The following is a 144,179-nucleotide window of genomic DNA, read 5'->3' as shown; positions in this document are numbered from 1 at the left end:
CCACGATGTCCTCGAGCTGTTGTGCGCTATATAAATACGAATATAATCAAAATAAAAAATAAATAAAATGTTTGCAGTGCTTTTTTTACTGCTTACTGCTTACTGCGCGTGCCGTTGAGTTGGTGCAACTAGGAGACTCCTCTGATATCAACACCTTTGGTGAATAACTCGCAGCTGAGTCTAAAAGTGGAGGCGATGGGTGGGGAAAATCAGGGATGGCACGTGGTGGGTGCTGATAAGGGTCTGTGAGCAGCGTCGTGGCGTGCTCTTGCGCACTGGTGCAGATAACCTCCAACCACCCCCTAGTCATGACGGACCTCCCCTTGCCCATACCAAATGCCCCCTCCTCTGGCTGTGTGGTTGCGCCTGGCGGGTGGTGCGCTGGGAGGGGGTGATGCCGCTCTCCTGGCTACGATTACCCTGCTTTGGCAACATTGCTGTGTAGACATCCCGTGCAAACAAAATAAAAGGGCCAGCATAATAAATAGCCTGTCACAAAAACCACATCACAGCTTGACTCGGTGTGTAAAGCGGGCTGCCAGCTGCCCCCTACATGGATATGGGGCTTGGGGGGAGAATTGGTGGATTAACTACTTCCTCCGATAATTGGGGTGGCCCCCCTTTCAAAGAGCCCACCCAATTTATGAAGGCCAGAGAAAAGGCCAGTGAATAGGCGGACCTGAATAGAATTGACGGTCACATATGTGTGCACACTGCCCTTACGCCTTTTAATACATTAAAATAAATTGGTTATTTATGGCACACTTGGGTTACCCAGGTTGGCTGGCGCACATAAATATCCCCCTACACACAAACACGATGGTGAGAGTTTGCCTGGATGATGAAGGTTCTAGACTAAGTGGTTGTGGACAGGGGTCAAACAAGGCTGTGTGTCGGACCCCATGTTATATAACCTTTATATATATCTCTGACCTCCCTGAGCCATTAGCCCTGGCTCGGGATGTTCAGTAAAAGTGTGTTCGACCTTAGTCACTAGTGCCCTGTATGCCGATGACCTGGTGCTTATGGATAGAACGGTCAGTGGGGGCGAGAACAAAATGTAGGGCTTCATTGGAATTTGCTGAAATAAATGACCTCACAATCAATGTGAACAAGATCAAGATGATTGCCGTAGCCGGGGGAGGGGGGAATCAACCGAGTAAAATTGGGCTTTGGAGTAGGCACATTAGAATATGTGAGTAGCTACCCATATTTTAGGAGACGAAAGGCAAGACATCTAGCCTACATCATGAATACGTTGTCCAGGGATTCTGCAGGATATGCGCTAGAGGGCATAGTGAAACTCTACAAGCAATGTTTCACACCAGCAACCTTGCATGGGCTCGAAGCTTTAGCAATGCTACAACCTTGCATGGGCTCGAAGCTTTAGCAATGCTACAACCTTGCATGGGCTCGAAGCTTTAGCAATGCTACAACCTTGAATGGGCTCGAAGCTTTAGCAATGCTACAACCTTGCATGGGCTCGAAGCTTTAGCAATGCTACAACCTTGCATGGGCTCGAAGCTTTAGCAATGCTACAACCTTGCATGGGCTCGAAGCTTTAGCAATGCTACAACCTTGCATGGGCTCGAAGCTTTAGCAATGCTACAACCTTGCATGGGCTCGAAGCTTTAACAATGCTACAACCTTGCATGGGCTCGAAGCTTTAGCAATGCTACAACCTTGCATGGGCTCGAAGCTTTAGCAATGCTACAACCTTTCATGGGCTCGAAGCTTTAGCAATGCTACAACCTTGCATGGGCTCGAAGCTTTAGAAATGCTACAACCTTGCATGGGCTCGAAGCTTTAGCAATGCTACAACCTTGCATGGGCTCGAAGCTTTAGCAATGCTACAACCTTGCATGGGCTCGAAGCTTTAGCAATGCTACAACCTTGCATGGGCTCGAAGCTTTAGCAATGCTACGACCTTGCATGGGCTGGAAGCTTTAGCAATGCTACGACCTTGCATGGGCTGGAAGCTTTAGCAATGCTACGACCTTGCATGGGCTGGAAGCTTTAGCAATGCTACGACCTTGCATGGGCTGGAAGCTTTAGCAATGCTACGACCTTGCATGGGCTGGAAGCTTTAGCAATGCTACGACCTTGCATGGGCTGGAAGCTTTAGCAATGCTACAACCTTTCATGGGCTCGAAGCTTTAGCAATGCTACAACCTTGCATGGGCTTGAAGCTTTAGCAATGCTACTACCTTGCATGGGCTCGAAGCTTTAGCAATGCTACAACCTTTCATGGGCTCGAAGCTTTAGCAATGCTACAACCTTGCATGGGCTCGAAGCTTTAGAAATGCTACAACCTTGCATGGGCTCGAAGCTTTAGCAATGCTACAACCTTGCATGGGCTCGAAGCTTTAGCAATGCTACAACCTTTCATGGGCTCGAAGCTTTAGCAATGCTACAACCTTGCATGGGCTCGAAGCTTTAGAAATGCTACAACCTTGCATGGGCTCGAAGCTTTAGCAATGCTACAACCTTGCATGGGCTCGAAGCTTTAGCAATGCTACAACCTTGCATGGGCTCGAAGCTTTAGCAATGCTACAACCTTGCATGGGCTCGAAGCTTTAGCAATGCTACAACCTTGCATGGGCTCGAAGCTTTAGCAATGCTACAACCTTGCATGGGCTCGAAGCTTTAGCAATGCTACTACCTTGCATGGGCTCGAAGCTTTAGCAATGATACAACCTTTCATGGGCTCGAAGCTTTAGCAATGCTACAACCTTGCATGGGCTCGAAGCTTTAGAAATGCTACAACCTTGCATGGGCTCGAAGCTTTAGCAATGCTATAACCTTGCATGGGCTCGAAGCTTTAGCAATGCTACAACCTTTCATGGGCTCGAAGCTTTAGCAATGCTACAACCTTGCATGGGCTCGAAGCTTTAGAAATGCTACAACCTTGCATGGGCTCGAAGCTTTAGCAATGCTACAACCTTGCATGGGCTCGAAGCTTTAGCAATGCTACAACCTTGCATGGGCTCGAAGCTTTAGCAATGCTACAACCTTGCATGGGCTCGAAGCTTTAGCAATGCTACAACCTTGCATGGGCTCGAAGCTTTAGCAATGCTACAACCTTGCATGGGCTTGAAGCTTTAGCAATGCTACTACCTTGCATGGGCTCGAAGCTTTAGCAATGCTACAACCTTTCATGGGCTCGAAGCTTTAGCAATGCTACAACCTTGCATGGGCTCGAAGCTTTAGAAATGCTACAACCTTGCATGGGCTCGAAGCTTTAGCAATGCTACATCTGTCTTGGCTGGGAGTCTTTGAGGGCCACTTTTGGAGGAAGATACTGGGACATCCATGGCATTCATGAGATTGGAGTTTGGCTTGGTATCGCTTAGGGCGCCGGTGCAAACCCGACGTGGCGCGCTCTATCTCAAATCAAAGAGTAAGCAAAAATGTCCCTTGTTGGGCATGTTGCGGAAAAGCTATGAATATACACAGAGGTTTCCTAAAAAGAAAAATGACCACAAAATCAATGAGGAGTGCTTCCTACAAGTAGGTTGGCGCCCGGAATTTCAAAGGGGGACCCAGTACGAAACACTTCAGCTTACTTACTTAATAATCATTCTGCTTTGGAAAAACTACGGAGCTACGGATCGGTGCTCGGAGCGACACATAAATATTTACAAACACACTGTTACCTTCCAAGAACCCCAAGCCCCCTGGTACGGGATTTTAGGCTACGGCTTAGAATAAATCAGCTACCTTTACTTACTGCCCAAGGGGTTTATACTAAGACGCCCACGGATGAGCAAACCCGAGATGGCTAGACACGTCATGGCTCAATGCAGTACGACGAGCACAAGGTATATGTGCTTATTGGGTAAATGTGTTAGTCGATACGACTCCATAAAAACAGAGGGGTTTTGCGGGCACTATCTGAATACTGACACGAAGACAGTTCCGATTGCGCTATATCATCTCTGGTGTTAAATCAAAGGCAAACTGGGCACTTAAATAAGCCAAACAAGAAAGTTGCAATCGCTCGCTAACAAAGATGCCAAGTGGAGTGGCGATTGAGTTCTGTGAATTGTACTGTATTGCTGTCATTGATAGCCTGGGAAGGCAAATGATTGCACCTGTAAGTGTGAAGAAAAGACGGAAGGGAATAAGACTGTATGACCGTAACAATATTTTAAACAATGTTTTAGAGTTGTGACGAACTGAAGTTTATTAATCTGTGTACAATGAGGAATTGAACTGATGTCTATTAATTGTTTAAAAATGTTTTTTAAAGAGTTCATTATGTGAACTAAATACAAATAAATAAATTATTATATCTCAGTTCATGGCGGCCTCCATCCTCTAAGCATGGGACCAGGTATCATATCCATGTTGCTCGGCGTTGTCTTGTTCCCAAGACAAGCGCGGGCCTCTAAGCAATTCTTACAGCCCGGATCTAGACAGCTACTAGACAGTCCAGTGTCAACATCAATCTCATCAAATTTGAGACAAAGGACCTCGGGTGGGCGGCTGGGCAACTGATGGGGGCCAGACATGAGTTGGACAGAGGTTGAGGTTGTCTTGGGTGCTCATATTGCTTCTGCTGGAACTCGCAACCCAGGAACTGAGACAAGAAAGTGGGCGTCGGGAGCTTGGCTAGACCCAGGTGCTAAAGGCAGGCGCTGTCCCAGAACTTGCCTCAGAGAGCAGCTGTCCTACTTTATCAAGCATTCAGCCAATCAAGTGTCTAGAATGGCGGATAAGAAAACATATTCTCCACCCGCTGCTTCCATCCACCCAAGTCCCTTCCCTGGGTGGCACCATTCTTTTTTTATTTAATGGATGCAATAGGGAGCGACTCTCTGTTGCTCCCCACTCCCTCCCCCCAAAACAATCCAATGTCCTTGCCCGCCTCCTCCCTCCATACCCACATAGCTGCTGCCCAGAGCCTTGTGTTCCGGTCCCAGCGCTCCTCCCGTCTCCCGGCCGCTGCCATAGACATGGAAATGGGTGGCGGACATCTTTTTTTCATTTTTTATCTTCCCTCTGGTGATTGGCTGTGCGACCGCTCGGACTGGCAGGCCATTACCAGCCATGTCCGCCCCTCCACCCCCCGCCGGGTCATGAAAGCCATAATCTGCATTCCTGCGTAATCAGAAAGTAATCAGTAGGCCTGTCTGCAGACGGATTCCTATGTGAAGATCCAGGCATCTCATTAGGGAGACCTCACATTTATTGTCTGTCATTCCATCCTCGAGTCCCTCTAGACCATTCTGCGATTCGATAAACCACTCCACGAGTGACCGCTCGGGGTTGGAGGATTTTAGCAGGTCTGAGAAAACGCATGTATTTAGCCCTCTGTTTATACCGTAACTATTTGTATCTTTGAAAATCACGCTACACACCAACCTAGAACCAGCAGGTGACTGGGCTCTGCATTAAAGTGCTAAGAGCGAGTATGCTGGTCCTTTTTGCTTGGGAGTACATAATAGCTCAGCAATTTAAACCCTCACACAAATAAAGCTGCACTTTCACCATCTCAAGCTCTCCTGGTGTGAAAGAGACACGGTCACCGCTCGTCAGTTTCTCTCTCTCCTAGTGTGAAAGAGACACGGTCACCGCTCGTCAGTTTCTCTCTCTCCTAGTGTGAAAGAGACACGGTCACTCAGTTTCCCTCTCCTAGTGTGAAAGAGACACGTCACCGCACGTCAGTTTCTCTCTCACACCTGTACAAGACAGGCTCTTTTAATCCTACACTTGCAATTCCTATTTTAAACACAAAGTGATGTTTTTGGCAGGTGCTTCTCTGCAGATTGCCTTTATCGGAGTAGGAATGCACCCCTGGAATAGCATCCATGTATCCGTAGCTGTATCCTGGATCCTTTTCCCAGAGAAGTTGAGCTCCCGCAGTGGGAAAGCCCAACAGAGCAGCTGCAGGGTCTCTCCCTTCAGTGATGTGTGATATGTGTTTATCCGTAGGTGCACAGAATGTCCTTAGCGCCAGCATTACAGAAAAACATTCTTTCTCTATTGCTCCCCAGTTTCTTTCTCGTGGGATACAATGGCCGCTAATGAAGACGCCAAGATGGCTGGGGGGGGGGGATTGTTCCCAACCCCAACTCAGGAGTGTCAGACTTGGAGATAAGACCCAGTACAGAATCAGGGCCTCTAAGCAAGGCTTGTCGCAAAACTGTCTTCAGAAGCGCAGGGGATTTCTGGCAGTTGTCTGTCTAGTTTGCTCCCTTTGCCAGGGTGTTTCTAGGAGGCCGAATCTGTCATGGGGGGGTTTCATTCCCACTGAGAGCAACACAGCTCTGCTAATAGCCAGTCAATAGGCCTTTCACAGTGCCCACACTCCCAATTGACAGAACTGGTGTCCTTTTTAGTTTGGGCTATTAGCTGGCTTATAAACTGGATATAGGATATGAGGAGCAGCACAAAGTGTGTAGTTGTTGTTTTGTTAATTACCCATGCATTGACTGCCCATGGCTGTGCTAATCCCTATGGCCATTCACACCCACTACCTGGCCCTCCCCACCTAAAACACATCCTCCTGGGATGGCTTTTAGCTATCTTTATCAAGCCGTACCATCAAACTTTGCACGCAACGTGCCTGCCATTGTTTTTTTTGTTTTTTTAACATGACTTAATTGGAACTGCAAAAGTGCTACTGGTGAAATAAAAATATCTTAACCAGGTCTGCCTTCGGCCACTTTATTTATAAGCACTATGCGTATTCTTCACTGAAGTCCTGCTAAAAGCAAACATTAGCAAAGCCAACAGTTTTGGCTGGTGTATAAGCATTACGCAATTGCCAGGCACTGTTATTATATGCCAAGGCACTCACACCATTTTGCAGCTGCAACCATTAATAGGCCGTTATTACCAACTACACAGAAGCCAAAACCGTTGCCATTGCCAACACTTGTTTATCATTCTCTGCTGATCACAGGACTTGTCTGTGTGCTGGGTGTCAGCGCCATAACGACAAGAGGGGACATAGCTCACAGCTGCACAGCAGAAGAGCAGAGAGCTTCAAAGTTCCCCGAATTCCAGAATGTGAGATGATGATTATTTTCTATTTATTTATTTATTTACAATGTGTTTAGCTCACTTGGAACTTTTCACATATACATCTTTAAAACATAATAAAACGTTAACAAAAGAAAAGAATTAAAATAATAAAACACTAATGCAGTTAAAAGAAAAGCAGAACATGGTCTAGTCCAATGTGACTCAACTTCTTTGGGATTCAAGGACTTTTCGACGATAGACCAAATGTGAAATGACGCAAGTTGCAAATGTACAAACCCCGAATTCAAACAATAAAACCAAACATTGTTGCTCTTAATTTCATTATTCTCATTCAGAAAAGCACCAAGATTCCACATGTACACATTACCTGACTTTCTACATGCAGTCATCACTTGTCTAGGGGTCTCTGATAGGTGGGAACATGTGCAAATCCTGCATGATCTCCTATTGGCTGCTAAACCCAACCGTGGGTCAATAATCGAGAGGACCGGGAGCTGGTTGGTTGCAATCGTAGCATTAGCCTTCTAACATTTAGGTCTGGGCCTTCCAATGGATCTTTTTGTGGAGCCAGATATGAATAAGACAATCGCCCAACCCACGCATAAGCATTCAGCCTAGCCAAATGGGATACATGGCGATTAGTTCATCCTGTGCAGGAGAGACCACTGCGTAGACTTGCTAGGGTTCCATGGTCTTGCAGGCTCGGCAGCCAGAAGTTGGAACAGGCCAGGTGAGGTTCTACCTTCACTGAGGGGGCTGCGGCTATGGTACAGGAGAGGACCCATCGGCTACAGGAGGGGCAGGTATCCTAATATCATTTGCACGTTTCTGGAGCTGGTCCTTCTCCATGGTGCTTCATGGCAGTCCAGGGAGAAGTTACAAGATGGGGGGCGGGGGAGAGTGAGGAACCACGCCTCCTTTACTACTCACTGAGGTCTCAGCTCAGAATTAAGCTTCATCTCTGGCCCAGAGCCAATCGCATCAAAGTGTCTTTTTTTAATGTATTTATTTGCACAATTAGTTTAAACATAAACTTTTAGCAAAACATCCAGAATTCCAAACTAACAGCACTGTCAAGACAAGAGCCTTTGGGCCTTGATGTCCGGCTCTTACTGCAAGGGCCGACATCCTGGCTCCGGGATGTTTGTTATGGTAGCTTAGTGTCCAGACAGTTCTTTGACATTTGTAGCATTGCTATTATTAAGGTTTGGGTCCCATTCAGCAAATGACGCCACCAAACCTCTGGAGACATAACTCTGTATTTTTCCAGATATTTCCTGAGTTAGTGCTGTACAGGTGGCATAGAAGTGGCATAAGGTTCCCCACGAATCTTCTTCCCCACAGAATCTGCAGGATTTCGTCGCGTTTTCCGCTTTGGCAGAAATTCTTCGGGACATGACTTCCCTGGTTCTGCAAAGATTGAATCGGAGAGGCACACATTGGGATCTCAGAGACGGCTGTAGTGTAGTGTCTTGAGTTCTAATTTCCAACTGCTCCTACACGCTGGATACCAAAAAAGGTGCAGAGGGGAAGGTGGCGCAGATGTGTGTTGTACGCCCCAGGAAAGAAAGGGTATTTCTGCGGAAACCTTGGCAGCATAGGAGCAGGGATAATGGCAGAGGCCACAAAGGCTGTTACAGACATTCCATGGGAAATCAACCCCTTGCATTTCTTCCTGTTATTTATAAAACATATTGGGAGCTTCCTATGAACTCCTTCCTGCCATGCCACGCACTCCAGGCGGCTGCTTGTGCAGCTTCTCTCTGCAGCTGCCAGCCCCTTGGATGCTACAGCGCCACCTTTGGTGTGGAAGGCAAGCAGCGCCTTGTAGGGTCCCTGTTTGTGTTGGGGGCGTGCTGGCCTGTGGCAATTTGATCTGCTCGCCCCTTAGTTCCTATCACTAATCAATGGATGGCACGGTGTGCCAACCCAGAGCAGAGGATTCCTGGCCTCGAGGATGCTGGGCCCGGGGGCAGGTGAAGATTCCCTTTCTGTGTCTGGGGCACTCCCATTCTTTTCTTACGTATTTCTCTTGCTCCCTTTCTGCTCTGTTCTGCTTTTCCTTCTTTTCGTTTCTCTTTCCTCTCGTCTTTCTGCTCTGTTTCTTCCCTGCCTTGTTATTGCTCTCGTTACTTTTTTCTTTGTTTCTCTGTTGTTCCTCTTCTCTCCTCCCCTGCTCTGTCCAGCTCGTTTCTTTTCTCTTCTCTTGTCTCTCTTCGTTCTCTTCTTCTCTTCCTGCCCTGTTCTGCTTCATCCCCGCGTGTCATTCGTTTTCTAGTTGTCATTTGTTTCTCCTCTTGCTTTTCTGCCCTGCTCTACAGTTCCTTCTTTTCGTTTTCTCTTTCCGCTTTTGTTTTTTTTTTCTCTTCTGTTTCCACCCTGCTCTGCGCCCCTCCCTCCTTTACTGGTTTCTGTTTGCCCCGTTCCTTCTCTCCCTCTGTTTCTGCCCTTCCCCCACTCTATGCGTGTTTTCTTTTTCTCTCGTGTTTTTCTCTTCTCTTTGCGCCCTTGTTTCTTGTTTCTCTCTCCTTTCCCCCGCCACCCCACCACCTGCATTGAAATACTCATTCCTGGCACCGCCCGTGCATTCCTGCCACGTGCTGACAGCCTGAAATATCAAGGTTAAAGAGCAATCAACAGACTCATAACTGCACCGTTACAAGTTCAGCGCGAGGAAAATTAATTTGTCAAAGCCCCTGACAGATGAACTTTGCGAGATTTCCCCAGGATTTGTTCTGCTGGGCGGGGGCCTCTCCGCGCCTCGTCCCGCTCAGGCTCCGCGGCTGCGGTGCAGGAGCGGTGACGCCTCGTGACAGCCTGTCCAGAAATCCCGGGAAACTCCCGGGGCAGCGGGCGGTGATGGAGCGAGAAAAGAACACGCTGCAAACGGAACGCCAAGCCCTGAGCTGCGGGGGCAGCGGGGGGGAGGGGCGACCGCTGGGGAGAGTGGGTCTGCGAGGGGAGGGGGCGGGACTGGGAACCCAAAGTGGCCCTGTAACGACATATACCAGAACAGTGATAAGCAACCCAGATACCTAGGGCTTAGGTGCGCTATACAAATAGCAAAATAAGTAAATAAGTGGCGTCCAAGCTCGAACCTTAGGGGAGGCGTGGCCTGGCAGGGGGTCCGGATGCTTAGGGGGCGTGGCCTGGCAGGCTGTTCCACAATTAAGAGGCAATGCTTAGATCACCTGAATGCTGCCTGTTAGCCCACGCCTCCGGCCCAGCCCAAGAGGTAGCATTCAGGGCAGGTAAGTGTTGCCTCAACTCCCTACCAGACATCCCTTTCACCAGAGATCTGTGAGGGGGATGACCCCTGCATCTCTAATGAAAGGGGTGTCTGGCAGTGTCCACAACACAAATGAGAAGGCAGGGCTTTATTCTGTAAAGCCCGAAGCTCTCGTGTGTAAGCCCTAACTTACACAGGAGAGCTTCAGGCTTTGGAAAGAAAAGCCTTGACTTCTAGCAGCCTGGTGCCAGAGGTTAGCGGGGGGACTTCAGGGAGCCTGGCAGGGCCGCACCCAAGACCCAATTTGTGGAGTTTCCTGGCTAGCCCCAGCCCACTTAAAGCTCTGTACTGGAAGCTTTGTAACTTATTGATGACTTCCTGCCACAAGAGGCCCCATGGTGCAGAGGCCAATTCAGTTACTGTGTGCGGCGCGACTGCCTGTGTGTAGGCTTAGCTGTGTGCATGGGCCTTCTCTGAGCTAGGACACCTGTGCAAACAATATCCCTCAAAGGCTAGAGGTGTGTAGACACATGACCTCAGAGGTATTACTGCAGAGCCCCCCTCTGAGAGGTGGTAAGTGTGCATAGAGTCTACCTCAGGTGGGCTACCAGTGTGCAGATTCTCTAGCTTATAGGTACCACTGATCCCCTACCTGAGAAGCGGTTGGTGAGGTGCACGGAACCTCTCTGAGTCGTAGTAACTGCTGGAACCTGATAGGGGCTAGAGGCGTGCACACACATGACCATAGGGGTGTTCCTCAATGCTGGAAATGGTCACAATTCACTGTGGACCGGTATCAGGTAATAAAATTGCGGCAAAAATGTCACTGGTAAAAACTATAGCGTCAAAAATGCAGAGGTTTGACCCGGTAAAGGTGTTCCCCATTATACCATTTAAGGGGAGCGGGGGGGGGTTGAAGTGGTGTCCCTCGCTCCGCTTAAATTGTATAATGGGCCCAGGAGTTGCGGGGGTGTGCCCTGCATCCTTTACATGAATTGTGGCGGCAAAACCACCGCATTTTTGGCACAATATTTTTTATAAACTTCCATTTTTGCTGCAATTTTAAGACATGGAACCTGGGGACCTCCCTCCCCTGCTCCTCCTTCGCACGCAGGGAATGGGATAGCAGGAAGGGGGAGGCAAATTGGCAGTAGTGTAGGCAAAGCTAGGTGTCGGATAATGTAGGTTTCCTGAATATCGGACTGGCACATCGGCAAGACCATTTTTTCCAGAGCACAGCTCTGTTTTGTTTCCAATTCCTTCCCTGGTGATCCTGAAGAACCACTCTCTGAGATGAAGTAACTATGTTCATAGACGCTATCTGAGAGGAGTTCATTGTGTGTATGGACCCTCTCTGAGCCTTAATATCTCTGTGCAAATCATTATCTGAGAGGGTCAGAGGTGTGTGGGCACCCTATAGGTGTTACTGAAGAAACCCTATCTGAGGGGAGTGAACTGTGTGCATAGACCCTCTCTGACAGGGGTTTAAGGTGTGCAGATGCACGATCTTAGCATGGTGTCATGCCCCGCATTCCTGCACACGGACGACTAGGGCCGTCCGTTTCCATGTGGAAGTTGCCTTGGCGACTAAATCCAAGCCGCGGGACGCGCCGCACTACATTTCCCAGCATTCCCACTTTTTACGATCACGTGACACGCCGGCAACGCGTCTCACGTCCTAGGAAAGTGAATCGTATTTAACTACGCTTGTCCATGCAATAGGTGCTCCTAAAACTAAGCAGTTAGTTTAAGCGCCCGATTCAAGTTATCCTGTTTCCTGAACCTCCTAGACCCGGCTCGTGTTTAAAGGATTATTCTATACGTCTCAGCCCTTACTATTTCTGAAGCCAAAACCCCCTTCTGATTTCCCTTTGGCAGTCGAACTCCTAGCTTTGTATAACGGATTGCTCTCTCCTACTCCTGTTTGTTGCGACGTTTTCGGATTTGCTTCTCACCACTGAATGTCCAGATAAAAGCTTCCATTTGTCCCCTCTGAACACTATCCTCACGGACTTCCTAATTCCCCTTCTTTTTCCACGCATCGACGTGACTATATGAACGCTCTCCTGATATTCCTGGTCACTATTGGATCGCTCATCTTCACTTCAAGGACGCTTTGCTGAACTCACCTTTCACTGCAAGGACGCTTTGCTGAATGGAATAAGGGATTGCCTTTGGACATTAGCTGCGCCCTCGTGCCGCTCGGGTTAGGTGGAACTCTACGCTAACTCCTACCAACTGGAACCTTCTTCCTGCACCACCTGGTTGTCGTAGAGTGCTTTGGACTCACAATAGGTTGTGGGATTTCTCTCTAAGCTAAGCAGGTAAGAGAGGAGATTGTGGGTGGCTGGTCGCTGCACAATTGGGTACAATTAGTTGCTCTCTTGAACCATTGTTTTTTCTTGTTTGTCCCTTTAGCTCTGTTGTCGCTGCTCCTGCCTTTTCGCCCAAGCCCCTGGCCTGTTAGTTATTATTAAATCCCTACAGGCTACGCTCTTGGGGGGGGAAGTCTTGTTTAGCATCACGCGCAAGGTGTCCCGGAGGAATCTGGTTCGCTGCACGTTCAAGATACCCCAAAACGGAAGGGCTCCCCGAAAGAGTATACTGACTGTATCCTTTACACGGCTGTATCCTTTATAAATTTGTGACAGATTTAGGAGCCTATTATTTCTTGCCTGTCGGTCATGGAAACCGGAGCCGATCAAATGGCTGCCTTGCTGCAAGCCTTTGCGGCTTTACGTACCGACATGGCATCAGCACATGCGACCCTCCATCAGCGCATGGATGTGCTACAGAGTTTCGTGCAGCCACTACCACCTGATGAGGAGTTTGGTGATGCTATTGCAGCAGCCCCTCCTACGCCCCAAGTTCCATCTCCTGCTTCAGCCCCCATTGTCCTTCCGGGACCTTTCCCTTTGGCCCCTCCGGAACGCTTTTTTGGAGATCCAAAAACATATCGGACCTTCATTAATCAGTGCCGTCTGCATTTTCTGTGTCGGCCGCTGGCATTTCCTGACGCTGTTACTAAAGCAGCGTTCCTTCTTTCCCATTTGGGAGGTACGGCAGCGGCTTGGGCTAACCCGTTGCTCGAAGCCAACGACCCAGCCTTATATGATTTCGATACCCTTATTCAATCCATGAATAGTGTATTCGATATGCGTTACAAAGCACAGACTTCTGATCTCGAGTTCCTTGCTATCAGCCAGGGCAAATCGGACCTTATATCCTACCTCGCCCGTTTTAATCGGTTGGCAGCGGAAACTACCTGGCCCGAACAAAAGAAAGCGGCCGTCTTCTATAAGGGGCTTTCGGAAGAATTAAAAGACGCTTTATCAGTGGTACCGGCCCTACCGTCCGGTTTTCCGGAACTGGTTGACCTAGTTTTACAGGTCGATGCTAGGTTACGGCAGAGAAGGGGCGAACGGCGTGTCCCTGATCTTCGTCTTTCAGCCAAAGCAGTAAGCCCCCCTTCTGCCACTTCAGGAGAAGTCGAACCAATGCAAATAGGGGCTATCAGAGGTCCATTAACCAAAGCCGAACGTGAACGGCGTATGGTAAATGATTTATGTTTCTATTGTGGCCAGTCAGGTCACTTCATCCGTGTCTGCCCCAGGCGACCTGTCAAGACGGCGGGAAACGCCAAGACTCGTCCTTAGGCCGAGCCCTAAGGATGGGTCACCAAATGGATGGCTCGGAACAATGTCCTCCCTCCTCACACATCTATCTGGCAATGTATTTTGTGATTCCCGGTGTTGAGCCTTTCACCAAACCAGTCATGATTGATTCGGGGGCTAACGGTAACTACATGGATATACAGTTAGCTCAATGCCATGGTGTAATGGTAGTCCCTAAAGCTAGACCTGAGGAGGTGCATGCTGTAGACGGTTCTCGTCTGATATCCGGATGGGTAACGAAACAGACAACCCCGCTTTGCATGTCCACCCAAGAAGGCCACACGGAACATATAGTGTTTGACCTTATTTCGGCCCCTCAATTTGGGATCATTCTTGGTCTTCCCTGGCTTCGGACTCACAACCCTGTAATTGACTGGGTCCAACGGACGGTGCAGTTTTCTTCCGTGTTTTGTACCCAACATGGTCCTCAAAACCCGGATATGTCGCCTCCTTCTCCTTGTTTGGCATTGTTGTCTAATGTTCCCTACATTAATGCCACGCTAAAGGATCCAACACCCGAACTGCCAACGGTATACAAAGCATTTTCCGATATCTTTGACAAAGGACTATCAGAGATGTTGCCCCCACACCGTTGTTACGACTGCCCCATTGACTTGGTACCTGGGGCAGTGGTGCCTCACGGTCGTGTCTATTCCTTAACCGTCAAAGAAGAAGAACATCTGAAAGGATATGTGGATAAAGCATTGCGTCTGGGTCATATTCGACCTTCCCGTTCCCCTGCTGCCTCTCCCATATTCTTTGTGCCAAAAAAGGAGGGGGACCTGCGCCCTTGCGTAGATTACAGGGCCTTGAACAAAATAACGATCAAGAACCAGTACCCGCTACCTCTCATAACGGAACTACTTGATAAGATGACATCTTCCACCATTTTTACCAAATTAGATCTCAGAGGGGCATATAATTTGGTCAGAATGCGAAGCGGTGATGAATGGAAAACCGCTTTTAAAACGAAGTTTGGGCTCTACGAGTATTGTGTCATGCCCTTTGGGCTTTGTAACGCCCCAGCCACTTTTCAGCACTTCGTTAATGACATCTTTGGAGACATGCTGGATTGTTATGTGGTGATCTACTTAGACGATATCCTGATATTCTCGGATACACTCGCTCAACACATCCAACATGTCCGCTCCGTATTGCGGCGTTTGCGGACTCACTCCCTCTATGCTAAACTAGAGAAATGTGTGTTCCACGCCACCTCAGTCGAATTCTTAGGTTTTCAGATTTCGGCAAAAGGGGTGCTCATGTGTACTTCCAAAGTCAAGGCTGTAATGGACTGGCCGGTTCCGAACTCAGTAAAAGCGCTCCAGTCTTTTCTGGGTTTTTCAAACTTCTACAGACGTTTTATCGCCTCCTTCTCTGAAATAGTGGCACCTCTTACCCGTCTCACTAGTCCCAAGGTCCCCTTTGTTTGGGACAACGAAGCCCAGTCGGCTTTTGAGACATTAAAAAAGGCCTTCACTACAGCTCCTGTTCTACAACACCCGAACTCCTCTCTCCCTTTCATAGTGGAGGCTGATGCCTCCGCGATAGCGGTGGGGGCCATCTTGTCTCAGATCTGCCCTGCTACACAGCGGTTACATCCGGTGGCCTATTTCTCCCGAAAACTATCTCCGGCTGAGCGCAACTACACCGTCATGGAGAGAGAGTTTCTGGCAATTCGAGCGGCTTTCAAGGAGTGGAGACACCATCTCCTGGGTGCTCGACACACCATCACCGTGTACTCAGACCATCGGAACCTTCAAGCTCTTTCGCATGCAAAATGTACCAATGCCCGTCAAATACGTTGGCATTTGTTCTTCACACTCTTCGATTTCACAGTTACTTATCGCCCCGGCCTTCTACATGGGAAGGCGGATGCCTTATCCCGTGTCGGTACTGATTTTAACAACCAGACCTCGGTGTCACCTATATTGCCCCCAGATTCTGTAGTATGTGTCTGTTCGGTCTCCACCTCATTCCTTGACCAAGTACGACAGTGGACCAAAGATCATGTTTCCTTTCTCAATACCCTAGATGCCCATATTGTTACGGGTCTTCCTTATGTTCACGGGCTTTTGTATTTACCTGACGACCAAACCAGACGGAAGGCCTTGGAATGGGCACATGATACCCCGTTGGCTGCGCACCCTGGTCAGCTTAAAACATATGACCTTTTACACCGATGGTGCTGGTGGCCGGGTATGAAGAAGGATTCTGATTCGTACGTATCCAAGTGTGCGGTGTGTATTCAATGCAAGAGACAACCTGGGAAACCATTCGGTCTATTGATGAAAATGCCTCTCCCACCACATCCATGGCATACGGTCACTCTCGATTTCGTGGTGGAACTCCCTTCGGTCAGGGGGATGTCAACTGTACTCGTGGTTGTGGATGTTTTCACAAAAATGGCACGGTTTATACCATGTTCTGGACAACCTACTGCTCCATCGTTGGCTAGACTATTCTTTGATCATGTGGTGCGTTTTTTTGGTCTTCCCACGATCATGATTTCCGATCGGGGCACCCAGTTTACCTCACGGTTCTGGAAAGCCCTTACCCATTCCTTGGGCATAGATGCACGACTCTCGTCATCCTACCACCCCCAAACGGACGGACAAACCGAACGCACCAATGGCACCATGGAACAGTACCTTCGTTGTTTGTGCTTACAACATCAGACCGACTGGTTGTCCGTTCTGGGAACCGCGGAATTTGCTTACAATAACTCTCGGCACTCTTCAACAGGTTGTTCTCCGTTTTACGCATTGTATGGTGTACACCCAAGGATTCTTCCACATGTCCTACCTTCACTGGACCAGATCCCTGCTGCAAAATCTACAAGAGACACATTGGTTGCTATACGCGACTCGATTGTGTCTCATCTATTGGCTGCGCAGTCCCGGACAAAAACACAAGCGGATAAGCATCGTTCACCTGCCCCCTCCTATGCTCCGGGTGATCGTGCCTGGCTCTCGACCAAGCATCTTAACATTCGGGGTAAGCGAAAACTATTGCCTCGTTATGTAGGTCCCTATAAAGTACTACACTGTCTCAATCCTGTTGCAATCCGTTTGGACATTCCATCTCATTGGCGGATTCACCCTGTTTTCCATGTTTCCCTCCTCCGTCCCTTTGTACCTGGCACTCGACTTTCTGTTGCTCCTGCTCCCATCAATGTGCAGGGGGAAGACGAATACGAAGTACATGCTATACTGGACACTCGTCTGCGCCACGGAGTGCGATCTTATCTGATTGATTGGAAAGGTTACGGCCCCGAAGATAGAACTTGGGAGCCGGCCTCGAATGTGCATGCTCCCCGGCTTTTGCGTGCCTTTTTTTTGGAAAGATTACGTGCCAACCGGGGTAGCCGCTCTTTGCGGAGGGGTACTGTCATGCCCCGCATTCCTGCACACGGACGACTAGGGCCGTCCGTTTCCATGTGGAAGTTGCCTTGGCGACTAAATCCAAGCCGCGGGACGCGCCGCACTACATTTCCCAGCATTCCCACTTTTTACGATCACGTGACACGCCGGCAACGCGTCTCACGTCCTAGGAAAGTGAATCGTATTTAACTACGCTTGTCCATGCAATAGGTGCTCCTAAAACTAAGCAGTTAGTTTAAGCGCCCGATTCAAGTTATCCTGTTTCCTGAACCTCCTAGACCCGGCTCGTGTTTAAAGGATTATTCTATACGTCTCAGCCCTTACTATTTCTGAAGCCAAAACCCCCTTCTGATTTCCCTTTGGCAGTCGAACTCCTGGCTTTGTATAACGGATTGCTCTCTCCAACTCCTGTTTGTTGCGACGTTTTCGGATTTGCTTCTCACCACTGAATGTCCAGATAAAAGCTTCCATTTGTCCCCTCTGAACACTATCCTCACGGACTTCCTAATTCCCCTTCTTTTTCCACGCATCGACGTGACTATATGAACGCTCTCCTGATATTCCTGGTCACTATTGGATCGCTCATCTTCACTTCAAGGACGCTTTGCTGAACTCACCTTTCACTGCAAGGACGCTTTGCTGAATGGAATAAGGGATTGCCTTTGGACATTAGCTGCGCCCTCGTGCCGCTCGGGTTAGGTGGAACTCTACGCTAACTCCTACCAACTGGAACCTTCTTCCTGCACCACCTGGTTGTCGTAGAGTGCTTTGGACTCACAATAGGTTGTGGGATTTCTCTCTAAGCTAAGCAGGTAAGAGAGGAGATTGTGGGTGGCTGGTCGCTGCACAATTGGGTACAATTAGTTGCTCTCTTGAACCATTGTTTTTTCTTGTTTGTCCCTTTAGCTCTGTTGTCGCTGCTCCTGCCTTTTCGCCCAAGCCCCTGGCCTGTTAGTTATTATTAAATCCCTACAGGCTACGCTCTTGGGGGGGGAAGTCTTGTTTAGCATCAAGCGCAAGGTGTCCCGGAGGAATCTGGTTCGCTGCACGTTCAAGATACCCCAAAACGGAAGGGCTCCCCGAAAGAGTATACTGACTGTATCCTTTACACGGCTGTATCCTTTATAAATTTGTCTAATCTGTGACACATGGTTACTGCAAAGACTCTGTCTGAGAGGCGATAACTGAGTGCATTGACCATATCTAATAAAGGTTAGAACTTCAAAGGTGCATGATCCTAGAGCTGTTACTACACATACCTTACCTGAGATGGGATACCTGAGTGCATTGGCTCTTTCTAACAGAGGTTAAATTGCACAGGTGCATAGTCCCAGAGCTGTTACTGCACATACCCTATCTCAGAGGAGATAGCTGAGTGCATTGATCCTATCTAATACAGGTGAGAACTGCAGAGATGCATGATCCTAGAGATTTTACTAAACATATCCTACCTGAGAGGAGATAATGGAGTGAATTGACCCTATCTATAAGATAGTATTTTGTATTAGTAGTCAAAATATTATATTAGCAAACCAAATATTAAATTGTTCAAATTCACAGCATTCATTTGTGTTAATGACATCCCCATTAAGTTGATTTGTATTAATAACATCCACATTAAGTTGACATCATTATTTGAAGATAAAAAAGCATATAAGAAAATATAACATACATGTAACATTTGAATGAGATATACATCTTCAAAAACACTTAATAGTGCAAGAAAAACGAACAAAACATATAAAGTTTCAAAAGAAATTGACAAATGAAGGTAGACAAGGTAGTGCAGTAGCAATAATCAAATTGGTTTTTAAATTTTCTATATTGCCTTCTACATCCAAATTCTGATCCTTCATCAAGTTTAATGTGCATGGCTTCATAACATATCCTTCATATATGATGTACAGAATCTACTCAACATGTTTCTGTTTATATATATGTAAATGTTCAACATTCTTCAGGAGTTTAAATGTTGATGTTGGAAGTCCATAAGTATTTTTAAAAAAGTATGCTTCAATTATTTTAACTCCCTTGTCTATTGTTATGATAATGCCACAACCACCTGTAAATAAACCACGTTAGTTTATTAATAAAAGAAAATGTCCACTTGACAAAAAGAGTGTATCTTTAACAGTTAATACAACTTAGAGATCAGAGTTATAATTCATTTAGAATATTCTGTCCTTATGTGCCAATGACCTTATTTATATTTCTTCTGAGTGACCTTTTAGTGGACACTTCTCCCTGTTGAAAAATGAATATGAATTATATTTTTCATCCCGTATGGTCTCTATGTTTTGCACATCTGAGACGATTAATTGCTGTCCATGTGATTTAATTCAACAAACCAAAAATGCACAACAATGTGAGGGTGCCCCTCTACCGAGAACAAACACGGACAAATAACCTGTTCTATTGGAAAGTTCCCACTCTGGAGAGTCTAAAACCACATTTTAGCTCAGTGAGCTAAAACGTGGTTGTAGACCATGCGGAGTGGAAGAAATTCTATAAAACTGGTTATATGATCCATGTTCGTTCTCAGTTGTGGGATCCCACATGCTTGTGAAATGTATACAACTTGGAGTTTCACACTAAGTGGCCCGGGGTAATCCAGACGTGGACCCATTGCTCACTGTGCCTTAGAGAGGATAAGCTAACAAGGCCATAACACGTGTCTGGGGTTGCTGATGGTATTCGTGCATTGAAACACTTGTGTATAGGTGCGTTATAAATGCCATATCATATCATACTCTTGTTCACAGGAGGTGTGCCTAGCATTTCGGTGCTGGACTACTCATGTGGGTGGATACCAGCGTGATATGCAAATGGATATTTCTCCTCTGTGAAGGGTGCAGTGAGCTAAAATGTGGTTGCAGACCCTCCTGAACGAAAGAAATTCTGCAGAAGAGGTTATTTGAACCATGTTAGTTCTCAGCAGAGGGGCTCCTGCACTTCTTGTGAAATGAATAAACCAAAGATGTATGTTGATTTCTATCTCTAACTACAAAAGTCTGAAAAGGGGAAACTAGGAAGCTTCTCCAAAGATTAAGTACATCTGGGTTGTTTCAGAAAATATCAGGCCGCCTGGAATCTGCGACTGCTTGATCCGACTTCACTGATTTGGCAAAGGATTTAAAAAGGGGGATGCTTGAAACGCCCCTTTATATTTAAATGTCAGGCAGTAAAATAACTCCCAAAGGATGCCCAAATAGAAGGGTGCAATATGTGGCATGGCATTCAACGTTAGAAACTCGGCATCCAAACCTCTTCACACGAACGAACCCTTTTATTCCTCACACATAAATGAAACCATGTGACATTTTGGTTAAGTTCTGAATGCAGTATAATTATGTTCTGAAAGAATTTCTTTTGCACAAATGAAATAGGATATTTCACACATTGTTCAACATTTTATTTGAAATCCTAACTACCAATTGCTTCTTTTTAGTACATTGGATTTCCCATTTGGAAACAGATTTCTGATGTGAATTGTATAGGAAAATAACTTAGCACGTTTTCTAGACTGGGCCTTTATATTTTTCTTTTCTAGATATGAATGTTAGTGCAAATATGGAAAGTTTACTGTGCAATTTATATCAACAAAGATGTCAGTGAGAGAAAAAATAGGCAGTCCATTGTGTATTCTGTATCGTTGAAATCTCAGCCCCTTGTTATCATTGTGAAGTTGGGGACCAGATGCATGTCCCCGGAGTTTTCATTATAAATAAATTAAATATATTTCAATGAAAACCGCTTGTTTCTTGCCTCAGATTGTGTGGTAGGATTCTTGGAGCGCGATCCCTCCATGATAAACAAACCACTATATTTATTTGTATTTTATTCTTCAAAGTACGGACCTAGCTCAGGAGCGGCTGAGCATGGTGAAGGGTGCGGGTAGCCATTGTTTGGGCATGCGTCGTTTAAGAGTTCAGAGTGCCGTGAGTTGCGGTCGGTGTGTCAGAATGTGTGTCAATCGGGATTAATCCTTGGTTCGGTATTGTTGAAAGAGTCACATTTTCGAGAGCTTTGCGGAGTATTGTTGGGGACATTCCGAGCCGATACAGAGACAGAGTTCCAAGGGGGCTGCGCGACAAGAGAAGGAATGTTTGCGGGTCCCCTCTTTGCGGGTGAATTTTGATTCAGGCCGGTTGGTGGCTTTGCTCCGTGAGGAGTGTATGCCACAAGATATGTGGAGCTTAGCCACCAGTGGCTGCTGGTGCGCTACTATTGACTGCATTCTAGATGGTGCATGCAGTCTTGAACAGTCTCCTAGCGTGGAAAGATGGCCAGCATGGCAGGCGTAGGACATGGGTGATATAGTTAAATTTCAGCCGACCCACAATGTGGCCTGCTGCTGCATGGTTGGGTGCTTTTGGGGAAGCCAGGTGAGCGGCTGGGAGCTCTGTCAGGACGGTGTTTCCCCCCCCATCAATGTGCGGGACCACAAGCACCTGGGCTACCGTCTGTGGCCGGATGAAGGGATTGGCTTTGCAAAGTGTGGCGATTTGGAGTCAGGCCATTTTGTCCATTCCTGGCTATGTGTTTCTCAAAGGACAGTGAAGCCTAAGGAATTTTCTGAATATGAGAGTTGTGGATCAAATCCATCCAGGGACGTATATCATTGAGCCATTTTTTAATGAGTTGTTATTTTTTTTACAGAAGGACCGATGAGGATGAATTTGGTCTTGGAGCGGTTAACTTTGAGGTAGGCAGTCAACATCCATGAGGTAATCGCCGCGATGACTGATGTCCAGGGAGCTTTGTGCTCTCATGTTTAACTGAGTATTATACATGTGTTGACGGATGGCTATATCGGGATCTTTGAGGAGAATGTCCAGAGGCTCCATGTAAAAATTAAAGAGGATCGGTGAGAGGATGGAGTCCTGGTGTTTATCTGGATGGCCTGGTGCCTGAGGTAGGAGGTAAACCAATTCAGGAGAGTGCCAGTAAATTCCATTCTTTCAATAAGCAGGGAGAGGTGGAGGCGGCAGCGGTGGTCGACAGTGCTGCATGCAGCTGAGAGGTCAAAAGAGACGGGGAGGCATGATCAGCCTTATCCGTGATTTGGAGGGCATCGTTCACCACCTGGAGGCTGGCCGTCTCAATGCAGCACTTGGAATGGCACCCTGAGTGATAGTCGTGTTGGAGGTGCAGTTCTTCAATTTTGGTGAGTAATTGTGTAATGACTTCATTTTCCAAGATTTTCAGATAAACAGAAGGTTAGTAAGGTGCCGGTAGTTGGCCAGGTCATATGGGTCTACGGTTGGTTTTCCCAAAAGAGGTGGTATGGGACTAGTCTTGAGGGTGTGCCGTGAGGCCCCTTCAGTGAGGGAGATATTATGAATGCAGAGAAGTGCAATGAGGGCCGGGCCCAGGGCTTTAAGTGGGCCGGGGCCTGCCGGGGCCGGGCCCCGGCAGTCTCCAAAAAGTGGGACTGAGCCCGGGCCCTGCCGGGGCCCCCGTCCCACCACACGCAACATTGGCGGGATGCATTATCCCGTCGCGGCGGCAGCCGCGACGGGAGATGTGCCTGTTTTGAAGTCAGGCGATCTGACAGAAGTGGCAGCCAACCACAGCGATGCTGTGCCTGGCTGCCACTTCTGTAAGTCATAGTAACTGTCTCTGGTGACCTCTCGCGCGAGGGGTCACCAGAGGCAGTTACTGTCCCTTTGTTTCCCCAGGTCGCCGAGGCGTCTTTAACCCTCGGCGAACCTGGGGATTCCTTGACATTTTTCGAGGTTTATGAAAGATGGCTTGAAAAGTACACAATTCAAGCCATCTTTTATAAAGCTTTGCCGACGGACAATTTTGTCCGTAGTCAAAGCTTTATAAAATATGGCTTGAATTGTGTACTTTCAAAGCCATCTTTTATAAAACCGAAATGTTTAAAAAAAAAATGGCCTGAAAAGTAGGCAAACCGTAAGGTATGCACACACACACATATATATGCATGTTATATATCTGTGTGCGTACCTTACTATGGTTGTGTACTTTGCAAGCCATCTTTTCTAAACATGGAAATACATATTTCTATGTTTAGAAAAGATGGCTTGCAAAGTACACAAACCATAGTAAGGTACGCACACAGATATATAACATGCATATATATGTATGTGCATACCTTACGATTTTAGGCCACGCCCCCCACAAGCCACGCCCCCAAATGAGGGCCCCACCTCGATTTCTTACCCCACTTAAAGCCCTGGCCGGGCCTGTCAATTGATGGAGGCCAGAAAGATATCTTCAAAGAAGGAGGGAGGTTTGAGGAAGACCCTGGGGGAGAGAGGAGAGAATTTGGTCCAGTTGGGCAGTTTGCATGCTGGAGTACGGGGAGAGGCTAACGCTGGGGGGGGAGGGGTTTGATTTGATGATCTATCGGATCATATTATAAAAGTAAATATATAGTCCTTAGACATTCATTACATTCTCGTTCACATACACACCTGCAAAGACATAAATGCACACACACAGAAAGATGTTTTCTTGTCCGGAGTCCAAACACCCCCCGCCCACGCCACCATGGTGGCCTTTCTGCTCCAGTACACAACCCAAACAAGAACAAGGAAGCAGGGAGAGCTTCCGAGTGCCCGGCATGTGCTACGGAGCTGGCAAACCATCATCCAATGTCAAAAACCCCCTGAATGTGTGGAGCGGCACCCTAGCCTCCGCCTCCGTCCCCAATGGGCCACTGGGCATGCCTGCTGAAGTGCTACTACCAAAGGGAAAACACGTGTTTCTACCCAGGAAAGCAAGCCAGGAACATGTCCCCAGCTCCTTGCTGCAGCTGAGGGAGCGCTCAGTGTTTTGTGGGTGGCATTTGTTGCCAATTATGGGCACGCCACCATAATGCCCGATGACCTTTCTGGAGTCAGAAAAAGAGTGAGAGGCCCAGAGGACCTAGGCTTGAGGGCCCAGTGTAACCTGCAACCAGTGCAGGGAGGGACAGTCTATGGATGAAAAACACAGGGCCCGATTCATGGAATTTTGTACTGCAAAAATCACTATGCACTGACTTTGCACTGCTCAAATACACTCTGCACAGTTCCATGAATCAGGGTTTGTGTCGGCAGAGCAAAGTCACTTTGAACCGTGCAAAAAATTCCATGGATCGAGCCCCCGGTATCTGGGGAAGAGAAACTGCAGTTGGAAATTATCTGGCAAAGATGGCAAAGAGAGACATCATTCTGTTGTACTCCATTCTAAACCCACAGCTGCTGCTGAGAAAAAATATTAAAAATATGCTTCGAGTGTATATAGTCCACATGAAGAAAAAAGCTGGGTAGGATTTTTCCGAGCCAATGATTTTCAAGTGAGTGTCAGCAGTTAAACACTTCAATGAGAACATACGTTGTTTTGTTGTTTTAATGTGTACTGAGTGGACCCCGCTCTGCGAGCTTGATTGCTCAGCACCAACCGAGGGGGCAGACAACATACTCCCAACAGGGAAATGCAGCAAAATGAAAGAGGAAGCTTTGGACTACAACTACCAGCACCAATCAAAAAAATGGCTCCCGGACACGAGCTGACCTGCAGGGCCTTCAGAAGCCTTGCTGGTACTGGGACCTCAGAGGACCTGGCCCACTTAAACCCGACTATGGGCGCTGGTTAGTAGGTGGCAGAAAATAAAATGGCGGCCTCTGTAAGTTTGCAAACAACACCTACCAGATCCTCTGGGTTAATGTTCGAACACCCGCCCAAATTCAACAGCATAGGTGCATGGAATACGAAAGCAGGAAATGGACGAATTCCAGGCCCGTTTCGCATCCATCGCCTCTTGCTTTATCAATGACTCTGCAGCAGTTAATCATGGGAAAACTGCCCCAGGCTTTTATCGAAAGGACCCGCGTCAGACCATATATCTTACCAAACAGATTGAGGCCTTAATTACACACAGCGGAAACATACTCCAGAAACACGTCACCCCCAGAGGGGGTTTCTGATTATCGGAACACAGCAACGTTGCCGTGGCTTTGAGCGTACACTTTTGTCTACTGCCCTCAAGCAAGTGTTCACTGTGTGTCAGAGTAATTACTCTGTCGCTTGAAACTGCATTGCGATTCTGTTGAGTTTTATCACCATCTTTTCCAGATATGATGGTATGTTCTACCCATTGGTGTGCCCTGATACCGCCCTGCAACACACCATACATGGACCAAGGAAGCCACTCACTCAGGGCAATTGAATCACACAGACGTGAAAGGGCACAACTCTACACCTCTGCAATCATCTTGCACAGCACAGAGCCGGGCTTTGCATCTTACTAACACCACAGCCATGGTTCTATGGTCATTCATCAACAGTGTGTTTTTGGATAGGTTTTTTGGCAAATTTCTTTTCCCGAAACTACTTTTGGGGATGTGGGGGGTTTACCCTGCAAACCCCCGCCTCCCTTGCTAATTTTAATATAGTCCTGCCCCCACACCCACCCCCTGTATTCCCTTGCCCACAACCCCCCTATATATTTCGATGAGTTTTTTCGAGAAAAACATTTCGGCAAAACACCCATCGAAAAAAACACTGTTGATGAATGAACATCGTACTCACAGGCACACAGGGCCCCCTTCTGGACACACATGCCTCTACGTGACACAGAACACCTAGACACAGCCCTGCACGCAGAGCTCCGGGTACTTCCGGTCTGTGCACGTCAGCACAATAGCAAAACTCTCTTGCTTTTTTCCTCTTCACCTGCTAACATACCCCACCCCCCTCTTCTTTTAGGTCGGCCAGAGCACCTGAGACCATGCAAACGACAGCAAAACAAGGTATACCGTGCCTTGCACTTTTGCAAAGCCTTTTTAAGTTAACCTTCCGTTTCTAGTCTTGTATGTTTACTTTCCAGAAATGCAACAGTTGTTCCAAATATTGATTTAACTGGGCTGTCATTTCGGTATAACGGCGTTTCATCGCCGGTAATTTCTACGACTGCCTTTTAAACGTGTACAAAATTACGAAAAAGGTAAAAAAAAATTGAGGGGGTGGGAAAGAGTAGATAAGGGGTTAAGAGGTTAGGGAATAGGTAAACATAGGTGAGGGAGGGGTGTTTTGGGGGGTAACCGCCCCTAAAAAAACTAAAAAAAGTGATGACCTTTTTCGTGATTTTGTAATAATGCCTGACGATGAAAGAACATAGAACCGCCATTTCCACGCTCCTCTTCGTCAGCTTTTCGGTCTTTAAGTGGGTTACCTCTGCACACCTGAATTAACAGGGAATTATTTTATGGGTTTGAACAAACAGTTCGGCATGTCGGTTTGTGTACCCACGATAGCTACACCCCCAAGATCAATCAAGTTAATTAGTCGTCTTTCTGAACCGCTTGAACTAGAAATGCGCCGTTTTGCTGAATAAGGCATTTCTGCGGCAAATGATAGCTTTCGCTAGCAGGTGTGCACGTCGGCAGCCTCTGCTGCAGCTGCGGGATTGTGGAGTCGCGGGGACCATGAATGCCCTTTAAATATACACCCCGAATCATGCTTAGAAATAAACCAAGCAAGCCTGATTTCTGGCTCCCCAGAGAATGCAGAGTTTGCGCCATATGGTTGTATGAGAAGTACATCAAATGCGATTTGAAAAAGAAAGCTCTACTCAATGCTCAACTTGAATAAACGGGAATTGGCAAAGCCAACATGTCTTCATTCCATGTCTAAAGGGGAGTAGTAAAGTTCACACCGTTACAAGTGACAACAGCATAATCTTTGTTTTTGACTAATTGGCATTTAGTGTAGAAATCAATAAGTTTCAAAGATTCAAGGACTTCCCCTTGAATAAGCATACATTTTCTTTTTAATATGTTCTCAATATCACGCTGTGTGCTCATGGAAGCTAGCCAAAGGCAAGGGCACCCACCCCCCCTCTCACATCTACAATTATACACCATTTTAAGACACATCTCTACCATTCAAATGCAGCTATCCCCCACGGCAAAAATTCAGTCTGGCTGGGCACACTGGGGGCCCGATTCATGGAATATTTGCCCGGTTCAAAGTGAATTTGCACTGCTGAGAAATGACTTTGCACTGCCGACACACACCCTGATTCATGGAGCCGTGGAAAACGTATTTTTGCAGTGCAAAGTCCGGGCACAGCAACAACCGCATGGAAGATATGTATCACTCCATTGCGAATTTGGCAGTCTTGTAAACAACCCTTGCATTTGCGTAGGGTAGGGGCCTGCTATATTTCGCTTTCCAAATGTTTTGAACTACCACTCCCATCAACCCTAGAGAGCAAAGGCGATGATGAGGATAATGGGATTCAAAGTCCAAGACATATGGGCATATGGAGAGCTGGATACACTTAGGCTCTGATTCATGGAATTATTTGAGTGTCAAACAGGGATTTGCGGGCAGAATGGCACTTAAATCCCCATTTTACATGCAAATAATTCCATGAATCAGGGCCTTAGCATCTAGTTTCTAGACCAGTTTTGGGGCCCAAAAAATTGTGGTGCCCTCCGGATCCCAGAGAAAATGAGTTAGTCTCCCCAAAACAGAACTATGGGATTGCCTGAACCTTAATCATGGGATTGAAACTCTAACTGGGTTGTCCAACTCCAAGCCATGAGGGCTGGATCCATGTCGGGTATTCAGGATAGCCCGCATTAAAATTCATGAGATACATTTGCTTACAATGCACATTTTTCCTCGTGAATATTGAGGGATATCCTTAAAACCCGTCAGGATCCCAGCCCTCGAGGCCCAGAGTTGGACAACTCTGCGTCTAGTACCTTCTGGAGGCTCATCCTGTATGCAAAATAACTCAATTTTGTGGCTCAGTTTTGCACAAAAAGATGACAAGCATATCTTCCCATCTCTGTTCTCTTCCAAGAGGCGATAAATTAACTTGTCTTCTGATAAACTTCACAGACACGAAAACAAATGTTGACACCAGCCTCTCTCACCTGAATTGGTCGCACAATAAAATCCCTCTGAATATTCAACGTATGACCATCCACCAAAAGATCACTTGCAGGGCTTACCGGACCCCGATAAAACTTGAAAGCTGCACCTGAAAAGAGAACTATAACTCCTGAAACTGTAGCCTAGATCCACATGTTCCTAACATATGAGTGAGGGTGGTCATGGTGGGCAGAAGCAGAACATCACATGTATGCTGTCACGAATGCTCAAGTGGCCTTGTCGACACTTTCGTGATCCTACACCATCCGAAAGATCTTCCCGCATAGCGGGATTGCCGAAGGCCTGTAAATAGCAGTCACGCCTTATTCTAAGACATTGGAAAGACCAATGAGTTAACCAGCCTGGCAAAGAGCCTGTAATAATATTGATAATAATAATAATCACCTGTTATTTATGTGAAGTTAAGGCCAACATGTCTGAATTCAGTAGCATTCAGAATATATAACTAGAGCGGTTTGATGGCTGGACTGTTATGTTTAGAGTTCCTCTTTACTGTTTGGCAGAAGAGATGGTGCTTTAAGAGGGGATGGGCCTCATTACATGGTAGGCGGTGAGCCATGGCGCTATTAGCGCCATGGCTCATGCCGGTAAAATACCGGCACCGCCTTGGCGGAAAGGGGATTTACCGCCCCATTCCAAGGTTGGAGGGGCGGTAAATCCCCTTTCCGCCATTGCCCTTCCCCATTCCCATTTCTGCCCCATAGGGCTCTATGGAAATGGGGAAGGCGCTAATCACGGCACCGCAATTTTGCGGTGCCGTAATTAGCTCTGAGGTCCCTTAGCGGGTTGGATTTTAATGCCTGCAAGAAGCAGGCGTTAAATCCTCCAACCCGCAAAGGGACCTCGTAGTACGGCGGTAAGGGTTAACGGTCACCGTTGCCATTAACGGTGACCGTTAACCCTTACCGCCGTCCGTGTAATGAGGCCCGAAGTGTGGTGATGTGTAGCTTTCCGTAGTGGATTGTGTGGATATGTATCTTTCTGCACCGGATTGTGGTGATATGTGGCTTTCTCGAGTGGATTGTGGTGCTATGTAACTTTCTGTAGTGGGTTGTGTGGATATGTTATGTTATGTTAAAGGATATTTATACCACACGCTGTCACTGCCGGAGTGGTCCCCTGGGGCTCTGGCGGCGGGTAGGGTAGGTTAGTAGGTAGGTTTGTAGGACTGAGTGGGAGAAAAGAGCAAGGGAGCTGTGATGTGGTGTTGGCAGCATCAGTTCGGTTTACACCGGTCACTGGCCTTAGGTGTGTTTTTTGATTGGTAGCTTTCATGTGCTGTTGTGCGGTGTAGTGAAGTGCGTTCAGTTTGTTGTGCTTTTCTGTTTAAGGTTGTGGTGATATGTAGCTTTCTGTGGTGAATTGTGGTGATAAGTAGCTTTCTGTAGAGGATTGGGCAAATATGTAGTTTTACGTAGTGGACTGTGGTGCTTTGCTTTGTAACATTCCTTCGTGGATTGTGGTGCTATGTAGTGTTCTGTTGTGGATCGTGGTAATATGTAGCTTTCTGAAGCAGAGTATTAGAATATCGATTTTTCTGCTGCAGATTGTGGGGATGTGCAGCTTTCTATGGTGGATTGTGGAGCTACGTAGCGTTCTGTGGTGGATTGTGGTTCTCAGCTGCCTTCCTCTATTCCTTGCCCTCTGCAATTAATCCAGAACAGGACTGTGAAACGTGTCCTTGGCCTCAAGCCCAGGGACCGTATCTCTCCCGGCTTGAAATCTCTCCACTGGCTCCCAGTGGCTGCAAGGATCAAGTTCAAGACCCTCTGCATCATCCACAAGGCTTTCTGGGGCCGGGGCCCACACTGCATCCAATGCTCTCTTCCAAAAGACATTCCATCTCGAGCCCTTCGCTCAGCCACCTCAAACTCTCTGAGGGTCAGACGCTTCTCCAGGCAGAGAGTGGGGGTAGATCTATCTCCTCTGCTGGTGCCTCTCTCTGGAATAGCCTCGCTGCCCCTCTCAAACTTGAGCCGGACCACCTGATGTTCTGGAAGCAACTCAAGACTTTCCTTTTCGCCTCTGCTTTCTCTCTCTCTCTCCCCTGTCTTTTGCACTAACTGGTTGCCTTGCTACCCTCAGAGACTCACTGGGTACCAGGCTCCTCCATGACCAGTCGCCCCTGCACTGCTACTGAGCTTAGCATGCACTTAGGGGCGGTAACAGTAACCCTACAGTCTCCTACCTCCTTGCACGTACCCAGAGCCACGCTGCCCTGGCTGCACTTACAGCAATGCTCCCCCGGTTGCACTTTCCCTCTCCCTGGCACTTCCCCCTTCTCCCTGCCCCCCCTAAATCCCCTGCACTTTGCGTTTCGCACTTGCACAATCTGAATGGCGCAAGACCTAGTAAGATTTTTTGTTTTGTTCTCCCTCTGTCTTGCCTCCCTTGTCGCAACCTGAAACACTTGTGTACAGGTGGGTCATAAATGACTTATCATATCATATACCAGCTCATATATCATATGTAGCTATATGTAGCAGATGGTGTGTATATGATCCTTCTGTAGCAGATTGTTGGGATATGTAGCTTTCTCTCTGGGATTGTGGTGCGATGTACTTGTCTGTAGTAGATTGTGTTGCTATGTAGCATTCTTTAGTCGATTGTGGTGCTATGTAGCTCTCTGTAGTGAATTTTGTGGATAGGTCTCTTTCTGTAGCGTATTGTTGGGATATGTAGTTTTCTGTTTCAGGGTATGGTGATAAGTAGCTTTCTGTAGAAGAGTGGGGTGATATGTTGCTTCCCAAAGCTGCATGTCATTTCTGCCGTGCATATGTCAATGTGTAGCTGTCACTGAGTGCGTAACTATACTTAGCTTTCACTGGGAGTTGAAGAGAAGATGTGTGTCGTCCTTTCATGGCTCTCTGCACGTGAAGCTCACCATAGATTTGTGTTAGCGCGTAACATCCACTCTAGTTAAAATAAGTGAGCAATACAAAGTACAGGAATATCTCACTCCTGGCTCTGTTCAATGGCTAGAGCTATTATAATTACTCTTTTATAACGCGCTTAATTCCTGAGACCAGTTTCTAAGCGCTCGGGATTCGAACCTGTGTTGTTATGCATTGTCGCGTTGCCCTTGAGCAATCCTTGCGACGTAACTGACGCCATGGGCATTTATTCTGATTGGCACTGATGAATCACAAAAAAAGGGACATCACCTGGTTATGCCCAGGGTTGGTTGCATCTGGTCAGGGTGAAAACAGTCCTCAAGCAGTCGAGAATTACAGTTTACGGCCTTGGCGCCTTTGGGTTTTCGTGCGGTTTACAAATGTAATAAACAAATACAATGAAAAATAAGTCAAATGTGTACTTTGCCTTTTGTCTGACACAGGTAGGTCTGTGATGCAAACAAGGGGGTGTCAAGACCCACACATACATTGTAATAGGTTATTTATAACGTGCTTAATACCCAGAGGTTTCTAAGCGCGGAACGGGGATTGAACCTGTGTTGCTCCTGTGATCTTGCTTCCAAGGCAAACATGTTGCCCCTGGGCTATCCCCTGGAGACTGACAGCATCCAGACACACAAGGGTTTTCTTCATCACCAGGTTAGTGTCTGTGATGCAAACATCTACCCTTCGGGTGCTGCAGCGAGACAACCAGACCCAACAGGCCAGGCTGGGACCTAAGGAGGGTAGGTAGGCCTCTAAACAGAGGAAGCTTTGCAGGCAGGCTATTCTTAAAGGTGCCTGTAAGACACCACTTAAATGGGGTATCACATGACAACACTAGGGGTGTAACTGTTTAACGGTATACCGTTATAGATACCGTGAACAGTTTAATTGAACTATAATAGCCGTCATGTTGTTTATACCGTTTTAGGGCCTGCAGCTATTAAGTGAACGTTTCAATCTGATTTGGAAAGGCTGCAGTAAGAAAGTGCTGCCCATTCTGGATCTTGCACTGTGGGATAAGGTGTTTGGCAGAGAAGAGCATAGGGAAAGTGAGTCCACATTAGTAAATGCAGCTTTGATGCTGTGACAGCTCTTTCTCTGTGATCAGTAGAGTCGGGTTAAAGATCAGCCGATTTGTAGTTTTCCAACCAATTTAAAAGATGGGGAACTACACATCCCAAAATTCAAAGGGGGGAATGAACTGGATGCCCTTCTGGTGCATGTCCACAAAAAACGTTAGCTCTGTAGACTGTATGAACACTGGGCCTATCAGTGCTTTGTGCTAGCATAGACACTGCCCCCCCACAACCCGCACTCTCCTCTGTGTAGATTTACACATTGGCACTAGAGTTGTTGCTTCACTTGATCCTTCACCTGCCTTCTGCATATGGCACTGGTCTCAAGCAAGCAGGACAGATTCTACATTCAATTTGAAGTATCCAGAGCAATGGGGGTGAGATATTTCTCAGGTCTATCCTCGATTTGTGACACCACCCATGAAAGCATTCCTCCGTCTCAACTCACATGACAAGGGTCCTAATGTGCTCAGACCTGGGGAAAATGGTAATGATAGGGCTGTGGTGATGTGGTGGTCTAGACCATATTTGTGCTGATATGCATTTTAACTTGGTCATTTTCAAAAAGTTTTTGTGCCAATATCTTTAAGAAAGTAAATGAACATGTATTGCAAGAATCAAGAAAGAAATCAACAGCGCCCACTGAACGCTGTCCTGAGGATTACATGGTAAGTGGTGACTCCAGCATCAGACCTTCATAATACACCAGGCAGATGGTAAACAAGCTATAGTGATTTGATCAATATGCAACCTTTTGGTGAGTGTTTGTTGGCTATGACATTTTGACAAAAGAAAAACAATGACCTGGGCTTTCAGACCTCACATGAGTGACTTTTCTCCCTTTAATGGGAAAAAGCGTTATCAAAACAAACTTGTGTGACTGATCGCAGCGAGGGTCATGATGCCCTTGCCATGTGGTTCCAACATAATGCAGGTCGAGGCCGATTTTCAAAGCGATGTCCTGTGACTGACCAGCAAGCTCATTGCTCAAAATGTGCATTTTAACACTTCCACTAGTCACTCTTTCATTCAAGGCGATCAACGAGTGAGCGCGACGAAAGACCAAATCTGCAGCCGCCCTAGACTCCTGGAGGATCAGCTAAAAATGTGCAGCGACAAGTTTCAAAATGCTGACAATTGATGACCTTTAAGGAAATATTTGTTAAGATTAGTTAACTCCACCTGTTATACTGTGATAACCATGATATACCGTCATTTGGCAAGAAGATTATCATACCGCCATAAAACCAATACCGTGACACCCCTAGACAACACTTGTCAAAAGTAGTACACAGATATCCCTGGGCAAGGCATGAATGTTGGTGGTGGTCAGCATTTGGTGATAGGAGGGACAGATCTGGACTAGAGTGGCCAGACAGAGGCATCACCTCGGGACATATATATATATATATATATACATATATATATATATATATATCATTCATGAGCAAAGAACTACACCTACCTGTACAATCATGGTGTTCCTGGGCTATTAATGAACAATGAATAATTGACATTTACTTGTTTCTAGTGAAGCAGAGTTAAATCGTTCCTGACACAGTAGAAGAGTTTGGCCCTTTTCATTCAAGCTTTGCCATTATTTGAATGCAAAAGTTGGAATGTGTGTCACCAGACATCTCATCACCTCAAAGCTCCTCTGATAAGGAACAGAATATCATACACTGGACATTCCCCTAAAGGCAACCGTTGTACTTGTGTAAATATGGGTGATTCCCATTGTAACTCATGCAATCGTATCATGACACTGTAAGGAGCTTGTATTTTGAGTTGGGTGGATCCTCTAGCTTGCTATAGCCATGGATGGTTGGTTTCTAGTGATGCCACCTGCCGTGGAGGTAGTGATGAGCTATGTGCTTAGAGATCCCGGTATCCCCGCCCCAGACACTGCAACACTATTTATCTCATGCTCGCCAAGCATATATTTTATTAACAGTCTAGATGTACCCATTGTAGGGAAGTTGTTTGAATGGACTATGTGATCATGCGACACATTACTGGAGAATGTGCTTAAATATAGGGAAGTGAGATTCAGTGCCTTTATCCTTCGCAACTATAGGAGTCGTGAATCGTGGGGTATTCTGTGTAGTTGCATCCTTCGTTGTCATTGCATTGAAGTCGTTGGAATGTCTTATGTGATCCTGTGACACGTGACGGCAGAACTTCATCCATAGGAAAAGTCTACTTGTTATTCATTAGTTTGCGTCACATAGATGTATTATACGATCTTGTGACATGGTATGATTTTGGCCGCTATTGTTTAAAAGGTTACTGTGGTAGTTGTATTTTCACGTGAGTGCGGTTTGGCTGGACGAGGGTGTTGTTCCCGATGCTACAAGGTAGGATGAATACGAGTGTTGTCCGTGACAACTAATCATTAGTTGTGTGATTTTTGTGACACAGTGAACAGTGTATTTGTGTGCTTTGGATCCGCAGCCCTGACCACTCTCGGGAAATATATCTGAGTATAATGGATGACAATAGGGGTTTTTCTCCATGATTACGGACTGTCGGTTCTGCGCAATTCTAGGTGTAAGAATTACAACTAGGTGATTTATCACGAGAGGTGCCTGGTGATTGGATTCAATGATACTTGACTGTGAGCTTGTTGATGTGGTCCCATGAGAGCTAGTATTTGGTCGCAGATAACAAGTACAGTGGGGAGACTCCCAGTGTTTCTGGGTTCTTCCATACTAACTAGTTGGGAGAATGTCATTGGTGCAGACTATGATGCTGGTGAAGGGGCATAGTGTTGCTTTGATTGATTGATGGACAATAGTGGAGCTAATTGATTGATATTCTTACACAGATGCTGATGTGTTGATAATCCAGATCACCTATGAAGTTAGCAGGACTGAGGCTTGTGCCGATTGATTTGGATTTTCCCATACCAGGAATCAATACATTGAGGTCTTGGGATTTGTTATGGAGGTGGGGAATGTTGTTCCCATTTATGTAATAGGGGTATTACTTTTCAATACCTTGATGTGGGAAGTTCATTTTGCTGTATTAGTGTTTTTACATTTTTTAGAATTTGTGACATGACCGGATACCAGGATATTGGTTTGGTGAAGTGTTAGGACCATAGCTTTGGATCGCATGGAAACAGATAAGTGGTGGCCCACGTTGGAAACACACTGTAAGAAAACTGAGTTCATCTTATAGGAGTCACACTAGGAATGTACCCCTGAAGAATGCCCCACATTGAGTGTATCATGGACAGAAACATGTTGGCTCTTGAGAAACTTTAATAGATATTGTTGTTACATCACAGATTGAGCCTGTATCATATGTACTCATTTGTACTATGTCAATTAGCCTAGATTTATGAAATCTTGAATTGTGGGTAGGTTTGTGTTATCTCCTATTATTGCATACCTTATCTCGCCATGCCTTCTAATTAGGGAGGCTGTTGTATTATTATGTGAATATGTGATATGTGTTTAATGCTTGTGGTTCAATACATTTAAATTGTTTTAGTGGAGGCCTTAGTTGGCTTGTTCTCTGTTCTCCCCCTCTTGATTATTATTCCTATTTTTATATATACTATTTAGATTGCACCACTGCAGCCAAGTGCTGCGCCCTGCTTTTAATAACATATAAGTAAAAGCATATCTGTTCTTTTAGATAGCTACCAATAGGCCATTACAAAGGTCTGACCATGAGGGATTTGCACTCTTTGGATGAGATAGATTTGCACATATATCAGAATGACATGTGCAGCTTTTCACATTTAGGCCTTAATTCATGGAATTATCGGCACGGAAAATATGGTATTTGCATGCGCAACGGCACGCAAACCTGCCTTTGTTGATTCATGAAATCGAATGCTTTGTACTTTTTCTGGACTTGCTTGGAGTTCGCGGTGGCTCGGCATGTCTGTGCAAGCCGTCGACAGCCGTGCGTGAGACTCCAAGCAGAGCATGCGCGTGGGTTGCACAGAGGGCTAGTGAGGAGGCGCAATACCAAAAATGGGGAAGAATTTGCAAAAAAGAGGCCGTTCCAACGGACGGTCTACAGACATTCCCTCACACACCCACAATTGCACGGCACTAGACGTATTCATGGATTCGATCGTGCAACCACTCACCCATGAAATGGCCATACAAGTCCTTCATGTGATCCACTACCCGAAGGCAAGCATAAGCACACTTGCGTGTAGGTTTTGCAGTTTAGAGGTGGGGTTGCATGTCAGATTTCAGGTTGCGTGTACTCAATCAGGGTTCTGATGTAACTTAGGGGTGCACGTGAGCAGCGTAGTGGGGTGCAGGAACTGTTTACAGGGGTTTGCACGCCGATTTTCCGAGTTTAGACCAAATTACGATTTTTCATACGCAAGTTGTCGGGGTGCTGGGAACAGTTACGGAGGACCCTGCGCAGGGTCCCCGAGATGCAGATCTGCATGCAGGGGACTCCACGTACTGGTTGAAGGGTGCATGTATTTGCGGCAGGGGGAGCGCGCAAAGGTAGCTGATCTGGCTGTTACACTTTGCGTGTGAGCGTGTCATGGGGGTGTACCGGCCGTGACTTGCGAATACGTTTGCTTTGCGCGAACAATGCCATGAAAATGCGGGGTGCACATTTTTTATTCTGTTCGCAGGCTCGTGCAGTGTCCTTCTCGGCGCGCGACACTTGTGTGGGATTTCTGAGCACATTTCCATGAATCGGGCCTAAGTTGAATCGGGGCATTAACGCAAACACAGTGAAGTGAGAGGCAGCATCTTCTCAAATTCACAAAGGGAAACAATAAGAGCATTGATGGGAATACAGCTGGCGCATGATCTAGCCTCACAGACCGGTGCATGCATGCTTATATATCACGTGCATTTTGCATATGTCGATATGTAGCTTTCGCTGTGTAGCTTTTGATGTATTCCTCTCACTGGCCTGATGTCCTTGTGTTCTCCTTGAGTGGGAGTCTGTTAAGGTGTACATTTTACTGGTTAATTAATGTGTCACTTTCACTTGGGGCATGTCAATGTGTCACTCATGCTGGGTGTGAGCCCATGTGTAGCTTTCACTGGGCGCGCACTAATGCATGTCTTCTGCTGAGCATGTTTCTATGTGCAGTATATGTGCGGGCTCTGAGTGTGCGTTCATGTGTATGTGTTTGTGTGTGGGCGTAGATTTTGTGTGAATGTCCATGTGTGTGTTTCCCTTTGTCCCTGCGCGTATGGGTGCATCCATGTGCGTCTACGTATACGTGTGTGTTTGCCAATGAGCGTGTGTGTCCAGGTGTGTGCTTGCCAATGAGTTGCTTTAGCTGGGTATGTTACTATGTGACGCTTCAACTTGTCATGTGTCTATGTGCAGTGTGTGCGTGTGTCTGTGTGTGCATGCATGTGTGTGTGTTTGTGTGTGAATGGGAGTGTGTGTCCATGTGTTTGCTTGCCAATGAGCTGCTTTAGCTGGGTATGTTACTATGTGACGCTTCAACTTGTCATGTGTCTATGTGCAGTGTGTGCGTGTGTCTGTGTGTGCATGCATGTGTGTGTGTTTGTGTGTGAATGGGAGTGTGTGTCCATGTGTTTGCTTGCCAATGAGTTGCTTTAGCAGGGTATGTCACTATGTGACGCTTAGACTTGTCATGTGTCTATGTGCAGTGCATGCGTGTGTCTGTGTGTGCATGCATGTGTGTATGTTTGTGTGTGAATGGGAGTGTGTGTCCATGTGTGTGCTTGTGAATGAATTGCTTTAGCTAGGTATGTTACTATGTGACGCTTCAACTTGTCATGTGTCTATGTGCAGTGTATGGGTGTATCTGTGTGTGCATGCATGTGTGTGTGTATGAGTGGGCGTGTGTGTCCATGTGTGTGCTTGCCAATGAGTTGCTTTAGCTGGGTATGTTATTATGTGACGCTTCAACATGTCCTGTGTCTATGAGCAGTGCATGCGTTTGTCTGTGTGTGCATACATGCATGTGTGTCTGTGTGGGTGTGCATGCATGTGTGTGTGTGTTTGTGTGTGAATGGGCGTGTGTGTCCAGGTGTGTGCTTGCCAATGAGTTGCTTTAGCTGGGTATGTTACTATGTGATGCTTCAGCTGGTAATGTATGTGTCTATGTGCAGTGTATGTGTGTGCATGCTTGTGCGTGCGTCAGTGTGTGCGCGTTCATGTATGCATACGTGTGCGCTTGCGGCGGACACATCTGTCTGTGAACTTTGACCGGGTGTGTAACTCTGTGCCGCTTTGCCTGATCGCGCATTGAAGCATCACTGCTGCGCTAGAGGAGCGCTACCCACCACTGCTGCAGCAGCGGCGCGCGCTGCCGCCGGGCTGCTGATGACGAGACAGTCTTGCCCCTCCGCCCCCTCCCCCAACCCCTGCTCCAGCGCAGATGAAACAGATGCTAGAAATTGAAGTCGTTTAAACAAACTCCGGAATTGGAGTGCTGATGTGTTCCTTAATCACCCCTCTAATCGCCATTTCAGTTACTGGCTCCAGCTTTCGCGTTTTGCGGCGTTGAACAGAATGTGCCATTAGCTTGATGTCTCCCTCCCCGGAGCCAGCGACACGAGCGGCTCAGCGCGCTGTCTCAGCAGCAGCGGCGTCTGCCCGACTCGTGCCCGGTGCGAGTGCGCGCGCCCGAGACATCTCCGCCACCCCCTGTGCACGCTCCCAGGGTGGGTGTGACGTTCGCGGACTCCACTCAGGCTTTGAACCAAAAAATCTGGCCCACGCCAGCATTTTGCGTTTTTGGGTCGGCCACTGGGCATATTGCCCTATAGGCCAGTCCGAGCCTGGCTCCACTCCTCGCCTGACCCTGATCTGTACCCTTTCCTTACCCCCACATGAGTGTTACAGAGAATACCGACTTTATTTTACCCCTTGGTACCACATATATTTGTGGGGAGACCCCTGCAGACCCCCCAATATGCCTACAACTTTTTTATTGTAGTAATGTCTCGGGAGGATAGTTCAGGGGCAACGTGCTTGCCTTGGAAGCAAGACGACATGGAGCACCACAGGTTTGATTCCTGTGTCCGCCCTTAGAAACCTCTCGGTATTAAGCGCGTTATAAAGAACCTGTCATATCATATTTACTCCCCCCCCACATATATATGTGGTAAAACCGGGTGTTCGAATTTTGGTATTTTTCAGCTTTGAAATTTTAGACCTTCTCTATTTTGGTATGATCCGCCTTTGTGTCGCCCTCACTGACCCTTGCATCTTTCGTTATACCCTTTTGTGTATATTTTGGTATGATCCGCCTTTGTGTCGCCCTCACTGACCCTTGCATCTTTCGCTATCCCCTTCAGTGTATATTTTGGTATGATCCGCCTTTGTGTCGCCCTCACTGACCCTTGCATCTTTCGCTATCCCCTTTTGAGTATATTTTGGTATGATCCGCCTTTGTGTCGCCCTCACTGACCCTTGCATCTTTCGCTATCCCCTTTTGTGTATATTTTGGTATGATCCGCCTTTGTGTCTCCCTCACTGACCCTTGCATCTTTCGCTATCCCCTTTTGTGTATATTTTGGTATGATCCGCCTTTGTGTCGCCCTCACTGACCCTTGCATCTTTCGCTATCCCCTTTTGTGTATATTTTGGTATGATCCGCCTTTGTGTCGCCCTCACTGACCCTTGCATCTTTCGCTATCCCCTTTTGTGTATATTTTGGTATGATCCGCCTTTGTGTCGCCCTCACTGACCCTTGCATCTTTCGCTATCCCCTTTTGCGTATATTTTGGTATGATCCGCCTTTGTGTCGCCCTCACTGACCCTTGCATCTTTCGCTATCCCCTTTTGAGTATATTTTGGTATGATCCGCCTTTGTGTCTCCCTCACTGACCCTTGCATCTTTCGCTATCCCCTTTTGTGTATATTTTGGTATGATCCGCCTTTGTGTCGCCCTCACTGACCCTTGCAGCTTTCGCTATCCCCTTTTGTGTATATTTTGGTATGATCCGCCTTTGTGTCGCCCTCACTGACCCTTGCATCTTTCGCTATCCCCTTTTGTGTATATTTTGGTATGATCCGTCTTTGTGTCGCCCTCACTGACCCTTGCATCTTTCGCTATCCCCCTTTGTGTATATTTTGGTATGATCCGCCTTTGTGTCGCCCTCACTGACCCTTGCATTTTTCGCTATCCCCTTTTGTGTATATTTTGGTATGATCCGCCTATGTGTCGCCCTCACTGACCCTTGCATCTTTCGATATCCCCTTTTGTGTATATTTTGGTATGATCCGCCTTTGTGTCACCCTCACTGACCCTTGCACCTTTCGCTATCCCCTTTTGTGTATATTTTGGTATGATCCGCCTTTGTGTCGCCCTCACTGACCTTTGCATCTTTCGCTATCCCCTTTTGTGTACATTTTGTTATGATCCGTTTTTGTGTCGCCCTCACTGACCCTTGCATCTTTCGCTATCCCCTTTTGTGTATATTTTGGTATGATCCCCCTTTGTGTCGCCCTCACGGACCCTTGCATCTTTCGCTATCCCCTTTTGTGTATATTTTGGTATGACCCCCCTTTGTGTCGCCCTCACTGACCCTTGCATCTTTCGCTATCCCCTTTTGTGTATATTTTGGTATGATCCCCCTTTGTGTCGCCCTCACGGACCCTTGCATCTTTCGCTATCCCCTTTTGTGTATATTCTGGTATGATCCGCCTTTGTGTCGCCCTCACTGTCCCTTGCATCTTTCGCTATCCCCTTTTGTGTATATTCTGGTATGATCCGCCTTTGTGTCGCCCTCACTGACCCTTGCATCTTTCGCTATTCCCTTTTGTGTATATTTTGGTATGATCCGCCTTTGTGTCGCCCTCACTGACCCTTGCATCTTTCGCTATCCCCTTTTGTGTATATTTTGGTATGATCCGCCTGTGTGCCGCCCTCACTGACCCTTGCATCTTTCGCTATCCCCTTTTGTGTATATTTTGGTATGATCCGCCTTTGTGTCGCCCTCACTGACCCTTGCATCTTTCGCTATCCCCTTTTGTGTATATTTTGGTATGATCCGCCTTTGTGTCGCCCTCACTGACCCTTGCATCTTTCGCTATCCCCTTTTGTGTATATTTTGGTATGATCCGCCTTTGTGTCGCCCTCACTGACCCTTGCATATTTCGCTATCCCCTTTTGTGTATATTTTGGTATGATCCGCCTTTGTGTCGCCCTCACTGACCCTTGCATCTTTCGCTATCCCCTTTTGTGTATATTTTGGTATGATCCGCCTTTGCGTCGCCCTCACTGACCCGTGCATCTTTCGCTATCCCCTTTTGTGTATATTTTGGTATGATCCGCCTTTGCGTCGTCCTCACTGACCCTTGCATCTTTCGCTATCCCCTTTTGTGTATATGTCCTGGCTATGGTCCTCCTTGAACACAATTGGGGCTCATTGCAAGTATGGGTGGGGGAGGAAACAATTGGCGGTAACGGAATTACCACCACATTTTCTGCACTGCCGTACTACGATATGGCCCTAAAGTGAGGGATTTACTCCAGCGTGATGCTGGAGGGAAAATCTTCTTATTTTCTGCTGAAAAATCAGCAAAATCAGCAGCATTACTGCTGCAGTAATTCTGCCAAAAGTGCCCCATAGAGTTCAATGCACTCTCAAAAAATGGGGATTAACTCTGCCACTGCCACTTGTAATCTGGCGGTAATTCCACCGGACGAAGAGCCGGTAACGGGAATTCCGTTGGGTGATATTTCTGCAGATTTACCGTCGGAATACTTTCCAACTCGTAATGAGCCCCAATGTATCCGCAATTGGTTCTTATGTGCCCTTTTGCTTTTTTTTTCAATTTAGTTTATACAATGTTCTTTTTTTAAATGTTTGAAAGTGTTATTAATGTACAACCAAGCCTAAAGCAGCCCCCATACCATGCATCCACAATAGAGATCAAAGTACTCTTTAGACCGTGAATTAGGCCCATTTAGGTCAGTGCACCACTGCAAAGTCACTTTGCGCTGCACTAAAAATTCGATGAATCAGGCCCAAAGTCTCTGAAGGTAGCTTGCCTGCCCTCGAAGTTACGGTTTCGTTGCGCCCCTGCCTTTGTGCAATCCGAAGACTTTTAAGGGCCTGATTCACAGAAACCTTTTATAATGGTGCAAACCCATAGGAAGACATTCTGTGGATCAGGGCCTTTGTTGCTGAGCAGCAGTCCGGCCAGGTGAGTCATTTCAAGTCCTTGCATATGCTGCAACATATTCAGCTCGTTGCCGCTGTGTGCGGCTCAGCCCTGTTACCGGTGCCAGAGGTGGCCCTCAAATGAGCACCCGGGCAGCCTGCATGCGCCGCCCAAGTCTATTGTTATTCCAGAAGATTCTGTGGCTAGAAAGGTTCGGCCTGTCAGAGAGATGGAAGGGCCTAGCTCTGCACGAGGCCCATTCCGTCACTAATTGGGCCTCAGGGAGGCGAAGGTGCGTGGTGAGGGCACACCCAGGTCCCCTCAGAGTTGTTTTACATAGCAGACGCAGGGAGGCGTATTGGCAGAAACCTGGCATTAATGAGGGCGGTGGATGGATAGCCGCCCCAACCCCTTCAAAGGCTGTCTCATCCGAGGCGGGATGTGACAGCCTTTGAGAGGGGTCGGCGTGAGGCGCGCAGTGAAAGGTTAGAATCTGCATTTAGATGGAGACAACATGTCAGGGCTTCTTATACAAATGTTTTCATAAAGACCAGATCTGCCTCACTGATTGCCCCGGCTTCTTTAGGTGTAAGAAGTCCCTGCTCTGAAAACGGTAACCTTTAGCGGCGACTGCGGAACTCGAGAGGGCGCGGAACAATCAGAGCGGGGCATGTGCGGGACAGGAGAGTGAGACGGAGGGGAGACGAGGGTGCACCGGAGGCGGGGCTGGAATAAGAGGAACCCGGGGAAACAGAGGCAGCGCGTCCAAGCGCGTGGGAGGCAGTTCTTTGCAGTGCGAACAGCGCGACACATCACTTCCCTGAGTGAAAAAAGCTGTGGTGGAAGTGGAAAAATGAACTAGTCGTACTCAGTGGCGTCTCCAGGAATCAAATTATGGGGGGGGTGCAGAGGGGGCCACAGACAAAAGTAGGGGGGCACCTATAAAAGGGCAATGTGTATGCTTTCCCCAAATTGACGCGGGCAAAGTAGTCCAAAGTGGCCGTGGAGGTAAAAATCGTGCATTTATACAGCAAGTAATTCTGTTGTATATATGTAAATATTGTGATGTTGACGATATTGTCTCATCCTATATCGATATTGAAAATATATATCGGTATATCTTCAAAACTCTATATATCGCCAAGCACACAAACAGCACCAGTTCAATTCACTCCGGGTTTCGGGCCTTCATGGGCAATTTGCTCACGTTTCCTGTTTCTTTTGCTGGCCATTTTATGCACTTTGGAATGATACAGTGTCCATATTGTGTCCCAATCGCATCTGCTGTAGGGGGCCTTTCACAAGTGTGCTATTAATACCCACGGTTCGCAATGCCTTTTTGTGCATCTCGCATCTGGCTGCGGGTGCTTTTCTGGAAGGTCTGTGCAGATCGCAATTGGGGCTGTGGGTTCCTTTCTCAGCAGGGTCTTTGTGTGGACATTTTATAGTGTAAATGTAGCAAGAGCACAGAGAATATCCAGATGGGCATGTGTACTAGAGGAGCACAGTGTGTGTCAGTGTGCGCGCTATAACTGTGGTCAACCAGCAACAAGATATGATGCTTTAAAGCAGTGTCTTCTGCAGCGATGGAGCCACTCTGATGTCTCAGGGCAGTGTTTTCCTTTCAGGCCAGAAGGAAAAAAACAGGCTGTGCAAAAGTCCTGCAAACATGCAAGTGACGGCTGGGGAAAGGAGAACAGCAAATTAGATAAGCGAGCCCCCTGCTTCCCTCAGCAAACCTGGGGGCTCAGTGGCAAACCCTTGTCAGGGGCTATCTACCTGCCAAGACCCCAACTTGAATTTCAACAATCCGCCGCTGGGCCGGTCCGATTGTTTAAATTCAAATTGGGGTCTTTTTTTACTGTGCCCCCACTCCCCCAGCCAGGGCAGGGGGCAGGACTTGCCTTTTCACCTACATGTGCATGCCTGCAGTAGCAATCACCCATCTGCCGCTCTTCTGTGTGCACCTTTATGGTTCTTCACTGCATTTGCTGTGTTGTTTGCCAGCCCCGGCAGCAGCATTGCGGCCCTGTGTATTGCGGCCCTGTGTGTGTGCCATGTGGGCGGACCACAGGCAGCACTGCAGAGAGAGTAGCCCAGGTAGGGGGCCAAGGGTGTAACCAGCATTGCAAGAGTGGGGCGGGGGGCAAGCCACGAAAAAAGTCCTGCTACCTTTCCCCCCAAATTCAGTGCGCCCAATTTCATACGGTCTCATTCGTGCCCCCAAACCACCCACCCCTGCCCCAATCTACTTTTTTGGTAACATTAGTGGCAGTTGGCATTTTAACACAACAAGAAAAACAAATCTATAATCATCACAAATGCAAGAAAATCATTTATTAGTGCTCTAGCCAGGTGCAAAATGCATGCAAACCTCCTAATTTGCATTTGGATTGCACCAATAGAAATGACTTCACAGAAGTGGACATTGCAAAGAGCATCATCAATCTTTGATTCTGGAAGCGACTTTATAATAAGATGCCATAGGTAAGCCGAGTGGCACTTAACTGTGGTGCAGAATACCCAAATTACACTATTATTCTATATGGAGCAACACTATAGTCATTCAGCTTTTTTTTTAAAATAACAGCATGATATATTAACATAAGCTTTGAAGTTAATCATTTACAGAGCTGCAGGTAAAACACAGTGTGATTAAATGTTTGGCCAAGATCACAGACTTTGGTTAAATAGTGAAACTGGGATGTGGACAATTTAAGAAACTGAGCACATCTTCCCAGGTTTAGTTGATAAAGATGTTTATTAAAGATTTGCTTTGCATTTCATTTGCTTAATAATACTTCATTTATAGCAAGGCCTTGGAAGCAGACCACATTACATAATAAACGAGCCTTTCATAGTAAACTAACTATACACTATATACATTGTCGTAGAAATATGTTGAGTATGGGTTTAGTTTTATTCTCCCCATCCTGCATTCAAAATGAGCCTAACAAATCCCCCTTGGGTTTTTAAACCATAATAATTTCATAAAGTATGCAACATTATGCACCCTTCTCACTTCTGATAACTCCCTCCCATTCCCATTTCTAAAGGGACAAAAGTCCCTGCTAACAGTCTTCCCCCTCCCCCTCCACCACTGCCTAATGGTTCACATTGAAATGCTCTGTTGACACAGAGCAGCGTGAGAGCCCCTCTGCTGCCCAGAGCTCTTTGGGACAATGTGCTGGCAGCGGGACTCCTCTCCAATTTAAAAACGATAAGGTGTCCTGCTGCCAGGACAATGAGCGTGCTGAGCAGAAATTGCTCAGCACACATTGCCCTGCCAGCGGGACACCTTTCCCGTTGGGCGCCCTCACTGAGGTGCCTAACGGGAGAGTTGTCCCACTGACAAATATCCAGGTCTTACCCTCCCTACCCCCAACCACCCCCCTCCGCTCAGTATGCCACTGTAGGGGGGCAGGATTTGAGAGGAGGGGCTTGCCCCCCCCTGTCCCCACCCTAGTGACGCCACTGGTTGCACACTGGCTGTATCCGAAAAGGAGGGAGTGAGATGGCGAGACAGATGACAGCAAGATAGAGAGTCTGGGGTGTGGCGGGTGGATGAGGGACAGGGCGAAGCACGTTGAGGCTCGACCTTTGATCTTTTTGCACTGTGGCCAGACTAGACATTGGCTTCAATAATGAACTGACACTAGATTAATCCCTGACAGAAATATCAATACAATATATTCATAAATAGAAATCTTTGATTCCACTGTATTTGCAAAAATTAAACACGATACTATTTGACGCGCATCTTTTTAGACCGTTTATTATTGTCTGTGATCCAACATTTAAACTAAAATACACAATTACAAACATTGTTTAAACATATTTTGATTGGCAAAAAAATGTAAACTGTGTAAGGCTCTATACATTGTCAGAAGGTAAACATGTAATTTTCCTACATGAATCGCGCAAGAACTTAACCCATCTATGGCAGGTGACAGTTTAATATGAATTTTTAATTACTGTATCTTTTCTCTTCATTAATGCTTTTATTTGTAAGTAACAGTAATTGAGAAAAACAGAAATTCAGTACTTTGAGCAAGTCCCTACCTGTACCTTAAACTCAGTACACCTGGTAGTTGTCAGTACTCATCTGGCTGCAGTACCTTCATTTGAATCCAAACATTAGCAAAAACAATAGATGTGGCTTTTGTGTAGGCATGGTATTGGCATTTGCCAGTCACTGTCATAATGCTACTACCTGACAATAAGATGCAACAGTTGGAACATGGTGTGATTATCTAGGCATATACGTCTATGGCACATACCTTCCTAATACCTATACAAAACCACAGCTGTTGACTTTGTCAATTTGGGCAGAGCCTCAGTGCAAGGAGCATATATAAAGAAAGTGGTTGCAGGCACACCTGTTTAAGACACAGTTTATTAAACCTGTACTACAATTAAGCCATTAACTCTTAGCTCTCAGAAGACTACTTAGAAATAACACTGACATGCCAACATTTGTTGGTACTGCTTGATAGATGTAGCTCAAGGACATCACAGGGGGATTTGTTTTGGACTGGAGGGACTAGCCGATAGGGGACGGGAATAGCCATGGAGACCAGAACAGCCGTGGGAGGTCAATGGGTTGGTAAATAACTAAACCACACCCGCAAATTTTGTGTCTTTCCTCACATGTTGTCCCCTTCCTAGGTTTACTCGACAGCAATACATTTGACCTATAAGCACCACCTAATAGCTAAAACTAAAAAAGGTACAAGCAACAGTGTGAGTTTATTTGTCCCTCTAGTCTTCGCCCCTCTGTCCCTTGGCAGTTCTGGTGACTCACTCTCCTATGGTCATTGGCCCTCTTTGGAGCTGCTCTTCTGGTCCACACAAAGTGTCATCACCTGGAGTGCACATTAACTTCTGCTCCAGACAGTTCACAAAATACCTAAATCTTACATCGCGCCTTGAAGCACTAGTGTATAGGCGCGTTATAAATGCCATATCATATCATATCGCATAGAGCCGTATCTTCGGGTCGGCACACATCAACATTGGACAAAGCAATCTTGTCCTGGTCCTCCGCTACTGCATAAGTCTTGTACCACACTGCTTGCAGACCCTGAAGCTCCTAGAAAGGGAGAAAGTGGCAGAAGGGGAGCTATAAAAGATGCAATAGCGTAGCATAGCAGGACATAGCAGAGACTGTCCCTCATTCTCCTGTGGGGTACTACTCTGCATGGCCCAAGCAACGTCTGAGACTGGCAGCAACAGAGGAGAAAAGAAATGTTTAGTTCCATAGTTAGTCTAACAGAGTCTAGTCTAGCGACCTGACTGGCTGCTGGGACTATGTATTTGCCTGTCAAAGCAAGTGATATAGGACTGAGGGAGTGCCAGTGAACAAAATAAATGTGTTTAGAGGGTTCTTAAGGTGCACAGGCTGCCGGGCACCACTTTGCAGCGTTCCTCACCCCCGCACTTGGGGCGTGAGGGTGATGATCCCTGCATTTCAAACGAAAGGGGTGGCTGGAGGGGGGTCGGCGACACAATGGGAAGGCGGACGAGGGTTCAAACCTGCCACCTGCAGATCATGCTGAGCCATTTTACCGGCATAAGATAAGGAGTGTGGCAGCTGCAAGGCCATTCCTGGCTCCCACAGGGATCTGCAGTCCCTGCCCGCCTTCCCTTGCGCCTGGGCTGGCGGGGACCCTGGGTATGGGGGGACAGGGTGAACATGTTGCTCCCCTGGCATCAATGCAGTGCACAAACTGTGACTGTGCATTTATCATATAATAGGGTGACCGTACGTCGCGTGTTTGCCGCACTGTCCCGGTATTTGGTGCTCTGTGCCCCTTTCTCAAGATTATGTTCCCATTGGAAACTGCAGTGGTCCTGGTTTTTGGTAGTAGGTCTTCGTAGCTGGCAGGCAGGGATTCACAATCTCGCACAGAAGAAATGCTGCGTTTTACAACTTCATATAGTGTTCGTTCATTAATTATAATATGTGTTTTTTTGAACAGTAACACTTAAACCCCCTTCTCCTCCAACCTCTACTAAAGTGTAGTGCCTTGGCAGCCACTTTCAAGCGTTAGTCCTACTTTTATGTTAGTTGCCCTGTCCCGGTTTTTTACTTTTTAAATCTGGCCCCCCCTAGCTATAAGCATGTCTCTTTTTCTAATGTTTGCTTTTCCGCAGCCCAGAGTCGGAAATGGAGACACTGCCTTTGCAGTGACATGCTCTGTTGGGCCCCCGGCTGCAAATGCCCCCAGCCCCCTGCACGAGCCAATACTTGTTCGGGTTTGGGGGATGCGTAGGCACTTGGATGTTCATGGAGGAGCTGCCTGGGCACCGCTGGCACATGCCGCCATCTCGCATGAGGCCCCTGCTGCCCCAGGCGGTGTCTCAAGCCATGATGTGCTGTCTGGCCGTATCGCACTCACATTTAGAACTGCCGCCTTCTGCACTGGCTCCTTCTGCAAACACCTATCACCTTCAAATCCTGCCTCATCTTCTACAAGATCGTTGCCCTCAGGTCCCCATGCTACCTTGCAGAGTAGCACATCATCTACAAAGGCCTACGATTCACCAGGACATGTGCAGAACTGAAATCCGCTGGTGCAGGAGAGAAAACCCTAGAAGTCAGGCCATCTCTGTCTATGCTCCCGACTCTGGAACCTCCTCCCCTTCAACACCAGACTCTCCTCTTCACTTCTACATTTCGAGAAGGATCTCAAGACCGTCCTCTTCAAGGAACGGCTCCTCCCTAACACATAGGCCCACACACCCTCTTCTCCCCACCTGAACTGAGAGTGGACAATCTCCTCCCCCTGTTTTCTCCCCAGGTTGCTTGTAGATCCCTTGCTGCCAAATTGCCTGCCCTGCCCCTCCCCTGTTGTTAGTGGCCCGTTCACTTGTACGTCTGCTTCCCTCTCTGTGTACTTCACCCTATGACTTGCAATGTGCCCCGTTGTTTCCTGAAACTAGGTGTGGGATCAAAATATAACATCATATTTTAACAAAAAGGTTAGTAGAGGTTGAGGTTGGGAATTGCCTCCCTCTGCTTGTGCTGATATCAAATCAATGCATAAGTGTTCCTATTGTTAACAGACAGGGAAACTGAACTATGGTTTTCATGAAACAGCAGCCCTGACTGGGACCACTTTCTCCCACCCTTTTAGCAGAGGGATTGGGCTCCATCAAAAGGAGAATACTGGCTCTACTCTGCTAAAACGGTCCAAAAAGTCCTAAAATACCAAGAGGATCTGGAGTCAGTCTAAACTAGGCTCAATAAAGGAAGTAGAAAAGGTGCAAATCAAAATTCAACTTTATCACCATCTACTAAAGCAGGGACAGAATGCAAGCATTACAATCTCAGAGCTCTCAGTGGTTACATAAAAAAGAAATGGCTTACATACTCCAAATCAAACTGATCTCATAACATAATCTTAGTTACCAAAACCTACAGTGACTGGGGATTAGCTAAATATAGACTCTATAAAGGAACATTTCATTGGGTTATGACAATCGAATGGCTCCACCTGGGACCACCTTTAAATTGATAAAAGTAAAATACATCATCTCCTCGCCAAATTATTGGTGGGCCATCATTTACTGGGCTGCCTAACCCTAGGGACTCTAATTGGTTGTGTCCTGCTAACCAACCTTGGACAATTGACAGGCCGTCAAGACATGAGCCAGACAGGAGTACGGGGAGAGAGGTCCACGGGCTGCTTTCCATTCATTTAAAGAATATGCCATCCCTTAATCCTTGGCCATGAGCCAGGGAGATTTCTTTGTACTTGGCAGTGTATGATGTCCCATCTCTGGGTGAATGTATAGGGAGTACAGAAGGTGTCCTATCTGTGTTGGTTTCTAATGAATAGACAGTGTTATGGTCACATGTGATGCGATTGTGGTTCGAATTCTTTTACCTGCCACTTATTAGGATTTTAGCTCATGTTAATGTGAGTGTTATGGGGTTTTTTACCATTAGGGACATTATTGAGTTATTCAGCGTGGACTTCGGTTTGCTTATAGTTTGCGTGCACCTGGTTAACAATGGTCGGTTGTGCTCTTCTAAACTTTAATTAATTTGGTAGTCTATTTCTGTGTTCTGGCAATTGCTATCTTGTGCCCTCCCTACAACGTTATTACCCCTCCCTTGTTCCACCTTGGCTCTGGTTGCCGACAACTGCCTGAGCTCTGCACGGATCTGTATTTCTATGAGTCTGGCATTTTATATTCTCTCAAAGTCTTAAGGCCTCGTCATATCTAAAAGCATGCTGCGGCTTCCATTTTGGAAAGGATGACTGCCCCTTACTGTTGCGTTTCACTGCATAGTAAAACAACACTCTATAACAAAACATAGCATACTATAGATTAGCATAGAAAAACACAGCATAACATAAGAGCATAGTATCGTATAATGTTATAGCATAAAAACATAACATAGCTGGAAATAGCATAGCATTGCATGATAAGTACATAGCACACGAGAGCAGAGCATAACAAAACACAGCATAGCAGCAGCACACCACGAAACGGCACAACGTGGCAAAACGCTGCAGTGCATACTATGACATAGCATAGCAGGGCCTAGCATAACATAACACAGCATAACACTCCATGACATAACATGACATGGCCAACATGACAACATGGATTAGCATCACGGAAAAAAGATGTCATAACGTAGCGTAGTATAAGGTAAAATCACAAATGCCACGATATAATACAGTATGGCATAACATGACATTGCATAACATAACATGACATGGCTTAGAAGTCTAGTCGGCTGGCAATTAATTCCGAAGAGCGAATTGAAGGGAACGGGGGCTCGAGGGGGTTTGGGGAGGGGGGAAGAGGTCGGTGCATTGCGCTTCCATTGTCAGCAGAATACTCTGCTGCCTGGCTCTTGCACTGCAACATCTGGGCGAGCTAGTGCCCAGATGTTGCGTCAATGGGAATGGGCGCAGTCTTCATCTTGAGTGCCGGGTCCTGCGCGCGGAACGAGCTGCGCTGATGAGTATCTGCCCGGGAAGGAGCATTAGCGCAGATGGATGCGCGGCACTTGCGGCTCCATTTCCATTCCGCGCTAAATGCATGTTCCGCAGATCGACGACATAAATAAGGAAGGAGTGGGCGGGGCCTGCGCCATTCACCGTTAACCCGTGCGGGTCCGGCGCGGAGGCCTGCCAACCGGCAGCCATGCACAAGCCCAGGGGTGCAGGGGGAGCTCTGGGGGGTACACCTTCACATGCAGGGCAGGGCAGAGTTACACTTCACTGCGGCGTGGGCGGATCCTATAATTACTTCCAGCGGGAAATAAGGACGAATGCCCTTAGCACTTAAGTAGCAAGCTTAAGCGTGGGACCACATCTCCCACACACATTCTCCAAAGAGACACAGGGACACACAACTCGTGTGTGACAAGGCCCCCCGCCGAGGGTGTCTAGCCTGCCCCTCCCATGCAGGCATCCACCAGAGAGACACAGCGGTCCCCCCGTCGAGGGTGTCTAGCCTGCCCCTCCCATGCAGGCATCCACCAGAGAGACACAGTGGCCCACCGTATGGCCTTAGCAGTCTGTCCTTCCGCGACATGGACCACAGGGACACAGGGGGCCTCCCTACTGTGTAATCAGCCTGCCCTTCCCAGGCATGCACAGCAGACACAGTAGCCCACCCTTGGACGTGACCAGCCTGCCTTTCCCAGGCATGCACAGCAGACACAGTAGCCCATCCCTGGAGGTGGCCAGCCTGTCCTTCCCAGGCATGCACAGCAGACACAGTAGCCCATCCCTGGAGGTGGCCAGCCTGTCCTTCCCAGGCATGCACAGCAGACACAGTAGCCCACCCTTGGACGTGACCAGCCTGCCTTTCCCAGGCATGTGCAGCAGACACAGTAGCCCATCCCTGGAGGTGGCCAGCCTGTCCTTCCCAGGCATGCGCAGCAGACCCAGTAGCCCATCCCTGGAGGTGGCTAGCCTGCCCTTCCCAGGCATGCGCAGCAGACACAGTAGCCCAACCCTGGAGGTGGCCAGCCTGCCCTTCCCAGGCATGCGCAGCAGACACAGTAGCCCACCCTTGGACGTGACCAGCCTGCCTTTCCCAGGCATGCGCAGCAGACACAGTAGCCCATCCCTGGAGGTGGCCAGCCTGTCCTTCCCAGGCATGCGCAGCAGACCCAGTAGCCCATCCCTGGAGGTGGCCAGCTGCCCTTCCCAGGCATGCGCAGCAGACACAGTAGCCCAACCCTGGAGGTGGCCAGCCTGCCCTTCCCAGGCATGCGCAGCAGACACAGTAGCCCACCCTTGGACGTGACCAGCCTGCCTTTCCCAGGCATGCGCAGCAGACACAGTAGCCCATCCCTGGAGGTGGCCAGCCTGTCCTTCCCAGGCATGCGCAGCAGACACAGTAGCCCATCCCTGGAGGTGGCCGGCCTGTCCTTCCCAGGCATGCGCAGCAGACACAGTAGCCCACCCTTGGACGTGGCCAGCCTGCCCTTCCCAGACATGCGCAGCAGACACAGTAGCCCAACCCTGGAGGTGGCCAGCCTGTCCTTCCCAGGCATGCGCAGCAGACACAGTAGCCCATCCCTGGAGGTGGCCAGCCTGTCCTTCCCACGCATGCGCAGCAGACACAGTAGCCCATCCCTGGAGGTGGCCGGCCTGTCCTTCCCAGGCATGCGCAGCAGACACAGTAGCCCACCCTTGGACGTGGCCAGCCTGTCCTTCCCAGGCATGCGCAGCAGACACAGTAGCCCAACCCTGGAGGTGGCCAGCCTGTCCTTCCCAGGCATGCGCAGCAGACACAGTAGCCCATCCCTGGAGGTGGCCAGCCTGCCCTTCCCAGGCATGCACAGCAAACAGAGAAGCCCATCCCTGGAGGTGGCCAGCCTGCCCTTCCCAGGCATGCGCAGCAGACCCAGTAGCCCAACCCTGGAGGTGGCCAGCCTGTCCTTCCCAGGCATGCGCAGCAGACACAGTAGCCCATCCCTGGAGGTGGCCAGCCTGTCCTTCCCAGACATGCGCAGCAGACACAGTAGCCCAACCCTGGAGGTGGCCAGCCTGCCCTTCCCAGGCATGCGCAGCAGACACAGTAGCCCATCCTTGGATGTAACCAGCTGCCCTTCCCAAGAATGCAAAGCAGACACAGTAGCCCATCCTCGGATGTAACCAGCTGCCCTTCCCAAGAATGCAAAGCAGACACAGTAGCCCATCCTTGGATGTGACCAGCTTCCCTTCACAGGCATGCACAGCGGACAGAGTAGCCCATCCTTGCGGGTGGCCAGCCTGTCCTGACCAGGCATGCACAGCAGAGTAACCCATCCTTGGACGTGGCCAGCCTGCCCTTCCCAGGCATGCACAGCACACACAGTAGCCCATCCTTGTGGGTGACCAGCCTGTCCTTCCGAGATATGCACAGCAGACACAGTAGCCATCTTTGGACGTGACCAGCCCATCCTTCCCAGCCATGTGCAGCAGACACAGTAGCCCATCCTTAGAGGTGACCAGCTGCCCTTCCCTGGCATGCGCAGCAGACACAGTAGCCCATCCTTAGAGGTGACCAGCCAGCCCTTCCCAGGCATGCACAGCATACACAGTAGCCCATCCTTGGATGTGAGAAGGACAACGATACAGTGGCCCATCCTGGGGCGTTGCAACCTGTCTCTCTGATGCATATGTAATAAGCACACGAATACAATAGCTGTGTGCCCAGCTTGTATCTCGCAGGCTGCAAACGGCAAAAGAATTCCATAGGAACCTCTCCTCCTAAGGATCAGGACCATGCGGAGGGGTGGGGAGAGGGGCGAGGGCCAAGCCCCGAGGCCGGGTCACTTAACACACTATCTCTTCAGAGAACCCAAGACTGTTTATTTGCATAAAAGCAAAGGGATTTCACATTTGAAGCATGTCTGATATTTAATCAGCAAGAAACCCTTTTGAGGCAATGGAAGCTGGACTCTGCTCTTTTCATTAGTTGCAATACTCACCCTAACAAAAAAGTGTCTGAAAAGTGCCAGACATGCACACCAATGTGGACAACTGCTAAACAAGATGAAAGACTTTGGCTGTTTCTACATCCAGGGCCCGATTCTCATCTTGGCGCAGTGAGCGTGCTAAATAGCACGATTCATGGCGCCATTTCTTGACGCCCAGGCACCACTGCTATTCTCATGTGGGCCTAGGCGAATTCGCAAAGCACAACAGTGCTTTCTCTGTAATCCGCCTGTTTCTAATGGAAACAGGCGGATTGCAGAATCTCGGCAGCATTTTCAGTAAATAACGAAGGAATCGTTATTTAATGAAAATGCTGCCGAGAACACAGTTCCTATACACCAAAGTGAGCAGCTTCAACACTGCAGGATGTTGAAGCTGCTTACTGTGGTGTATAGGAAAGTGTCCATATACACCCGTGTGTTGTATATGAACACTTTCATGTACACCAAAGCAAGCAGCTTCAACGTTGCAGGATGCAACGTTGAAGCTGCTTGCTTTGGTGTAAATGAAAGTGTCCATATACAACACGGGTGTATGGACACTTCCATTTACACCAAACAAGGCTTCTTGTGGCACTCCTCCAGTTTAACAGCACCAAAAGGGTACCGTAAATGTGCAATAGTTTAGCGCACATATTAAACTGGAGGAGTGCCACAAGAATAGGCTTCCAAAAAGCCATTTTACGAATGTGGCGGTTGCTAGGTTGGTTTCCAACCCATCCTAGCAACCGCCACATGTATTCCAAAAGTGGCGCATTCCTTCCGACTTCGGAAGAATGCGTCACCTTCAGAATAGGTCTTAAGTACCGAAAAGGTCGTTAAGCCTTTTAACGTCCTTTTCGGTACTTAACACCTACATGAGAATCGGGCCGTCAGTCTACCACTCCAAGGGCCCGATTCTCATCTTGGCGCAGTGAGCGTGCTAAATAGCACGACTCACAGCGCCATTTCTTGACGCCCAGGCACCACTGCTATTCTCATGTGGGCCTAGGCGTCTTCGCAAAGCACGACAGTGCTTTCGCTGTAATCCGCCTGTTTCTAATGGAAACAGGTGGATTGCAGAATCACGGCAGCATTTTTGTTAAATAACGAGGGAATCGTTATTTAACGAAAATGCTGCCGAGAACACAGTTCCTATACACCAAAGTGAGCAGCTTCAACACTGCAGGATGTTGAAGCTGCTTACTGTGGTGTATAGGAAAGTGTTAATATACACCCGTGTGGTGTAAATGAATGTGTTCATATACACTCGTGCAGTGTATATGAGCACTTTAATTTACACCAAAGCGAGCAGCTTCAACATTGCAGGATGCAACGTTGAAGCTGCTCGCTTCGGTGTAAATGAAAGTGTTCATATACACCCGTGTGTTGTATATGAACACTTTCATGTACACCAAAGCAAGCAGCTTCAACGTTGCAGCAACGTTGAAGCTGCTTGCTTTGGTGTACATGAAAGTGTCCATATACAACACGGGTGTATGGACACTTCCATTTACACCAAACAAGGCTTCTTGTGGCACTCCTCCAGTTTAACGGCACCAAAAGAGTACCGTAAATGTGCGCTAGTTTAGCGCACATATTAAAATTGAGGAGTGCCACAAGAATAGGCTTCCAAAAAGCCAGTTTACGAATGTGGCGGTTGCTATGTTGGTTTCCAACCCATCCTAGCAACTGCCACATGTATTCGGAAAGTGGCGCATTCCTTCCGACTTCGGAAGAATGCGCCACCTTCAGAATAGGTCTTAAGTACCGAAAAGGTCGTTAAGCCTTTTAACGTGCTTTTCGGTACTTAATACCTACATGAGAATCGGGCCCCGGGTTTGGCTTGAGGACATAGCTGGGAGTACCGTGAGCTGGGGGATCCTGCAGAGTTCTGGCAGCGCTCCAGGAAGACAAACGTTCCTTGAACGCTGCTCTGTCTTGTTCCAGCCCATTTCCTACCCAGGGTGTACAGGCCTTAAGTGTGCCCAATAAATGGCCAACCATCCCAGAGTGTGAGTTGCCTTTCCATCCAGGCATGCTTCACAGAGATACAGTCAGCCCACCTGCAGTGTGTGAGTTGCCTGCCCATTCAGGCATGCTGAGCATGAATGTTGTGACCCACCTAAGTATGTACCAAACCTTCCCCTGAGAGGCGTCATTCTTCCATTTACGTTGGACAATCCTGGCTTAGGCCAAGCCTGTGCCACCCACGTGTTGATTATATAGTAATTGTTATTTTTCATTGTGAACTGTTTGAGGACCGCTGCCGCCGCGCTTCCTGGAGGAGGCGGAGACTGGACCACGTGACTTCTCACGTGACCGCAACTGGCCTGAAAAGATCGAGGCTACCACCCTTGTGGCGTGGAGCCCGGTGGAGTAGAGCCTGATGGCTGTTGTGCGGCTGTTTGGCGTGCTGTGCAGGGGAACATCTACACGTGGAGGTACCTCTCTAATACTGAGTTTATATTCTTATTCTTGACGATAAGTCAACACAGCTGCCTTTTGCCATTTGATAAAGTATATACCATACTACACTATGAAGAGAGGTACTACTTCCTTAAAATCAGGAATGCCTGCGATTACTAAAAATCACGTTACTAACGTGGAGCAATCCCTACTTAATTCTTCGCCCTGTCCAAGCAAGAAATGCCATTTGAGCTCTACTCCTTGTGCAACTACAACAAAGCGTTCCGTAAAATCCAACACGGTCTCCTCATCGCAAGCGGACATTCGCCCCTTTTTTTGTGATATGGATAACTTACATTCTAAAGTGAAGGGTCGGATGACTACATCTGATGAACCTACTGGTTCAGTTATCAAACCTGCCACAACGTACAATCTCGGCATGATTACTTCAGTCTCTGAGACATGTGGTTCGCACGATACTCCTGGAGCCGCGAGTGCACAAACTAATGGTGGCACGACAGGCACTCCTATTGTTTCATTTGCAAAGGAAAACGTCTCTTTAACAGACAGTATACTTTTAAACAATGTACTTACCGCAAAGACTATAGTGTCTGTAAACAATTCTGGTCTGCCCTTACCTATTCCAAATGGTGCTAAAACTCCAATTTCTAGTGACTTGCCAGTAATAGACTTGGATACAAATGCTTCTTGTTTTACTGTGCATACTCTTTCGGACAACCTTTCTAAATCGCCAATTATGTTCACAAACATTAGTGATTCTTACTCTGCTGAGAAAATATAATTTACTGCTCCCACCCCACGTAAAATTGCTCCTGATCATTACTCTACAACGGAAGTAGTAAACACACAAAATAACATGGTCACGATTGCCTTGTCATCTATGAATATAGCTATTCTGTCTCTTGCAAAGCTATTTGAAGCTTTGGCTTCTAAGGCAGATGTACACTCAGAGCAACTAAATCAGCTGCTATCTGGCCATCTGGATATAGTAAATGAATTAAACAATCTACATTTTTCATCCTGTCCAGTTCCGCAGCAAAAATCTGTTAGCTCTCAAACTTCTGTAGGGTCTGATGAGGATCGTCAAACATACTCTATCCTACCCTACATAAGTAAGCCTATTGTGGATTTAATGGCTAGCTCCAACGAGCAGTCGCCTGTCTCTACTATTCAGGAGAAAAAACCAAATTATGCCTTGTTTGGTAACACGGGGACAGAGACCTTACCCTTACAGCAAGTGATAACCAAGGGTGATCTTCGGAAGAAATCAAAAAATATCAAATCTGTCCCTAAACGTTCTTCACAAACAAAAGCATTTGTTAAAAACATTACACTTCCCGTATCAAATTCTAGAATGGCTTCCAAGGCAATAACAAAAAAATATCTAACAATGTCCCAGTCTAAGTCAACGGGAGAAGCATTGGTGAAAAACAAACTTGTTCAGTCGTACAGTCCATTGAATGCTTTGGCTGAAGTGGTGCTGGAAGCAGAACAGGACTTACCTGTAAGTAATTTGGAAAAAAAACGCCATTTCTACAATCCAAACATCTTACACAAGAACCGAATCCAATGGCTCAGCGACGAGAAATCAGACAGGCTGTTGATGATTACATGGCTTCACAGCCGGTCTTAAAAAAGTTGGTACTTCCAAACTGTGAACCCATTGTTCCGGATGTCATAACTCTGAGCTCGAATGTTAACTCCAGCTCGGGAAACTCTGGATCTCTGAATTTTTGTAAAATTCAGGGGCCAGGACAGCAGTTGAACGATGACACTAGGACAGTGCCCAATAAGGACAAAACACAAGAGGAAAATCTGTCTCACTTGAACATTGAATCTTTGATCAAAACTTCACTAGTCAAACTTCTTAACATTGATACCTCTGTAGCTGGAAAAGATCCCAAATTTACGACTTTGGGAAATAAAACATCTATGGAGGCCAATAATAAGTCTGAATTGACCCAAGGGAACTTGCGCCCTAGGAGACCTGCTGTCCATTCGTTATCTTTCAAATGCTGTCCTCTTCCAGCCACCCAGTATCTCTTGAATCGCTCATCTATTTTAGCCATATTCAGTGAGTTCCCAGAGTTGGATGATATTGGCTCTATTGATATCGAACAAGTGGAATTTCCTGACCACTCTCAACGGTCTTCAGTAATACTGTGGATAAATTCTCGCATTGTAGTTAATACCGTATGGGCAGTTCGAGCAAAACTGCTTGAATTAGGCTTTATGGTTTCGGTACATTCTAGTACTCCAGAACTTACTTCAGAAAAAACCCAGCATCCCATATCTCAATTTGTAAACCGTAACCTGAGTTGCAGCCCAGTAAAGTGCGCCTGTAATCAAAAGCCAATTCAGCGTTAGCATCAGGCAAACAACGAGGTCTCCTTTTCCTTGATCAGCTGGAATTCCAGGGGGCATCGACATCTGATGAATAATCGACTTTACGATTTGTCGAAGTATGATGTTTTACTGATACAGGAATCTTGGCTAATGCATCTTCCATCTTGGGATAACTTTGACATTTTGCTCATACCCGCTGAGAAGGGGATACATGGAAGGCCCACTTCTGGTCTTCTAACGGCCGTTAAACAAAATTCCTCTCTTAGAGTTGAACCATGGTTTTTTCCTAATGCTTTTATTCAAATGTCAAGGCTTATTGGTCCCGATATGCATTGTGCACTTATCAATGTATATTGGAATGCCTTGAGCATTACAGAAGATGCATTTTTGGCCATTATAACTAACGCACTTGATCTCACTATTGTAGATGATAAAGTGGATTCTATTATCATTGCTGGAGACTTTAATCTCCACTGTCTTGGTAAGCCTCGAAGTACAGAGCTGAGTCGGTTGAACAAATGGCTGAACTTGGTTGAGGACAGAGGTCTGTTCATGTTAAATGGTTCAATTGCTCCTGACATACCTGCAAGAACAACATGGCATGGTGTTTCTAGTAAAGGAACCATTGACTATATCTATGTAGATAGCCGTATGTTAGATAGGGTTAAATCATTTCAAGTTATAGACGCAGAAGCAAGTGACCACAACATTCTCAGCATGTCTTGGATTTCTAAGGTTCCCATGAGTTACGAAATGCCACAATGCTTAAGAGGCTCCATAAAGGTGAACACAGCGCGGAATAGATTACATTGGACAGAAACCTCTTTGGAAGCATTTAGACATTATTATGAGGCTCGACTTCAACATCAGTGCATGTTGGATCATAACCCTACAGTTATATATCACGAGCTAATGCAATTGTTTCAACCTGCTTCCATCAAGCACACACAAAGACAACCTCCTTATTTTCACACTTTTGATCATGAAATTAAAACCATGAAAGCTCTAGTTCGAGCAGAAAAAAGGGTGGCTTGTAAACTTAATGATAACGATCGAAAGAAAACGCTTACTCTGATTAAAACCAGGTATAGGAACTCGCTAAGAGGCAAGCGGGCTAAATTATATCAACAAGATGGTAGTAAGATGTTAAAAATATTGGCTAGAAAAAACTCGAAAGCATCATGGGAAATTATAAATCAGGCGACTGCAGGACATCAAGTTGCCATTCAGACGAATGGGGTGAGTGAGGGATCTTGGGTACAATATTTCTCTAACTTGTATGCTTCTCGTACCACTATAGTAGACAGCCTTGAGCCTTTACACCAGTCTGCTTTTGAGCTTAATTTTGACGAAGAAGATCTTTTACTCTTTATTAAAAAAGCAAACTCTTCACGGGCCCCTGGGCCCGACGGGTTGTCTAACTTGCACCTGAAGCAATTTCCTATAATTTGGGCCAAAATACTGTATTTTATCTTTGTGCATATACACAAGACCCAATGTATCCCGGCATCGTGGAAAAAGTCCATTGTTGTTCCCATATATAAAAAAGGGGATCGATCCAACCCGGCTAGTTATCGCCCAATATCCTTGTTGGACGTACCGGGAAAAATCTTTTGTCGCCTAATTTTAGGAGATTTGCGTGTGTGGTCGACCAACAATCATGTGGCAGATCCTTTTCAATCTGGCTTTATCTCAGGAGTTGGTACTTTGCCTAACATCATGACTATTAACATGTTAAAATCTCAATACGCAGCACGGAAAAAGTTTTTATATTTTGCTTTCATAGATTTCAGGTCAGCTTTTGACTCTATAAATAGGAGACTTATGTTCCAGAAGCTGCATCTCTTAGGTTGCCCTCCTTCTCTCTTAACTCTCATTGTACAGCTACATTCTAACACCTCCATGCGTGTAAGGTTAAATTTAGAGGGACTTCTATCAGCTTCCTTCTTTACATACACGGGCCTTAAACAGGGCTGTATATTGGCCCCTTTCTTGTTTATTTATTTATTCTTGATTTGGGTACGCTTTTCTCTAAGGTGTCTTCTGATGCCCCTGAGTTAGGGGGTCAGCGTATAGGATGGTTACTATACGCTGATGATTTAGTCCTAATATCACAGACCCCAAAAGGATTACAAAACCTATTAACTGCACTGTCGACTTATGCTGAGGATAATTATCTAACTATAAACCTTGATAAATCTCAGATTCTGATGTGCAAGCCTCATGCTAAAAGAAAATCTGTTCACTTCTCTTGGTCTATTGGTAATGAGCCGTTGAAAACTGCTTTAGAATATAAATACTTGGGCCTGACGGTACAGAACACAATATATGACAAGCTTTACTTAACCAATTTACAGTCTAAATTAACTAACTTGACATCTCAAGCAAGAATCTTGAATTTCAAGTATGGCAAATTCACTTTAAAACACCTTTTGCTTTTTTATGAACAAAAGGTTATACCTATATTACTATACGCTGCAGAAACTAAGCTTTGTCTTAGTGATAAAATATGGAATAAGCTCGAAGCTACGTTTTGGAAGAGAGTTTTACGCTTACCTAATTGTGTTCCTATGCCCATATTAAGATTTGAACTTGGCTTAAATTCAATGGCTTCTAGAGTCAAATGACGGATGTGTGTTTTTTTCCGCAAATGTTTATTGGGCCTAGGAACGAACAATATACTAAACACTGAAGCACGTTATCTGATTGTTTCTACTTATCTTTATCCACGCACGTGGCGTAATTATGTAATTGATATTTTGCTTGCAGCTAATATATCAATCCCTCTTTTACTTGAAAATCCTGTACGGGCAAAGAAATTTTTTTATCAATGGACATGGATTCTTAACCAATCAGTATGTCTGAAATATAAAGATTTTGACAGACGTATTTTTGGTCATAAACGTTTGGGTTATGCTGCACCTTATTTGCTGAAATGCCCTTCCACTGACATAAGGAACAAATACCTACGGTTTAGGTTGAATCTGTTCCCAACTAGGGAAGTCCTTGTGAGGTGGCATCTGATTCCAAGCAACTTGGACTATTGTTGCTTTTGTGGAATAATTGATGAAAAGGAGACATTGCAACATTTGATCATTACCTGTAGTGGCCTGCATCATCAACGTTCCAAATTTTTTTCAAACTTAATGAATTTTTACAGTCAAAAAGATGATATGCAAATTTGGGAAGCAGTATGTGCCGACATGAAATTTTCTACAATCAAATCATTATTGCAATTTCTTGATGCAATCTTACCTGCTTTTGACTAAGTAATGTGGAGCTATTCTATAAGCAATGAGTTTTTGTAACCAATGAGTTAGATCTATTAATTAATTGATGTAAAACTCTTACATTGTTTTAATTATAATTTTATAGAAGAATTTTATAGAAGAATTGATATATTTGGTTGCATATCTGTTGTTCTCGTTTTGTTTTTTTCTTTCTTCTTTTGAAAAGTTGATTTATTCAGCTAAATCAAAATAAAAAAATAAATAAAAATAGTAATGGTGGCACATTATGGTGCTCCCAGTTATTCCTTCCACTCATGCCCCATGCAGACATGTTGAGAGTGGGGCATCCTGGAGTGCTTTTACGACCACCATATGTTTTTGGCTGCCTATGGTGTTTTGGGGGTCTCAGCTGAAGAGATGAGTTTTTTGCATTGCGCGGCCAACCTCCATTACATTTAAAGTGTTGTTATCTTTGAAATTGCACATGATAAAATGTGGCCCCACAATAGGGATAAAAGTGGCCAGATTAATGGTATGTGCCCAGAAATCCTACAAGGGCAGCGCATCGAGAAGGACACTGTGTGAGCCAGCACACAGAATAAAAAATGCACGCCCTGCGTATTCATGGAATTAATTGCACAAAGTAATCGTATTCGCAAGTTGCACCCGGAATGCACCCGACACGCCCACATGCAAAGTATAAATAGCCACAACAGCTACCTTTCCACGAAACCGCGGGCGCGAATACATGCACCGTTAAAATATTGTGTGGCATTACCCGTGAACAGGCTTGCATCTCTGCGACCCTGCGCAGGGTCCCCCGTAACTGTTGCCGGCACCCCGCCAACATGCGTATGAAAAATCATAATTCAGTCTAAACTTGCAAAATCTGCATGCAAACCACCATAAAATGTTCCTGCACCCCGCTACACTGCTTATGCGCAACCCTAAGTTTGATCAGAATGCAGGTTGTGTACACGCACCCCTAAATCCGACATGCAAACACACCTCTGTGCTGCAAATCCTACGTGCAAGTGTACTTATGCCTGCCTTCGGGTTGCGTAGTGATCTAGGAATTTGCATGGCCATTCCTATGCTGGGAGGCTGCACGGGTGTTTCCATGAATATGTCATTTGGTGCAAATGTGGGCGTACGAAGGACTGCCTGAGAGCTGTCCCTCGTAACACCGATTTTTTCCGCATGTTCTTCCCCATTTTCTGAGGTCCGCCCCTTGCCAGTCTGCTCCGCAAGCCACGCCCATGCTCTGCGTGGTGTCTCGTGCAAGGCACTCGATGGCTCACACAGATGTTCTGGACCTGCACAAACTCCACACAAGTCTCAAGAACGTCCCGCGCAGTTGGTTCCATGAATCGACAAACGCGTATTTGCGCAGTTTGGCGCGCCATTTCCCTATTTCCCACGCAGATTGTTCCATGAATCAGGCCCTAAGTGTAAGCTTAAATGTCAAGTTCCGCAGTCTGAGACATGCAGCCAACATATAAGGAACGTTTTCTGCTAATGATGTGCTTTTATAAGGCTTCCAGGAGCTATGCTTTTTAAGAAGAGAGTAGAGTATGGGGGAGGAGCCAGGCGAATCCTGATTGATGTCCCTCTTGCTTTCCGCAATAAGGAAACGGGCTCCTACTTTAGGATGATTTCAATTTGTTACTTGAAGGGACTCAACCAGGGCTATAAGTGGGGTAAGAAATCGAGGGGTGGGCCCTCATTTGGAGGCGCGGCTTGTGGGATGGGCTTGGCCTACAAAAGTACACAAACTGTAGTGAGGTACGCAAACAAATATATAGATGCATGTATCAGCATTTGTATATTTGTATGCGTACCTTACTATGGTTTGTGTAGTATGAAAGCCACATTTTATGAATATAGAAATATGTCACATATTTCTATGTTTATAAAAGATGGCTTGAAAAGTTCACAAACCTTAGTAAGATACGCACACAAATATATAACATTTATATATTTCTGTGCATACCTTATGGTTTGCGTACTTTTCAAGCCATCTTTTTAAAAAAATGTTATGCTTATAAAAGATGGCTTGAAAAGAACACAGTTCAATCCTTCTTTTATAAAGCTTTGCTGATGAACAAAGCCCGAGGCCTCTTTGTCCGTCGGCAAAGCTTTATAAAAGATGGCTTGAATTGTGTTCTTTTCAACCCATCTTTTATAAACCTCTAAATATTTAATGGAATCCCCAGGTGCGCCGAGGGTTAAAGACGCCTCAGCGACCTGGGGAAACAAAGGCACAGTAACGTCCTCTGGTGAGCCCTCGCGCTCAGCCCTACTTTTTGGAGACTGCCGGGGCATGGCCTTGGGTGACCCAGCCCACTTAAAGAACTGGACTCAACATTCTTTCAGTTGGGTTGAGTTATTTACTTTTGAAATGCCAGTTTGTCGTCCACTTTTTTTCTTCAGTTCTGTGTATCGCCCGCCGAGGCTAACCTGGCATCGTCCGTTGCCAGGAGCAGGGTGAGTCCTGTTCCTTTCTCATGCCCAAGCTCTGTGTGTGGACTGGTCCTTTCGCCTTTGAATGATAGGGAAAAGGGCTTCAAGTTCCACGCTCTAGGCACACAGGGCGGGAGTTTCGGCCTGTGTGCAGTGTGAAGGGCCTGCACGCTTGGGTCTTCAATCCGCTCAAAGGCTGAACCCCAGAGCCATTCACCACATGCCAGAGGGTGGGTTCCAGAGAGCCGCCGACCCAAATATGAATGCCTGGTTACTGTAAGCGGGTGCACCCCTTATGGAATAAGCGTACCATTCATTAGTGGTTGAAGCCGCAAGCTCTCAGTCCTATTCCTCATATACTATATTTGCTGGTAATACATGTTTTTTAGTTATAAGTAATTTGGCTAAGATTGAATCATTTTAATGTTGGTGTATCATTAGAAAGGCGCAGCACAATCCCTCCAGACATTCCTAAAAAGTCAGCCTGGTGGTGTGGCCTTGCTACCATTTGTTGAACAGTGAGTCGCTTGCTTGACTTTACATTATCGGAAGAGTTTGTGGGCAGCCTGGTCTAGTCTTACGACTCCCCCACCCCCATAGTAAGGTATATTTAAGCACGTGACACATAGACAAAGAGGACCTTGATATGACTTTAGTGGTCATGATAAAAACAGGTCTTATTTTAAAGAAACCGCATTGTTAAATACCAACTAATTACGAGTTGGGATGGCAAGGGACATTCACTGCCCTGGGTGCTTACAAAGTACTGCAAGGAGTAACTATGAGTTATTTCCCTCATGCAGTACTTTCTATGTTCCCTTTGCTGAAAGTATCTCCTGTGTTACTGTAAAGGATTTTCATCTCGCAATGGTGTGAAAGGGCCGGCTATTTTTTCATTTTTATTAATAAAAATAAATGATGTGGGTAATTCTATCTCTGAAAGGGAAAAATGCTTATTAGATTCTCCTTTTATAAGCTCTATGCCAAAAGCATAGTGCACACCTGGGCCCTGCTGCACCAGGCTCCTGATCTGCAGTGCTTGCCTTTCAGTGGCACAGAGACGGTTCAAAGGTCATAGGTGCCCTGCACCTCTGATCCAAAGCCATAACGATTATATAGAACTATTAGTCTGGTGGCAGGGTAATCTCTAACAATAATCAATACCTGGGTTTCGGTATGGTGACTGATAGTTCTCCCAATTATTAAAGCCACACCAGATTTGTATCATGCACAGGAAAACACACTGAACCCAGGCCAGACATGATAGGTTATTTATAACGTGCTTAATACCCAGAGGTTTCTAAGCATGGACCCGGGGATCGAACCTGTGTTGCTCTGTGTCGTCTTGTTTCCAAGGCGGGCACGTTGCCGCTGAGCTATCCTCCTGAGACAAAGGGTATGTGGATTCTAGTCTGACTGCCTGTCTCTGCCCAGGCAATGGAACGATGGGGAGGAAAATTTGATTTACTTTAATCCCTTGCGAGTTTGGGAAACATCTCTTCAGCACAGGCCCTCCCCATCAGGGCACTCTTGGTCACCAAGCTTCAAAGAGGCACACCATCAACAAAAGGGCTAGCTTCACAGGAGGGTGTTGATACGAAAGAGCATTTGAATCTGTAGGCTTAGGTAGGGGCAGAGTTAGGATTGTCGGAGCAGAAGGGCTGGAGGAAGGGATCCTTGATCTTGGTTTTCCATGGACTTCTCGTTCCTTCCTATCTCCTGCACTTGCAGCAGAGCAAAGCTTTTTGAGTGTGATGCAAGAAGGCATACGTCACTTGAAACCTTAACAGGGATTGGAGGCCTTAATACAAGCTTGCTTGCATCCAATCCTTTGTGGAATTTTACCTTTATAAGGAAGGGGTCTCCGACTTCTTCTTTGATCCATCTTGGAGAAATATGCTTTTACTTAGAACCTGTTGAGAGAACCGTCCTTTCCAAAGCCATATGCCAGTGAAAATTGGGGTTGACCTGATGTCAGATCAAGGAATGAACTCTCTGCCAGCTGCATCGGTACCCTGGCCCCTCACTGGGGATGAAGGAATCCTGCAGGTGTCAGCGAGTCCCCGGGTGTGAGTGAAGCGAAAAGGACCTGCATGACACTAAGCCCTTGGATTGGGACTCAGAGCACCAGCAGAAGAAAAGCAGCTGGATTCCTGCATTCCACAGCATTAAACCATCCTCTAACCAGATTCTACCACATTTGAGCACCTTCAACCACTAGGACTAGTGGTGCTGCTTTTGGCACTTCTTTGAACCTTCTTTGGACTGCTCTTGTTGCACTAATTGAACCAGCTTGGCGCCACGTTGTTCCAAGCAAAGCATTGCAACTGTTTGACTCCAACATATGGCTTGCGGGTGCGGATGACTTTGAACTGTTGCCTCTTCGCACGTCACATTGAATCATCAGGATCACAGCTTCAAACTGTGGGGTAAAATAGAGCCCCAAAATGCCAGAGATAGAGAGGCCATGCTAAGCCTCTATTGTGAGAGTGAAGCTGGATGATGTTGAGACCCATTGGAAAATGCAGGACATTTCAAAACATTGTTTTCCGATATAAGGCCTAGAGAATGAACAAAAATTGGCCCATTTCTACTTTAGTAAAATACAAAGACACTGAATTGAAGGAGAGTGTGCCTTAGAACTGTAATATTGCTAACTGTGTCCAATGGAGTCAAACAAAAAGAAACAGGTGGTGCTTTAGATGTTGACTTTTGTGCAAATTGGGTAAAGGCAGCTTTGACAGATTTAAAACCGCAGCAGTGCACGTGGAAAAAAAAGATACATTTGAAAGACAGCGCATTCGAAAGATAAAAAGGAGGAATGATGCCTGACATTTACGAAATAAAGTCAAGTGACAGTGTGTGTTATCAGAAATAAAGAGAGTTAATTTTCACCATGTAAAATCACAGCATGTAAAGAGAAAGGCCTATTTTGTTTTTTTGTAAAAATGAACAATGGTTTCCTATGTCATCTGTGGCCTATCTGTAATAATGGATCTACATCTGTTCTAATGTAGTAGAAAAGAAAGATTGTATTTATGAACAGCAGGCCTTGGTGTATTACAAAATGTTACATGTTAAACTCATTGGACCTGATTCACAGAAGTGTTTTATAACTGCACAATCCCACAGGAAAACATTCTGTGAATCAGGTCCATTGTGTCAATGTATAATGCTATTATTTTACAATTATGTATGTAGCTTGTTTTTCCCTATTAAACTGGAAGTTCTGGGCCTCTGAAACTTTGACCTCAAGACCTTTGGCTGAGGACCTCTAGGCCAAGAAGGGCTGGTTTTCAGTTTAAATGCTAAAAAATACAGAAGAGTAGATTGGAATTGTGGAAGTGGCAAATAAGCCAGCCAGCAGAAGAAACCATAAGGTCAGGTCTCCCCATTAACTCTGTATTAGGTTTGAACAAAAATCCTTTAAAGCCCAGGAGAGGAGGGCATGATTACATGGGTGAGCCAGATGTCCTAATCGGGTCACTGGAGAGAAATGAAACCAAAGAAATGGTGGAGGCTGGTGTGAAACTCAGGGACACTTGTGGTGCCTTGCCATTGACTAACATTAAATACATTCTCGTGAATAAAAAGCACATTGTATGTTCCACTGAGCTCATCCTGGGTTCATATTATAGGGGATCATAAGCCAGTTGGAACAATGTAAAAGGAATGTTGGGTGATGGATACAAGTTGAGTTATAAAGACAATTATGATTCCGGCCTTCTCATAATTGGAAGGGAACGGAAATTTGATATGGTGCTGGGTTGTGGAAGTAAGGTTTGAATCAGGAAGGGGCAGATTTGTGACTATTTCGGCTCAGGGTTAAATCAATAAAAAAAGGTAGCTCCTCCCAGGAAGAGTATGCCGAGATATGATTAGTACTTTCCAGCTCACCATTAAAATATTGAACTCAAAAATATATATGTGCCTGCAGTTATCTGAAAAATTAGCATTGCTGCTATGTTGTTAGATTTTAAGGACACTGAAGAAGTTAAACCCACTTGTCATTTTGGGGTGATGAATCTTTCTCTTCCCTCAGCCTCCATTATTCACACCACCTAACTCCTTGTCCTATAAGAAGGCAGTGGGTGTATTGAGGGAGGGAGAGGGAGAGAGCTGGCCAATCCATAGCGTGGGAAGTATGATAATAATGGAGTGTCACCAGCCCTATAAGAGATCAGTTTCAATCTGCGATTGATCTTTATCTGACTTTTTGACTCTTGGGACCTTTCTTTGGACATAATTTTTCCCATGACTCTCCCACTATATTGCCTGAGGTAATCTCCTTCTGGATTCTTGCAAAGAACTAGCAGAGAGACAGAAGAGCAACTAAGACCTTAAACATTACAGGGGTGATGGAGACTGGGAAATATAGAAGCTAGCTGGCCTTGCCATTTGTGGAGCCAGAGGAAGTCTTGGTGCTGGGGGCTACCCTTGTCCGAAGCCTTTGACCAGATCTGTGCTCCCCTCAGAGGAGCCCTGCTGTTTCCCTGGATGCCCCATGACCAAGGCCTCCCATGTAAGTAGATTAATCCAAATGCCAAAATATGTGTGGGGGGGAATCTGCCAGCCTTAATCTCCACCACACAAAGTGGGTAAGGGGGTGGAACTGGGGAGACCCTTGGCACATTGTATTAAATCCAACTCAAATTAATTCCACTATAGAAAATCATCATATCCATTTAAATTGAATTGTGTTGGGAACTGCCTGCCTTAATCCTTTCCATTAAATTGTGGTTAAGGGGGAGGGGAAGTTGTGTGGATCCTTAGCGCATTGTACTGAAGGGAAATCAATACATTCCCATATAGAAAATCATGGGATGATTGTTGTTAGAGTTTGAAACAAACAAAGTTCATGCCCAGCGTGTTAGAGCCGGTATAGACAGTAATGTACTTCGGGTGACTCTCCCTTTCTAAAAACCCTGTCTTCTGAACAGAAGGGGGGTGTCTATAATCCCAAAATAAGGAACCCTAAAACGTTGCCATTCAAGTGATTGTAAAGTGTGCTAAAGGAAATTTCCAACACCTTGCATTCTCTTTGAAAACAAATTGTGCAAAGGGAATTTCCCTTTCAGTCCAAACCAGAATCCCAAAGCCTTGCATTTTCATTGTAGGAGTGGTGCAAAACAACATTCCCCATTTATTCCCTTGTATCCCAAATCAGAATCCCAAAACATTGCATTTTACCTAAATAAAAAGCCAAAACAATGTTTCCATTGTGTTCCCACTCCCTTTACCTTGCCTTCAAATCACAGGGATCACATCTAATTGATGCCTGGAGGGTTGGGCTTACTGGGAGAAAGGAGTATTGTGCCAAACTAAGCAATCACAGTGGTTCATTTGCAAGAAATCTGATGTAAATTGTGACTGCAAACTTCAAAATTTTACCTGTATAATGCAACTGAAAGTCCTTTAAATCTATGTTAGTCAATTGCTGCAAGTAATTTGAAATGTTGACATTGTATTGTGCCACGGAATTGGTGGTTGATGTTTTGGTTGCTATTATTATCTGTCAATCTTTAAATAAATATATATTCTTACTATACACCGGCCTGGTTCCTAGCTCATTGTGGGACAGAGGATATTTGCTGGGGAGGTGTGAAATAGGTTGGAGGCCTCACTAAAGTTGAATCTGTATAAGCGCTTTGGGTGTGCGCCACCTTGTTTGAGGGGGAAAGGAGCTCCCTGAGTTGAGAGTGACCGCCTAATAAATCACGACAAAACCACCCCGGACGTCAACTTAAACCACTAGAAGCATTGCATCACTCGTCGACCTGAGCCAGTGGTTACCAATGCCTTGAACTAGTTCGACCTCCAAACCAACCCTTAGAAGCCCTCCAAACTGCATCGCTCAAACGCCCCCTTTGAACCGCACAGAGCACCACTTCGAACCTACTTGGACCAGCTTGACTCAATGCATCGGAATCCGGCTTCATCAACACAGAAAGAACTCCAAAGGCTGGTTTAATGCTGTTGAACCACCAAAGAACTGATGACGGTACTGTTGAGAGGTCTCAGCCCCCTTGGTCTACTTGTGGGGCCCCAGTGACTGATAAGCCACCCATTAGCATGCACCTTTTCACCGAGACACATCCTTTTTGGTGACATTATTTGCAGCAATGCAGAGTGATGGCATGATCTTCATTTTGCTATCAAAATGTCAATAACTACAAATACAAATATTTGGTGTTCTTTCCACAGGTGTGGATTTTTATTAGTGTGTTTATAGACAGTTATTGAATATTGGTGTGTTAAATTAAAGCCCTTATATTTGTATAGAGCCTTGATTGGACATTCCTTTATTTTGCACTGTTATGCTTTGCTGTTTGGGTTGCAACTGTTTCACATTCACACCCCTCTGAGTGTATATCCTGCCCTCAGCCCGCGTAACCACAAAAGCCGAAGGAGGTATATCGCTAGTCTTTGCTTTTTTCACCTTTATGACTGAGGTCACTGTTGGTTTGTCCAAGTGTGAGGGCTGAGTACACAAATAGACATACACATATACACACACAGTTGCATACGCATATACACGAGGAATTAAAGAATTGAAGTTATTTAAATACCCCATATTTTGATCAGTATCACCACACTCATACTGAGGATGAAAGAAGGAGGTGGGGTTTTGGGCAATCTACTTCTCTCTGCAATGTTATTTTAGTGTGTGTGTGTACTACTGTGTGTGTTTACCCTCACATAGTCTCCACAAGGTAGGTAAAACGTATATATGTGAAACTGTGTGTGTGTGCATATGTGTCTGTGTTTGTGTACCTGTTTCTGCAAATGTGTGCCTTATTATATGGTTACCTGTGTGCATTTGTGGGTGTTCATGTGTGTTTATGTGTACTGTGTGTACATGTGTGAACATGTTTCTCAGTGTTTGTATGTACCTATGCATTCAAGAGTTTATTGTGCATACAAGTGTGTCTGTCTGTGTGTTGAATGTATCTAAGTGTGGTTGTGTTTGTGTGTGCGTACAAGTGTCTTTGTCTTTATGTGTACTTGTGTGTGTGTGTACCTTTCTGTGGGTGTGGGTGTGTGCATGTGTCTGTGGGTTGTGGTGTCTGTATGCATGAGTATTTGTGTATTGCATATTGTATTTATTGAGGGCTACACGCCAACGTGCTGAACAAATGTCACATCACAATAGAATAAAATGATTACAATTCATGACGTCCAACACTAAAGAAGATGTCGAAGGATATCAAAGATGTGAGGTAAGGAGGAGCAAGATTGTGAAGAGATTTAAAGGCCATACAGAGAAAGTTAAATTTAAGAAGAGAACAAAATGACAGCCACCCAAGTGATGATAATGACAGAGAAATAGAATCCGGCACTGAGAGAGAACATAAAAGACTAACAGAAAAGTAAAAAGATTGGTTTTAGAGGGGCCAATCGTGAAGCAGGAAGACCAAGGAGGCTACAAGAGCAATAGAGCAAATGCAAGAAAAGACAAGAGATGAAATTAGGAGTTTTGCTGCTGAGAAAGTGAGAAATGGCCTTGCCTTATGGATGTTGAAAAGATGGGCCCAGCATCAGGGAGAGAGTAAGGAGATATGATAGGAGAAAGAAAAGCTCGGAGTCAAAATAAAGGCCCAGGAAACAGGATGCAAAGAAGAGGAAAAGATATGGAAGCAGGGGAAGGAGGAGGGGAATAGTAGTTGTGAGTAAAAAGACCACTTCTGTCTTGGTGGAATTTAAAACCCGATAGTGGTCAGCCATTCACGACTTAATGTCCAAAAGACAGGATGTAAGAGTTTTGTGAATAATAGGAGTAAAGGAAGAAAAGGGGAGAAAAGGTTGAGTGTTGTCAGCATAGAAATAGTAAGGCGCTCTGAATGAGGAGATAGTTGAAGCAAGAGGAGAAGCATAAAGAGAGGAAAGAAGGGGCCCAAAACAGAACCCTCGCGTCCCCGTGAAGAAGAGAAACAGTGACAGAAGACTTGCCTCCCCAAGACACTGAATAACTGTGGGTTGACAAGTAAAAATTAAACCAAGAAAGAACAGAACCTGAAAACCCAAAAGATGAAAGAGATGATAATAGCAAAGATTTATAATTGTTATTATTTTATAACGCGCTTAATAACTGAGACCGGGATGTGTCTGTGTGTACCTGTGTGTTTCTGCGTACATCTGTATGTGTAAAAATGTATGTCTGTGTACCTGTGTATGAACATGTGTGTTCTGTTTGTGCATGTGTGTACATGTGTTTCCGTGTTTGTGTTAACCTGTGAGTGCAAGTGTGTATATCTGTGGGTGTGCCTAAATGTGTAGTGTGTGTTTATGACTGAATGTACCGTTTGATTGTGTATGTTGTGTGCGTCTTTCTGTGCACATGTGTATTTGTGTTTATGTGTACGTGTGTGTGTGTGTGTGTGTGTGTGTGTGTGTAACTATGTTTGCGTGTGCATGTATCTGTGGTTTGGGGAGCCTGTATTCATGTGTCTGTGTGTATCTGCATATGTTCTTGTGTATGTCTGTTTGGGTAGGTGTGTGTGTATCTGTGTGTGTGTACCTGTGGGTTCCCTTTATGTAGGTGTGTACATGTTTCTCAGTGTTTTGTCTACTTGTGGGTGGAAGTCTGTATCTCCGTGGGTGTGTGACTATGTGTGTTGTGTGTGTTTATGCCTCAGTTTACCTGTGTGTGGTTGTGTACGTGTGTGTGAGGGGAGGTCTGTGTTCATGTGTGTGTGCATGTGGTGTTGTGTGTATGTGTACCTCTGTGTGTGTGTGTGTGTGTGTGTGTGTGTATGTACCTTTCTGTGGGTGTGTGCATGTGTCAGTGGGTTGGGGTGTCTGTATGCATGTGGCTGTGTGTGTGTGTAACTTTTTGTGGGTGTTTGCATGTGTGTGTAAATGTGTATGCATGTGGCTGTGTGTGTTCCTGTGTGTGTATGTCTTTGTGTCTGGGTGCCTCTGTGTGTGTGTGTATGCGTGTTCACGTTGTGCATGTGTGTACATGTGTCTCGGTGTTTGTGTGTAATTGTGGGTGCACGTGTGTATGTCTGTGGGTGTGTGCGTGTGTACGCCTGGGTGTACGTGTGTGTGTTTGTGCACCCCCGTCCCTCGGCCTCCCCACACTTGGCCGGCACGGTCCGAGGAGCTATAATAGGCTGGTGCCGCCTGCAGAAGGCGGCAGAGATAAGGCGCAGCTCCCGCCTGCAGATTACACCCCGCGGATTAGGCAGCGGAGCAGCCCAGGCTCCTTTTATCGGCCCAGCTCTCTCCCTTTCCTTCGCCTCAAGTTGATAGTAAACCTTCCCCGCCTGTCAAGGAGGGAAATTACATTTTAACCCCCTTCGGCCTTTTCAGTCCTATTTCTAAATTTAAGATAAATTGCCATGCAAAAAAAAAATCTTTACTTTTAAGAGGGGGTGTTGGAGGCTTTGCACGTTTTCAGAAAATGGGCATAGCCTGCAGCCACCGTAAGGCCCTTCCGGTAATCCCCAATGCTATTAGCAATACTATTAAGATTGGGGACTGCACAACCCAAAACAAGCACAAACACAGCCCAGACATCACACACAAACATCACACCGCACGCACACCATCAAACACCAAAGAAGCACTCAGTCAAACCGGGCAGACTACCCACATATATAGACTATGCACACACTGCCGAATATCAACACCACCCATGCACTATGCACATACAACAAAGCACACATGACAGACATTCACACACACCAAACAATAGGTATGTCGCACAAGTGCCTACTAAAACACTTAGATATTCACTCACACAAACACACAGCAACACACATACAGAGACGCAAACAGAACGCTCTAGTGATGCACCCCAATTCCACCGGAGAGCAATTTCAAATGCCAGTGGCCAGAACATACCAGGCATCGAATAAAGCAGCGCTGCCGCATAAACTACACGACCCCCGAGATCACCTGAAACCAACTAACCACCCCCCATCTCGTCTCCACACCCTCACACTTCTCACGTACTACACACGCCCAAAGGGCTATTGAAATAACCCACCAAAAAATGTGCATACCACACGCCCCCTCTCTAATCATACAACAAACCCAATAACTGCAGAGAACAAACAATTCAGACACTGGGCACCACCCTTACGGACACAACAAGCCCAGTGCACATTGTAAAGCACACCTAGAAAGCAGACACGCACAGATGCCACTTACTCCTGGCTCTGCGCGCATCAACAAATGAGCACAAATTCTATCCTATCCGTCGCTCCCTCAATAACCTTCCCCACCCACTTTTCTTACAGAGCCACAGCGCCTGGAGACCATGCAAACGGCAGTGGTGTGCGCTATCAATCAACATACCATAAGATAACATTCCACTCAGTGACTCATTTGGCAGTACATATGTGGAACTGACACAGAGCAAAACTGTATCAGTGGTACTATTCAAGCAGTCATTCCCCCCAGGCTCCCACACTATGAATCTTCCTGCACTTGGGCCTTTCCCTTAGGACTCTCATCAGATCCTTTTCAGTATTCATCACCACCTAAGACCCTGGAGCAGGGTTCTGTAACCTGCGGCTTGCAAGCTGTTTTGAACTACAACTCCCATGATCCATCACTATTGAAAAATCTGGCTAGGGATCTGCAACATGTGGCTCTCGAGGTGTTTGGACTACAACTCCCATGATCCATCACCATTGACTATGTGGCTAAGGGTCTGCAATCTATGGTTCTCGAGGTATTTTGGACTAGAACTCCCATGATCCATCACCATTTTCTATGCTGGCTGGGCCTGGTGGGAGCTCAAAACATCTGGAGATTGTACGGTTGCTGACCCCTAACCAATTTCCCAGAGACTTGTATGTTTCGAATTGCCCCACAGTCACCTTTCCCCTTTCCCGACTAGCTCAGCGGCAAGAAGTGATTTCCTTGCATACGGAACAGTACAAACCAAGATAAATAAATTATACATTCACAGTGAGAAGAATGGTGGAACATCATGGGTAGAATGGTGAGAAAATCAAAGTGGGAAGGGCAATTGAATACATACACTGGGGAGAATTATACAAAAATAGGAATTTCGTGGAATTCATGGTTCTCTAAATAGCAGTGAATTTCTGATAAGTTGTGGCTGGTACACGGAGTCCAGAAAGGAGGAGAATTCATGGTTGCCAGATGGAAAGCTCATGGTGGCCGGCTGGAAAGCTCAAGCTGTCCGGATGGAAAGCTCATGGTGGCCGGCTGGAAATCTCAAGCTGTCCGGATGGAAAGCTTAAGCTGTCCGGATGGAAAGCTCATGGTGGCCGGATGGAAAGCTCATGGTGGCCGGATGGAAAGCTCATGGTGGGTGGATGGAAAGCTCATGGTGGCCTGATGGAAAGCTCATGGTGGCCGGATGGAAAGTACATGGTGGATGGATGGAAGCTCATGGTGGCCGGATGGAAAGGTCATGGTGGGTGGATGGAAAGCTCATGGTGGCCGGATGGAAAGGTCATGGTGGGTGGATGGAAACCTCATGGTGGCCGGATGGAATGCTCATGGTGGCGAGATGGAAACCTCATGGTGGCCGGATGGAAAGTACATGGTGGATGGATGGAAAGCTCATGGTAGGTGGATAGAAAGCTCATGGTGGCCGGATGGAAAGCTCATGGTGGGTGGATGGAAAGCTCATGGTGGATGGATAGAAAGCTCATGGTGGGTAGATGGAAAGCTCATGGTGGGTGGATGGAAAGCTCATGGTGGGTGGATGGAAAGCTCATGGTGGGTGGATGGAAGCTCATGGTGGCCGGATGGAAAGTTCATCATGGGTGGATGGAAAGCTCATGGTGGGGGCATGGAAAGCTCATGGTTGGTGGATGGAAAGCTCATGGTGGCCGGATAGAAAGCTCATGGTGGGGGCATGGAAAGTTCATGGTGGGTGGATGGAAAGCTCATGGTGGGTAGATGGAAAGCTCATGGTGGCCGGATGCAAGGCTCATGGTGTGTGGATGGAAAGCTCATGGTGGGTGGATGGAAGCTCATGGTGGCCGGATGGAAAGCTCATGATGGGTGAATGGAAAGCTCATGGTGGGTGGATGGAAGCTCATGGTGGCCGGATGGAAAGCTCATGGTGTGTGGATGGAAGCCTCATGGTGGGTGGATGGAAAGCTCATGGTGGGTGGATGGAAGTTCATGGTGGCCGGATGGAAAGCTCATGGTGGGTGGATGGAAAGCTCATGGTGGGTAGATGGAAAGCTCATGGTGGCCGGATGCAAGGCTCATGGTGGGTGGATGGAAAGCTCATGGTGGGTGGATGGAAGCTCATGGTGGCCGGATGGAAAGCTCATGGTGGGTGGATGGAGAGCTCATGGTGGGTGGATGGAAGCTCATGGTGGCCGGATGGAAAGCTCATGGTGGGTGGATGGAAGGCTCATGGTGGGTGGATGGAAGCTCATGGTGGCCGGATGGAAAGCTCATGGTGGGTGGATGGAAGGCTCATGGTGGGTGGATGGAAAGCTCATGGTGGGTAGATGGAAAGCTCATGGTGGGTGGATGGAAGCTCATGGTGGCCGGATGGAAAGCTCATGGTGGGTGGATGGAAGGCTCATGGTGGGTGGATGGAAAGCTCATGGTGGGTGGATGGAAGCTCATGGTGGCCGGATGGAAAGCTCATGGTGGGTGGATGGAAAGCTCATGGTGGCCGGATGGAAGGCTCATGGTGGATGGATGTGTGAACTTAACGCAGTCGTTAGGAGCAAGGTTGGTTCCTGGGACATGGATTTTGAAGAATTCACGATTGCCCGAATTGCGGTTAGTTTATGGTGAGCAAAAGTGAGGATTCTTCTTGGTCCCTTCCTGGCGGGAAGAGTTATGGCGGATGAGTGGCGGTCAGGAATGCCCACGATTCGTGGAGAAAAGAGCACAAGGAGTGATAGACCCCTGGAGATCTCAGAACGGGTAGAGGGAGTATGTGATTCGAGGAGGGGCTCACGCTTGGCACGATATCCAAGAACTTACTGCGGGCACGATTTTCGGTATCACATGGTGAACTGAACTGAAAAATGATTAAGGCAGGAATTTAAAAATATATTATTAATCGAGCAAAAATGTGTGGCGTGGTAAAGTGTGTGAAATTCAAAGTCCAATAAACTTTGGCCAATTCAAGGTAACCACAATTGTGGGATAATGACGTCCAGATGGGGAAATTCAGAAGCAAAGCTGTGTCTGCCAAGCCCTCTCTTTTTAACCAAAGAACTTAACAAAGTCTCTGGGTCTGAGTCTGTATAACAGAGCAGTATTCACTTTCTGTCTTGAGCATTTTGAGTTTGGGGTGGATGTGAAGTGTGCTGGTTCATAAGCCTGGCCATGCCCGTGTGTTCCCCTGGCTGCTGTGCCTCGTGGGGCAGAGCTGGTTTCCTACCGATGCCTATTAGACAGTGCTGAAAATGGCAAGTATTTACTGTGAGATCCCAATTGGGATGGGCGGTAAGGGCACTATCCCCCCAAGCCCCTTCCCCTCCTAAAAATGTGCACCTGTCAGACGATTACTCATGAACACCTAGAAAATGTCCAGAGAAAGGAAAGGAGCATTTCTTACACTGTTGCCAGCAAAGTATAAAAGGTGCACACCTTTTAAACCTAAAAAGCTCTATTCAAATATTTCCTGCAGAGTACATCCTATCAAGCAATTTCACAGGCATCCTAACCAGAGGTTCAAGTGGTCTTGTGAGTAAATGTCGCGCCACTAGTGCTTAACACTTAGGGCCTTGTTCATGGAATATTTTGCACGGTGCAAAGTGACTTTTCACTGGTGCAAATTGACTCTGCACTGCCAACAAACACCCTGATTCAAGGAACTGAAAAGCCTGTCTTTCTGCCATGCAAAGTCACTTTGCACTGCAAAAACACACTTCGCACTGAGTCCAGCCCGATTCATGGAACCGTGCCAAGTGTATTTTTGCAGTGCAAAGTGACTTTGCACGGCAGAAAGACACTTTGCACGGTTCCATGAATCAAGGTGTTTGTTAGCAGTGCAAAGTCAATTTGCATGAGTGAAAAGTCACTTTGCACCTTGCAAAACATTCCATGAATAAAGCCCCTTGAAATCCTAGCCGTGACACTGTTTAAAGTCCGAGCTCACTTAACCACTCAACCAACCAAAGGCTGCAAATGGGGTTTCTGAGATCTGGGTTAAGATTGTTGCCCTGTCTTGGAAATTCCATCCCAAAGTCCATCATTGATGTTAGCAGAATAAATGATGGGCCTTGTCCCTCTTCAATCTTTGAACTCTTAACGCAGAGAGTTAGAACGGCAGATGGAAGGCTTTGGGGAGGGCGACGGCACCCTCCCACGATGGCATGGGTGCCGCAGATGTGTGGGTTTGTGGGAGGTAAACCCACACCCCGTCCCACCTTCCCTGTCAGGTCACCCGTGATGTCCGCCAGCTTGGCCTGGACACTGCGCCGTGCCATGTCTGCCTCGTGCAGATGCGCCCGAACACCTGTGCGATAGCATCGCAGCCCCCTCCCTCACGGGCGCGCGCGGCAGTGTCAGCCTCCATGGCAACCGCGTCGCAGCTTTGGAGTGTTACAATAAGCCGCCATTGATCCCCTCTAAACAGGCAGGGATCAGGCTCGGCGGTAATTACACGCCACCCTGACATTAGCGTCGCGCTTCGGAACAAGAGCGTCGGCGTGGCCGTCCGCCCGCGCCCGCCTCTGGGAAGCGGGCCTCAGCTGGCACAGGCCACGAGCTCAGTCTCGCGACCCAGCCCTCGTGCACATTAGAGTTGAACGGGTGCAAATGCTTTCTACTGGATCCAGTTGCTGGCAGATGTTTTTTTTTTTAGACATCAGCTGAACTGCTTTGTGGAAGATTGTTCAGTTTCATCTTGGAAGCGGTTATTGACTTCAAGGGATGTTTGTTGCTTCTGTTTGTTAATACTTGGGATGTTTCCTTAGTAGTGTGAGGTGTTTATATATATAGCGCTTCGTGTTCCATGCACTTCTAAGCTCTGTAATGTTACCTGCTATTATTACCTAATTCATGATCTTACATTTAGAAACCTCTGAAACATGAAGGGCGGTGTCATACTCGCCAGGATTCAAACATAAAAAGGGCAGGGTGGCCGCGTGTCAGAGGGGAGCGCTTAACATGTGAGCTATCCGCTCCGACAGAGTACGAGACCTAACAAGCCATGCCACGCTACGATGCAGTAGAAACTCTTTGCAAATGGCAAAATGCAATGTTCATGTTCGAGCTGCAGCCAGAATACATGTGTTGGTGCTTGGGGGCGCAGGGGTGCAATTTGGGCCAGAGGGCCTCATGAAGTTTGGCTACAGTTAAGCATCCATCATCCGTCCTGACACGTGACTCATTCAATTTAAAGTGAATGATTTGTTATGTTTTAGCCTCTTAACTCATTGGGCTCCACTGAAGCAAATGTATAGTGTTATGCTTTCTCTATTGTAAACGTTTACTCTGATGCTTATCTTTGTTTTATTTTATTTTTTTATTGTGTTTCAGTTTATTACAAAACTTGTTGTACACATAAAAGAATCACAACGTAAACCATTTTAATTAATGTTGTGATGTTTTATTATTAACTTTTTTCTTTTATGTAACAGTGTAAAAGGCTGTATTTCAAAAAACATATGCACTTAAATAAATAAATAAGTGACTCAATATCACCTAATGGCTATCCTCTTTTATGACGATGAGGCGATATTAACCCAGACAGCAGAACGACCCTGTCAGTAACGGCCTGCTGCCCACCTTAAGGGCCGGAAACTGGCCCGCCACTGAGGGTAATATCGCCATTAGCACCTGTGTAGTTTCTGCCACGGGTGCTAAGAGTGTATTTTAAAGAAACGTATGTTTGTTTTGCAGTTCGGCACTGCGCAGTGCTGGCAGTGAAGTCTGTTTTCCATGTTGATGACGGTGAAGTTGCCTTCAGGCTGGAAGTGAGTGAAGTTAATTATGTAGCAAATAGAAAACAGAGAAGTTCAGCACTTTTTACAGAACATATTTCCCCGGAAGATGGACACTGCATTTGAGAGAAAAATATTATATAAAAATAGACATAACATTTCAAGACTTCCATTCAAAAGAAGACAACATTACATAAACATAGCACAACATTTGAGAACATCAATTCAGCACTTTTTAAACATTTTTTTTAACATTTTCAATGAATATTAATTAAGCTACTCACCTGTTATAATTATCCATCCAGGGTTTTCACTTCTTTGGATGTTTCCTGTGCTCGCCTTTCATTTGACTCCTCAATCAGTCATAAAGCTGGTCTACAATGACATCTTTTCAACTGATTGATGTGGACCCATTTTTCTTCCCTCTGTTCTCCTTTTGGGATGCAGATCTTGTAGGCAAAAGGTGATATTTTATCTACAATTTCGAAAGCACCACGCCAAGATGGAAAACATTTCCGCTCCTTGGCCTGATTCCCTTGTAAATTGTACAGGTAAACCATGTCACCTACTTCACACTCTTTCTTGGTGGTCTTTAAAACATTATAGGTCATCCTTCTTTCATCCAACTTTTCTAAATTGCGCTGATCATAAGCAAAATCGTGCTGGAGGTTCTTCTTTAAATTTCAAATGTACTCATGAGTAGTGTATTTATCAGGGTCTGTTCCTGAGTTCTGTAGAGCAGATGCTGAGGTAACACCATTTTCCATCCGGTCATAAGCTCAAATGGGACATCTTTGTTGTAGAAGATGGCGTAGACCTAAGAGCCATCAGCACAATCGGATATCCCAACTGGGTCCAGAGTATGCCACAAACTTCTTTAAGATGCTCACAATGATCTTGTTGCATCTCTCTACCTCCCGCTTGAGGCCAGGTGGTAGGCATTGTGAGTTTTCTTTTTACCCCTATAATCTCCCACATCTTGGCCACCACGTTACTGGTAAAAGGCCTTCCTCGGTCCGACTCTATCCTTTGTGGGATGCTGAAATGAGAGAAGATGTGGTTGATCATTATTGCAGCAGCTGTCCCTGTGTTACTATTCAGGGCTGGAAGTAATTCTACTCACTTTGTGAACAAGCATGTCACAGTCAACATGCACTTGTTGCATCTAGAGGAGAAAATCACTGGCCTGATGAAGTCAACTTGCAAATCTGACCAAGGCAATGTCATTCCCCTGTTTTGTAGGGGTGCTCTATGGATGAGTGAACTGGGTTGAAATTGAGCACATACAAGACACCCCTTTAGGAAAGTGTTGAGGTCCTGACCCATGTGTGGCCAGTAGGCAACCTCGTGCAAGATCTCTAGCATTGCGTAAAACTCCCTATGACTGGAAGTGGCCACATCATGGGCTTGGTTCAATAGCTGGCTTCGGAATGAGGTAGGTACCACCCACTGGTCACAGTCAGATAGGGCTCTCCTGACCAACAAACATTCTTGGATTTGGAACATTTTTTAAAACTTCATCAACACCCGGAGATACTCTTTACTGGTACAATCTGACTCTGTTAGAGGAAAATACACAGGGTCTTCAATGTGTTGATAGAATTATTTGCCAATGAGCGAGTCCTCTTTCTGTGCTGTGATAAAATCTACATCAAGGGTATCTTTACTCCACTGGGCAGTCAAGAGTTCACTATTCACACTAGTTTACGACCTGGTGTCAGCAGCAAAATTGATTTCCCTGAGCAGGAAATCTGTTTCTATTACATCCCCCTGCAGGGCTCTGGTTTTAGCCAGCTGGTCAGCAAGGTCATTCTCAGTCTTACCTGCCCTATCCTTTTCGAAATGACCCCTTATTTTCTTCCAAACGATGGCCATCTCATTGAAAGTCACCAGACCGTCAATTGACTGGATCAGTTTGTCATGCTTTAAGGGTTTAATGTTGGCAAAAAGTATGCCTCGATTCCTACAGGTAATTAGGGGCTACACAGACCCATTTCTGACATCCTCCGAATCAGTGATTATGACCAGTTCATTGAGTTGGTGGTGCACTGCAGTGAGGATGGCTTGATGAACGGCCATCAACTCTGGATGACCACTTTGGGGTCCTATTTTGTAACAAGCTGGGGATTCCGGGGTACCATTCACCCAGACATTCCCAATGCCAGCCATTAGTTATTTCTCCACATTGTTATCAACATGGTAGGAGCACCCATCCACATAAACTGTGGGTATCCCTTGACACGTGTCTTCCTCGTAGATCTTGCGTGGGAAAGTTAAGTACGCCTCCATGTTGTTGTTGGTCATTAGACTTTCGTTCTTGAGACAGCTTTCTTTAGCAGAATCATGAAAGTTCGCCAACCCTTGTACTATGGGACTTCACTTGTTTTGGTCATATCTGACCACCACAGGAAAGCCCTGCATGGACAGAATCCAGGAGGTCATTCTGGAATTACTAACGCTCCCTGCCCGGATTCTTTCACTTTTGAGATATTGCATGGGCTGGTGAGGATTTTTCAACCCCACATTGTTACCAGGAGTGCCTTCTCGCAGTCATTAAATTTTTCTTCTGTCGGGGGGGGGGAAATTCTGCCGGGGTCGGCCGGGCCGTCCGCAGACCTCCAGGCAGGGAGGCCCCAACTCCTCCCGTGTATATCCCAGATGAGATAGAGTATGAGACACACACACAAGGAGCAAGGTGACTCTGCTGTTTATTAGACAAAACGGCAGGGATGGGTCAAGGAGCGTATGCGTCCGTCCTGACACACACACAATCGTGGGGCTCGCAGGCCCTTTTTACTGTATTATGACGCGCTACTTGCGTCACTTCAGAAAGTTACCAAAAAACCTATCGCCACTCCTAATTGGGTGTTCGAGTGGTAGGGTTAGTATAGCACACATATAGAGAACGATGTTAGTGGACAAAGGGTAGTCAGGTGGTATATCTGGGTTGTCCCTACAATTAGATACATGAGAATTGTTACATGAAGACTCCTGAGGATTGGCTAATATTACTGGCGTCAGTGATAAGAGCCCCATGTTCTGATTGGTGCGCCCGTGAGCTTCCCAGCCTGGGACCACCGCTGTTCCCAGCTCTCGGTGTACCTGCAAGGTGCAACAATGTTTCACTATAGGTACGTGCAGACAATGTGAGGACTTATTCATAGCTGGAAGGCTGACCGCTCCCACTGTCGCAGATGTCCATTGAGCCTTTCAAGTGTATCTGCCGGTGTCTCGTAGCGAGGGATCCAGACGCCTCTGTTCTCCTGGGTTTGGCATCTCGTCAGGTTCGGCTTGGTCACGTGGGGAGGGACCGTGAAAGAGGCAGAATTCTGCACAATTAATATTGTTTTTCTACTGCGCGTCTGGTTTAATTTGCCGGTGTGACTTTAACGTTGGTGCGCGGAGTACGAGGTTGCAACATCGTACCTTTGATGATTTGTTCTTGGACTGTGGGTTTGCAACATTGCGACCTTGGCTGGTTGTTTCGCCAAGCTCATTCTGCAGGATCAGCAACCTGACTCTTGCTTTGTTAATGTCCACGGGAGCTCTTGTTTGAGGCCTACTTGGCCTGGTGCATAAGTGGTCCATTTGGTGCACAGGTGCTTTAGGGTATAGGAGCATATAGTTTCATGACCAATATCGTGTCTTCATTATACTTCTCATGGTGGTAACTGGTTTCAAGAGAAGCGTGAGCAAACTAGTAGATGAGTTCATGACGCGTCTTGCGTTTCTGCATTCTGAAAGCCTATGTAAAAATAATAAAGATGCACGTCCGTGAATATGCCTGTCGCCTACGTCATAGCACTGAGTATATTCTTCGTGTAGGTTGGTGTGGGAATGTCCAGTGTGTATATTTGTACAGATGTGGTTCCCGTTGTCTAGGTCGTCATGGCATCTCTAACGACGTGTAGATTTTAGTCTTGCTGATCCGTGCCGCAGGTGTCGGCATGGCCAGTGCGGGCTGCTGGGCAGGCAGATGGACACATCCGTATGTTCCTGTACCAGGGTATCTGGTCGTCTGGTAAATGGACAAACTCTTCTCGTGGCGGGTGTCTGGGTCGTGACCCTCTAGGCCAAGCGCGAGAGGTGAAGGACGGGAGCCTGGTCTTCCATTCTCCCACTTCAGTCCCCCCTCTGGTCGACTTGTCGACCACAAACATATCCTTCTCGTTATCTCCTCTTACTCGCCATATCTTAGTTATTCCTCCGAGATGTCCATAATGGTTTACATGATCTTCAAATGACCAATACATATATTCACAGGTTCCTCCAGGAGTACAGTATACCCATCTTACTATGTAGCTCCTGGGGTTTCTTGGGTTCTCGATCTTCACTGATGGTGGGTCTAGATGGTTGGTGATTATTTGGGTGCGCAACTTCTCCCTCTCCTGTATTATCACACCTGTATGCTGGCCGTCATCTGCTGGCATCAAGGGGTGCATTCCCACCATTTCCAGCAATTCGTCAGTAGTGCGTGCCTTCCGGGCCTTCCAAAATCTAATTATGATCAGAGTAGCTCCAGCCAATATAGTACAGCCCACTATTATTTTCAGTCCATCTGACAGTCAGGATGGCATCCATGACCATAATAGTGAAAACCAGCTCTTATCCTTGTTTACACCGTTACTTTCATCCATCATTTTGGAGTGCATCTGGGCCAATTGTGAAACTGCTTCTGTCAGTGTACCATTGTCAGCATCGTTGGCAGGTATGAACGTGCAGCATGATTGTCCTATCTTTGCACAAACTCCTCCTTCCATTGCTGTGAGAAGGTCCAACACATATCTGTTCTGGAGTGCTACCATCCTTACAGCTCGCAGCTCCTCTTTTATTGCGTTAAACCCATTTACTGTAGAATTGATGGTCATCATTAGTTCCCATCTAGTTATCTGGAGCCATTTTGCGTTTGCGTAAGCCTGCAGTCCTGGCTGTATTATTGAGGAGAAGAACATTGCTGCTCTGCTGAATAGTCTGTGTTCTGGCGGTATTGATGTTAGTGCCGTTTCCGACCTTCCCCATAGGTAATTTCCTGTCAGTGGCTCTCCTTATCTTTTTCTTCTATTTAGGACAGTATCATTGCTGTTGGTCCTGTTCCCTTGCTCCTCCTGAAGTGGTGCAGATCTCTTTCTTCTCTTATCCCCTTCATCCATTTTAGGAAATTTCGCCACATTGACGTGCTTCTTAGGTACCACTAGTGATGGTACATTGACGTGTACCATTGTGCACACACCATTCCACAGGGGAGGCAGTGTATGGTATGCCTTTTCTCCACAGGCCCAATAATGGTCCATTATTACTGCTGTTCCCGCTCCCCCCTCAGGTAACTCCATCACACTTGCACAATTAGTGTTATATCCTACGTCCACCTCTCCTTTATGCTGGTAGCATACCTTGGGCGCAGTCAACGGTAGTATTGTTATCGGGTCTTCATCATCTTCTACCCACGTGAGCATTGGTACATACTTGATCCACGTCGTCCAACATCGGTGATTGTGTGTCTCGATGGTCGAGATAGTTTCTTTTGTTACCATGTTGCTGCCAATCACTCCTATCTCCCAGCTGTTGTCCAGATACACCTTTCCTGTTATCGTCACCAGCGGCCTCTCCCAGCATCCTTGTTTACCCGGAACTTCAGTGGCGTACCAATCACATGGTAGATACTGCAGTGTTACTTTCTTTGTTTCTCCTTTTGCAGGGCCACTTGTTATGTATTTGAATGCTTCAGCATGTAAACTGGTCTTGTGATAACTCAAAAAGGTCTTGAGGAAGTTGTTTTCATATGGGTATGAGTCTCGTGTTTTCCATGTCATGTGCACTACTGTTCCTTGAAATCTTCCTTTCGTTTGGAACAGTGCCAAGTATATTATGCACTGTGCTGTCTTTTCATCTATTTCTGTGGCAACAAATGTTCGTGAAGCACTCATGGCATATGGTATTAATCAGCAAACGTAGCAGCTATCCTCAGTTGTCTGCTTACCAATGCGGGTCATGTGTTGGTACCATATGTTGTTTGTGACGTGTGCTGAATCTTGTATATAATTATCAATACCTTTATTGTCTGAGTATGTGCTGCGTTTAACTCTATTTTGCTTGGGTGCAATGTTACTATTACCACCTGACGTAACACGTGTTGCAGCAGGTAACGGGGGTATATTAGGTTTGGGTGCAGCAATAAAATTACTAGCATAGCTGTACTGCCAGACAGAGGCAGCCAAGAACCCGGTGATCATCAAAATCCCTATTATTTTTATTACATATGCTAATCTCACCGGCATTTTGTTCTTACCTTGCTGCAGTCCTGGCAGCGTATTCTTGCGACGTTAAAGTTGCCCGCCTAAAAATTCTCAAAATGCTTGTTATTAAATGTTAGTTTTGTTTCCTTTAAGCTCTCCCTATCAAATAGTCATTCAGTGCCCAGGCGAAGAGCTGCTCCCATGCTACTCTAAGTGATCGGTCTCTTAGGACCGGCAAGTATGGGCGGAGGTGGGGCATGGAATATTCTATGGCCAGGAGGAAGGCTGTGTAGTAGACACGTACCCTTCTCCTTTTTAGGTATGTTGGCCTTTTTATTTCGTATACAAATTGGTGTGACAATTCTTCTGGGTAGTTATCATCTGGGAGTACCATCTACGCCTCGACAGTGGACTTGTTAGTTAGCTCTTTTCTTAACAATACAATAATACGCAGTTCCTGTATGTGCGAGAGAAAAAAGAGAACATTCACGTGTTTACATGTGTATTTGTGCAGGCAATGTCTTTCAGTTTAAGTTGTAACTGTACTTGGGAGTCAATGGGCGGGGGGGTGGGTTTGTGCTCAGATGGCGGAAGTATTTTTACTCTTTGAACGTGTGACCATGGGGTGGGCAGTATGGGGATCACCCCTTTCTTCGTCAGTTGTTGTCTCTGGGGTAGCTGGGTAGTGACACGGTAAGGGAACAATTGGGTCGTTGTCTGTGGTAGAACTTCCTTCCGCTGTCGGGGATGTTGTTGCTGTTCTTCCAATGGACCTGTCGTTGGCGCTGGGGCGGGTCTGCAGTTTGTAGATCTTTACATCATGTAGGTGGTTCCAGGCACGCTTGTCTTTTAGTTTTACTGCTCTTGGTGATACGTCCTCTACCAGATGGGGGCCGGTGAACCTCTTATCGTTCCATTTCCTATTGAAATTGCGAAGTAGCACGTGGTCACCTTTGGCAAGTTTGCACAAGTTCTCTTTTTCCAATTCTGTACTGGCGCCTTCTTCTTGGTTTCTGGTGGACCCGCCCCGTGTGCGCTCGAGCTGTTGAGACACGAACACAACACTAGTAATCAAAGAAGACACATATTGATACATTTCATCACCTAACACACTCGCTGAACTTTCGTGGTCAGTGAATGCCCTTGACGTTGGCGTTAGGGGAATGCGCATTTGACGTCCAGTAACCACCTCGTGAGGGGTGAGGTGGTGGTCGGACCCTGGCCTATTCCTTAATTCAAATAGGGCTAACGGAAGGCAATACAACCAACTTTTCTTTGTTGTTTGTTGTATCTTTGCAATTGCCTCTTTCAATAAGCCATTCAGGCGTTCACATACACCGTTAGCCTGTGGGTGGTATGCACATGCAAATTTGTGTTTTATGTTCAGCAGGGATGTGATATGCTGGAACATTTTGTTTGCGAAATGCGGGCCATTGTCTGATCTTAACACCTCGCACACTCCCCACCTGGGGAAGACCTCCCTTACTAGGAATTTGGCTGCTCCAAATGCATCTGGGTGTGAACAGGGCCCTGCTTCAATCCACCTAGAAAATGGGCATACTACTACAATCATATACCTATTACCTTGACATATGTTGATCATATCAACATAGTCAATGTGAAGGTGCCGAAAAGGTCCTTCTGGCCGGGGTATGGTACCTCTTATCACTTTTAGGGTATGACCGGCCGTAAACTGTTGACATGTGAGACAATTGCTGATAAAATTTGACACATGAGAATTTAACTCAGGACAGAACCAATCTTCTCTAATTCGTGCTGCAATTATTTCCTTGCCTGTATGGGCTGGGTGATGTAATTGGCTCAGGGCAGTATTTAAAAGTGCCAACGGTATTACAACTTTCCCAGTGCCACCCTGGCGCCATAGTGCGTCGGTTGGTGACATTGTACATCCTCTTTTTACCCATATTTCTTTTTCGGCCATTGGTGCAGCCGCTTGTAGCTCCATAATCTGTGTGGCTGGGAGATGGGTGTACCCTTCTCTTATTAACATCTCCCTAGCCATTCCCCTCCCTCTCCCTCTCTGTGAGTCTGTGGGGTTCCATATCTCACCAAAGTATGCAGCATATTTCTCATGTGCTTCTGCTGCTGCATTCCCTTTTGAGACGTGGTCTTCACCATTGGTGTGTGCGGTGCATTTGACTAGGGCTAGTTCTTGGGGGTCGTTTATTACTTCAATTAGTTCAGCCAACAAGAGGGCATGTTGCACTGGAGTGCCATCAGCTCTCCTAAACCCTCTTCTTCTCCATTTTGATAGCCCTGAGTGGACGGTGGATGTAACATATGCACTGTCGGAATATATTGTTACTCGTTTGTCAAAACTTTCCTTCAATGCCAATATTAGTGCAACCAGTTCCGCGGCTTGAGCAGAGTAATGCTGTGGTAATTGTACACACTTCATAGCCACACATACCGGCGCCTCCATCATTTTTACCACTGCTGCCCCAGTCCTCCGTATCCCATCTCCTTGATCAATAGTTGATGACCCATCAATAAACAAAAGCTCACCTCCCTCTAGTGCGTTTTCTTCAACTTTTCTAGTACATGAGTATATTTCAGTTATTTGGGTACAGTCGTGGGCGTAATCTCCCTCCTCAATTACTTCTGCTAGGAACCTTGCAGGGTTAACCGTGCTACATCTAACAATTGCTAGTTCAGCCCTAGACAAAATGATCTCATAACCTGATGCCCTCTGTGTCGTTAGTGTGGACTTGGGTTTATTCAATATTGCAAATAGTGCATGTTCCACAAACAGTGTAGTTGGACACCCCATGGTTATTGCTGATGCTTTTTCCACTGCAAAAGCAGCTGCAGCGAGACCTTGTTCGCAAGGGAAGTGGCCTAACATCACAGGGTCTAAGTGACCGCTGTAAAATGCTACTGGTTTATAGCCCATGCTCGTTTTTTGGGCCAATACTGCTTTCATCACTGCTGAGTCGCAATGTGAAAATATAAAAAAGCGTCGCTCATAGTCTGGGGATGCCAGTACTGGAGCAGTTGATATCGCGTCTTTCAATTCGTCAAAGGCCTCCCTCATTTCCATAGTCCACCCCAACTTTTTCTCCCCTTTATTGGCTTCCCTCAAACCCTCAAGCAGGGGTCCTATGTATGAACTGTAATCAAATACCCATGCTCTACAGTAGTTGCACAGCCCCAGAAATTGCTGCAGTTCTCTCACAGTCTGTGGCATGGGAGTGCTTGAAATGGCCTGTGCTCTTTGTGGTGCAATCTTTCTTCCATGTTGGGATATCAGTTGGCCAATGTAAAGTACCTGTTCCTGACAGTATTGTATCTTTTCCATGTCTACCTTGTACCCCTTTTCAGCCAATATCGTCAACATTTTTAAGGAGTCCTTTCTACATTTACTTTCGTTCGTACTGCAAATTATTATGTCATCCACATACTGTAACACAGTGCTTTCCACCTCAACGTTACCCAAATCCATCTGTATTACTCTATTGAAAATTGAGGGTGATTCACAATACCCCTGTGGTAATCTGGTATGTTTCCACTTTGTATTTCGGTAAGTGAAGCTTGTCAAATCTTGTGAGTCTGGGTGTAATGGTATTGAGAAAAATGCATTTTTAAGGTCAATTACTGTAAATCGTGATGCTTCTGCTGGAATGCCACACAATATTGTGGCCGGGTTTGCTGTTACTGGATACTCTGCTTCTACTATGTTGTTCAAGGGCCTGAGGTCCTGTATGAAGCGCCAAGACCCCCCTTTAGCCTTGCGCACTGGGTACACAGCCGTGTTACATGGTGATTCTGAGGGGACCAATATGCCATTGTTTATTAGGGCCGTTATGGTTTCATATATGCCCTCATCTGCCTCTTTTGACAATGGGTACTGTTTCACTCTTGGTAGTATGGCACCTTTTTTAAATTTTCTCCTTACACCCCCTATGCTTTTTATACATCCCACGTCATAGGGGCTAATAGTCCATAATGATTTGGGCACCTTTGACATATCCTCCTTAGAGAATGGGACTGGGGTGCATGCGGGTGCCTCAAGTGCCATTGCAATTTTCTGTGCTACTTGTTTGTGAGCCACTCTTAGCCATATGTCTACACTCATCATGAACACCATTTCATCTTCCTCCTTTTCTTCTGAGAACAGCTCTTCATCTGACACCTGGGTCAGCCTACATCCTTCTGCTAGTGCTATCACTGCCCTCCATGCTCTCCCTTCTTTATCTTGGGCGTGCACAGCAACATAATCAGCTGTTGCAATAATGCTCTCAATGTCCATTACAAACACCTTTCCTTCTGGTTCATTAACAGGTGTTTCTGGTAGGAACAGATAGGCTGCTGGCCTCCTCCATATTTTCCCTTCTATCCCTGGCATCCATGCAAATGCCATGTCTGTGCCATACTGGAATAGCTCGCCATCTACTGGCTCCGCCCTAATCGCTGTCTGTCCACAGTATGCTTGCATAATCTGTCGTGCTGCGAGCATGTTAATCCCTGGAGTAGAGCAAATTATGCCATCCTCTGTAAAGGAGATCGTCATATTCAACCTGTTCATTATGTCCCTCCCCAGTATATTTACTGGTGAGGCACTATAATACAAAAGTGGAACTGACAGATCATAATCTCCGATAGATAAGGGAACGTTATCAGTAAAGGGAACCAACCCTTTAGCCCCAGAGAATCCTTGGGTGTTCATGGCTTCGCCTGACATCTTAAATTTACCTTCCCTTATGCAAGACCGGGTTGCCCCGGTGTCAACAAGGAATGATAATTTTTTGTCACCTATCGTTACCTCTATGCGTGGCTCCTCCGCACTATTAGGTGTTACTGACAGGATGGGACACACCAAGGCCGTCTGTGGGCTGTCCTATTGGGGGTACAATGATTGGCCATTCCCTGTGTAAGGGTTGTGTCCCAAGACCGTCACCCTACCCAATTGTGTTTGTTGAGTTTGGGGTTGTTGTGTTAGCGCTACTTGTTGTTGTGGCAGTGGCTGTTGTTGTGTTATTTGTTGTTGTGGCAGTGAATATGTTTGTGGCTGTTGTTGTGTTATTTGTTGTTGTTGGTCACTTCCTTGTTGTAACATCTGCTGTTGTTGTATGCCCTGCTGTTCTTGTGAGGTCCTAGGTTGTGCCTGTTCATTCCATGCTGGTGTTCCTGGCCTGACCCTACACGTACGTGACATGTGTCCTAATAATCCACAACTCCAACACACGGGTGGTTCCCTGCTCTGCCATGGGAAGCTCCCTGTGTTGTCCTGGTATACTGGTTGCCCTGTGGGGTATGAATTTCTAAGTCCCCCCACCTGCTGTTGGGTATTATATCCGTATCCTCTCCCTCTCATAAATCCTCCTCTCCCCCTGTTATAACTATAATACCCAGCTCCTTGCATTGGGTACCCTCCTCCCATGTTTGGTGCGTGTAATTGCAGTGGCGGCACTTGCTGTATTACACTTTGTGGAGGTGCTATTTGAGCTGGATCTTGTGCAGCCACTACTTGTGTGGGGCTTTGGGCCATTGGTGTGGGCGTAGTTATTAGTGCCCCTTCCATTGTGTATTTAGTAAGTTTTTTCTGTACTAGTTTGGCCTCTTCTGTTTTCCTATCCTCTTCCTTTTGTTTCATTTTTCCTTGCCATGTCCTGCAGTGATGTACTATAGTCAGCTGTATTTCTGGCCATGGTTTTGCTTCCATTCCCACTACTTTCTTTAGTTGTTTCTGAACTCCTTCTGGGAGCCCTTGTACTAGTATATGATAAAATATGGCTGGTGTTTTGTCCCATTGTTCTCTAGTTTCCATGCGCCACTTCTCTTGAATATCCTGGATATAATCAACAGGATCCTCATTCTCACGCATCTTACGGGAAGTAATTGCTCCTATGTCTGATGTGTCTGGGTACTGTACTTTCAGTGCCTGCCATAGCGCATGTCTGCAGTTTGCAAATGGCGCCCCATCATGCGATGTGTTCGTTATTGTTACCCCATGGAATCCCGCTCTCTTCCAAATGTCATCCGCTCTATCCCCTAATATTGATATCAACAGGCCCTTCACATCTCCTACTGCTAGTTTCTGTCCTGCGGTGTGTTTTTCCATTTCATATATCCATTTACCCGCACCTCCACTTAATGATGGGAGCCTACATTTTATATTTTCTTTATCCGTATGCTTCCAAGGTACATACTGTGGTCTAACCCCTCCTCTCTCCAACAGTGGCATTAAGTTGTGTCTTGTGTCACCCTTTACGTTCCATAATATCGAGTCCTCACACCCCTCCTCTTCTCCCGTTTCTTTTACCTCTTCAAGTTCGTCCTCATTACCCCTGCTCCTACCTCCTTCTCCGTCCTTTCCCCTTTTTTCGTCATTTCCTGTGTTTAATGTGGGCATGTTTATTTGTCTGTCTTGCCTGCGGCTAGGGAGGTCTCTAAGCCGACATGCATAGGGAGTCAATTCGTCCATGAAGGGCGCGAGCTTTATTGTGCGCAGCGAGCGTGTGGCGGTTGAGCATGTAGGGGGAGGGCGTGATGGGGATGGCGATGGTGTGGCTTCATGGGTTTGTTTTTCCACTAGTTTTTGCACCCCCTCCTCACTTCTCTCCAGCTCCTCCCTTCTCCTACTGATCCATGGCGAGTCTATGTTTGTTCGAGTGAGGTACAGCTTATCTAAGCTTTCCCTTTCACTCTTTCTTCCTCCCCTCTCTACTCCTTCTTCCTCCTCACTGCAAAAATCAGTCATACATGGTATCCCCCACTCTGCCTTTTTCCCTTTTACTGTTACTGTTTCTAAGTCTATTAGGTCCATTTCTCCTCTGCCTTTGTTACCAACTGCTCCCCCTGGTGCTGATGTTGTTGCTACTTCTCTACTTCTATATACATCCCCCCATTTTTCACTCTCCCTACTCCTCCCTTCTCTTTCCCCTTCACTCCTTTCCTCCATCTCCCTACTATTTTCCTCCCTTTTCCTTTTTAATTCCTCCATCACTTTGTTGCTCATCTGTTCCAAAATATTCTTTCATCCTCTTTCTTCCTTTCCCATTTCACCCTTTCTCTTTCTATTACTTTCCCCTCTTCATATTTCTTAGCTGTCTCTGATAGTACCCTCCTCCTCCATATGGCCATTTCCTTTTCCTTTTCTTCTTCTTCCTTCTTCTTTTCTCTCAGCACTACTCTTGACACCCTGTCTGCTGCTGCTTTTACCCTTTCAGCTTCTCTCCTTTGCTCCTCACTTCGTTCCCTTAATTTTTCCAATTCGTCCTTACCTTCTTTCCTTTTCCTCACTCTCTCTCTTTCCTCCCTCTCAAGCTGTTTGATCAATTCATTCTGCTCATCCCTTAGCTTTGCTAATCTTTCCTCCAAAATCTCTTCCTTTTGCCATAATAGCTCCTCCCCCCTCATTTCACTCTTTCTTGTACTATCCTCGTCTGTTCTCTTTACTACCTCCCTCTCTTCTCCAGTTAGTGAACCTCGTAGTTTTAATAATATCTGTGCAGCTACCCACTCATCATTTCCTATCTCTACAGTCTGCTCTTCTCCAATCCTCCCCTCCCCCACTGTCATCTTCCTATGAGCCACATATGGTGGAGGGCTGTATGCCGGGTTTGAGTATCCTTCAGCCGCCCTTAACTGTCCTTCTATTTCTCCTAATTCTCTTAAAGGGTACAACCCTCCTCCCTCTGTTTTCACTCCCGGTGTTATGGGTATCTCATTGCTCGGTTCCTTTTTTATGTCGTCTAATTTATCAATCTTTTCTCCTCCCTGTCCTCCGTTCCCCGTATTCTTTGTGCTTTCACACCCCTTTTCCCCCTCCGTTCCTTCTTTCTTAATCTCCTTTTCTTCCGGTGTTTCCCCCATAGTGAACATTCCATTTGGTCCTGGTCGGGACCCCTGGAACATCCTCCATAAGTTAAACACCTCCACATGGCTTGCCAACTTCTTCCCCTTGTATGTATTGTGCAGATGGTTTAGCAGTGAATGTTGGGCATATGGATCGAAACTACCATTAGGCGGCCATGGTGTTAACATTTTGTTACCCGTCCCCTGGGTCCACTCTATGCTGTACTTAATTAATTTCTCCCTATGGGGTGGCAGTGTGGTGCATATGTGTTGTAGTGGGGTAGTGAGGGTGTTCCCCCACCCTCCCGACCCTGTCCCGTATGACATAGTGGTGCTCCACTTGTTACCCTTTCCTTCACTAGCAGTTTACAATATGCAACCTTATATTGTTTACCTGGCCCCGTAAGTGTGGGGACTTACGACAATCCTTTGACAAATTATGCAATAAAATATAAAAAAAATAAAAAATAAAAACAAATATATATATATATATATGTATGATTTTATATTGTATATTCCTTCCCCTACGGCCCCCTGCGGCCGAAGCGCACGCAGCCCCCTGCGGCTGCGTACCCCTTACGACGATCTTATACAGTCGTCCTGTTTCCCCGTTCTCCTCCCCCTTTTACACTTGCCGTGGCCGGCGTTCTCCGTGCACAGCCACGCCCCTCTCCCCTTCTCCTCTTCCGATCCACTCGTCTATCGTTTATCTCCGTATCCGCTCCCTTATCATGTTTCTCTTCCCCACCACTCTCAAACCCAAAGTTCCTTGTGCTCGCGATATCCTATTAAATCCCTACTGGTGACGTCACCGATCTCTTCGAGCTACTGGTACATTCTTATTATGTTTTTTTAAGTTCAAAATACACTTGCAATCTACCCCCGCTAACCCTACAGCTGTCTTCCTGTCTCTCCTGGAACAAGGTAATCAAATCAATAATATAATCGGACTGCGCACGCTGCGTCGCCTCGCGTGTGATACGCCCCTCAACAGGAGGGCTTAACCAGCCAATTATCTTCCGTATTGGGCAACTAGGCAACTAGCTACCGCCTACAGGGAAACGTCATCTACCTATCGAGTTTCTTGCTCGAACAATAGGGAACCTCGTCTACTCATTGATCAATAAATGCCAAATCGTAGGAAACCACACACACCCACCCTTACACGTAGTCGCGACTTAGGCCAATCAGTGTCTACGAGCGTCCACACGTGATGTTTTCGTGCTCCGCCCCCCTCTTTCGCGTGACGTAGCCGACTGCTCTCGCACTCGTTTCGCTACCATTCATTCCATTAGCAGCACTAAGTTGTTAGACCTTCGCCGCGCATCTGTACAACACCTCCCTCCTCCCTTATTTACTTCCTCCCCCTCCCTCACAATTTCGCATTGCTCGTTGTGCGTGTCATGCTCACCAAGTTCTCTCGATGCAGGGCCGCTCGACTGCGTGCACCCCTCCAAGCGGCTGGCCACCTCCCCTCGTCTGGACCACGTCTGGACACTCGCCAACCGCGGGCGGGATACTTCTCAACCGGCTCCCGAGGGCCAATATCCGGATTGCGCTGTCCGGTCTTCTCGCAGCTCCGCGATGATCCTGTAGTCCTCAGAAGGGGGCAACGGCAGAGAGGGCCGCGCCGCCGGGCCTCCTCGCAACGGGAGTGCCTGGAAAAAGTAAAAATAAAAAGTCGATCTTAAACAGATCTCAGCAGTGCCTCCAACTTGTCGGGGGGAAATTCTGCCGGGGTCGGCCGGGCCGTCCGCAGACCTCCAGGCAGGGAGGCCCCAACTCCTCCCGTGTATATCCCAGATGAGATAGAGTATGAGACACACACACAAGGAGCAAGGTGACTCTGCTGTTTATTAGACAAAACGGCAGGGATGGGTCAAGGAGCGTACGCGTCCGTCCTGACACACACACAATCGTGGGGCTCGCAGGCCCTTTTTACTGTATTATGACGCGCTACTTGCGTCACTTCAGAAAGTTACCAAAAAACCTATCGCCACTCTTAATTGGGTGTTCGAGTGGTAGGGTTAGTATAGCACACATATAGAGAACGATGTTAGTGGACAAAGGGTAGTCAGGTGGTATATCTGGGTTGTCCCTACAATTAGATACATGAGAATTGTTACATGAAGACGCCTGAGGATTGGCTAATATTACTGGCGTCAGTGATAAGAGCCCCATGTTCTGATTGGTGCGCCCGTGAGCTTCCCAGCCTGGGACCACCGCTGTTCCCAGCTCTCGGTGTACCTGCAAGGTGCAACAATGTTTCACTATAGGTACGTGCAGACAATGTGAGGACTTATTCATAGCTGGAAGGCTGACCGCTCCCACTGTCGCAGATGTCCATTGAGCCTTTCAAGTGTATCTGCCGGTGTCTCGTAGTGAGGGATCCAGACGCCTCTGTTCTCCTGGGTTTGGCATCTCGTCAGGTTCGGCTTGGTCACGTGGGGAGGGACCGTGAAAGAGGCAGAATTCTGCACAATTAATATTGTTTTTCTACTGCGCGTCTGGTTTAATTTGCCGGTGTGACTTTAACGTTGGTGCGCAGAGTACGAGGTTGCAACATCGTACCTTTGATGATTTGTTCTTGGACTGTGGGTTTGCAACATTGCGACCTTGGCTGGTTGTTTCGCCGAGCTCATTCTGCAGGATCAGCAACCTGACTCTTGCTTTGTTAATGTCCACGGGAGCTCTTGTTTGAGGCCTACTTGGCCTGGTGCATAAGTGGTCCGTTTGGTGCACAGGTGCTTTAGGGTATAGGAGCATATAGTTTCATGACCAGTATCGTGTCTTCATTATACTTCTCATGGTGGTAACTGGTTTCAAGAGAAGCGTGAGCAAGCTAGTAGATGAGTTCATGACGCGTCTTGCGTTTCTGCATTCTGAAAGCCTATGTAAAAATAATAAAGATGCACGTCCGTGAATATGCCTGTCGCCTACGTCATAGCACTGAGTATATTTTTCGTGTAGGTTGGTGTGGGAATGTCCAGTGTGTATATTTGTACAGATGTGCTTCCCGTTGTCTAGGTCGTCATGGCATCTCTAACGACGTGTAGATTTTAGTCTAGCTGATCCGTGCCGCAGGTGTCGGCATGGCCAGTGCGGGCTGCTGGGCAGGCAGATGGACACATCCGTATGTTCCTGTACCAGGGTATCTGGTCGTCTGGTAAATGGACAAACTCTTCTCGTGGCGGGTGTCTGGGTCGTGACCCTCTAGGCCAAGCGCGAGAGGTGAAGGACGGGAGCCTGGTCTTCCATTCTCCCACTTCACTTCCATAGAGGATAAGGTCTTGCTCATGTATGAGATGACTTTGTTGACCTTGTCATGCTTTTGATTCAATACATATGTTAAGGAAGTATCTGAGAACCTCGTCTCCAAGAACTCCTTGTTCTTTGTGGAGTAAGCCAAACAAGGAGCCTGAAAAGGCTTCTTTTCAGTTGTTTGCCTCAGCTCGTTCCGGACCCCACTCCCACTTAACTCCGGCCTTTAATACATCGACCAATGGTTGAGTGACCTCTGCGTAGTCTTCAATTAACTTTCAACTATAATTAGTGAGTCCAAGGAGGCTTCTTAATTCACGCAGAGTAGTAGGTCTTTAATTTCATTAAGGCTTCTGCCCTCTTTGCCTGAGGATCAAGATCCTCAGAAGTTCTTGTGCCCTAAGAGGTACACTCAGGTCTTACACTATTGTGCCTTCTGAAAGGACAGTTTCACTCTGGCTTTCTGCAAACAGGTCTTTTCATATAAGATTTCTGCTATGTGTTCCTCCAGAGTTGAGCTCTTGATGAGAACATCATCTACACATGCCAGGTTTCGCCTTCCACCCAAATCGGCCAGGCCTTATGTAGAAAGATGTTGAACTCATTGCCAGAGTTTATGTATCCAAAGCGGGTAAGGGTCCTTGTGTACTGCTGCCTCACAAAGGAAAACACAAGCTTCTACTTGTCTTCCACACTCATTAGTACTGTCCAGTAGCCATTGGACAGGTCAATGGTGGTGTACACGATGACCCTTGGATCTGTGCCATCCCCTGATCGATGTAGGGAAGTGGCCATCTTGATACATGGACCCATTTGTTCAAATCCCTCTGGTTTGCACATAGTCTCCAATTGCCGTTTGGTTTGAGTATCCCCAGCACCGGGTTGTTTAAATACTGTGGATCAGCCGAATTATCCCACAGGATTCTAAATGTTTTATAATCTCTGTGAGTGATCCCACGGACACAAGCGGTAACCAGTATTGTTTCACAAATACAGGAGCCATCTCAGGGTCCATGGGTATGGTGGTTGAATGAATAGATGTGCGTCCACAGTCGTATGAGTCCACTGAAAAGATATCTTGGAATTCCAGGAAGTCCTGTTACAGCTTTTGTCTTTGCTCCTCCATCTCACAGGCATCAGCAAGATTAATCCTTTCCTCAACCATCTGCTTAACACCTGGAAAGACCTTGGGCTTGGCAATTTCAGCACTATGCTCCAGTTAGGTTGAGAGATCTCCTTTGATGGTGTTGACCTGGACAGTAGGTTCCAGGGATTTGAGCTAGTAGTCCTTGAGTCTGAACACTACCTCTTCCCTACTGATGTCACAGGTCACCTCTTCCACCCTGTAGGGGCAGGAAGAGTACATCATGAAATTCTCCCCAATGCTTATTAAAAATCTGGATGTTGAAAAAGGTTGTAGGTTCCAGGGATTTGAGCTAGTAGCTCTTGAGCTAGTAGTCCTTGAGTCTGAACACTACCTCTTCCCTACTGATGTCACAGGTCACCTCTTCCACCCTGTAGGGGCAGGAAGAGTACATCATGAAATTCTCCCCATGCCTAGTAAAAATCTGGATGTTGAAAAAGTAATTTGGGATTGGTCCAATAATTTAATGAACTAAATCAAAAGAATAATGTTGGGCATCAACCGCCATTCCAATAAAGGTGTCTGGGTCCAAAGTGATACTTCCAGGGTCATTGTTATCTACCAATATTCAAATGTTATGTTCTAAGTCTACTAGAGGTGTCTGATTTAAATGCAAACCTTGTTGTTGGAGGTGATAATTTAAATGTATAAAGGCGTCCTGATGTTTGAGGTTCTGTCGTCGCTTAATTGTGAGGGGACTAGTGAATTGTTGCACCTGTCCTGTGAAGGTAACCTTGTCTCGCACTTGAACTTCAACCGCACAAGGCAGCAATTGAGCTGACCGGAATGCATTTTTGGTGTTGTCAAAGCGCATGGGGGTTGATTTTCAAGAATGGAGAAGGGTTCCCAGCACCAGTTTGTTCTCCCACAGAGAGGACAGTGATGTCTGCGGCCTGGTTATACTTGAAATGCAATTGTACGTTCTCAGAAAGTTCATCAATTAAATGACAGGTACCATTCATGCTTACATAATTGGTACTCATTTTTCATTTTATAGGCCGGTTAGTCTGGATCCAGAGGACCTTGTTTTTACACAGTCGATCGGGACCAGGCTTCATTATTAATTATGTCCAGATTGATTGCATATCGGTTGAGAATGTCACTTCCTAGATAAAAGGCAGAAAGGAAAATCTCTCACAACCCAACAATTGTTCTCTATGCTTTTGTTGCCAATGGAAATTTATAGTAAACACCTGCCGGAGATGCTTTGAATTTGGGGATTCCAGACCTGCCTTCCAATTGTCAATCAATTTAAATCTGGGAATGGTCTTATCTTTTGGGAGTTTCCTAAATAATCCTTTGCTTATGAAGCTCTTTCCATTATTCATGCATACTCTGGCAAGCACCGACTCCTCCCCCTCATTTAACTGAACAGGGAAAAACAATTGTTCCCCCTTTGCCTGAATGTCCGTCATGCTTTGAGCTGGTTCTTCCTTGTCTGGTTTCCCAGGACTCAAAGTGTCTTCTGATTTTTGACTGGTGTAAAATTTCAGAGTGTTCCCTTCCAGTGTGGAATGCCACTTAAAATTTGGATGAAGGTTGATTTTCAAGAATGGAGAAGGGTTCCCAGCACCAGTTTGTTCTCCCACAGAGAGGACAGTGATGCCTGCGGTCTGGTTATACTTGAAATGCAATTCTACTTTCTCAGAAAGTTCATCAATTAAATGACAGGTACCATTCATGCTTACATAATTGGTACTCATTTTTAATTTTATAGGCCGGTTAGTCTGGATCCAGAGGACCTTGTTTACACAGTCTATCAGAGGTGATAACCTCCTCAGGAGATCGTTCCCCAGTAAACAAGGTGCGCCCTCTGGAGCCATGACTATCACCGGATGTTTTAATCAATGTCGCACAATTTTTATTTCCAGATCTGCAGTCCCTTCGATGGAAATGTCATTCCCGTCAACATTTTGGAGTTGTCCGGGAAGTTGTGTGAGGGGAATTTGGTGGCCGCTCACCATCCTGAATTGAGTTGGTCAAAGGCCTTTTTGGGCAGGTGGGAAGATTGGGATCCAGTGTCCACCAGACCTGATTATTCACACTGACTCAGCCTCCTTTCTCCTCCTGGTGCAAAGAAAGTGTGAGTTATTTGCCAGTCCGATGGTCATTTTCTTAATATTGAACCCCAACACTGTGTGATCTTGGGTGATTTTCTGTGTCGGAGATTGTGAATCTGTAAATAAACATTTGCAACTAACAATAGGTAGATTTGGGGAATCCTCTTTCTCTTTTGATTCTTTGCTTTCATCCTTTACCGGGAGGTAGTGCTCAGAACCTGTTTGGGGGAAGGAAACCTCTGTTTCTATTCTATCTGGCTCACATTTTCGGGTTTGAATAGTTTCTTGTTTTGGGTCGGTCTCCATACTTACCCTGTCCCACCCAGAGTCTTTTGGGAACCAAGAGAAGATTTCCTTACCTGAATGCTACAGGGATTCTTCTCTTTCAAAGGACATGAACCGGAGTTCCTCCACAAAGTGGGTTCTTCTTTGGCCTCTCCTACTTATCCTTTGCTCTTTGGGTTCTAACAGTTTGGGGGCAGAAGAGTCACTTTCAGACGGAGAGGTTTTATGGATTCTGTATGGGTGAGAAAGGAAGCTTTTTCTAGGGCTTTGCATCTCCCCTCCACCCAGGCCCCCTCTTCAGGAACCTGTGGTTTGTCAGATGTTTCCTCCCAACATTCCTCTCCCCCCCCCACTCCGGGGCATCAGCCCTGGGTGTTGGGGCTTTCTGGGAAGTAGGGTCAGGTTGAGAGTTGGACTGAGCCCTCAGCATGCGCTTGAGGTCATCAGTCAGTTGTTGGACCTGTCACCTTTTTTGGAGTTGCATGGCAGAGGCGTAAGAAGCATTCTCTAACAAGTGGGGCATGAAGCTGATGTACTTGGGCCCACCACAGTGACATTAACATCTGAAAATGCCCACACAGCGCTGCTGAGTGGGCATTTAGAGATTTTGGGTGGACCTTGCCCGCTCAGGCCCCACCCTGTCTATGCCTCTGTTGTAGTGAGGTCTCAAGTCATACCTCTGCTGCTTCCAAAAAGGGTAAGTGTCCCTTCTTCCCGATTGGCTTGGGTACTGGAAATTTCCCCCATAATTTTCCATCCTGAATCCCCCTTCTCGCGGGTTCAGGGATCTATTGTCCTGGAACCGGGGAGAGAGAGGATGATTATTTTTGGCCTTCTGGTTCGGGGGATATCTGGGGAAAAAGTTCAGGTTGGGAGGTGGAGTGATACTTCTCTCCTGAGGGAAGTTTGAAGGGAAGCTTCCCGGGGCAGTACTTACCTGATTGGTTCTCCCACTTGGGCCGGGGGAGTGTCTACATACCACAGGATTGGTTTGGTACCCTTGTTCCTAGGGCTTGCATAGATGGCAGGGTCAGAGGACTCATGGGGCTGAGATCCTGTCTGACTACCATTCGATTGGGCTGGGTCTGAGGGTCTCCTCTGCATTTCATTCTGCTTGTTTGAAGAAGGAGCATTTCTTGGCCCCGCACATCTCCAGATCCAATGGAGGGGTAGTTTATACCTCTGCCACCTTTGCAGCAGCAGGGGTGTTAGATGGTTTGGGGATTTTGGGGGTGTTTTTACTCTCAGTGGGCTTCTGGACCTCATAGATCCTGGTGGCCTTTTCAATCACCCAATCCAGGGTCCTGTGCTCATGAAAACCATGCACCAACTGAGTCATTATGTATTTTGGGTAGTGCATGGAACTATGTAGTTATGAACTCCCTACTATTTGTCTTCACCCGCCAGGAAGTCTGAACAAAGGGCCGCTTTAACTCCTGCACAAACTCCCTAGGTGCCTGATCCTCCTCATATTTCAAAGTTACATGCAGCCTTATGGGCCTCTTATGGGTTCCTATGTGTGGAATATTTTTTCAAAATGGCTGCCCTTTAGGTTGACCATGTATAATGATTCTGGTCCTCCAGTCCCAAAAAGATACTGGCGTACTCAAGAGAGAACTTCAATTTCACAAACTCCATGCAATTCAAGTAATTTTTCATTCATTCCAAATGTGGATATGATTTGTTCATGCAATTCTAGATGTTCCCACACCAAATACTTAGTGTTTTTATGGTATGGGGTCATGAAGTTCTTTATGGTCTTTATCTGTCTAATTGGGCCTTTGACAAAACCCTTTCTTGGTTTCCCTGTCTTCCTTTATCTCTGCACCTGAGTCCATTTGCCTTCTGACTCAGAGCTGCTATTGGTACTCAATTGCCTATCTTCCAGGCACGCCATTTCTCTATGAGACTGGGAATACCTCCCAGTATTACGGGGTCTGTACTCCTCTTGCCTGTGCTGCTGTGAATTCCCAGGGTAATTTCCCCTGTTGTCACCTTTTGGCACGGCATAATACCCAGTGTCTTCCTCAGGCAGATTGAACCGTGTAGTGGCCCCACGTCCCGATAGTTTGGGGAAATTCACCCTGTACCCTAAACATAAGGAGGTTTTTAATATTCCCCTACGGGGCTGAAGCTTTGAATGATCTTCTCCAGCGAAGGGGGATAGGTGGTCTCTCTGCAATTGCATTTTTTTAAGTACAACTCTCTCATTTTCTTATCAAGGGAGTTTTCATGGTCTGAAGTACTCACAGGATTATTCTTGACTTCCCAGGACACACTGGTCCCACCACCTTCCCTTCTGTATGATAGAGGTGAGTACTCATCAATCTCAGATAAGGACTGGCCTTCTGGATCAGTTTGGCTAGGCCTGTGTAAGTCTAGGTGCCTCATATTTCCTTGGGCTTTGTCGGTAGAAAGCACAAGGTCAGTCGCAGTCAGCCCATAGGAAGTTGTTGTTAACTGGCATGAGGTTCCTGATGGGGAGGGTATCACCCCTGAATCAGAAGGCCCTTTCCCATACCCTGATTGGTCAGGGCACAACAATGCCTCTTTGTAGTTTTCAATTTCTTGTGTCAAACTCTCACACCTGCTTCTCGCTGTCCTTATTTTCTGATGGTGTTCAGAGAGCTGGCGTTTTAACTTTGAGACCAGGGCATGTTTGGCCTCGGGCACCTTACTCTGGGCCAGTAATCAATTTTTCATTTCCCTGATTTCATTACGACTTGACTCATTTTCGGTTTGTGTGGCCTGCATTGAATGTGCTCTTTGATTGTATTGCCGGCTATGATAAAAGCTTTCATAGTCCGGGTCAAGTTTTTTGATTTTGTTGACTGATGCTATGATTAGAAGTTCTGTTTTGTCGGCATTCAATGCCACAGAATTAATCACCATCTATTCCTGAATTACTTGATATATTGAGTTCATGGACAAAGTGTCTTCGGTATGGCAACCGGACAACTCATTTATGACTTGGTTGTCATCAGCATAGCTGGTATATTGAACACCCAGGTCATCAAATAGTGCAAGGAGAGGCACGATGTATATGTTAAACAATGTGGGAGGGATACAAGATCCCTGAAGTACTCCACAGGTCACCGGTGTGGGTGTAGAGCTTGCATTGTGCAAGGCCACTCTAGCATTTCAGGGTCCTAAAAAAGATGAAATCCATTTGGACGTAGCAGGAGAACAGTAAACCAGTTCTGCCAGTCTGGTGACAAGACAAGAATGGTCCACCAAGGCCAACGCGGCAGATAGGTAAAGCAATATAAGTAGTGCTGGTTTGCCAAGATCTACAATACTCGCAATGTTAGATTTCAGGGCCAAAAGCGCGGTCTCCATCCCATATTTGGACCTAAAGCCAGACTGTATAGGGTTCAAAAGATTGTTGCTTTCCAAAAGGCTTTGCAATTGACTATAGGCAACGTGGTGCAGAATCTTCAGTAGGAACGGTACGTTAGTAATGGGGTGATAATGCTTCGCTATGTTGGTGTCAAGCGTGCTCTTTTACAAAAGGGGGGGATCCATGCTTCTTTAAGGACCAAACGTCTGTTTGCTTTGGTGAAAGAGAAATGAACAAGGCGTGACACCCATGGTGTTAGAGTATCTATGCAGGCTTTAAACATACTAGACAGACAACTGTCCCCTAAGCAAGATGTTGGTTTCATACCCGCAACGATTTTAGAAATGTGTTCCTCTGAGCAGTGTTTACATTGAAATAAGGCCTGAACATGTTCCTTACCAGGGACATGGCCTGAAGTATTGGGGTGATTGGAGACGTTGAAAGTTGAAGGCTGATTGGAATCTAGCTGAGTCGCTATAGATTGTATGTGTCCCAAGATCGTATGGTTGAACTCATTGTGTATCAGTTGACACCGGGCCAAGTCCTTCAATAATGTGGTTTCAGTTGAGGATTTTCCTTTAAATTCTTTAACAATAGCAAATAACTTGTGTGTGTGTTAGATTTTGCTGAGGCGATGCTGTCATTGAGACTGTGAGATTTAGCATCAATGACAGCATTCTTTAGATTAAGTACATTGGGACATATGTGAAATATATAGATACTGGTAGAATGTGCAGTGAAATATATTGGAGCAAATGTGAAATAGATTGTGCTGAAATGTGCAGTGTGATATATAGGAGAAAATATGTAATAGATGCAGGCGACATGGGCACTGTGATATATAGGAGAAAATATGTAATAGATGCAGGCGACATGGGCACTGTGATAGATAGGAGAAAATATGTAATAGATGCAGGCAAAATCTGCCGTGTGATATGTAGGAACAGACATGGAACTGATACCGGTGGAATATGCAGTGTGATATATAGGAGACAATAGGTAATAGATGCAGGCGACATGGGCACTGTGATATATAGGAGGAAATATGTAATAGATGCAGGCAAAATCTGCCGTGTAATATGTAGGAGAAAATATGTAATAGATGCAGGCAAAATCTGCCGTGTGATATGTAGGAACAGACATGGAACTGATACCGGTGGCATATGCAGTGTGATATATAGGAGACAATAGGTAATAGATGCAAGTGAAATGTGCAGTGTGATGTATAGAGCAGACATGGGACAGTGACAGGTGGAATGTGCAGAGTGATATATAGGAGCAGACATGGGACAGTGACAGGTGGAATGTGACAGCTCTGTTACAAGTGTTGACAATCCCGAGATCCTCTCTGAGCGCAGAACCAGCCAACCTGGAGGTGGAGTAGCCCTGATCTTTCCGGAGTGGGTCCCAACCACTGTCATCCCTACACAGGCCTACTCCTCCTTTGAATGCCTGGTCTGCGGGCTCTCTCTTTCTCCAGGCCTCTGTCTGACTGTGGCCACCATCTTCAGGCCTCCAGGCTATGTTGCCCTCTTCCTCCCAGAGTGGGGTGACCTCTCCTTCTAACTCTCAACTTCTCCTCCTGGGGACCTCAACATTCACCTGGATGCTTCTAATCACTCATCTGGGCTCTACTGCAACCTCTGCGACACTCTCTCTCTCTTTCCATTCTACCTTCTGGTCCAACACACTCCGCCGGACACACCTTGGATGTTGTCATCTACTCAGACATCCCCCCTCTCTAACCCTCTCACCACTCCTCTCTCTTGGACTGACCACTTTCTACTTTTTTTTTGCCTAAAACGTTCTGTCCCTCAGGCAATGCCCGCCCCAGCACTGCCACCTACCTTCTTGGTCATTCGGCCCATGAAGTGTGTGTCAGTGGATGCCTTTGCCTCTACTTTCTGTGCTCCTACTACTCCTGCGGCTGACTCACACTCTGGCACAGCCCTCTCTAACCTGCATCTTTCTATCTTCAATGTTCTGGACATCCTTGCCCCTGTCATGAGTATCCGTCTACAACCTACCTCCAAGTGCAATTCTTGGTATGACTCCAACCTCGAGGCCCTGAAACGCGAGTGCAGGGTGGCTAAGAGGAAGTAGAGGACTTCGGGTGCATCCTCTGACAAACTTGCCTGCCGTCTGCTACAAAGACAATACAGACTATCTGTCCTGTCCAAGCAGAGAGTCCACATCCAAGTCTGTGTCTTTGCGGCCTCTAAAATCACAGCTGAACTGTTAATAATGTGCAAGGAGCTGGGCAAGCCTTCTACAATCTCTACCTCTCTTGTTCCCTCCCAGGCCCTCTGTATGGCTCTGGCTTCTCACTTGACCTCTAAAACCCAGGACAACCTGTCCTCGCTCTCCTCTTCCTCTCCCTCTACTTCTCCCAGGCCCCCTTCGGATGTCTGGAGGAGCTTGCAGTGGGGGTGGGCAAACCCTCTGGCCCCCCAACTCTTCATATTGACCTTTCTCGCAGCATAAAGCTTGCTGGCAGGAGGTGCCTAGGCCGTACCATTATACGACGTATGGGGCACAGAACTCTTGGCTTGGAGTAGCAAGATCACTTGTTCTAGGTTCTGAAATTCCGAGGGCCGAAGCCCTTTAATCTGTGCTTTTAGATCAGTATAAATATTATAGATAACTCTAGCACGGGCTATAGGCCACTCTCTCCCACAGAGGAAGCTCCAAGAATTGAGATGGCGCCCAGGTCTCGCTCTAGAAGATGTGAACTGGTCACCCTTCTTAAAAGACAAAATGCCTAATTATAGCACCTGGAAATATGATCTGAGCAACGAGGCGCTGTGGCCTGTAGTATAATGGTTTTCAAAATAACATTAAGGGCCGATTCATGGAATATTTGGCCGGCCTTTGCCCTGCAAAAATACACATTGCACGGTTCCATGAATCAGGGTCTGTGTCTGCAATGCAAAGTTACTTTTCAGCAGTGCAAAGGCACTTTGAACCGGGCAAATATTCCATGAATCGGGCTCTAAGTGAGCTCCCGCAAACCAGATCATGCTATCAATGAAATCAATGAGATTACACATCTGACATGACATTTTTCTCAGTTTTACTTTGTACACAAGCTTAAATGTTGCCAAGACTGGAAAGGGAATGCAGGCAAGAAGTGTGGATGGAAACTAGTTTGGAATAGCAAGGTCTTTAGGTAACAGCCGCATGTGTGCTGGCTGCAACGTTAAACCAGTGCCGCTTTCAATGTAATCTAATGTAATGTCATTTCTCATTTGTATAGCTCCTTTTCCTATTGGTATGGTCTCAAAGCACTGTGTGAAAACACAAGGCATCAGCTGCACGCGGTAATAGATAAATAAATAAATAAGATTTTCTAGAAGCAAAAATGTTTGGGGATCATCCGAGAGCAGGTGGACTTCCCAAAGTCACTGACACATACTTGTTCTAGAACACGGAAAAGGGCTGAGTGCGCCACCACTCACTCCTATATATTTTTGCTATAGGGGGCACAGGGGACCCTAATATTCCTCCCACACACCTGGATCAGATGGTAAGCGCTACAAGCAGGGGGTATCCACTCAAGAGAATTTAGCTGCCATTTCTATCAAAAGAAAAGGCAGATTCTGAAAAAGAAAATGTGAAAATGCAGAAATTAAAATTGTACAGTTTTCAGCATGATAACTTTTGTGAATTCCTTGGGAAGTCTTGGAACCCTGATTGGGAGGAAATATTTTAAAGAACGGCACTCCCTGCGTGTGATTACTGGGGCAGAGAAGCGAGTCAGTGCAGCGGGTTGAGCCCTCCTCCGGTCCTGCCGCGTCACACGTTGCCCACAGTACATTCTAAGTCCACGGCACATTACCCTCCCAGGATGGTGGCCACAGAGGGTGCCAAGTGAGGCCTAGAGCCCACAGCTCTGCCATCATCTGGGCTATTATAGTCACAGCAGTCGCGGGTCAGGGGGAGGCGGTAGCCCCAGCAGCCATGACACCCTGAGAGGAATAACATTACAGTGAGTGTCCTATCGCGAGAGCAGTGCGAGTGAGCGCTGTTCATTAAAACTGAATTAGCCCTTCTTCCGAGAAGACGCCTCGGGCTGTTGTACACAGTGTGTGTGCGTGGAGATTGTGTTAGAGGGCTCGTGAGGGTAATGCGGTGGCACTCAAGCTGACCTGTCCTCTCCAACCACATGAGGCTTCCCAGTAGCTCTTTGATCAGACCCCAAAATGAGCACTGTGTGTTTATTTTGTTGTCTGATGTCACTGGGACCCACTGCTCCTCCTGTACAGTAAACAGTCAAAAGCTGTGTGCACAGTGAGAGGAGGGGCTGCATCTGGTCTAGAAGGGCTTGGGCAGCGTCCCAACATGTGGTTAGCTATCAATAACAAAGGTAAATGGGACATGTGTGCTGTGGCCATTGTCACCAAGAGGTGCAAATGATGGCGGATTAGAAAGGGCCTGGGTGCATAAATCAGCATGCTGTGCAAAACAAAGCTGGGGCTGTGATTGTTTCAGTCTCACTGTGTTTCTTTAGATTTATTTCAGCTAGCATTATTTTGCATGCTGGTAATTGTAGACTTTCAACCAGAATGGGGGAAATAAAGATACAGCTGTAATCGTTTTATCAGCGTGCTTGTGTGTGCATACAAAAATAACAATCCATGTGAGCCCCAGCTTGCAAGAGAAAAGGTACGTCTCGCTTTGCGTGTTTATGATAAAACTATGATTTTTAAAAAAATATTTTCAGATATTGTGTTCCCGGTTTTAAAGCACTAGTACCCAAACTGTATTAAAGCTTAGGATGGAATAAGGCGTGATATGGATGAGCCCACCTCTATGGCTGTCCCAAAACAGGAATTCAAGTGATAACTGCAATTTTACATTTAAGTAAACATGGAAAACTACTAACTGCACTGCATTCTGGTGCTTGTCCACTTACATTTAAAAAACTAAACAGGAATGTAAAGTGACATGTCTATCAATACCAGCACTTAAAAAAACATAATGTGAGATGTTTTATGAAACAATAGTTGGAATTAAGTGGGAAATGTGAGCAGTGGTTTGCATATATATATATATATTTTGAGATGCATAGGATTAATATAGCTTAAACCTAACTACTAAGTAACAGAGCACTGTACAAAATCGGGTGGCGAATACAGGGAGAGAACATAGAGGCGAGACATGGGATGGGAGAACAATTAACAGCGTTGATCCCCTTTGGCTATGTGCACAAATCGAGAGATCTATAGAGATCTATGGGGAACCTGTACACATATTCAAATTCTGGCAAGGGATTTCCAGCCTTTCAATACTGGGCTGAAATTGTGCAATTCTTTAGCACTGTTTTTGCAAAGATTTCTGCAAAACATATAATTTACAAGTAATTGTCTAATACATGAACAATTCCAATGTGTCAGAGAGTTGCACGTGCAAGCCAAGCATGGCCCATTGTTCGTGCGCTAGAATAACATGATTCCTGCAGGGAGAGGCAGCAATCCTGTGAGCTGTTCACTTTGATACTGGCTCCTTCATAAAAGGGAGCAGGGAGGCAGGTCGCCATCCATTCTGAATAAGTCGCCCCTCGTTACAACCATACTCTTTGCTCAAAATGTTAATTTAAAAACTCATATGTTGTCTCATGTACGCACGCTGCAAGTCATCACTATAAAATTGAATGTTATTAACACTATTTTCTGCATATAACTGGATCACATGGTTTCCCAAATGTTCATTTTTTCAATCTTGCCAATTAGTGACATAAAAATGTTTAAGGGTAATCAACAAGTAGACTTTGGCTTACTTTTCCTTGGCTGACTTCTGTGACCTAGTGAGCAAAGTTTATGAATTGGGGATATGCTAAACTGGCAGTGGATTACATTTTTTGACAAAGCAGAATGTGGTAGATGACGGATTTTGTTTTAAAGCCGTATACCACATTTATTGAAAAACTAGTCAGATTGCAGACTCCCCATCCAACAAAAGGCAAAGGATGTACCATTTCCATCCAGAGTGGAAACATGTTTTTTATGTTCCAGTGTAAAAAGAAAATGGGCGTCTTTAATCTCCGGTGCCCAAGTTAAAGTGGGAATAAAATAGAAACATTGATAGGAATTTTGCAGTAATACAAACAAATTATGAAAATCATTTTCCAAACGGAATTTGTCTGTGATGTTAAAAAGTAGGTAAACAAAATGCTGCAATCCAAATGCTGTTACAGAGCCGTCCTTCAAATGGTGCTAATTATTTGAGGAAAAACAAATGCTCTTTTACAGATCGTGCAGTTGTGAAGGGCACAGTGACTCCCATGGATGAGTCTGTTGTAAGCAAGTTTATAAACTGCCCTGAATGTTTGTCTGCCATGTCGGGTGTACAATCACTATGGATAAAAAGGTATCTGTATTATCAGCCAATGTGAGTGCCTGTCTCTGTGAATCTGCCTTTTTCAGACAAACTTCCTGAAATCAAAACCTTGATCCCGTCTGGCAGCATCTTAGTACTGTTGCTGTTTCAAGCTTTACACCAGATCACTGAGCACGGGTGGATAGCATGCAGGTTAAGCCTTCACAGTGAACGTCCCGATTAGTTTCCTACTTCTGATATGCTTAACAATTTTTAGGAAACAGCATCTAATAAAAATTAATTAAAAAATGCTTTGAAGTTATTGATATATTCATATCACAGTAAATACATCCAGTATTCCTTTTGTATAGGATGAGCAAATAAATTGCCCAAAAACATCTTGGTCGAAATTCTCATACTCATGGATATCACCACCCTAGTAGCTTGCCAACAAAATGTTGGAGACCCATGCTCTAGACCATTTGTAGGAAGGTCAATTTCCTGATAGTATTCCATTAAGGGTTGACCTCTCTTGAACTCTTAAATGTTGGCTTTCAATACTAGCATTGGCCTTGACTTAAGCTCTGTTTCCTGTTGCCTGTTTTGAGCACAGAATGAACAATTTGGCGACTATTTTTCATATTTTAAACCCCTCCCTTTGCCATTTTCTTCTCTTCATGTGGGAAAATCAGCATGCCCCTCCCCTTGGACTGCCCACTTGCCCCTCTCTCATGCCTAAAAGACTTTTGCCCAAATAAGGAACTGTTGTTAGGTCGACCACTGAGAAACCAGGTTTGGTCTGGAGACTAAATATTTCATTACGTTTGAAAAGCTCTGTGCTTAGAGAGCCTAAATGGTGATGCAATGACTCGCGGCACTACACACAACCTCTAAAGGCACTTGGGATGGGTGAGAGGGGTGATCAGGGAAAGGAGTCACCTTCAAATGGCACATTCAATGTCTTACCTATAACATTAGTAAAATGGGTCAAAGTGGGAGGGAAGTAGAGTGCACGAAGTTCCATTACCTTTTTCCATCCTAAGTGCCGTTCCTGGATGGTGTGAGAAGGTCTACAAGGATTGGAACTGGTGTCACCGCTCACTGAGCTATCTTGCTGAGAACCCTTTATTCTGTCACTTTATTGCCATTGCCCGCTTTAGACATAAAGCCCATTTCCATGCAATCACACAAACCCACCCACAGGGATCAGCATTTGTCTTCCACATTTAACCACTGGTCACTCTCTGGGCAAGACCACCAGCCAATCAGGTTGCTCAAAACCCAGGCTGCATAAAACGATAGACTCTTCTGGCCTGGTCATGCTGCTTCACTGTGCCGCACCTCACCTCTCTTACCCTGGCCACCATTGACAAAGAAGAGGGGCCTGCAAGTAACTTCACTCTCCATTTCCATGGTGGCCATCTTAGATGAGGGTTTTTCTTTGTATGAAGTAACGGGTCATGCACGTGTTATTTCAAACAAAATCGTTATTCTTACCAAACCCGGATCGAAAACTGGGTGATAAGCATACAAATAATCCGTTCCAGGGGGCTCACGCGCCGGTATCAGCACCGGGGCCTGGCATTAAGTCCCTCGCTTAAATTGGTGTTATAACTTGGGTCTTGAGCATCACCGACCAGCGACGCATATGGAACGGGTCATTATTGCTATATTAACATAGCATTGCTGCCAGCACAGCTGGACGTGGGTAACGGGGCTCGCTAGGGTATTTGGCATGTCTCTTTAGCGGTGCAAAAGGTGGGTGCCTCGAAAAGGAGGAATGCATGAAGCTGCCTTCTGTGAGGAAAAAGGACTCGAAGTAAGGCTGATCCTAAGATGCAGTTCATTTCACTGTGTCCCTTTCAGTCCTGATAGCACAGTTGCAAAACACACTGTTGACGGAGAGGAGGAAAGTCAGGACCCCAGGAAGGGATTTGTTTATTGGGGGTGAGTGGGCAGAGGGGAAGGTTTCACTAGTTTTGTTTCATCACTTTGACCATCACTGACTAAAAGGTTTCAATGGGTTAGTGCTCTAACGTTCATCCTTTTATATTTGATAATAAAAGAGTGCTATAGAGTTGGGTAATAGCGCCACTTGCTATTGCTGTTGTTGCAAATCAGCAGTGTGGTAGGGACCGCTGTGTAGAAAATTAGCCACCACAATTCGTAGCATGATGGATATTGTAGGAAGCCGGAAGAAATGCCTAGGGCAACCTAGCGAGTAGAAAGCTCTTGGGTGAGTTCAAATATAGAAGAAGTATTAAAATAGTGATGATCTATTATGTATTGAGCAATTGTCTTATTAATTACTCTCCTTGATAGAGAGCATATGTCCTGAACTGGCCGCCAGCTCTTTGCTGTGGCTCAAGACCTACTTTAGACACTCTGAAAAAGAACATATTAATTATTTTCCCTAATCTTAGTATCCTATCTGTTGTACTAGAGTTCATTTACAGACATACACATACATAAAAATGCCATTTTCCTCAGATAGGTTATCCAGCAAGTTGTTCCGCAGGGCAAGAGTCTAAAATCTGAAGGTCCACCCACTGGTTTTGGTCATTCGAATGGAAGGGACATTCCACGGGGATTTAGAAGGAATTGAAGGCAGCAAGTCAGAAACATGGCAACATGTGTTGCGTGAGATACAGAGATCTCTGGTGCATGTGGTGGGAACAAAAACGTACTGATAGCTGTTTAATATCTGCACGTGTGGAACTTGTGAGCAGCAGTGCCACGGCAAGCTTTAACCAAAACTGGAGTAATTGTGAAAAATGGAACAAGAAACAGGCAAACGACAGGGATAGCAATGTAAAAGCTTCTACCCTGACCAGTTGAGCTGGATCCACAGAATCGAAAATCTGCATCCTCAAAGACTTGTAGCTGGAAATTCAGGCAGACTTAGAGACTCAGCCAGACTCAAAATCTACAAGACTAACAAACAATAAAACACTGCAAGATGTAACAAAAACACTCAGCAGCTTTGAGTGATGCAGACATTATTACAACAATGGGAGACGACAATGCCATATGAAATACAATTTCATACTTTGTATAATATCATTCACTGCTATTTATATGTTTTGTGCTTTAAATTTTATGAACATGAATGCCTTTACAACACCTTAGAGAGTGTGTGTGCATGTGTGTGTAAAACACGCATTCACCTTTTCAAGTATGTCTTAAGAAACAACAGTGAGCAGGGCACCCGTTGTTTTATTTGCATTCAAATAAAAGGAAGAACTCATTTGTATGTCTCCTACATTTTGGTTGTTTTCCTACTGGTCCACTGTTCAATAACAGACCAACATGTTTCATTCTACAATTTTTGACATTCATCAGGATCTCCATGTTTGTTATGACATATGTCCACTTTTTGTTGCTGCAGTTCACAATGCTCTCTTGTCTAGTTTGCAAATTGCTACCATTTTTCACATTCATTTTACATATAAAAACTGCCCATTCTTAAAAAACAACCATTACAATATATATATATATTATACATTTTTATAATGCACAAACTCACCATTGTAGTGGACTCATGACAAAATATATAACGCAATATATATTGGAAACCGCTATATAGCAAATCAAATATATTACAAATGCACAAGGAGAAAGGTTGCTCATGAAAACAGAACACAAATAAAATATTAGGAAGGCCTAGCAACAGGGCAGACAATGTTTAAGCACAAGAGGCCTCATCATTCTAATATTCCAAGAGAACAAGGAGCAGAGACAACACAGGCTGATTTTAGGAAGGCCTAGCCACAGGGCAGACACTGCTTAAGTGCAAGAGGCCTCATTCTAATATCCCAAGACAACAAGGAGCAGAGACAACACAGGCTGATTTTAGGATGGTCTAGCAACAGGGCAGGCACTGCTTAAGTGCAAGAGGCCTCATTCTAATATCCCAAGACAACAAGGAGCAGAGACAACACAGGCTGATTTTAGGATGGTCTAGCAACAGGGCAGGCACTGCTTAAGTGCAAGAGGCCTCATTCTAATATCCCAAGACAACAAGGAGCAGAGACAACACAGGCTGATTTTAGGATGGTCTAGCAACAGGGCAGACACTGGTTAAGCACAAGAGGCCTCATTCTAATGTCCCAAGAGAACGAGGAGCAGAGGCAACACAGGCTGATTTTATGGAGGCCTAGCAACAGGGCAGACACTGCTTACGTGCAGGAGGCCTCATTCTAATATCCCAAGAGAACAAGGAGCAGAGGCAGCACAGGCTGATTTTATGGAGGCCTAGCAACAGGACAGACACTGCTTAAGCGCAGGAGGCCTCATAATAATATCCCAAGAGAACAAGGAGCAGAGGCAGCACAGGCTGATTTTATGGAGGCCTAGCAACAGGGCAGACACTGCTTAAGCGCAGGAGGCCTCATTCTAATATCCCAAGAGAACAAGGAGCAGAGGCAGCACAGGCTGATTTTATGGAGGCCTAGCAACAGGACAGACACTGCTTAAGCGCAGGAGGCCTCATTCTAATATCCCAAAAGAACAAGGAGTAGAGGCAACATTGGCTGATTTTATAATGCTCACTGCTGGCAACCGCTTGGGATTTATCCCATTAATACGAATCCAAGGTATTGACACCTCTATTTCTAATGGAAGATTGAATGACACAGGCTGGCCACTGCGCCCCACTACAGATCTCTACACAGGCACTCAAGCCAAGAAATCAGATTACCTACCACAGGGGTTTCTTTGACTGAGGAACCCTTTTTGCAGCGCAGTATCTACTTTGCATATCCAATCCACCAGGGGATTTTGCCCATAAATACGAGACTGCCTTAATAACGGCCTAGTGGTCGAACCACGTGTCGGCTGTGCTTGGATTAAATCCCTTACACACATCCAATGGCTTCCTCTACGTATATATTTTTTGATGTTGTTAAGGATTCAGAATTGTAAATTCAAGTATTAATCACTGTAATTTAGGTCCATCTGCGCAATTTAAGTACACTCCACATCCTTTTCTTGGCTGATTTTTTAGCGGCCTTACAACAAGGCAGACAATTCTTAAGCGCAAGAGGCCTCATTCTAATATCCCAAGAGAACAAGAAGTAGAGGCAACATGGACTGATTGAATGAAGGCACAGCAACAGGGTAGAAGTGTGTAATCCAAGAAACCACTGATGGAAAACAAAATCCAGAAGCAGAACCATTTAACTAAGAAAAAGCAGGAATAGAACAAGACATTTATTAAACTAAATGAGAGCCACAAGCTAGGCTGAAAAAGTGAAAATCAAAAGAATAACTAAACGTAGTCTACAGGATAGCAGAGCATGTGTGTATAGGGTATATGCATATATACGGGGCGCTTCACTTTGTACCAAGACCCTAGGCCCTGCAGAGGGCAAGAACAATATCGTTTTTTATTATCATCACACGGTCCCTAATGTATTGATAACTCTCATGAGTTTTCTTGCATATCTGCAGTTGATATTGTTCGTTAGTGGCATTGGGACTAAATCACAAAGGCGTAGTAAGGTAAGTGGTCATGTAATAACTGGGACACCCCAGTGTAAGCGGACGTGGTAGGCCAGGGAATCCCAGACTCAAAAACGCAAATACTCAAGGTAAATGGCAAAACCCCACTGTATTAACAATCCAGATAAAGCAGGGACAGCAAACACGCAAAACAGTTGTGAGCTCTGAGCTCTTCTCGAGCACGACAAAACTTTAAAAACAGAAAATAGGTCATTGTTCACGTCAAATCACAATCTGGGTTGCAAAAACCTGTGGAACACAGGCATGGTTAAGGGAACTGTCTACACGTAGGACCTCTAGGGCTTAGTCCTCTTAATGGCTATATTCTATCTGATGGCTCCACCTGAGACCACCTCTAAACTGATAATAGAGAATACATGTAATTTTTAAGGTAGCTTATTGGTTAGTACAATATATACTGGGCGGCGTAACATTGGAAGTCTCTATTGGTTGGCACCTTAATTTCCAACCTTGAGCCAGTGACAGGTCATCAACACATGAGCCAGAATGGGAGTAGAGGGAGGAATGTCCACAAGTTGCTTGTTTATTTCGAGAATAATACCATCCCTCATCTTCTAGGCCATGAGCCAGAGTGATGAGCTTTGTAGTTGGCCTTGTATGGGGCCGTGTCTGGAAATGTTCATGTGGGGCAAGACAGGTGTCTTATCTGTGTCTGCACGAATGAATAGATCCTTTTTCTGAATTCTGGATCTGCACTCATGAATAGACACTGTTCCTGAATTCTGGATCTACACTAATGAAAAGACACTGTTACTGAATTCGGGATCTGCACTAATAAATACACACTGTTCCTGAATTCTGGATCTGCGCTAATGAATAGACACTGTTCCTGAGTTCTGGATCTGCGCTAATGAATAGACACGGTTCGTGAATTCTGGATCTGCACTAATGAATGGTCACTGTTCCTGAATTCTGGATCACTTGTGAGAGGTCCATGTTCTGAATTTTTTCACCCTGCTTTTATTGAGTTTTTAGCTAACATGAACGCAAGTGTGGTTACCTTTGTAACCACCTGGGACTTGGTCGATCTGTTTCTTCAATTAATCATGGCAGGTTGTTCTTCAATTAATCTAAGGGAAATATGCCTTGTGCTTCGGGAATTGTTCTTCTTCTGAACCTCTGTATACTCCCTGATATCTTCTAGTAACCTTGGAGAAGGGGTCACGCAGCCACTGCCTGCGCCGTGTCTGAATCTGTATTCAGTGACTTCAGCAGTTTAAATTTTCATGAAGTTTCAAAGTCTCTCTGCGTATTATGACTTCCATTTTAACAAAGATGGTGGCCTTTTACTGTTGCTTTTCAACATTTGTAAACTATATACATTTATCTTTCATCTCACATTTCAGCGTATACATTGCTTCTGTTATGTTCTTCAAGTCTTTATGGAACAAGCAGCGCTCTTCATGGCTAAATGTGTGTTTGACCTAATGCGTGTATTTCTTCATGGTGAGTGCAGATTTGCTTTGTGTGCGGGTGTGTCAGTTAACAGTGGGCTTGCTTATTCTCACCAACTTCAGTTATATCAGTTCCATTTTCTCCTGTATTGGTCTGCGATAAGGCCAGTATGGTTGCCTTAGGGCATAGCGTTTCTCTCCTTCACGATATTGAGGTGGGGGAGGGGCAGTTGCCATGAATGACATATTCATCTGTCTCTTGAAAGTCATATATAGCGCCCGTCTGCCAGCATAGTTGGAATCGCTGCACGTGGCTCAAATAAGTTACAGTGAGTAACTCCAACGTAGACTTGACTTACTAAAAGTAACCAGATTAACGGAATCGGGCTATGTAAACTAACAATCTTATTATGCAGCAATAAATCTGGCTAAACTGCAAATATCTAGTGGTATGAGGAAAGTACCCAGGCTGTGCAAACAGTACATTTGGCTTTTCATTATATAAAGTGCCTGTGCAACAATTAAAGTGGGACTGCAACAATACAGCTGGCTATGCGACAATCACTCTGGCTGTGCAACAATACATTTACTGGTATGAAAAAAAGGACACTGCTGGGTTATGGAGAAGTACGATGTGGTTGGGACAGAGGCAGAGAAGAGAAGGGGGCATCAAAAGGCAGGGAGAAGGCTTGGTAAAAATGAAAACACTCCAAACACGGTCTCACAAGGATTGAGGGCAGCACTCACCATGGGGTCCTGGTCTCGCTGAATGACGTAGGGTTTTTTATTTGGGCCAGACGAATGAGTCTGAAGAAAGCAGAATTAGGAAGCTGTTTCCAAATGCCAGGGGTGGGTGAATTGGGCCACCGCGCATTGCACCAGCGGAAGGCTATTGATTTGGTCAATAGTAAGACTAGCGTTGGCAGAGTCAAGACAAGCCTTTCTGAAGTGGACCAACTACAGCAGCTTGGTTTTCCTGATGGATGAAGCAGAAGAGCCCCTTTAGATTCTTGAGTTGGAAAAAGCATGATTTCCACCACAGCTCACATTTGAGAGCTCTTGCTAAGGTCAGCATCTCATGGGAACACCAAGGTTCTTGACTTAAGTTGGTATGGTGCAAAGAAAGTTTGAAGCAGTTGGAGTCCTATTCTAAAATTCCACAAGATGCAGGTTTTGATACTATTTGTTCCCGCTGTGATGACGAGGTCTGTGGGACGTCATAAACTGATGCAAAGCTCCATCTGTGCTTATGATGATATGATAGGTTATTTATAAGGCGCTTAATACTGAGAGGTTTCTCAGTGCGGACCCAGGGATTGAACCTGTGTTGCTCCGTGTCATCTTGCTTCCAAGGCGAACACGTTACACCTGAGCTATCCTCCAGAGAGAACCAAAGGAGTGGACACAGAGGTTCTGAACATGTTCTTTTGCCGGGATGTACCACCTGTTTCATGGTTCTGATTTCTTTTGCCACGGTAGTGTACATGTTGCACTGACCAATTTCTGATAAGCATAGTTATTGGATTCCAATATTGCTTGCCTGTTAAATATTCTAAGCTGTTTCCTTGGATTTCCAAACCAACTTGTTTGGGTTACGCCTTTCCTTATATTGGCTCCCATTGATGCTTCTCACAGTGAATCGTTGAGATGGATTTCTTTCCTAATTGGTTGTTCACGGTGAGTGCTGGATCATGGGCGAGAGTTCTTGTCTGGAGAAGCTACCTAAACAGAGTGCGACAGCTGTGATGAATGAGTTTCCCTTGGAATGTGTCCACCTAATACGGGAAACTGCACAGAGCTTCACTTTCTGTTGTGCAAAGTGCACGTGTCCCTCTGAGCTTCTGATTGGGTGTGTTATCTTTAGGCTTATGTCTCCTTGCTCATGTCTGGACTAAGCTGTTTTCTAATGAGAGTGAAAGGAGTTTCAGGAATCGCTCTTCCTCTCTTCTAGCTTAAGCTTGAAAGGCAGGTTACTAGTCTACATGCTATACACAATTGTAAGGAATGCAAGGAGGTTTCCGGACTTCTTCCATCGGCCCTCCCACTGCTCCCTCATCAGAAGCCAGAAACCTTTGAGTCCTCTTCGACTCCTCTCTCTCCTTCCTCCCTCATACTCAGGACATTGCCAAGAAGTCCCACTTTCATCTTTTCCTTCTGAATGGAATTCTATCTTTACTCGCCTTCCCCCAGAGACTCAATGTTACCCGGGCTCTGGTTCTCTGTAGGCCTGACTATTGCAATAGCCTCCTCCTTACCCTACCTCTATCCACTCTGCAACCCCTCCAGCTAATCCAGAATAGGCCAGCAAGACTTATACTTGGCCTCAAGCCCAGGGACTGCATCTCTCCTGCACTAAAAAGTCTTCAGTGGCTCCCGATTGCAGCACGGATTAAATTCACATCCCACTGCATCATCCACAAGGCTGTCTGGGCCTGGGGACCACTCGATCTGCAACGCTTTCTGACCACATGCTCCCCTCTAGACACCTGTGTTCCTCTTGCACAAACTCCATGCACTTGCACGTTCTGAACACTCACAAGGCATAGTAGGTCTGTCTTCCCCTCCCCATTGTCTCTTCTTCTTCTTCTTTGTTGTTGTGTTTAATTATTTAACATTGTTGTACTCACTTTGTCTATCATCCCCTGTCCCCACCCTGTTACCCTCTGGGCGCTTTGAAACAGTATTTGCTTCCTGTATAAGTGCCTAATAAGTGAACAATAAACAAACAATAAGCAATGGTAAATGCTTAAAGCTTTTTTGGCCAGATTTGGCCAGAATACATGAAGTGGTCAGAGCGTCCGTGGTTTGACTCAAGGGTGCCTCTTACAATGCTCCTCACTGAAAATGGTAAAACCTAAGTGCCTGCGCAACTAAACCCTAAGTGTCTGTGTAACTAAACCATGAGCCTGCATAACTAAACCCTAATTGCCTGCATAACTTGAGACATCTATGGGCATGAATGCTTCTGGATGCGACCAGGTGGGTGGTGATGAGGTAGAATACCCAACACCAATGTGGCCCCTTATTATTTTTCTCTATGTGCGGAGCTGCTTCGCTGCGTCGTGCGCACATTGCTTTCCATGGGCGCAATTGACTAATGAGGTAAGCCACTCTGTGAGCATGCTCAGTTAGCTACTCTCTCCGAAAAAAGTTTAGAAAGGAAGTTCCATCACCCATCCACTGCAATTCTATACAAATCTATGTAGAAATTGCATCTTAAAGAACTTTTTCCAAACACATACTCAGAAAATGTGTATATGTTATTATGAAGACAACTCGTGAACTAGTCCACAACGTCAAGATCTGCCACAGAACCTAGCAAAAGTACTCCTGTGCAGGGTAAAATGTAGTAAAATGTGTGTTTTATGCCACTGGTAAAACACTCATGTGTATCACAAACAACAAATATTGCTTATGATAATTGATGTGGCTGTCAAGAAATTCAATCAAAATACAATATTTGCAGACAGAATATTGGCAACTAAAAGGAATGTGTCTAAAAACATGCGAATAGGAGTTAATGTGCCACTTTAATGAAATAATTCAAGGGCAAGGGGAACATTCCTAGTTTGTGTAAGGATGTGTAATGTGTAATAATGACAATTGCATCAGAATAACTGTGCCTCAGAATATGATGGTCAAACTTCCTGGGCCTCTGCTTGCTATCCACATTATGTTGTCTGTCCTGTGAGGTCCGACAACCATTACTCAAGTCAAGCCTTATAGCTAAAAGACATGTACACCATCCATGTTCACTCCCTAAAACAGGAGAATGCGCTGATCGAAAATGGGAAACAATGAGCACGTGGGAGCCAAACCCTGCTTCTACCCACAAAGCTGCACTGATCATTTTCAAGTTAGTTACCAGCAGAGCAGTGGCATAGGAAAGAACTCTAATACGATTGCTGCCTGGTCTCAAGAGGAAGGTTAAGAAAGAAGAACATTTTAATAAGCATAACATATCCCTATTGCAAAGCTAATTCATTTTGTACTCCTTGAAAAATCATTTGAACCTAAGTAGGGAGCAAACTCTTCTCAAGGCCCTGCTTGCAACCCTGACATGGGAAGTGAAATGACAGGGCTCATGATGCAGCCTTTAGTTGTGCCCTCCCTTCTTCGCCACAGCCTAGAGGAAATGCAACAAGAGTCTTACTAAGGTTTCTTATGGAGCCCTGTTGACATAAATCACATATATATGCCTTTTAATTAAATAGCAGCAATGCTCAGCGGTATAACAGATTGAGTGCCTTCTTCTGTAACCAGTGACCCCTCTTCTGTAATTCATTGTTATCACTTAAATAAGTTGCAGGGGGATGCCTGTGTCAATAAACGAAGAACACATGATTATAGATTAGTGCTCAGCGAGGGACAATCAGATTGGAACAGTCGATCTGAATGGCCCTCACCGGGTCATTACCAGCTCGACCAAGGCTCATCTGCTCTAGTTCCGGACGCTGCGTCCCATATAGTTCCATCCCTGGTTGCGGCTGACTGTCATGGAAAGGGAGAAGGGACTGTGTGTAGTCCCTTCTCCCTAACCCATGGCAGCCATTTTTGTGCCTTTTTTTCTCGAGTTGACACGCCATTTCCCAACTCGAGAAAAAAGACTATTCGTACCCTGGTACGACGTGCAACGGTACTAATAGTAATTGAACACTCAGAGGGGGGTATTATCAGTTGGGTAATGCCGCCAGATCTACAATAAAGCCCTTGCTTCACTCTGGCTTGTAACTATTTCCCTGGGAACATTACCCGACCAGTAATGCACCACCCTCCTCAGGGTCATTTGCTTTAGAGAAGCCCCCAGCAGCGGAGCATAGATAGAAACAAAAGACGCAGTTTCCTACCGTTTAGCAAACAACACATTTCCTCCCCTGCTCTGTACTGCCGAAACATTTGACTTGGTTTTTGAACGTTGCTGCTTTGTTCATCCCAAGGAGTGTTCTCTTGTGCCCTTCCACCCGTACCCCCACGTTCGTGGCCCCGGCGCTAGCCTCCGATACTAGTTGACAGAACACTGTAAAAAGTGAGGGATTGTAGCAGTATACGCTTGCTGGGATATTTGCCTACCAAACAATACTTTGCTAGAAAAACATATTTAATATCCCATTATGATATTGAATGCATTTTAAGACAATGGGGGTCATTAGAAGGTTGGCGGTAGGGGTTTGACGGGACCGGTAGAGCTGCCGTCCCTGTTAAACCCCTACCGCCGCATTACGAGGTTTGCTCATGGGACCTGGTAAGGGCGCCATTAGTGGGTCCCGCGAGCAGACCAGGGTGCTAACAACAGGCCCGTTGATAACGGGCCCGTTGTTAGCACCCTCCCCATTCCCATTGAGCCCTATGGGGGCTCGAATGGGAATGGGGAGGTACCAGGTCTGGGTTCCTTAAATGAGTAATTACTGGGCCCTCCAAGGTTGGAATGGTCCGGTAATTCCTCATTCGAGGAACCCGGACCCAGTACCCAGTAAGAGAGTAGCCATGCCGCTAATAGCTAATAGCGGCATGGCTACCTCCAACCTTGTAATGACCCCCAATGTCATGAATCTGCATGTACACAATCATATTGCAGTGCATAAAAGATTTCCCCACCCCTGCAGCCCTGTTGTACTGTGTAAGTGCTCAGTGAAGACGTTTTTGTATAGCAGCAAGTTACCATATAATGGCCCTCATTCCGAGTTAGGAGGTAACCATGGAGTAAATACCTCCATGGTTGCCTCCCAACTCGCCGGAAATCCGGCATGGTGAATGGAGTAATTACCGGTCCCATTCCAAGGTTCGAGGGACCGGTAATTCCCCATTCACCTTTTCCCTTCCCCATTCCCATTTCTGCCCCATAGGGCTCAATGGGAATTGGGAAGGAGGTAATTACGGCACTGTAAATTACGGTACCGTAATTACCTCCGAGGTACCTTTGCGGGTCCCGTAACTTACTCCTGCTAAAAGCAGGAGGTAAAGAGGGACCCGCAAAGGGAACTCGGAATACGGAGGTAAGGGATTACCGGCATCGGTGCCCTTACCGGCGCAGGGAATCCCTTACCTCCAACCTCGGAATGAACCCCAATGTGTTAAGGTCTGTGGCAAATGGGACTCTGAACATTTGGAAAGGATTTCGATTGTGTGAAAACGATTCGACTATATGAATATCCGTTGCCTTAATATTATAGAGGAGTAATGCCAGGCATAGTCCACAACCATTATCCTTTGCGGGTCAAGTACATGATATTGCAATGTTGCTCTCCACTTATAGGGTAATGTTAGTAATGCTGAAGTACTAGACGCTCAGCCTGACATTTGTATACTCTAAATCCCTAGACGGCAAATTAATATTTGAATTTCATAATGTGTTAACTTGCAAAGGAGCCGATGCAAAGGGATGTATGTTAAAAGAACGTAGAAAAAAATACCGAAGACTAACACAGCGAAGCTGAAATGCTTGCATTTTTTTAAACGGCTTTTATTTTTTATATATGTCCCCTGCTGTTGATGTTATGTAAGCGGGGAACACCCTTGCAACACCTGAATCCAATAATGCTGAACTGGGTTTGCGGGGGACACCCCTGCAACCCCTGCTCCCCACATTCAGCATTATTGGATTCAGCATTTTCTACTACCCCAAATGCGGAACGACCGTGCATGCATTTTATTTTTCTCGATCATTTCGTCCGAAACGGCTGCAATGCAATTGCATGACATATGTGCAAAGAAGAGCAAGCATTGGACGAGGCTACACAGCCAAGTAGCGTGCTTTCTTACAGTCAGTATCCAATATTACGCCGATATTTGGGTCACATAGTGTGGGTGACGCTTTTGGTAAGGCACCAGGAGCAACGGAAATTCTGGCACTTGAAAGTTAATCATATTACAACAAATATAAAACAGGTAGATGTAGATATTAGTCTGGTGACCTTTCATAGAGCTGGAGAGGAAAAGCCAAGGTTGATATCTGAATGTGTTCTGCGGCAGAAGTTAGAGTCATAAGGTAAAAGCGTGGTAGAGCCAAGTATTGGAGTCATGGGTAGTGAGGGAACATTATTTGGTGTATGTGTCCAGGTTAGATTCTCCTGTTCATGGAGGCACTTTTTTCATATTCGTTTTTAACCTCCTGTGGGTGTATTCTGCTGTTGGGGCTGTTAGGGTTTTAAGGTCATGCTTGCATGGTAGGGTAATGCAAACGAGCTATACCAGAATATCAAGATTAGTTCGTTATTTTAAGAGAAAGCAAATGTCAGCTAATTGTCGGGGCTTGTACCTCATTAAATCTTTTTGAATAGGTGAGAATTGTCTGTGTGCACTGCTAGAAATCTTCTGAGCGGCACCCAAAAGCAAGCTGGGCAAGAGCATGTGGGCACAGCTTAGTGGGAACATTGCTGGACACCCCACATTTGTTCATGGTAAATGTGTTTGGTGAAAGGAATTGCCAAAGGCAGACAATGCAAATGTGCAAAACCACCATTTGAAACACAAAGCCCACGAAAAGTGTGGTAACTTTTAAAGCTAGAGCTGGTGGATTTCCCCTATTTCCCCCGCCAAACGTCCCAATCCAGCATAAGTCAACAATCGGGGTGAAATAAATCAAGTATACATAGCATTATGAAAGATTAAATAATGCATTAATTAATACCTGTCCAACAAAAAAACACTTTGTTGTTCATTGTTGTATGTGGAGGGAATAATGAATGCCCCTTTTTTCTTAGTTGGTAAAATGGCTCAGTGAGTTAAGTGCTCGTTGCTGTGATCTCTGTTTTATCTGCAGGTTGCAGGTTCAAATCCACTACCACAATCGACTCTGCCTTTCATCCTTGTGAGGTGAATAAAGTGAATACCATTTTCGATTGGGTAATAATAATGTATGTAAATATGTGCTATGTAAAGCGCTTTGGATGAAAGCGCTATATAAATATCAAACTATTATTCTCTTGGCCACTTAGATGCTCGTTGACTTGATGCCACTCCCATGTGTAAGATGTGTCTTCTTTGCAGTAATTTACACGTGTGCCCATGCACATCTTGCTCGCGAACAGTGATGTGACACACACAGAGCACAAGGCAATGCACGGGAATGATCATAAATGCTCTCAGTCATGTACACAAAATCGCACCTGGGGCAACTTTCGATTGCAATATCTTGTAAATCAGCCGCACGTGTGAGTGAAGTGGTAGGAGAGGCATGACGCAATATAGAATCAGCCTCCAGTCCTGCAGTAAAGGGTGGCGCACGGTGTTAGCTGGAGGCTGCATATGGGACAGTTATTTGTAACGGTTAGACAGTTTGATAGTCATTTGGCAGAAATTACCACCAAACTCATAATGAGGCTCAATTAGAGGGCTCAAGTCGAGTGTACACGCGGGTGGACGCGTCCTCCCACTTTTTTCAGAGGGCAGAAATTACCACCAAACTCATAATGAGGCTCAATTGCAGGGCTCAAGTCGAGTGTACACGCGGGTGGACGCGTCCTCCCACTTTTTTCAGAGGGCAGAAATTACCACCAAACTCATAATGAGGCTCAATTGCAGGGCTCAAGTCGAGTGTACACGCAGGTGGACGCGTCCTCCCACTTTTTTCAGAGGGCAGAAATTACCACCAAACTCATAATGAGGCTCACTTGCAGGGCTCAAGTCGAGTGTACACGCGGGTGGATGGCGTCCACCCAATTTTTTCAGAGGGCTGGCTCGGTTCCCCAGATTATTTTAGAGGCCGTGTGTAAAAGGAAACACATTGGCGGTCTTTTCTTAATTCGTGCCGATCTTGAACCGCAGTCACCAGGTTTTAGGCCAGACACGTCACCACTGGACTATATAAGATGATGGAAACTGTGTCCAAATAACGTTGAAATGTCATATTTCAGGACTGCATTTTCCAGGGAAAACATTGGTATTGATTCTTGGAGTTTAAAACATGCACACCTTTTATTGTTTTCAAAACACTATTAGGAAAAAATGATCTCTCTTAGTGTTTTGTGTACCTTGGTTCTATGAAAGGCAAATGCCATCCGTCCTGTGCAATTTGTATGGCTATGCAAAGCCAATTGAATGGAATGTACCTATTTTACCTGGATATGCTAATTTCTGGTGACGTCAACTCCCATTCCGTATGTTAATGAGACCTCCCACTTTTTTTTTAGGATTAGACCACTGCCCAATTGTCTCTCACAAATACTGCCACCATTTTCCACGTGGGCAACATAGGTAGGCTAACTTGGGTCTCCACTTCAGCTGGACCCAATAGGGAGTCACACAATGGTGTCATGAAGGTGTTTGACACCTATCGATAGGCTTTACGGTGCCCTTAGTCACAGGTAGCCACTGAAAGAGATGATGCCCTGAGTTGGGCGCACAGCTAACATAAGATAACACCACATGCCTTAGAAAGGCCTGGCTTCACCTCCCTGGTGAAGCACAACAAGGCCAAAACACGTGTCTGGAGTTTCTGATGGTACTCTTATTCGGGGAAGTACTGACCAGCATTTCTGTGCTGGGCTGCCCTCGTGGGTGGGACCAGCCTCATATGCGCCCGCATGTTTCTCCTTTGTGAAGGGTGCAGTGAGCTAAAGCGTGGTGTAGAGTCTCATGACTGGGACCCGTCGCATCGAACAGGTTATTTGAACCACCTTCCTCCGCAGTAGAAGCCCTCCCGCCCCACACTTCTGTAAATAACATAACATACTTAAATATGCCAATAGGGCATGCAAGTATGGAAAACGCATGCATGTCCACTGCGGGACGATTTACAAAACAGAAACACTGGCCATGCATTTGCCTTTGCATGGTGCCCCTTTTGCTCTTGTGCCACATGTGTGTGCTGTGTCGTGTGCTAGGGTGTGATGAGTGCATCTCATCGAAATCATTTATTCACAAGCAGATGTGCTTCGGAAGGCGTCCCCTCTCCTCTACACCCGCACTGCTGTTTCACTGATGCGGGGCCAGCTCTGTGTGGCGCATTGGCAGTCTGTGCTGCACCCTGCAAGAAGGCCTTGGAGTACCATAGATTTAACAAAGGGCTTGAACATGTGCAGGGAGCAGAGATAGGTGCATTCATATAATGCATGGTCATACGAATTAGGCGCACCCATGGGTGGGTAAACTGGCGGGGATTGGCTGGGGGTGGCATGGCAGACAAGATCGGTAGCTGACAGGAAACCATTGTTGGTGCTGTTTATTTTTACGTCACAGTCACTGTGTTTTTTGCTGCAAAGTGTTGCACGATCATTTGTACAGGGGCAACGCATATTTTTTATTAAAACTAACGAAACTGTTGAAAACATGTAATTGTTAAAAGGGGGAGCATAATTAATTATTTTGCTGTCGGGTAATCGTAATCTTTCGGTGTCATTTGCGTTATTTCTCTGTGCTAGAAAGTGCTTTGCTTCCATTTTCACTCCCATCTTTCTAAGTGCTTTGTGTACCATATGTTGTTGGCCATTTAGAAAAAGAGTGTTAAAACAGAAACATTGAACACGTGCAATGTGATTGTCCTGGAAGTGGGTGCCGTCTGTCCCCCTGTCCCAAGAGTTTTCTTTCATCTAAAAACTCTGGCCCGGGTTTAAAAAGAAGATCGGGTTTGCCAACATAATAGTTATCAACAGTGCTGGAAATGGAAAATATGTACTAGGGGAACCCTCTCATCATTGGAGGGGTGGGGCCCTGGGGGGAGAGGCCAGGACAAATGGGTGTGGGTCCAGGCAGGGTCATGCAAAACAGTATCATAGCTCACTTTATAGAACCCAATCCTGGTGATTTGCATAACAGCAAAGAGCATTATGGGAACATAAGAATGTCCACAATTTTCAATTTGAAACATCTTATGATGATACAGTAATAAACTCTTTTGAGTGAATAATGGATGTTGGGCTGGGCAGTTTTGATTGGTCACACAAACCAGTGGCACCCTAATAAATAAAATGTCAATTGCAGGACAAATACAGCAGCAGTGCTTAAAGTGAGCCAGGACAGAGCCTCGCCCGGCCCAAAAATTGTGCCCAAGACCGTGGGGCACCCCAAAGTCCCCTGCTACCCCAGCCCACAAGGCTTATAGAAGCCAGAGACTTGTTTCTAAAGCCTAAAGCACTCACATGCAAACAAGAGCTTCAGGCTTTAGAAAAAGGCTTGCTTTCTCATGATGTTGCACGATATACATTTTCACTGGGAAACCAGTATCATGAGAAATTAGCTCATTATCAGGCACATGAGCTAAGCATCGCCTGACAAGACAGGCACAACTTTTGTAACTTTACAAAACATTATCCTGCATAGAATGAAGAAAGTGTGATGCTTTTAAAAAAGAGCACCCAATAATTCTGACAATTGGACCTCTTTAATCTTCCAGAGCTTTCTGTGTTTTTGAAGAAAGCCTTTAAATTTGTTGCCCGCACATAGCAGTATCAAACCAATGATAATGGACTGTCTTTTGACACTAGTCCTACATTTATGTAGAGACTGCACCCAGTATTAACATCTCTCAGAAGAAATATTATCATCGTTTATGTTTAGCAGATTTATTTATATTGAGAGCCCCGATGAAGGGAAAGACTTTCTCGAAACACGTGTCGGCTCAGTGCTTGTTCAATTCATGTATTTCAGCCTCATAAATCTTACACTTCGAACATTAAATATTGATTCTGTACTTATACCAATCTGACATTATATTTGATTATGTGAAACCGACATTTATATCCACACCGCCATTGATTTAGGAGGTGAGCGCATTAGATACTTGAACACACAATGTTCATAGTTTTCTACATGGTACTCTAAGGAAGCGCACCACACCATATTCAAGTTTCATGCGACAACAGTGGGGACTCAACATAAGGTGATCAGGATAGGATACCTCTACTCTGCTGCTTCTTCACCCCGCCGGCCCCTTGCCAGACCCCCCTTTCATTAGAGATGCAGGGGTGATGAGTCCTGCATCTCTAATGAAAGGGATCTCTGTCAGGGGGTCACGACGTAATGACAACTCAAGGCTTTTTTTCTACAGCCTGAAGATTTTGTGTGTACTATATTTCATGGTTACTCTATATCCTTACTGTCCATGGCCTTTAAGAATGTCATTGTATTTTCCCTTGTTCCCTACCTTGCCTTGAAGCGCTTTGAAACACATTGGGGGTCATTCCGAACCTGGCGGTAATGGGTTTACGGCGCCAGTGAAGGTGCCGGAACCGTCAACCCCTCACCGCCCCATTACGAGTCTGCTCGCGGGAATCCGCTAAGGATGCCTGGTAAAACCAGACGTCCTTAGCGGGTCCCGCCAGCAGCCCAGCATGCTAACAACGGGCCTGTTATTAACGGGCCCGCTATTAGCATGCTCCCCATTCCCATTGAGCCCTATGGGGACTCGAATGGAATGGGGATGGGTTCAGGGTCTAGATCCTTGAATGAGAAATTACCGGGCCCTCCAAGGTCAAAATGGCCCGGTAATTCCTCATTCAAGGAACCCGGACCCGGTACCCGGTAAGGGGGTAGCCATGCCGCTAATAGCGGCATGGTTACCTCCTACCTCATAATAACCCCCATTGTGTATATGCGCTATATAAATAAACTATCATATCATATGTGCTCCTCCAGTTGATTTGGAAAACTCTACAACCTCCATGATCTTTCACCGTTGACTGGGCCACCTACAGAGCATGGGAACTCAAGGGCTACATAATGAGTAACCATGCTTTGTAGTGTGAAGAGTGACAGAGGTTGCAATAGCTTTATAGACCCCACCCTCAAGTCGCACCCGGTGTTATGGCCCTGTAAACCGTGTTGCACACCCTGGTTGTGCTTGGGCCTTTAATCTGGTGTTCACAGCCCATTACACCGGGTACAGCCCTTGGACCAGGTGGAAAGCTGGAATGCTGACAAGCAATCAAGATTCAAACCTTCTGGGCAATAATTGCTAGTATGGCCATGGCTACAGATGGCTTCTAGGAAGTCACTCGCCACCCTGAGTGAATGCCCACGCATCTCACTGTTCCCAGCATTACATGAAACTGTCTCCCTCTTCTATGCCTGTCACCCTCATCTCTCAGCTTCTCCACTTGTGGGACAGAAAAGGCAAAATGGGCTCCCCTCTGACACTGAAATGCGTCAGTTGCTCGGCAGCCATCTTGGAATTTATTTTCATATTGGAGCCTGATTTTTCAAAATGAGAGTCCTAACCTAGCAGTTGCCAAATAGCAGTGCAGCCCGTCGCTGCTAGGTTGCTAGGTAATATGGATAGTTATGTATCCTTCTCCCGCCTTATGTCCAGTCGCCTTTGGCCTGGGACTATAAGTCGGCCATCTTTAATGCATCATTGTTTCACTGTCTGCCCTTGGGCTCAGTGATTTCATCTGCTAGTCCAGAGAAGCTGGCATCCAGTAGAGTAAGGGTGATGGTCCCTTCCAACTGTCTGCTACCTTGGCATTATTTCATAGCCTCCATCACTTTAGTTATCTGGAAACATATCTCGATTAGTCATCTTCTGGGGCAACTAAGGTCCTGAAGAAGGGGAGCCAGTCAGTCAAGATTACTTAATTTCCGATATGAATATCCATAAAAAGGAGCAACAGTCACACTTCGTACAACGTATACGTAAATACAATAAAAAGATTAACTTAATAGTTTAGTGTTCACAAAGATATTTAAAACCTGCCCCATTTAACTGCAGAACTGGCAAAAATAGATGTTCATATACTCTGCCTATTATTTCAATCCTGCCCTCAATTTCATCTAATATAACCTGTCTGGGCCAGCTAATATCCTGTCCTTATGATAGGTAAAGTGACTAAAGTGCCAAAAAGTGCCAAGAACCAAGAAAGCAACACGGCCAGAAGCCAGCCAAGAACAGCATAGGCTTCGCTAGGAGGTCGGGACAGGGGGGCAAGGGGGTCAAGAGCCCCCCATATTGGCTGCCTTACCCCCTAATTGGGTGTCCTGCCACCACCCTGCCCCCATTTACCCCCCTGTATCAGTTTGCCCGCCCCTAATACTGATTTCTAGTGATGCTGCGGAAGCAGAGGCATAGACAGGGTAGGGCCTGAGCGGTCAAGGCCCACCCAAAATCTGTAGTAAAGGGCCCCTCATCAGTCCAGCGTGGGTATTTACAGATGTTAATGTCACTGCGGTGGGCCCAACTACATTAGCTGCAGTCCCTTCTTATTAGACAATCCTGGCTACGCCTCTGTGCTGAAGAACAGTGTGACCTTAAACTGAAAAGATGACCACATTGGGCAAGACGAACTCAGCATAAAATGCACATCAACCTGGACCAACAACCCCCCTTTAAATTCTACCTCCTACTTCTGTTTCTATTCTCACATTTTCCAAGATCTTCGTATCGGGGATTCCGCACTTAACAAAAAATACGATGAAAATGCAAGACCAGCCGATACGGTATGAATCCGTTATCTTTACAGCGGGCACCAATAACATTTTTCTCAATAATGCATGCGCCGGGAAAAAGAAATGTGCCACTTCTGCTTGGCACACGGGGAATCTTGCCTTAATACTATGCAGTGCCTAATGTGTGGTGGTGTTTGCCAGGGCTCAGCCCTGGCACTTATGTTTGAGTCTCAGCACTAACTGCCTCATCACCAGTTTGACGGTAACCCTGAAGGAGAGGGGCTCTTGCCAAATGAGGGGAACAAATGACTATTGAGCACAATGGGGAATGTTTGGCGCTATTACCGCTGGCGGTAATAGCGCTGCACATCTGCAAAATCACGGCGGATTTACCCTGGGGGTAAATGCGCAAAGCCCGTGATTTGGCAGACCCTTAAAAGCGGCGGAGGTAATAGCGCCGAACATTCCCCATTGGGCCCAATGGGGAATGGGAACTTCCTGAATGGGCCCAATGGGGAATGGGGACCTACCGTTCTGCCAAACCCGTGATCCGGCACTAATAGCACTGAGGGGTTTGGCGGTAGGTCTAATAGCCCAGGGGTTAGCGCCCAACTTGTGATGATAGTGTCTCAGACTCACTTTAATTATGAAGTGGTGATAGTGCATCCGTGAACCACAATGAGCCGGTGGGAGCTGCAGTGTGACCCCCAAATATGTCGACACTGTGGGGAGCAGCTATGGTTGGGGGCAGCAGTGGTGGGGAACTGCTCACCTGCGGTGTCACAGGAGCACTAGAAAATGTTTGGGCCATGGCACTTATTCTTTGTACAAATTAAGCACTGATTATGACCAGGTCTCTTAGATATGATTCTGCCCAGCAATGGACAGTTAAAACGGGCTCTTGTGATAGAGCACCAATAGGATTTAGAGTTAGTCCAGACCACATCATCCTTTATTGTATCCAAAGCCAGGATCATAAAGCGCCTATTGGCTGGTATCACAATGTCCAGAGTTTCCACAAAATGTCAACTTATTTTGAGATCACAACTCCTCAAACTATTAAGTAGCGTTGGGGTATTAAAGTGGGTTATGGCTTGGTGGGGGAAGTCAAGTAAAGTGCTGGAGAAATCCTAGGCCCCTCTCATTATTTGAACCTGTGGCCTGCAGGTTACACTCAGAACACCTCGGGGGCCACTCCCCACACAGAGCCATCTAACCTTCCTTGAGGCAGTCTCTCGTTAATGGTATTCTGACGTGCTGTGCATGGGTGTAATTTTAGGGGGTACAAGGGTGTTTGTCTCCCCAACTTCCGTGCCACACCATTTTGTCCCCCTCATTTGGCAAGGGCCCCTCGCCTTTAGATGTGATATCCCCCCAACATTTGCCGTGAAGTTACTCCACTGAGTGTTCGTGTCCTCCTACCCTCTCTTCTGACTCCAGAGTCGGTCGTGCCCTTGCGCCGCTGCCGCACGGCTCAGGTATTGATCCGCCATGTCCACAGCTCTCTCCGAAATCCTGCAGAATTTACCTTTCTCACAAAAAGTCACATATTTCATTCCCAGGCAGCTCCCCGGGGCCCTGGCTGCATTGGCTTTATGTGAGAGCTTTGGCAGTGCCAGCTGTCCAGGGTTCATATATAATGCTCAGAACAGCTCTATCGAGACACCACTTAGTGCCCTGTGCTTGGAACATGTGCCGCCACTCTCCATGCCCCGCCCCCTCTCCTCACAGGTATAACCGACTGACTGGCTATTGCAATGAGTAACAACAGGTAACAGTTACTCTTTATTTACGGCAAAAACTCAGAAATTCCCATTGGTCTAAATTATAATAATTTTTTTATAACGCGCTTAATACCGAAGAGGTTTCTAAGCGCGGCCCTTGGATTCGAACCTGCGTTGCTTCCAAAACGAGCACGTTGCCACTGAGCTATAGTACCCCAAGTTTTAATACTCTGCCCCCCCCCCACTGCATGGTACTCCTTTAACCAAAGGTGGATAGCTCCACGAGCAAAGTGCTGGTTTCTGACGGGAGAGCAACCGGTGTTCCGCAAGATCAAATCCCACGGTGGGCACGACTTGGACTTATATTGTTCCCTAGGTGAAAAAATCAAGTCGCCATTCAAATTCGGGGTAAGAATAACACTTGTTATTGAAGTGCTTAGAAGCTGGAGGAGACTGACATGGTGTGCTATATAGAACCCCAATATTTGTGGTATTCTTAGGGGGATGAAATTCTGCAGCCCCTGATCAGAATGTAAAAAATAGAGATGAGGTACGCACTCTGGTTCTCAGTCAGATTTACCTGCTAAAACAACAGTTAGTCTTCTCCTCCAAATGTTTTCTTGACTCTATCAATCATCAGAGAGGCTGTTTTCCTTTTCCTTTTCAGGTGTGTCTGGTTAATTCTCATTAAAGTCTCTAAGGATTCTGGTTCATGTAGTCACACCATTTTTTCAATGTTAGGTTACTAGGAACTAGCTCTCCCCCAAAGCACAAATCTTACCCTTAATAGTGGGAGGTGGAAAACCATGTTTATGGCTCTCCATAGTAAGGCATGATGGCCCTGGTGCTGCTGCACACACATTTGTCTTGTACATTTCTCATAATTATAAGCAGAGAACACTCCACTCGTCAAAGGATCTTTCTGGCTTCATTATGTGGAAGCCATGTTTTTGGGAGGTCTTCTCTTTAAAAACCATTAAAAGGATGCATTTGTAACTTCATGTGACCATATGCCCTACCTTGCTCTGCAGATCTCCAATGGAGTGACCACGGGGGCCAGGTGCCTCGCCAAGCTAGCGGATGATGCACCCAGGAGCAGAATGGGGAGGGTTCCCTCGTCATCCTCACTTAGTGTCCGTCTCAGGACAGGAGACAATCACATTGTGCCAACCGGGGAGATCCTCCTTTTAAGGGGCGCAGACTCTGTACCGGGGAAGTGGAAGCCATATGAGATCAGGGGCACCTGAATTGTGAAGAGAAAGGCTCCAAGTCCAATGTCATATAGTTAAGAATCAGTAAGTCTAAAAAACCTGAAAGAGGACCACCAAAGAGGAGGGACTAGCCAGGCCAAGCCTCACATCAGAGGAGGTAGCCACCATCCAGGATGCAGCCCACCAGCCACTCTGCACACCAAGTCCCTGAAGCCCCAGACCAGATGTTGATTTCCCCAGAGAGAGACTGGAAGCCAGTGCCTAGGTGGGGCAGTCAGAGAGAGGACAGCCATGGGGGGTGGGGAAGCGGGCCAATCTCAAGTCCCACAGCAGGGCTGTAGGTCAGCCAACAAATCCCCATCCCAGAGGATGCAGCCGGGTCTCCTTTAACCAGAGAGGGGTGGGACCAAAGCCTTATAAAACCCCAAGAGCTCATTCTGGGAATGCAAGTGATTGGAGCATGGAGGCCAGAGAAAGGTGGCGGTTGCTGCTTTCTAAAAGACAGGAGGATAGTGCATGAGGACCTGGAGTGGTTGCAGAGCCCAAGAATCCTTGAGAGTGGTCTAGGAATCTGGGCGGCACTGGTGCCTGTGAGCTGGAGTAGAGACCCAGGAAGCCAACCTGAGGAGCAAAGAGAACTGATTTGCAGCTGAGGAGTGAGGGATTGGCAGCCAAAGATAGTAAAGGGGTGTGAGGGAAAGGTATGCCCTAAGAGACAAAGAAGGGGAAAGGGAGAGAGGACATGAAAGTGTTGACACACCTGCCAAAAGGGGGAAGAAGGTGACAGAGGGAATGATACATAAAATAGGGAAGGGGTGAAGAAGGTGAAAAGGGAGAGATCTGGGAAGTGGAGATAGATATGCCCAAAGTGGTGAAGAAGGTGATACGGGAGAGATCTGGGAAGTGGAGATAGATATGCCCAAAGTGACAAAGAAGGTGATAGGAGAAAGATCTGGGAAGTGGATATAGATATGCCCAAAGTGGCGAAGAAGGTGATACGGGAGAGATCTGGGAAGTGGAGATAGATATGCCCAAAGTGGCGAAGAAGGTGATACGGGAGAGATATGGGGAGTGGAGATAGATATGCCCAAAGTGGCAAAGAAGGTGATACAGGAGAGATCTGGGAAGTGGAGATAGATATGCCCAAAGTGGTGAAGAAGGTGATACGGGAGAGATCTGGGAAGTGGAGATAGATATGCCCAAAGTGACAAAGAAGGTGGTAGGAGAAAGATCTGGGAAGTGGATATAGATATGCCCAAAGTGGCGAAGAAGGTGATACGGGAGAGATCTGGGGAGTGGAGATAGATATGCCCAAAGTGGCAAAGAAGGTGATACAGGAGAGATCTGGAAAGTGGAGATAGATATGCCCAAAGTGGTGAAGAAGGTGATACCGGAGAGATCTGGGAAGTGGAGATAGATATGCCCAAAGCGACAAAGAAGGTGATAGGAGAAAGATCTGGGAAGTGGATATAGATATGCCCAAAGTGGCGAAGAAGGTGATACGGGAGAGATCTGGGAAGTGGAGATAGATATGCCCAAAGTGGCGAAGAAGGTGATACGGGAGAGATCTGGGATGTGGAGATAGATATGCCCAAAGTGGCAAAGAAGGTGATACGGGAGAGATCTGGGAAGTGGAGATAGATATGCCCAAAGGGGCGAAGAAGGTGATACAGGAGAGATCTGGGAAGTGGAGATAGATATGCCCAAAGAGGCGAAGAAGGTGATGCAGGAGAGATCTGGGAAGTGGAGATAGATTTGCCCAAAGTGGCGAAGAAGGTGATACGGGAGAGATCTGGGAAGTGGAGATAGATATGCCCAAAGTGGCGAAGAAGGTGATGCAGGAGAGATCTGGGAAGTGGATATAGATATGCCCATAGAGGCGAAGAAGGTGATAGGGGAGCGATCTGGGAAGTGGAGATAGATATGCCCAAAGAGGCGAAGAAGGTGATGCAGGAGAGATCTGGGAAGTGGATATATATATGCCCATAGAGGCGAAGAAGGTGATAGGGGAGAGATCTGGGAAGTGGAGATAGATATGCTCAAAGAGGCTAAGAAGGTGATGCAGGCGAGATCTGGGAAGTGGATATATATATGCCCATAGAGGCAAAGAAGGTGATAGGGGAGCGATCTGGGAAGTGGAGATAGATATGCCCAAAGAGGTGAAGAAGGTGATACGGGAGAGATCTGGGAAGTGGAGATAGATATGCCCATAGAGGCGAAGAAGGTGATAGGGGAGAGATCTGGGAAGTGGAGATAGATATGCTCAAAGAGGCTAAGAAGGTGATGCAGGAGAGATCTGGGAAGTGGATATAGATATGCCCAAAGAGGCGAGGAAGGTGATAGGGGAGCGATCTGGGAAGTGGATATAGATATGCCCAAAGAGGTGAAGAAGGTGATAGGGGAGCGATCTAGGAAGTGGAGATAGATATGCCCAAAGTGACAAAGAAGGTGATAGGAGAAAGATCTGGGAAGTGGATATAGATATGCCAAAAGTGGCGAAGAAGGTGATACGGGAGAGATCTGGGAAGTGGAGATAGATATGCCCAAAGTGGCGAAGAAGGTGATACAGGAGAGATCTGGGAAGTGGAGATAGATATGCCCAAAGAGGCGCGGAAGGTGATGCATGAGAGATCTGAGAAGTGGAGATAGATTTGCCCAAAGTGGCGAAGAAGGTGATACAGGAGAGATCTGGGATGTGGAGATAGATATGCCCAAAGTGGCAAAGAAGGTGATACGGGAGAGATCTGGGAAGTGGAGATAGATATGCCCAAAGAGGCGAAGAAGGTGATGCAGGAGAGATCTGGGAAGTGGATATAGATATGCCCATAGAGGTGAAGAAGGTGATAGGGGAGCGATCTGGGAAGTGGAGATAGATATGCCCAAAGAGGCGAAGAAGGTGATACGGGAGAGATCTGGAAAGTGGAGATAGATATGCCCAAAGAGGCGAAGAAGGTGATGCAGGAGAAATCTGAGAAGTGGATATAAGATATGCCCATAGAGGCGAAGAAGGTGATAGTGGAGTGATCTGGGAAGTGGAGATAGATATGCCCAAAGAGGCGAAGAAGGTGATACGGGAGAGATCTGGGAAGTGGAGATAGATATGCCCAAAGAGGCGAAGAAGGTGATACGGGAGAGATCTGGAAAGTGGAGATAGATATGCCCAAAGAGGCGAAGAAGGTGATGCAGGAGAGATCTGAGAAGTGGATATAAGATATGCCCATAGAGGCGAAGAAGGTGATAGTGGAGCGATCTGGGAAGTGGATATAGATATGCCAAAAGAGGCGAAGAAGGTGATAGGGGAGCGATCTGGGAAGTGGATATAGATATGCCCAAAGAGGTGAAGAAGGTGATAGGGGAGCGATCTGGGAAGTGGAGATAGATATGCCCAAAGAGGCGAAGAAGGTGATAGGGGAGAGATCTGGGAAGTGGAGATAGATATGCCCAAAGTGGCGAAGAAGGTGATGCAGGAGAGATCTGGGAAGTGGATATAGATATGCCCAAAGAGGTGAAGAAGGTGATAGGTGAGCGATCTGGGAAGTGGATATAGATATGCCCAAAGAGGTGAAGAAGGTGATAGGGGAGAGATCTGGGAAGTGGAGATAGATGATCGGGGAAGTCATCCGGAGAGGATGAAAGGTTGTGCCCAAAAGGTCAAACAAGGTGAGAGTGAGAGATGGGAGAGGAGAGAGCTATGCTCCAAGGGGGAAAGAAGACGAGTGAGGAGGTCAAGGTCCTGAGTGGGAGACGGGTACAACCTGCACGGGTACAGAAGGTGACCAGGAGAGTATGCAGCGTTAGAAGGAGTACACTGACGAGAAGTGGTTGGGAACAGAAAGGAGAGACCAGCAGCTTCTAGAAGGTCTGGTCACAGAGATGAATAGTCCAAACAGGGGCATAAGAGCAAGGGAAGTCGAAGGGCTGATGGGTGGAATAGGAAAGCAGGACCCTCAACGTTCAGAACAGACCAACCTAACGGAAGTAACGGCCACTATCCCGGGATGGGGAGTCAGCCCTCTCCTCGCCCTTTCTTGGCCTACATCCAGAAGTGCCCTGCTTCACAGCCAGGTGCTCGCTTCGCCTAATTTCACATGCCACAGGCGAGCGAGGACTTCTCAGGGGAGACTAACTCAGAGAGCCCTCCAAGGGAATCACGGTCGAGTCTCGCCCAAAAAGAACCAGCAAGGGCAAAGGAGAGGCAGAAAGAAAGGGGTGACGTCTCTGAGAAACGAGCACTTACCCCAGCCCTCAAGGACCCGAGCGGGAGGCAAATCCCTGATACTCGGAAAACGAGAGCCTTTTCTTTCATGAAAGAGACTTTTCTTTGTGCCCCATTTTCTCTCCCAGGCGCGGGAACCTGGCACCTCCTGAGACTAGGAGACATTGTGAACTTTTGAGTTTTCCTGGCATTTTAGTTAGATATCCCTGGGGCCGTTCTGACACATTTTCAGTTGCACTTTATACAAGCCCTGTTTACCATTCTGCTGCTGCTGTACTCTCATCACTCCCTAAGGAACCAGAGCGCCAGATGTCTGTGTCTGTCTGACCATCGGCCCCCATCATCTGCTTCACAATAATACGTATCAATGTGTTCACCAGGTCTTGGTCAAGGCTGGCAAAGCCCCCAGCAGTGGCGCCGCTCCTGCTACCAATGCACCCGCTGTGCAGTGCTTCTTGGAAAGCACTTTTTTCATGTTCACTTAATACATGTGCTTTCATAAAATGGGATCTACGTTAAAATAACGGGAAAAACGAGTCTCAAAACCAGGGATGTCATTTCACCAAAATGCCTGGGGTAGCAGAAGTGACAACCCATGACCCTTTACCTCTGATGACATCTCAGGAAGTGATGTCATTTGGCCCCACCCCATAGTGACATCACAGGAAGCGATGCAACACAATCGTTTTCCCCTTTGACAAAACAGGAAGTGGCATCAGATAGCATTGTTTCTAAGTGCGCTATGAACAATAGGGTTACAATATAACTGTAACGTGACATACACTTCATACAAGAATGGATTTAAAAGCATGCTATAACTGCAACTTGCGATAAGCAAAACACATAGTCCGAAATGGATGCTTACTTTACTCTAAAAACGTTTTGGAGGATTTTGTCTGCATTGTGAATTTGAGGTGTTTAAGAACAGATTAAATAAGGACGCACCCCCTGAAGTGTTCCTGAAATAAACCTTTAATGAGTCCAGCAATTATTGTTTAGAATTCCAGAAAGACAAATTATTTGTTATTCCTATACTTTGTTGTTTAGGGTCACTACTCAAAGTGTTACACTCGTGTAACCCCCAGTTTTATTTTTTAAGAAGCCTGAACGAGAAAGCCAGTTACTCTAGAAACAAAGGGGCATGACATTGGCCACAGCCCAGGAGCTTCAAATTGTAAAAAAATAAAAAATAAAGATTTTTTTTAGGTGTAGCAAGGAAGACCTCAGGGGTCGCAAGTGTGACCCCTAAATGACGTCCCTGCCCAAAACAATGATTTTTTTCCTTTTTCAATGCAGAGAGGGAGACCCCCGCAGCTCCCCCACCTTTTTTTATTACCTAACCCAATCCCCCATCTATTTATATCAAAACTTTTTTTCTAAAATACCGAGAGATTTGATTAAAAAACATTCAGTGTTTTCAGCCTTGTTGTTTTGCCATTCGTTTTTTGACGCCAATGAAATGTGAGTCTGGAGAGCTGGTATGAGGCTTGTGTAAACGCATCGAGCGGTATGTACTTGTAAGGATTTGGTCAACTGTGGCAGCTGGTCCCTCTGTGCCAGCCCTAGATTGTATATATGCACAGCATTCAGCCTCTGGCTATTTGAACTGCAACCCACACTCCCTCACTCTCACTTAAGGGACCAGACCACACTACTCGCTCCATTGGCCGCTCTCGTTCACCCTGAGCTTGAAATACCCCTTTTGGCCAATCAACAGGTGCCTGAATTTTCCACTTCGGAATAACCTGGTCGTTGTATTTTACTTCATCTAAAGGTGAAATCCTTGATTTATTTTCTTTGATTTATTTTTAAATTATGCATGGGGAGATCCCCCGCTGCCCCCTTCCACCTACCTTATCCTATCCCCTTACCCCACCCCATTTTGCGGGCCCACGCCTTCCCCATTCCCATTGAGCCCTATGGGGGCTCAAATGGGAATGGGGAATGGTTGGTTGAATGGGGACTTTCCGGGTCCTCCAGGGTCGGAATGACCCGGTAAGTCCCCATTCAACCAGACCGGACCTGGACCCGGTATGGGAGGCAGCCATGGTGCTAAGAGCACCATGGCTACCGCCCAACTTGGAATGACCCCCTATGTTTTAAAATGTACCTACTTACTCAACCAAATTCGAAGAAAAAAGAATTCAAAGATTTCTCATTAGGTGAAATTGGATTCAGTGAAATGTATTTATCCGAAATCTAGCAGTTAGGAGCTTTGAGTCCCCACAAGGAAGCATGTGGAGCCCTACACGCCACCTAAAAAAATGATTAAAGGAAAGGTATTTTTGGGAATTGTGCTACCATTTTCCCCAGGGGTCGGTGGACGGTATGGATGCTACTCTCTCGCTAATGTACAAGATCATCTTGGCCTTTGGTGGAACCCTGAGGCCCAGATAACCTTGCCTTAGGTGGGTGAACAGTAAGAATGCTATTGAACTGGACCTTCCAGCCCATTAAGATGAGATAGCAATACCCTTGAGATGAATGGGGATGCAGAATTGTATTCAAACATCAATAATCGAAACAACTCAGGTAGTTGGCAAAAGGATAACTGTTTTAATATCAGTAATCTTAAACAGGGAGTACAACGCACATCAGCAGAGGTCTCGCATCACAATCTCAAAGCATTTTATTAAAAAATCACACTTTTATAGTAAATATTTGTCATTGATGACGTTAACATGTGTATCACTAACGTCATCCTAGGTGGCAAAACTTAAAAACTATGGGTGAATGTGATAGGGTCTAAACGGATCATTTAGGTATACAATCCCTACTCGTTTGGGCAGTGAAATAAAGTGATCGGCTTCTTAACATCAGGTGGGGCAACTAAGCCCTTCCCTGAAATATGTCACTATGAACATCACTAAATATACGTCATCTAATTGGCTTCACAAATATAGGACCCTTGATCATGCGGTCCTCTATCATTGGTTACTTTCGAACCGTCATCAGTACACTCCCAACCTACGTTAGCAGCACACAGGCTGAGCATCCAGGTGCAGATAAGCTAGTCTTAACCCTGGCTTCCCACCAAGTAACATGACCATCCATCATCACCTCAGAGGTCTGCTGTCAATTAGGGCTTTGAACTTGTCCTTGGAAATGTTATTTGCTACTGAAGAATTCAGGGGAGTGAAGGCACATTCTGCCCTTGTGCATAGGTGTGACCATCATGCTCGTCCAGCTTCTCCTCCCCACATGACTTATGACCACAAAATTGAGCTTTCAGTGTATTAAAATACTAGTCTTTAATAGATCGCTGATGTCTTCTTATTTCCGTCCACGCTTTCCGAACAGGAGCTTTGTTCTTTCACACGATTTGTATCCAATGTCAGCTCACCCCAGTCTGATGATTCCTTGATTTCTTGGTTCATCCAAACTCGCCTTTCTGAGTTTTGTCTGTAACTCACTTATTTTCTGAACGTGACAAAATGAAAAAATGGCCTTCCTTCTTTTGCTCAGCACTGCTATCGTACATGGTGGGAACAGCCATCATTTACTGACTCCAATACACATAAATGTATGTATATGTTGGCGCATGCCACACTCTATTTACTATAAAGCTAGCCTGAAGAATAATTAATCTGCTTGCGTTTATTTGCATATTTACATGTGTGAAATTGCTTGATATCTTCATTACTTTTGTAGCATGAGTCTCTTCATCTTGGTCCCAAGATGTCACTCATCTCGATACTTTCTTGAAGCCTTATAGAATTGTCTACAGCCTCTGGTCTCTGCATCTCTTCTCTGTATACGTCAGCTTTGCATTTGTATGATATCATTATTTCTCTACGTTTCTTCAATTTGTCCTGCTTTCTTCCGGACTATCACTCGGACAGCCATCATACTGTCTTATATGCGGGTATGGTTGTCTCAATGGGAATCTTGTCTCCAGGATTCTCCTTGGTATCTGTAATTCAAATGTTTTTGTACGTGTGTCATATTCTTGTTTTCCAGCAAACAGGCAATATGGGCGAAGTGATTGAGGTGGGGAGACTTAACTCCTTCTCTACACTACTATGCTGTTACTTTTATTTATTATTTGTATTTTTTATTTTATTGATTTAAGTGCAGAATTAGCTTGAGAGCAGCTGAGCGCTGTACAGAGTGTGGGTAGTCGGCATTTGGGCTGGCATCTTTTATCATTTGCGCACTACTGTGAAGTCTGTGCGTGGGTATGTAAAACCATTGCAATTAGTCCTTGGTCAGGTGTTGTTGAAAGAGCCACGTTTTGAGAGATTTGAGAAATTGGAGAATTGTGGGCGCATTCCGAGCAGACACCGAGATCAATTTCCAGATGGTGGGTGCAAGACATGAGAAGCATTGTTTGCGGATCCTCACTTTGCGGACGACTTGTGATTCAAGACGGTTGGTCGATTTGCTGCACGAGGAGCGTGTGCCACCAGATATGTGGAGACTAGCCACCAGGTACACTGATGTGCTACTCATGATTGCTTTGCAGATGATACATGCAGCTTTGCACAGTATTGTGGCTTGGAGTGGAAGCCAATCTATTTCATGTAGGATGAGGTAATCCGGCCAAATTTCCATGCTCCCGTAAAAAGACGTTCTGCAGTGTGGATGACTGCTTTAAGGGGATCAAAGTAAACATCTGCGAGAGCATTTCCCCCATCGATGTGCGAGGAAAGACCCAATAAGATGGGGAATATAAACGTATGGGTGAGTTGACTGAATTTCGGCCGTTTGAAAATTACATACGGTGGAAAATTTCAACTTTGTTCCCATTCGTTTGCATTATAGTGAAGAAGGGTAGCGGGGGATTTGGGGGTCTCCCCTGCATGCTT

Source organism: Ambystoma mexicanum, chromosome 9, assembly GCF_040938575.1.
Source record: "Ambystoma mexicanum isolate Mex_15411 chromosome 9, UKY_AmexF1_1, whole genome shotgun sequence".
In the NCBI taxonomy this organism is placed as follows: Eukaryota; Metazoa; Chordata; class Amphibia; order Caudata; family Ambystomatidae; genus Ambystoma; species Ambystoma mexicanum.
This window is presented reverse-complemented; position numbering follows the sequence as displayed.